This window comes from Epinephelus lanceolatus, chromosome 10 (genome assembly GCF_041903045.1).
Source record: "Epinephelus lanceolatus isolate andai-2023 chromosome 10, ASM4190304v1, whole genome shotgun sequence".
Classification (NCBI taxonomy): domain Eukaryota; kingdom Metazoa; phylum Chordata; class Actinopteri; order Perciformes; family Serranidae; genus Epinephelus; species Epinephelus lanceolatus.
Genome location: NC_135743.1, coordinates 30444727 through 30588905, shown reverse-complemented (window position 1 = coordinate 30588905; position 144179 = coordinate 30444727). Strand labels below are relative to the sequence as shown.

Genomic DNA, 144179 nt, shown 5'->3' with positions numbered 1-144179 from the left:
ATTTGCAAACCTTAATCTTGACACCTAGCATTAGAGCTCTTCTGTTTGGTTACTGTCCCTTAAAGGAATACTCACACCACAAAATGATCATTTGCATATCAATTACTCACTTCCAGTTATGTTGAATTTCCAAAGAAAACTTTGTTTTGCTCACATGCCTCCACTGTGAACAAAGACTCCAAAAACAGAGAAAGTCTTCACGAATTGAAGTTAATGGGGGCCATGTTTAACTACTGCAAAATTATATCAAACACGTGTTTACAAACTCTCAGCAACTCATGCAGTATAATCCAAGTCTCATTTATCCAGTTATATGCTCATACTTCCCAAACACATGCATTTTCACTAAGACCTTATGATTTTAAACACTTCTGCATAAACAGTCAGGTGCACGGAGGAGTAGCACGACTGGGAAAGCCTGTGTTTTTGAACACACATGCTTGCCCAGGAGCAATTCTCATATGCGTAGGTGTTTTAATAGTTTTAATAGTATGGTTTTAGAAAAAAGCACATGACTACATAAATGAGACTTGGATTATACTGCATGAGTTGCTTGAGAGTTTGTTAACAAATGTTTTAATATTTTCTCTATGTTTCTCTATAGATTCTTTGCTCAGAGAAGCATGCAAGAAATACAGTTATTTTTTGGTGAGTAATTGATATGCAAATTATCATTTTGTGGGCGTAGCATTCCTTTAAAAACTCATATTGACTCAGCTTTAGATATGCCCCACATTTGTCCATCTGGTCTCTAGCGAAATACGCTTACTCACTTTCACTTTGTCAGATAAGTAAATTGATACAGAGTGATACAGATCTTCTCATTTAACTCTTAGAAACACAGTGAATGTGTGTGTGGTTGAACTATTTAAACTCCTTTCTTGGGGCTTGCCAGGTTATGTGGAGCATGTCTGAAATTTTATTTTGAATTATATTTTTTTACTTGTAATATTTGCCATCAATAGAAACAGTAACTGATGTGAGCAGGTTGCAGTATTCAGTGGCCACAATGAGAAATAGAAACAGTATTAACAATATGTGGAGTAACTGAGTAACACAGGTTTCACAGGCAAACACCTCAGTGGAAGATACTATGTAACTAACTTCAATTACAAAATCACTGTTTATCCCTGATATCTAAAGACAACGTTTGAAAAGCACTTCAGAATGAATTTCAGGTATTTTCAAGAGCGTCTGGCCAAGAAAGACTGGCTCAGCAAAGTGTCTGATTAGAACCACATTTTCCCCGCTAAGTGGAAGATCGATTGAAACACAAAACGGAGCAAAGGGAGAGAGCAAGAACACGAGGACAAGAGAACTGAAAGAAATCCGAGAGCAGCAGGCACGAGAAGGTAAATCAAAGTGAGAGACCCAGAACAAAGAGCAGGAGAAAGACAGAATTGGGTTTGTGTTACTCTGTCAGGGAGCCCCTTCAACAAGTTCAACAAGCAGACTTTCTCTAAGCAGCTCATTGGATCCAGATGACCACTTCCTCACTCTGTCCAGCTCGGTGTAGTATTGATCAGCCAGGAGACCCGCACTTGGCAGAAAAAAAAGTGCTGCTTCTGAAAACCCAAATCAGTCATTATTTGGATTTTGCTTTTATATATTTTATGGTATGATGTATTGACAAATTGTTATGTTTTTCACTAAGTTTAACAGATCTCAGAGGCTCTGCGGTCAAAGGGCTATGGAAACAGCTGTAGAAGTTGGATGGATTACAAAATATTTGTTTCTTGCTCGATTTCTGTCTTTCTTTCTTTGGGTAGTGATAGAAAAGGCTTTACGAGACAAATCTTGCCGCCTGAATGTGGGTTTTTGAAGTTTATTGAGCATTCAATCACTTTGTATAAGCTTTAAACAAGACATCCAGTTTTAGAACTTGGACAGACAAAAAAAATCATAGAGATATGATGTGATGTGTTTGAAGAAAAAAATAACCTTGTTGGATGGGATAAAATATCTACAGCATGAAATAGACTGCTGCTAATATTATCTACAGGTGTAAAGGTGACAGACTTCATTTATATAATCTTTAATTCCTAAATCTTATAATTTGAAATAATTTTTGAAATTCCGTCACTTTCAATGGTATAGACGAGACTAGATGTAGCCTATGTCTTTTGTTTGTTGTCCAAAGTCCTGTTGAGTTTCCATCTGATTAATGTTTTTCATGTCAGTGAAGCAAATAGTTTTCTTCCCAACATTCCTGAATTGTTAGTGGCCTAAACTCTTCATGTCATCCTGGAGTCTTTCACTCAGAGAAAGAGAAAGGCTCTTTAAATTAAATTATAAATAAATTGTGACTGGCTGGTGTGGCTGTTGCTTGGCAGAACATCCAGGTCTCTTATTGATGCTTTTTAGCCTGTTTTCCAGCGTGTTTTAGCATGGTATGGTGTTCTGTCACACAAAGCAAGGAGGATCTACAGTACGGTCACTATGACAGTCACTGCCCTGAAGGCCCAGACACAACAAACCGACATCAGAGAGCTAAGGGCGACGAAGGCTCACTGTTGCGTCACATGGCCTATGTCTTGCACAAAAAGTTGCACTTGAACACACCACAAAAACTATAGCCACGGGCCAACTTGGACGTCCATCCTGTGCCTGTGTGAGAGGAAATAACTTTCCATGGCAGCAGGCGGCGGTAGTCTGTATCACGTTAATAACGAAACCCAATGTAAAAAGAACAAATTATATTTATGGTGCACTAGAGAACAATTACACAAACAATTCCAAACCATTTCTGCTAAAGAGCTCAATGACTAAAAACACTATCTTACCTTATGTAACAGGTCTGTTTTGATTTCACGCCATCTTAACTTTAGTTTCAAGTGAGTGATTTAACATGCTAAATTGGCTGAAAGACAGCTGAGAACAGCTGACAAGAGCTGACTGATGCCAACATTGCTGGCAACACAGCAAAAACTAGGGGAAAAGCAGTGACCAATGGCCCGACTTTGACTGACAGCCAATCCTTGGCTTGGTGTGTCGCACATTACATCACAGTATCCACATTGTCCCTATATTGTTGCCTTTTTTCAGTTTATAGTAGTTTTGGAGCTTCTGTGTAAGTTGCCATGTATGAGACCAACTCAACAATATCCCCAAAAAGACTTTGCTATAAATCTACATCTAGATTTGGCTTTTTCTACATTACACATTGAGTGTGTTTCACTTTTAAATGTTGGAAGAAAATCATTCCAAATAAGGTGCAGCCCTGATTGACATTTAGGTTCACCACAAACTCAAAACATGTCATCGGGTTAAATGACTAGTTTGCCCTGTCTGTTGAAAAATATCGCCCATGTTATGCCCTCACATTGGCCTCAAGGGTCGGCAAGGTAATTTGCACTTCATATGAAAACTTACAGTAACATATCCACATATGAACATAAACCCCATTGGTGGAGACCATCAGGCAGTAATATATGATGGGTCTGTAGGGCATGGGTCTGTAAATGACACACAATTTGTTGCAAATTGGTTTAAAAATGAAAAAGACAAATAAAAACATTCATTGATAAAGTCAGTAGCAAGATGAGCAACATGTCAGTTATTGTTTCAGAAATGTTGTGCTAGTAATTTTAGTTTTTCTCTGTAAGCGTTGAACTGCTTCCAAGACAGGTTTTCCCCTCAGTGGCTCTTCATGTGCTTAGTAAGTAAAAGTAGACCTGCAGTGGTCCAAACCTTTGTAAATAATTATCTTTCTCTGGTTGATGACTCAGACATCTCTGCCAGTGTATGACAACAATGCCAAACATTACTGTCATCGCCACCAGAGTCCTGTCCCGTCTGTTATGCATTACTGTAATAGACTGCTGATTGGTGCTATTTTAGTTTCACAACACAATCAGAAATACAACTTTTACAGCTTTTTTTTTTTCTCGATGCCATATTGTTTTATTCCTAAAGCTCTTCAATACTATCTTTTTTACTTTTTTAATACTTTTTTTATGAAAATGGCATTATCTTCTAAATCTAAAGCTCTGTAATCTCGGAATAAACTCCTTATTTAAAACACATCAGTGTAGCTGTTCCATTTCACTAAGGTATACTCTTTCTTCTGACTTTTTTGGTTGATACTAACACACATTTATTTGATCTCTTTAAATCTTTATTTTTTCTTAATAGAGTTCATCTCAAATTTACAAATAAATGATGCTGCAGTGGGCTTAAATACCCTAAATCTGGGGTGTCTACAAAATTTGGCGAAAAGACCATGTGAAAACCTGGGGGGCAGCTGCTTCTCGCATTGTATGTATTATTGTTTTTTAAAAAAATTACGTACATTTGACACAAACTGTTTTGTATTTCAGTGAAAAGGTATTTAACTTTCCATCGCTCCTGAAAGTGGTGTCCCTGGTGTTAGGTTCATGTGCCTGTTTACCATCTGTCTATAGCCCCTTCTACACTGCCTCTTCAAAGTGGGAATTTCACGCCGCTATGCCGCCCTGCCACCCGCCGCTCTTTATAAAGGGTAAAATCAAGGAATGAGGGAAAAAAGAGTTGTCTCGCCTTAAAGCTGGCAGGCAAACAGGATGGGAATAATTGGCAGCATGGGTGTGAAGTTTTGACGACGTGTTACAGTATCGACAAACCGTGGGAGATTTAAAAAGTAGCTGATAGCCGTTAGCAGCTAACTCAAAGAGGAAGAACAGCGTTGAAAATGTCTGCAGGTCCGCGAGCTCTTTACCTCAGAGCAGAGAAGAAGAGCGGCTGCCATATAACAGGGATGGTAAATGCTTGTTTTTGCCATGTTATTGTATATAAAGCGCAGCTGATGTGCATGTTATGTGTCACACTAGAGGCTGGCGCTGGTGTTTTACGTCACACCCGACACACCTCTTTTGATTAAACAATCTTGGTGGCATGATTCCGCTGTTCTGTGGTTCTGGGTAAAATGCAAAGGTGGCATAAAGAAGGGACTTCATAGCGCCCCAGTAGCGCAGTCTCTGTGTTAAAGGGGCTTATGAAAACACATTAGTTCCACCTGCGTAGTTCCTGCTTGGTGTGTGTCTACAAACTGTAAAATTGTCTTGCCATCATAAAGTGAATGAAAAAAAACCTTTAAAGTGATCTTGCTTAATTAACCAGTATTGTGTTAATCATATACAGTAGTATTTCTAAAGACAAGCCGAGGGCCTTTTAAATTAGGTATGCAGGCCACAACTGGCCCCAACTGACTTTGGACATGACTGCCCTAAATGCTTATATTACTCACCCACCTCATTTTTTTTCAAGCATCTTGTACGAGAAGAAATTAGTGTCACATATGACATCATAAGGAGTTGTTACTATGGGAATTTGCCTTTTAAATCCAGTGATATAAAAAAAAATACATATGTTGAATGAGTACCTTCAAAACTGTAATATGTAAACTCTTAGGGGAGAAAGAAAGAGGGAGGTATAGGCAGAATTAAACCTGTTGCAGTGATATGCCCTGTGCTGTTACCAATCAGCTACCAATGCCCTCTTAAATTAAAATCCCCACATTAGGGTTTCTTGTCAAGATTTTAATACAGTTTTGTGAGACACACCATTTGTGTAACCACCACCAACTCTTAGGCTAGCAACGATACTAAAGGCCAGTATATGGTCATGGATGCCATGTGTTTTTCTAAATAAGCTGTGGTTTAGTGGACAGACCACTTACTGAGATGGTCAGATACCCACTGAAAGCTCTGGCAGCTGCTGCAGATTGCTTTGGCATAACATAGATGCTCCTCTTGTTTTTGCTCTACACACATCTCCTCTCTCTCCACATCTTCCTGCTTTGTCTCTATTAAATTTTGCACTCCTCCAGTGTTTCTTTATTCTTTACTAAATGGACGCTGATTCACACAGCCCTCAGTGGCGTAAGAGACCACAAAGCCTGCCTTATGTTTGTCTTATCTGAGAAAAAAGAAACAGTGTGTTTACAGAGGGGCTGCACTTAGTCAGAGAGCTTAATTGAAGGTGAGTGTTGGTATCTGGGTTTGGCCAAAAGAATGTGCATGGCCCCAAAGACTCATGGGATGTCACACCCACTCCTTGGGCTTGGTTTCAGCTGCTTTGCATGTCTAAAACAAACCACTACATCTGTTTTTACTTCGTGTTTTGTTTGCGGATTGAGAAGAGAGGAAAAAATAGTGGCTTCAGTAAAAAATAATTACATTGGCTTTATTCTCCTGGATCTCCTGGACTGAAATGGGAGAGTGATCGGATGAAAGAAGCAAAGGAGTAGAGAGGAAGAGGAGCGATTGGGGTGAACACAGATTTGTATCGAGAGGGTCGTGAAAGGAGAAAAAACACTGACCAGTTTGTATGACCGTGCACATGTGCACACACACATGCTTAAACACAGATGGATAGGATTTCCCTGAGAGTGGAAACATCAAGACATCTCTGCCTCGTTCAGCTCGGCTGGAACACATTGAGGTTTACACATCAGATCCGGACATTCAAGAGGAAAACAACTTTCCCTTTTCTCCATACTGTGTCATACCCAGCATCTGCTACCTACATAGGACAAGTTAGAAAGTAGGGGTGTCCCCGACTAAGAATTTTCATAGTCGAATCTGATTTGACAGATTTTTCCTTTAGCCGACTAATCGTCAAATCATGTTGTTTTCCCCCTCATTGATTAATGAGCTCATTTGCGTCAGTTTCTGCTCCAGAGAAAAGAGGTAAAACACCCAAATAAACAAATTTAATTCTTCAGTTGGCATAATAACATAATAATAACAGTAAAAGGGTTATCATTTTATCTTTATCTTTATTCCTTTCACTTCATCAAGGTATGAGGCTCTAGATGAGTGAAGACGCACTGCAGCCTCATTCATGTCTTTAACAGGAGTTGTTTCTGACTTGTCAGAACTTGCCATTTCATTCACAAATAAACATCCAAAAACATCATCAAAATGTTTAGTAACAGTTTTCCTTCTTTCTGACTTCAAGTTACCTCATTAATCAACTCAGGTTCATACAAGTTCATCCACACAGACCGTGCGTCACCGCTCTCAATTGTTTGGCCACGTCGGACAAAAAGTAGCCAAATAAAAAATCAGAGTTTATCAAGAAAATAATCAGCGGTGAAATTCGTTTCAAGACACTTCAGGTAAATGAATAATCCTTCAAAAAAGTTTGATTTGAGAGCACATACGTCCTCCAAAGTGTTGGTTTATGCACTCCGCTACCGTAAATCACCATAGGCCTCGATGCTGCTCTGATGGTCCTGTAGCGCACTCACTCACCTCAGCTTATTTGGATCAAGCAACTGGGTGATTTATTAATGCATAGTAATGATTATGCCTACTGATTAAATGCACGCATCATTTTCAATTTTTTATTAACAGAAATTAGGCTGATGTTTGTATCAATATAGGCTATATATCATGAATTACTAGAAAACAAATACATTCTATGTCAAATCAAGATGTTCAGCAGCAGTGAGCACCCCCATATAGTCAGAATGGTACGATATTGTTTCATAACCACATTTTGCAACGATTTGACGGCGAGACTGGCCGTCAAATCACACTTCCCCTAATCGAATCACAGAATCATCGACTATTCGGGGTCACCCCTATTAGAAAGATCTCTCTTCTACTACCAAGAGGACCATGCATTAAATTTAAAGTTCTAGAACCTAATGGCAAATCTCTAACGTCTACATTTTCAGCCTCCGAACCATCTGTTACTGTATCAACACACTAAGACACCAAACCTTCTTCTATGTGAGACTGCCAGGTGCACAAACAGATAAAAATCAGGCTTACAATTATGCCTTACTTGGACACTTAATGGAAATGAGCCAGCATTAAAGGCATTGTTTCACCTGTGTTAAGGTCAATTATTTAGGCATGTTCCGAAGAAAGTTGTTGTGTAAATGCTGACTGATAGCTATGTGAAATTTAACAGATATCCATCCGACCTTGGATTTGTTAATGACCAACTTCTAGTTAAAAATGGCAACATACGCTCAATATTTAGTCAATAAAATGACCTCTGTGGACACTTTAAATAATCATAAGGGATTACGTCACTACAGCTTGATGAGTTTGTACCATTCAGTGATTGTGTCTTACTTTAGATCTGAGGTGTCAGTATGTAGTAGCTATTATCTATCTTACCTGTAATCTCTGAATGGGTTAAATTATCTTCTCTCACTGCTCTTTAACTGGCTGTCAGCTGGTTTGTTGATCCATCAGTGAACTTTCATCTTAGAGGGGGAAAGGTGGGGAGGGTGGAGCATGTGGCTCTCAGCCCCAGCTGTTGCTGTTTGCATTGAGCGGATGGTAATTGCACACGCACACCCATGTACGCACACATAAATATTGCTGTTGGCATTCAAATGGACGGCTAAAGATAGACGCCCTGACATGGGATGTGATTGTGATGAGTAAGTGTTGAAAGTGAGGTCTGATATACAGTATATATACAGTGTACCCCTTGTGGTTTCAAGTGTCCATCTGGCTATGACAGAATCTGTGATGGCATACACACACACACACACACACACACAGATATTATACAGAGGACATCTTTGTTTCATATGGGAGAAAGCCATTTATACCGTAACTTTGATCTGTGTCAAATAATAATAATAATACACACACTGTATGCTCAAGTTGACAAGTATTTTTGTATGCACATGGTCCACATGTGAATTCATAATGGAGCTAGATGCAGGAGTGAAAACACACACACACACACACACACACACACACACACACATAGCCCGAAGCCACAGGTGTGGAGAGAGAGTTTTGTTTGTTTGGAAGGATATTTAACTCTCTCCTCCTTCTCCTCTCACAGTTCTCCACCTCATCCTTTCTCTTTTCCTTTTTCACCCCTTCTCTGCTTTCCTCACATCCTCTCAACCGCCCGTTCTCCCACTTCTCTGCAGCTTCGTTGGTCCTCTCACTGCATTTCTAAAATACCACTTCATCTCTTTTCATTTTTCTCCCCTTTGACAAACTGTCCTTTCCCACCTCTATTGCTTGTTTTTATTCTCTCCCCTGTCCTGACACAAACTTTCACACACATACAAATTCAGAGGAATGTCGGGAATGCGTCCGTTCCTGCAGCATCATGTTGTTGTTACACATATGACTGCAAACCCAAAACCTGAAGAGAGTGAGTGTTTTTCCAGAGCCAATGGATGGACGGATGGATGGATAGAGGCATGGAGTGATTGATGAAGAAGTGGGACAGTGTTGACCCAGCCCTTAAAGGTTTGATGCTTAATCCAAAGGTAAACAACAAGGTCTCACCCCAGCAAAGAAGTCTGGCTTTTCCTTATGGAACAATCCCTAGCATGTCAAATATTCTTTATTTGTTTGTTTCAAGGATTGTCTGTAGCAATACCATTTTATATTGAGTTAAATATTTGATATCTTGCACATAATTTGATTGTTCTGCAATTCAGCACTGATTCATCTTCTTTTCCTCCATATAGTCCTGTGGTTCTCAAAAATGTTTGGCCACTTATAAGCTATAGAACTTCGATTCAAAGTTTTTGTTAACTAAGCTCTCTTTCTCACAGTAGGCCTAAACAATATAGACCACTCTTGATCAGTTTATAAAACCCCCAAGGTGTAGGTCCACTTAGCACAGTCCCAGAGTCAGACATGCCTCAGACCTCCTCCAGTGTGGGATAGGAGGGAGATGTTTCGTGCTCCATGGATGGCTAACCTGATAGAAATGGAGATAACCTGCCCACTCATCCTTGTTTGGCTTAGGAAGGTAAACTTCTGTCTTCACTGCTCTAACAGCTGGCATAAACAAATATCTGTCAGTTAATGTGCATTTAGTTTGTAAGCAACACATGACCTGCTTATTTTGGGTTAAGCCATCTGATTACTTCAACTGCAGGATGTGACGGCTGTAGAAAGAGGGCTATTAAATATAAAACAACAAGCAACAGAGAAATTTTCCTTCAAGATAAACACAAGAATGCTTAAATGTCCAACTTTTATATTTATATATATTATATATATTTATAGTTTATAAAAATCCAATGTTATGTGTGATTAGTTTCATTTAGATACCCAGCTAAAGCTAACTTTCTTCATACAAAAACACCAAGCAGTGCCCGTATTGTTAATATTCAGTATGCTGTCCTGTATACAGCTGTTGCATCACTGTATAAAACTGGGACAGTTACACACACTATATATGACGATGAACGAACTGTCTTCACTTCCTCCCACTGTAAAAAACTGAAGCCAAAACGTCCTGCATACGAGTGCTGCCATCTTGCGCTGGTGGCGTCATTTGTAGTCTGTGCCATAGGGTTTGGGGGTGGAGCCACAGTATTGAGGTCCAACCCATAAATTGGCCCAACTCACATTTGTCAATTATGCTGTATAACTCCCTTTTTACAGCATCAAATAACTAGTGATAACCAAATCTATCAGAAAAATTAACACTTGAACATGTCAGCACATGTACCATTTGCTAACATGGAGGTTTATGGCCTATACTAGAGCCAGCCACTAGGGGGCAATCAGGATGTTTTGGCTTCATTTTTGAGGTGCTGTTATGTCATTCATTTTTTTATGAAGGTAGTGTTCAGAACTGCCTAACATGCTGTCGACTACATAAACAATTAACTATGCCATTACAACATGTTCTCGCCCCAAATCGTCACATATCGCAACTCTGTCAGATGCCTTTCATGTCTACATGCTACATACTACGTATCCTTTTGCATCTGCTGTTGACGTTCCAGGACGTGCTACCAACACTGGGGTGTCAACAAAAGCACATGGTTGGGTTTAGCGTTCGGGAAGTGAACGCCGGGCTCCTGCATAAAAATCCAGGGTATTTTGGACCACCCCTCCCACCCGCTCCACAGGGACTTTCCTGCTCCTTATATTATGTTGTTACTGGCAAAGTTTAAACCTGAAGCCATTCAGTAGTGTATCATACTAACATGACAGGTGCTGTCCTGGATGACCAGTGGCATATCATAACAATGCAAAAGGTTACGTCTGGCCGCATTACATACTGACACCACCTGGCCACGCATTATACCACCATGAATGGTGGCTCTTGGTGTCAGACACCTGATGCTGAAATCATAGACAAAGCTGTGGTATTCAATGACTTCGGCATGAGAGTGGGCTGGCCATTACCAACAGACTGTTCACACCAAGCACCCAAAAACGGCACCCAGTTTTGAAGCCAATTCTACATAGTGGCTAAACCATGTAATTACAACTTCCTGGTTCATCACATGATGCCATGGGGCCCAAAAAGACTTTTTTTTCCCATAGACTTACATTGTGACGTTTGAGGTGCATCCACTTCCCAGTACAAAGACTAAAATGGCCTGTATTTACATGGCTGTGTCCTAAAAGTTGTAAAATTCACTAATAGTCAAATACAGTGGGCGCCCTGGTAGTTCACTGGGTAGAATGGCACTATCAATGCTAAGTCCTTACTGCAGCTGCCCAGATTTGAATCTGGCCTGGGAATGACATGGGGCCCATATTATTCCCCCTCTCTGTCTTTCCTGCCTTTCCTGCCTCTCTGTCTCACTATCAAAATAAAGCAGTAAATAAGGCAATAAAAAAGTTAAGTCAAAGTCAAAGCCAGAGTTATGTTTCTACTTTCATTCCACAATGCTGAAGATCCAGGTCATTTTATATCCAGAAGTCAAAAGACAGAAGTTTTTTGGATTCACCAAGCAAGTTTTATAGGAATAAACAGGGCCCTGCCTCCAACACTGTATCAGTTTCTCTTTATAACTTTATATCTATATCTCTCTTCTACAGTATTTACATCCTTTGAGTTTTGCATGACTGGTCAAATTATGACACATCAAGTGTACATCTGAATAAAGTTCAAAACATGTTGCATGCCTCTTCATCAAATCACCAGCATCCAAATCCCGATCCTAACCTCTCTGGTTGAATGGGGAGTTAATTTCTGAGTGGCTGATGATAGTAAGCACCTCACCTCCCATCTCTCTTATCAGCTATCTTAGCTAGCTGAGCGATGGGGGAGTCCATCTAACTGGATTTAAGCGTGTCTTCTGGTTTATCCCTCTGATTGATAACATTCATCTGCTGAACTCTGCTCGGCATTCTCTCTACTAGTGTTTTACAATAATGGTGGCATCACAAGTCTGAGGGGCACAGGTCTGTGTGTGTATGTGTGTGTGTTTGTTTGACTAGATAGCCTACAGTTGTTAAGAATCGCACAGATTGTGTGCTGAATTATTCTGCATTGACATGCTCAACCTGCATTATTCTACAATAATTAACCACTTATCATAGTTTTAGTTGCACATTGTACATCATGCAAAAGTGGAAATAAAACACTTCTATTCTATTATTGCGGCAACTGAGTAAGAACACAGTCATCCTTATTCTTAGCTACAGTATGTCCTCAAACTTCTCTGGTGACTCCAGAGCACTCCCAGGCTAGCTGAAATGTAGAATCCCTCCATGTACTAGTTTGTCCTCCCACTCAGACTGGCTGGGCATGCTTTCACAGTGAGGCTTCCACGGTAGGAGACACTCTTATCAGAAACAACTTCTGAAGACATTACACAATAAAACATCTCTATTTAACATAAAAGAGCAATGACTCAGCTGAGTGCCTCTTGATATCTCCTGGCTCTATCCCTAAAGCTGTGTCCGAAAATCCTGTCAATGTAACTCATTTCAGCTGCTTGTATCTGTAATCTTATCATACAGCTCCCACCCAACGGCAAAAAAACTGATGGCAATCTGGCCTTGCTCCTTGTGTACCGCACCAATGTGGTGCAGTGCAGATCCACCTGTTCAACCAGCTCTCTTGGGCACAAGGTGAGATTCTTGGAGACGTTGTCTTTTAAATTTTGCAGCAATGCAGAGTCAGTGAGTGCCAGATGTCAAGGTTAACGTATATCATAAGCCTGCTTCAAGTCCACAACACACAAAGAGAGACTGGGTGGCTAATCACTCTCTTGACAGTATCCAATGTGAGGTCAAAGCCCTGTCTCCCTATTATAAGTACAAACCTCAAAAATCGGAAAAATAATTTTGATAATTTACTTTGGCACTAATGATTGACCTCTGCTTTAATCTCCAAGTTAATATTTTTAAAGGAAATAACATTTGCCATGTACAGCTGTTTAAACAGCCGTATCATCTGGTGGAAGAAATAACAGCAACAGCTCAGTCTGGCATCACCAACCTACACCCACCAGCACATCAGGGCTGTAAACCTGCAGAACTCCAACCAAAGGAAAATGGGGAAGCAAGGTTATGCAAACCTCTGTCCAAAATCTGCTTGTGGGCAGTTAACAGAATTAGACCCTCAGCCTTTTTTGGTACTGACCTGAAGGTTGTGCAAACATCTGCAGTTTTAATGTGATTTGAATGTAGAGCTGACGTGCATGTGTCATTTGCAGTTGAAATGTTCAGTTTCCATAGATCTCATTTTTCAATTTGGATGTACTGTGGATTGTGCAGCAGAGGATGAATGAAAGTATTGTGTATGAGTGTATTCTTTACAACATCAAGCCCATAACCCTTTGAGACCGAAATATAAAAATATGGAAACACTCAGAAATCAGACAAATTATAGGGTACTGAGAGATGCATCTGTAAACCAAACTATTTCTTACTGGTTGTTTTGTGTAAAAATAGATTATAAAATAGGCAGATTTGTATTACCTGGAGATAAATGATTTGCAGTGTGCTGATTATGTTTGATTTGCAGAGTAAAACTATTACAAAACAAAGATTATGTTCCTTCCTAAATCTGAGTGTTGTTTCCACTTGTATACCACTTACTGTATTGTGCCAGTTTTCTTTGCAGCTGCCTGCACCGACAGAGAAGAGAAGTAGATGTGCTGCTAGGGACAAATGTGTACACCACAACTGTACAGCACATGTACAGCAGTGACACGCCTCAGTTAATATGAATCCAAAATGAAATGTCTCATGTGGTGTAAAATCAGACACATCAGCTCTGGAATGTGTTTAGCTGGTCCGCTCTGTCTTGTCTGAGGCCTAAATGGTTTTGATTGGAGTGCAAGTGTTCATCATTTATTATGCAAACTCAAAAAGAAGTCACCGGCAACACACAATAACAATGAAGGTCTCAACCCAGCGAAAAAATTTCAAGCCAAGAGGGTTTTTTTTTCCAAGATGTTGGCTGACCTTCCAGACCAAAGAGCTGTTTATCTTAAATGTTAGGAAATGAAACCATTTGTGTTTGCTTGAATTATCCCTGACTGGAGCCAGATATACCAAATTAGATGCTAGAAAAATGTTTCTTATTCAAGGTGAAATAACATGTTAGATAAAATTCCATTGTTTTAGCCCTTTATCTCTGTTTACTGATAACAATCTTTTATAGCTATTTGATTTAACTGTCAAAGCAAACAAAGAAGAAAGCACATTAACATCATTCACAATTACTCTTATTAAATTAATGTTTTCCTTCAAGCTGACAGAAAAATAACACATGTATTTTTGTGTGTGGTTTTATGCTGCTGGTTTGAGAGGACAAGGGAAGTTTGAGAGATGACATATATTGATTTGATTTTTTTATTATCATTGTCTATCAGCAATTCCTCAGAATTGCATCTCTGCTTTTCGCAGATGATGTGGTTCCATTGGCTTCATCACATCATGACCTCCAGCATGCACTGGGGTAGTTTGCTGCCGAGTGTGAAGCAGTTGGGATGAGAGTCTGCACCTCCAAATCTGAGGCCATGGTTCTTTGCCAGAAACTGGTGGATTGCCCTGTCCGGGTTGGGGGAGAGTTACTGCCTCAAGCGAGGGAGTTAAAGTATCTCAGGGTCTTGTTCACAAGTGAGGGTAGAATGGAGCGTGAGATGGATTGGCCATTTGGTGTGGCTTCTGCAGGGGTGCAGGCGCTGTGCCGGTCCGTCATGGTGAAGAGGGAGCTGAGCAAGAAGGCGAAGCTTTCAATTTACTGGTCCGAAAGAATGAGATCACGGATACAAGCAGCAAAAATGAGTTTCTTCTGTGGAGTGGCTGGGCTCAGCCTTAGAGATAGGGTGAGGAGCTCGGACATCTGGAGGGAGCTCAGAGTAGAGCCGCTGCTCCTCCGCATCAAGAGAGTCAATTGAGTGGGTCCGGGCATTGATCAGGATGTCTCCTGGGCACCTCCCGCTGGAGGTGTTCTGGGCACATCCCACTGGTAGAAGGCCCTGGGGCAGACCCAGAACATGTTGGAGGGATTACATATTTCATCTGGCCTGCGAATGCCTTGGGGTCCCCCAGGAGGAGCTGGAAAGCATTGTTGGGGAGAGGGACGTCTGGGGTGCTTTGCTCGACCTGCTGCCCTCGCGACCCGGCCCCGGATAAGTGGATGAAAATGGATGCATGGATGCAGTCGTATGGACTTAAGTCACATGACGCAGACTCAAGTCTGACTCGAGTCACAGATTTGATGACTTTAGATTCAACTTTAATACCAATGATTCGTGACTTCTCTTGGACTTGAGTCTTTTGACTTTAAATGCTTGATAACTTCCCCCAAACCCAAAGATGAAAAAGTATGTTATTTAAAAATTGATCCAGAACTCAATTCATTTCTCTTCATTTCCTGAATGAACTAACATCAATGGTATTCATTCCTAGCAAATCGATACACATGATCCACTTTCTTTGAACCTATCCAACTGTATCCAGTCCAGTTGCAGGAGAGAGCCATGAGGGATTAATGTTACATTAGTGGGTGGTAGTTGGAAATAATGATACCAAAGATAATTTCATTCGAGTACAAAAACTACTCAGTGGTCAACAAAAACCAGATTGCAGTTTACAAAACATGCGAGTCAAAAATTACAACCAGAGTTGCAACAATTTGCAACTTCATACAGCAAGTTGAAAAAGAACAGTAAGTCAAGGCTTCTATTGACAGAACTTGGAAATTGACTTGGGACTTCAAAAGACTTGAGGCTTACTTGTGACTTGCAAAACAATGTATAGGTCCCACCTATCAGTCATCTCTTCTTGTAGAATTGAAAATATGCTTGTGGAGCTGATATTGTTACAGCAAAGAAAGAGCCTTTAATGGAATTGCAAAAAGCACAGGATCAAATATCTCGTCAGATTTTAGCAGTCAGTTTATTTGATGCGTGTGTACACAAAGAAAATTCAGTAACAAGACAGATGAGTGGAAAAAAAAACTTTGAGAGAATTTACTCAAATCCAAAAATCAGTCAGCTTTGAGTTATGAAAGCCAAGGAAAGCCCCAGGAATTTTTCCCCACAAAGATAAATAAAGCAGAGTATGTATGGGATTCTGGCATATTATCAGGAAGCTACGTCTACAACATTATGAACAGTTTCCCATTTAACATCAAATTAGCTGGTCTCGCTTACCACTTCCTACATTCCTGCGTCTTCATTCCAGGGCTTAATGAGTCTCAAATATACTGTAAAATGATGAATACGTTATTAATTCCATGCGCTCATTCATACCATGCCAAGAGGATGATGTCTGTCTAAACATTTCACTAATGATCTACATCACACTTTCACTTGATGACAGTAATAATGATGATACCCTCTGTAATTTTCTTTGATTGATTGATACAGTTTGACATTGTTCATTTATTGTGAAGAATAATAATAACAGTTTGAGCGTCGCTATGAAAACAACAATTTTAAGAATATGATTGTTTAGGGCTGCTTTGGCTGAGAAAGTTCGGTTTTTGTAGCTGTAGGCAGTCATCAGAAGTGTTCCTGCTCTCAGGAAAATTAACCTCGTTAGATAAAGGTTAAATGTATTGTATTAATTTAATTTAAATAATTTAAATGTATTGTATTAATTTAATTTAATTGATTTTATTTCTCTTAATAATCGTTGCAGCAGCCAAGCAAGACCTGGGCAAATCTGTTTCATACTCTCAACACAGAATTCATTGAGTTATGCCTTCATGTCATGAGACACTATGTGCTATTATTATGGTATGTTTCACAGTGTTTTGAGGAGATGCCTGTCACTGTTAAGTCTATACACAAAGTTTGTCTTTATTAGCCTGTGGTTTCTATGAATACCAAACAGAAAACCACAGTAAAAACAGATCTCTGTGGATCTTTACACTGTAATACAGAAAAATGTTCCACTGTGGTACTGTCAAAACAACCTGATGTTAATTCTTATTGGACAAAGAATGCATGTTTATTAAGTGGTGGTTCTTCCCATGCTTCTTGGTTGTTTTGCGTCTTTTGTTTTGCTGTCTTGGTGGGTTATACTCCTTTGTCCTTTGCTGGAATCCATTGTTCTCTATAATCTATTTTGTGGTAGTATAACTTTCCGTGACTATCTTGTGACCAGTTGGAGGACTGAGGGAGAGAAAAGAGACACATAGTTTGACTGGAGCAACCTGAGTGTGCTCTCAGAGCAGCCGATGCCTGCAACATGTGCGCAGAAAGGTCCCCATTCTAAAAAAGAAAACCCCACACACTCCCTCTCCCTTACAAGTCTCTTGTATATAAACCTTTGAGGCTAGCTATACAGTGAGGTCCGATTGCTATGTCAAACAAACGCAAACTGATATAATGTCTGAGAGAAGGAGTTTACCCTTTGAGGAAGTGTTGCAGGCTGAGTACAATATGTCCCACAGAGTGAGGGCTGCACACTGCCCCTGCTCACTGAGACAAACCTTCTACCCTAATATTGCACCATTGCTTTAACACTTCCTGTTAGCATGATCAGATAGCCTGGCAATAGTTACATCTTATCACGAGCAATGTTTGGACGGAGTTTAAGGAAGAAACAGATGAATGACTAAGACTATTTACTGTAAAAAGTTCCAGATTATCAGTGTTGCAAGACTTCAGTGATATACAATCCTGAATGTACCTATCCTGGACGACCACAGCTGAGGGGCATAGCTCTGACAGAGGAAGTGGTTTTTCAGGCCTACACACTGAGGTTAATGCCTTTAAACCTCTACATGTGTCAGTGATTGTGGTTTTACAGGGTGACGGCCCAGTTGGCTCTGAACAAACACTCAACAATGTTGCCATGCTTTAGCCTCCTATTTGACATGACACTGGGATTATTAACAGGCCGAGGAGGAGAGACCGATGCTGTGTGGGTGGTGGTGAGCAGAGTGAGAAACTAAGAAAGTCAAATGTAAGAAAACAACATTTCTTTCAGTTTCTCTCCACAAGAATAAAAAAATTCCTTTATCTACCCCCTGTACATCTGTCCTCCCTCCTGTCTGTCCAACATATGTAACCTGGGATAACCTTTAAACATTCATGCCACAAGGACAGAAATGTACATCCTGTTTTTACTGTCGTTATAAGGTCCTGTCTACACGTATACAGATATATTTCTTAAATGAATATTTCCCCCCTCTGTTTAAAAAAGAATTCTATCCACATGACCTTCATTTTACAAAACATCTCAGCCCACACTAAGATGCAAAAATGACTCCAAACGCGCGCCAGCATTAGCTGTCTCCCCTTGTCACAAAGGTAGTAAAGTGTACAGCCTAATGTTACCTTCTTCAAAACACCTACTAAAGATCTTATCACTGTTGATTCCTGTTCTATGTAAGTTTTCCTTCCACTCTTCATCGACAACAATCCCGCTGGTTCGACCAGGACTGATCTAAAACCATTGTTTCTGGCAGACTGTAAACCACAGACACTGAGGTGGACCAAATAACACTGGTAATGTCGGACACCTCTGTTCAATACTAAGTTGAAGTAAAGTAGTCATGAGACCAAACAGTGCTAACAAAATTTAAATAAAGTGGTAGTCCGCCATTGCTATCATTGTGTCTGGCACATGCTTGTTACACAAAGCAACAATGGGCACGCACCAACTGAGGAGATGTCATCATTTTCCAAAAGTGCTGTTTACATGACCTCATGCATACAAAAAAAATCAGAGTTTTCAAAAATCTGCACCTTAGAAGGCATTTATTTATATATATACAAAAATATTTTTTTAGTGACCTAAAACTTTGCATGTAGACGAGAGCCCAAAACAGAGGAAAATACCCGCTTACAAAAATATCTGTATATGTGTGAACAGGGGTGAATTACTTATCTATGTCCAGCAGATAAAAGGCAACAGCATGCAGACATTCTCTAAGCCCTCTCTCTCTGTCACTGTCAGGACTTTATGGGAGACAGTTTTGTGAAACTGGGTATTTTATTGCAGACAGTTACAGTCAGTTCAGAAGTCAAGAACCTAGTGAGTGTCTGTGTGTGATAACTGTGTGCAGTGTATGCTATCATGACAATGGATACACTTGAGCATACAGAATGAGTTTGATCTCTTTGGCAACTTAGTTCATTTTAATTGTATTATATCATCATTGAACTCCAACCGAATGACACCTAATGGAAGAGACAGAGTGGGGGGCTGAAGAATAGAGACAAGGAAAATAAAAGTGAAACTGTATCAGGCTTAGCAGCCAGGCCAATTGCTGCTAAAGACAACAAGTTGACCCTGTAAAACACGACACCAGCAGTGAAGCTTTTAGTCACTAGCAAAACTGTCAAACACATGGCGGTCCGTATCAGAAAACAGAAGAAATATGTGTGTTTCTTTGTGTGTTTCACATTTTTGTAGAAATGGCTAAAAAGCAGATATTCCTGCTGGCAGAGCTTGGAAGGGACCTGTCCCTCCGAATTTCCTGGTTGGACAGTAGAAGCTGTAGATATGGTTACCCCAGGAGAAAGCTGAGGGGAATACACTCCAATTAGACTGAGCTGCTGCTGGCCTTGATAGCTCTCAATAGGAGAGGCAGATGGAACTGATATATATACCGTGTGTGTGTGTGTGTGTGTGTGTGTGTGTGTGCCTTCAACAAACTTCATCCTAGACATTGCCACAGTTTTCCAACAATGCTAAAAGCATACATCCGTAGAAATCTAATAAAATCCATAAATTGTTCTGGTGGAATGCTGCGGTGCAATGTATGGTGAGCAGGCCACAGGAAGCAAATGAAAACCACCCACTAAAGACAGAGAGACCAAGTGTGTGTGCACGTGTGTGTGCACTGTATATGAACACATGTGTATGCTTAAGGTGCCAAAGTAAATCAACCAGACTAAATCTGTAGATGAAAGCAACACAATATCTGTGTTTACTTGTGTTTGTACCAGTGTGTTCATAAAAATCTGTAATGGATGCATCAGAGGAAATAACTCACAATTTTCACTGATGCTTTTTTATACAAATATTTGTTCTTTCAAACTTGGTTAAGTACATTTTGTGTTCATGATGAGAAAAACACTTAAATCAAGGACACACTTACCATCATTTTAACATGCAAAAGGCAAATGACAGATTAAGAAAACTAAAGCATGTTTCAATTTTGAGCAATAATTTGTAACATCAGTGCCAATGACAGTAATGTGCAGCAGGTGCTGGTTTAACAATGACCTCAGCCTGTCAAGAATTCCAAATAAAATCAAAATACAGAGACAACTCAACCCTAACAGCAAGAAAAGAAAGAGTAAATCATTAAATGGGAAAAAAGTAGGAACCAAATCATTATTACAGCTTTGTAAATGCAGTAAGACCAGAGTAAAGTGCAACCGTATTGGATCACAGCCAGTACCTGAAACATTTACATAGTTGTGCACACTGTTCTTGGGTGGGTGCTGTGGTTAAAATGACCATATTAGAAATAGTTCATGTTCTGAATACTTTCATTTCCCTCACTGAGGTGAATGAGGGATATTTTATTGGCAACAGTAAACTTACAACTACTTTTCACTCCAAATTTATTTTGTTTTTGCATTGTTATCCTACAAATTATGAGTGTGTGTGATTACCCTATCTTTCAGTCAGGTAGCTATTCAGCACAGTATCGAAATCAACTGCAGATGTGAAACTTTTTTTGAGCCAGGTATTCAGTCATAGTGAATAATCTGTGTTTTCTTTTGTCAAAGTATTGCATGTTAAGGCAGCATTTACACCAATTTATTCCAGCGATTTAGTATTGCTCCTCTACAAATTTCTCCAAAGAGAGAGATATTTTAAAAAGAATAGTCAGAATGGGTGCAGGAGGGGCCATGATGTTCTGACTTTTAAAGCCGTTTCACACTAAGCGCAGATTTTTATCTGGAATATTTGCATTGCATTTTATAAAAATAGATTTTGTGCGTGAATGCTTACATGCTATTGCACAGCATTTGTGCTAAGGATAAAGTATTTAAAAGAGCCTCAATTTCAGCAGAGTTCCACCTAAGGAAATATATGTTTTTACCAATGAATTCATTTGTTCCAATTCGTGAAATACTTCCAGATCATAGCTAGCTTGCTGCCAAAATAGGAGATTGTCGTATCAATTTGGTTTCTGCTTTAGCTGGGATACGATGAACATGATAATATAGCTAATATGCACTTGCTAACGTAGTTTGGTCACAGTCTGGCTAATTATTATGCAAAATATCATTGTTGGACCACCGGGTGCTATTCTGTAGCACCTTCATTTAATAATGCTTCTTCCCTGGTTGGCATTTTGTAGTGTTCCATGCAGCACTGATATTATTATGGTAGTGAGGGCTTAACCCCCTAAGAAGAACAAGCTAGTCACATTTCTGCATGGACAGATGATTGTTTGTCAGATTGGAGGTCTGATGTTTGGAGCAGTCAGATGGTGTTGGTGATAAGTTACTGAGTAGTGTAGTTGCAGGATATGAATCTAGTGTATTTTTCAGAGAAACAACACTTTTTAGGATTACATTCTCTGTCTTGATAGGCTTTATTTGAGTGGAGTGGACACGGGCACTGTTTAGAAGAAAATTATTTTATTTATTTTTTTTAAATGGGACACAGCAATGCAAATAATTCACACCCAACCCAGTTGGCATAGTTGTCAAACTGATAATTTGCACAAGGATTTTCCGTACTTCCGTATCGCATTTTCGCACTGCACTGATGAGAAGTGTCTTTTAGTATGGGTCAACCTCCAAACTAAAATGTTGGATTCATCCTACAATTCCCATAACGCACCCTGACATTGTTAGGGTTTGTGTAAAATCAGAATGTTAGGAGATACAGTACAGGCCAAAAGTTTGGACACACCTTCTCATTCAATGCGTTTTCTTTATTTTCATGACTATTTACATTGTAGATTCTCACTGAAGGCATCAAAACTATGAATGAACACATGTGGAGTTATGTACTTAACAAAAAAAGGTGAAATAACTGAAAACATGTTTTATATTCTTGTTTCTTCAAAATAGCCACCCTTTGCTCTGATTACTGCTTTGCACACTCTTGGCATTCTCTCGATGAGCTTCAAGAGGTAGTCACCTGAAATGGTTTCCACTTCACAGGTGTGCCTTATCAGGGTTAATTAGTGGAATTTCTTGCTTTATCAATGGGGTTGGGACCATCAGTTGTGTTGTGCAGAAGTCAGGTTAATACACAGCCGACAGCCCTATTGGACAACTGTTAAAATTCATATTATGGCAAGAACCAATCAGCTAACTAAAGAAAAACGAGTGGCCATCATTACTTTAAGAAATGAAGGTCAGTCAGTCCGGAAAACTGCAAAAACTTTAAATGTGTCCCCAAGTGGAGTCGCAAAAACCATCAAGCGCTACAAGGAAACTGGCACACATGAGGACCGACCCAGGAAAGGAAGACCAAGAGTCACCTCTGCTTCTGAGGATAAGTTCATCCGAGTCACCAGCCTCAGAAATGGCAAGTTAACAGCAGCTCAGATCAGAGACCAGATGAATGCCACACAGAGTTCTAGCAGCAGACCCATCTCTAGAACAACTGTTAAGAGGAGACTGCGCCAATCAGGCCTTCATGGTCAAATAGCTGCTAGGAAACCACTGCTAAGGAGAGGCAACAAGCAGAAGAGATTTGTTTGGGCCAAGAAACACAAGGAATGGACATCAGACCAGTGGAAATCTGTGCTTTGGTCTGATGAGTCCAAATTTGAGATCTTTGGTTCCAACAGCCGTGTCTTTGTGAGACGCAGAAAAGGTGAACGGATGGATTCCACATGCCTGGTTCCCACTGTGAAGCATGGAGGAGGAGGTGTGATGGTGTGGGGGTGTTTTGCTGGTGACACTGTTGGGGATTTATTCAAAATTGAAGGCACACTGAACCAGCATGGCTACCACAGCATCCTGCAGCGACATGCCATCCCATCCGGTTTGCGTTTAGTTGGACGATCATTTATTTTTCAACAGGACAATGACCCCAAACACACCTCCAGGCTGTGTAAGGGCTATTTGACCAAGAAGGAGAGTGATGGAGTGCTGCGGCAGATGACCTGGCCTCCACAGTCACCGGACCTGAACCCAATCGAGATGGTTTGGGGTGAGCGGGACCGCAGAGTGAAGGCAAAGGGGCCAACAAGTGCTAAACACCTCTGGGAACTCCTTCAAGACTGTTGGAAAACCATTTCAGGTGACTACCTCTTGAAGCTCATGGAGAGAATGCCAAGAGTGTGCAAAGCAGTAATCAGAGCAAAGGGTGGCTATTTTGAAGAAACTAGAATATAAAACATGTTTTCAGTTATTTCACCTTTTTTTGTTAAGTACATAACTCCACATGTGTTCATTCATAGTTTTGATGCCTTCAGTGAGAATCTACAATGTAAATAGTCATGAAAATAAAGAAAACGCATTGAATGAGAAGGTGTGTCCAAACTTTTGGCCTGTACTGCACATTCAATAGCTTTTTGAATCTCTACATCTACATTTTTGTGTTGCCGCAACACTGGCGGTGTCAGTCAGGCCCTAACCACAAGTTCAACATCCACTGAAACACTCTCAGCAGAGCAGGGGAACACTTTGCCAGGACGATTTAACTCAAAGGAAATGAGCCGGACAGCGCACTACATTATTTCTCCTACAGGCTCAATCCGCTGAGCAATTCATCGCGAGTTTGAGCCGCACAGTTCTGCTCAATGTCAGTTTTTCAGTAAAGAATGACATTTGGGCTTGATGCTTAGATACACAAACATCCTGATGGCCTCTCCTGTGAAATGTAGCATCAGTCAGGAGAACTACATTTAAGGGAGGAGGTGAGTGAGGAGCCCGAACCTCTTAAATGCTATTTAATCACTTGAAGCAGCAGCAGCAGTAACCGTGCAATCCAGCACTTAGACTCCCCCTTGCTGTTTATCTCATCTTAATAATTGAGAAGAAGGTTGATGGATGCATTTAATAGCTGGAGAGAACAAGACCACTTACGAGGCTCATCAATCTTAACCTGCTAGGGGTGAAAAAAGACAAGAGCCTTCTCCATATCCAAGAGATTTGGCTGCACCTTTTAAGGAGCTTTTCCCAGATACATCAAGATAAATTGAGCCTGTTTTTGGAGGGAGAGGACGCCAAGACACAAAGGACAAATGAGAAGAAGAGGGAGGTGAGAGGGAAGGCAAGGTGCTTGGGGGAATGAGGGGAGATGGAGAATGAAGGTTAAGATGGAGAAATGTGAATTGAGATGGCGAGAGTTTGCTGGATTTCTCTAGGACAGGGACTGCAGTGGGTTTGAAAAGAAGCATCACATCCATTTCCTCACTGTGCTACTTTGAGTTCAGGGGTACAGTCGCAGGGAAAAGGGAAAACCGGGGACAGGCAGGAAGGAGACAGGAGCAAAAGGGTAAAGGAGGAAAAGAGAAGCGACATATTTCCTGGAAAAGTTACCACAAGGATCATTCATTTCACACTGATCTACTGTCTGATATGAAATAAAGGGTGTAACACTGAGTCCTGGCACCTGCTGTCTTCTTTTCGTTTTGTTTACAACACAGAGAACACACTGTGTATTTCCAATAGTGCTCATGAAAGTTGAGAAATGTTTTCTGTCATGGTTTAACACACAAGCATATCAAAATAATTGATTTCAAGCATGATTTAGAGAGAGTCATGAATTACACCTTGCCAAGCAGCAATAAAAAAAACACTTTACATGAAAAAAAAGTAAAATTGGTGTAACAGATGTGGAATATTCAAAGGTAAAAAGTGTACACACACTGACTGAGTAATAGAAATATTCGTGCTGTTCTCATGTACTGTCATATACCTGTGAAAAGTAATGCACAAGAATTTAGAAAGAGTAATATTCTGCATAATGATGCAGGTTGCAGCTATGAACACCTAACTGCTTTTGACATTAAAAAGTTTCATTATTGAAGAAAGGGGTGTCAAACTTATTTTAGTTCATGGACAACATACAGCCCACTTTGATCTTAAGTGGACCAGAGCAGTAAAACCATTGCATTATAACCCATCTTTCAACATTTCTTTTAGTGTAAAGAAGTACATTGTCAAATGATGAACAATCTGAGAAGTCTTACGAAAAACAGATGAAATTTCAACAGTATCTCTAAGTTTTTCCACATTCAGTCTGTCTACTGTTTACTGTCATTGCATGTGTATTTGCCCATGGATTTCCACTACTGTGTAGTAATGCTGGAATCACCACGCCAAACTACTGGAAGCTATTAAGGAAGCAGGTCAAGTTATCCTCTGCCTAACAAACCATTTACAAGTCTGAAGTTTTGGCAGTGCCTTAGAGATAGTGTTCTACCAATATTGTTTTAAGGTAGAAGTCTGATACACATTATTTTGTGCTGAAGCTGCCGAATGACAATATTTTGCACAATGTGAAACATCTTTCAATATGACCATGATAAATATTCTTTTTTTTTGTCAGAGAACTGTATTCTGATCAAAGTGGAAAAGCAGCTTGAGGAAATCAAATTATTGGCAAAGTCCGACTGAAACCGGACTATCCATAGCTCGACTAACACAGATAATTCAATTGAAAATCGAACTATTGCTGCATGTATCCACTTAGTCCGACTGGAGTCGGACTCGGCATTCTGCACATGCAAAACTTTTTCTTTTGTGGGCTTTCACCCAGAAGAAGAAGGAGATGACGTAGCAGCAGTTCAGTAACTCCCAGAAAAACAAACAAACAAACACCATGGCGACCGAGAAGCAGAAGATACACTCCTGGACAGACGAGGAAACTACATCCATCTCCCCTATCTTCATGCGTCATTAGCTTCCTCTTCAGGTCAACTGGAACTAGTTCAATACGCATTATATTAAAAAGGACACAGCACCGCCTAGCGAGGAATGCTTGGTCAGAAATTCAGTTTTCTCTTCCGCATGTATAGTCTGACAAGACAAGAAGTCCGACTTGACTGGTTAGCCGAGCTATGATCTTAGCGTGCATGTAAACATACACACTGTTTCACTTGCTCGCGAAACCTGACACATTTGGCCTTCATAAGTGCATCAATATTGGCAATGCAAATTCATCCAGTGACTACACTCTTTGGCTGGCCAGATCTGTAAGTTGGCTGTCAGTTTGACACCACTGATCTAAAGCAAGCAATATAACCCCCCAGGGTGGGAAAGCCCTTCTGTGCAAAGTCTGCATGTTCTTCCCGTGTCAGCGTGTGTTTTCTCCAGATTCTCAGGCTTCCTCCCAAGACACACAGGCTAGTTTGTGAATATGTGCGTGAGTGGTTGTCTGTCTCTATGTGTCGGCCCTGTGATAGTCTGGTGACCTGTCCAGGGTGTACCCCTCCTCTCGCCCAATGTCAGCTGGGATAGGCTCCAGCCCCCCGTGACCCCTAACAGGAGAAGTGGTTACAGAAAATGAATGTATAACTTTTAAAATAGGATATACCACATCCTTACTCTTACCAATTAAAAGTTACTGGTATTAAAACATACCCTTGCTTAATACAATTCTCTGCCTCAGCCTTATTTGGTCTTGTATGACCAGTAGCTTATGGTGGCTAATGTTAGCAAACTTTAGATAGATGTTATGACTTAACTATTATCCTGCAATTGCAACAGTTTCCCCTGTTAACCAAAAGTCCAATGACTTAAACTTAGGTTTAGATATTCCAAATGTGTTATTCAGAAGTTGTCTGCACATGCCTCTCAACGTGGCGGAGCTGGCAGCTAGCAGGTAATGCTACTAGCAGCTATTGGTGTATCAGCGGTAACTGGCGTATGAGCACACACGATGAAAGAGTGGCAGCAGTTAGCTAGCCAGTGGGATATACACATGGGACTCACATGTACTAACATGGACACAAAGCCGGACCATCTACCACAAGAACATACAGAGAAGCTCGGATTACAACACACACACAGAGGTAGAGTATCTTAATTTTTTGCTCAGGATGCCATTATTACACTTTATCTATACATAACAAATAATTGTTTGCAGTTATATTGGTGCTCTGAATATGGTGTAGAGCTCATTTAACCCTCTAACCATCGTGGTTTTACTTGTCTATAATTATCCATTGCCAAACATACTCATGTGGAAAACATATGAAGATGGTGTGTCTAATTCACTCATAAACCTGTCATAAGGAATATTTTCATGCAATCTTATATTCATGAAGAGTAGAACCTCTTTATCCCTCTTTTCCACTTCATGTTTCAAAATAAACACTCTGAAATGCTTTCTTCACTTGCAGCATAAATGAACTGCATCCCAGTCTGGCTGCTCGTCAAATTCCACATTACCCTTCTCATTGCTCCCCTCCTCTGCTGTGCTTAGTTAAGAAATAATATGTGTGTGATGATACGAATGTGAGTATTTAAGAGCAAGTGGTGTGGTACTGACAGAGAACGGGAGTGATCCTAATCTAATTTCCTGGTTGTGCATGCTCAGGTCAACATCTTAATGATGCCTTTGGTTTTGAGATTAGTTTAAACCAGGGAAGTTTTGGTACATTCTGAACTAATGTTACTCTTTTACACGCATGAGGTGGGGGGGTGGAGGAGGGAGGTTATGGGGGTAGCAGGAGGAGAGACAAGCCGGGACGAACACCTGCTTGCAATTTTACAGAAAAGAGAAAAAAAAATCTTCAATCTGGGCTCGGATCGCTGGCTGGCTGGCATAGGAACACGGCATTGTTTTTCAGATCAATCCGATATTAAGCCTACATAAACGCCAACTCCTCTGGAGAACTGGCCAAGTGTTGACATTTTTGTCACACGGCCAGAAGCCCTTGTAGGTAGGGCTACTCTTAAACAGAGAAATGTGATAAATGTCTTTAAAAACATTCGCACTATTGAAACTTCAGCTGGTCCATATGTGCATTGCAGGCAAAGCTCAGTGTTATAAAATATCAAAAGAAGACAAGCTGTCTATGCCACTGTTCAGCTGTAAAAGTGTTTGATGGGATATAAAATGGGTGTGGTGACTTGTCTTCTTTTGGTGGGTCCCCACAATAAAAGAGTTTAATCATCCCAATGGGGCATTGAATCCATTCAAGTCTAAAAGATTAAGAATCCATTGGATCTGTGAATCATGCTGACACTTTCTGTAATTATGGTAACATCTTTGCTTTGTATTCTGCAACATGGCCCATCCTAAAAGTATAGTAGTTCTTTACATGCAAGTGTTATTGGATTAATAGATTACATATAAACTCACTGTGGTCATACTGGGTATTCAACCACTAAAGCTATGAAGGCGGTCTTTACGTACCCACATTTAATTACCAACATTCCCTGTTGGTCAATTCTGAAAACAAGTTTTGATTTTACTAACTCATCCTCTGGGTTTCATTTTTTTTTTCAGCTGCATGTGGTTGGGTGTCTGTATGAGTTTGTATGTTTATGTGGATATTCTAATTCTTCTGGGTGCATTCATTTATCTGTGCATGCACTGTACTGTATATATGCATGCATGCATGTGTTTATTTGAGGATTCAGAGCCTGCTGTAGATTTGGAGATTTGAAGCGACCCAAACCACAGTGATGTGGACCTCTGAGTCTGTGCTGTCTCTCTGTCTCAGGCTGTATTCTGACTTTCTGGCCTCGTTGAGAGAGAAGATATCAAAGGACTGCCATCTGTTTCTCTCAACTGTTCCTCCCTCTGTTCTTCTGTCTGTCTGTTTCTCTCTCCCTGTCTCTGTTTCTCCACATGTAGCATGAGACGATACAAGCTGAGGATTCTCTGAGCTGACTTGCAGGAAACGATTTTGTCTCGATGTGACGATCGAAAAGGCCAAAGTATGTCACTCACACTAAGGACAGAGAGAAAGAAATTCAATATACCATGTGAGGAGGACCAATGTGGGGAATGATCCTCCAAAAATACGACTTTTTAGGACATTTTCTGTTTATTATGTATACATGATGCATTTACTAGGACTTGGTTTTAATGCAGTAACAGAAAATAAATGTCACCTGAAATATCTGTTGATTGTTTTTTTTTTTTTTTCAAAAGTAAAATACTCACAATGCTAAGCATCACTACAAAATGAGTGTTTGAGTTTGAATATACTGACAATGATATTGGGCACAATGGTGCAGATGCTGACATTTTACCATGTTTACCTAAGCCCTGCTTATATATCCCACCACCGGCACACAAACATTTGAATTCACTAATGCATGCACACGCTCACACTCTCACAAACACATATACAGCTGTCAGACACAAATACACATGTACAGATCTCATCTCCACTTGGAAGCAGATCCTTCACCAGCCATGTGGTTGAACTATGTGCAAAGCTTTCATGGTGACTGCACTTAGTGTACATTTCTCTGGAGCTGGACCACGACCTGCAGCGGGGCTGCTGCCTGCCGCAGCTCTGCAGTTTAGCCCATCTTCAGCTGATAAGAAGAATCTCCCAGAACAATGCGTCCAATTATGTATGAACTGCAAGGCTCTGCAGGGTGACTGAGGAGTCGTGCAGATATGCACACATCCAGCCTTGAGGAGCTATGAAAACAAACAACTTTTTATGACTATCTGACTACTTATGGCCAAATCTGGGCCGCGATAGGGTGCTGGGTGGCCAGCTGAACATTTTCGAATTTACAATGAAAATAAATTGATTCACACAAGGGATTTTTTTTGTACTGTGAATGTAAATAAGGTGCCTGAACGCATTTAAAAAAGCATCAAAATAGACCAAAAAAGGGGGGGGGGGGGGGGGATCCCCACACCTGCCATGAAAGAGGTCCGTACTGAGCCTCGACAGTCCTCACATTCTAGAAACGTGTGCAGGGCTGCTGCACCTGAATTTGCCTCTTGACTAAAATGAGTGAGAACAGTAAACGTCAATAGGTTTAAACAGGCAATTCATTTTATTGTTAATGCTGATAAATTTAACTATTTGTTCATTAACAGGCTTGGGCATTGTGTCATTAAACAAAGGTGGCCATGCGAGTTGACTATGAGTTATTTGACAGTATACGTGTCTTTTCTTAGGCAGCAACAGGTTCAATGACAATAAGTAGAATATGTTAGTACAGGAGCAGTGTTTTAGCAACAGCCAAACATCACACAAGTTGCTTTGAGAAAACATACATCATGGTTCCAGGACATCTTGCTGTATGCTATCTAAACCACCTCTTACATTCAAGATGATCTCAATGACATGCAGTGTCTTGGTCTCTCTCTTTTTCTAATATCTAGTATATTCATACAATATGCCCTACTGGTACATAATTCAGCACCCTGGACAGTGCATTAAAAAAATTATCAAAAAGCAAATTTAGCATACAGTATCCGCACAGATGTTTCAATTTTAAAACAGTAAAGCACACATGAAACAACTGTGACAAATCCCAGATGTGGTTCCACTTCCTTGTCGATCCATTGGAATTAACATCAGATTGCAAAAGTTGTAAATTCATCATCATGCTAATTGTATTTTTGATTTTTAAACAGAAGGGTTAGTTTATCTTACACTCTTGTTCATCAATGAGGTTGTGTAAGTCACCAGTGTCGTGTCTTGCACAATTTTATCTGAAATCTGACGTGCTGCACAACGTGGAATTTCTGCTACAATCTCATCTCTGACATGAGTTGCCGTACACGGGTCTCCACACATCTAGTCGCAGACAGAGATCTCTGAAGGCGTTATCAGTCAGACCCACTTTCTAAACACTTGGGTCCGGGGACTCTGGGTCTCCTCATAATTCTCTGTAAATCTCTGCAAGATAAAACAGCGCTAGCTTCCCCTTGTGTGACGACAGACACCAGTATATAAGTTGAGATGAAAGGATAGTCTTTCAACACTAAACGGAAACAAACAGGCTGAGGAGTCCAAGCTTACTTCCAACCCACCTCTCTCTCTCTGTCTTTCCATCAGTTATGGGGGAGTCCTCCAAATCATCAGTCAAGCATGCACAGGGTTGACGCAAGGATGTTAGCTGTTATGTGAAGGTGCTTGGGGCTTTGTTTCAATCATCTATAGTTACCTGGATGAACAAGATTTCCTGAATAAGTGTAGCACTAAGTACAATTTTTTGTTGTTGATGTTGTTTTTGTTTTGTTTTGTGATTATGACTTCAAAAAAAATCAATGACGTCTTTAAAATGGAGATATTTAAGCACTGTTTCACAAAATGGGATTTTTACAAGTAATCTTTATAAATATCACGACTCTAAAATGAAGGGACGGCCACCACACTACTGCGTGAACACACCACGGAAACTAGGGCCAGATAAGCAATCCGGTGCATACATTCAATGCACAACATCATAAAAGATATAGTCTGTGTATGGATATGATTGTTGGTATATAATAAAATATATTCACATCAGGGCAACACAGCAGGACCTAAATAATCCAAACTATAACTGGGACTTTCCTGGTATTTTATTTCAGCACATGGACACAGATAATATCGCCATTTTCCAGAAATGTTGGCTGCCAACAGTAGCTGACACACAATACAGCCAATAACACATTCTCCCATTCTTACTCACTGCACTTACTCATCCTGCTGGAAATAATGTTCACATTTGGTTGAAGAATGTTTTTGTCTAGGGTTTTAAAAATTTCTTCGTTAGGGTTTAGTATGTGGTGTTGGTGGTTGGAATTTCTTTCCGGAAATGCCAATTTATAGTCTTGGTTACTCCTAACTCCTCTGTTGAACTGGGGAGGATGTAAACAGCGACACTACCCCAGTGACACATGGAGACACCAACTTCTTCTCATCACCGACCAGAACATCAGCTCACACGAGAGAGGTTTACAATATTTTCCTTACTGACCCGACCTCTCCTTTGTGCAGGTGACACAACAAACCAGTAGGACCCACCAGTGCAGTAACCCACCATTAGTGTGAGGTCATAATCCCACACAGATCGGCCATGTTTGATAGATTGCACATGGCAGGGGAGTGTGTTTTGTTTCTGTTGCTGTTGATCCGATGTTTGCTGTTGCTGGGTAATGAGGGAACCACCCCATTATATTCAGTTCATTACTGAGACAAATGGACTCAATCTGAGTTTTAACTGGAATGGCGTTTTATTTGCCTGTTTATTCCCCTAAGCTCACAGGTGCTACAGTAAATGGCACACTCGCGGAAAATTTCAACAACAAGGAGAACTGTGCTGTGTGAATAAATGAATTGCACCTCACAGCCTTTATTACCAGATATGTGTATTTATTTCAGTGTAACATATTGAATATTGTGATGGACTGTTTAGAGGAGAGGAGGAAGGACAGTGTGTCACAGTTTAAAGGGGTTGACAGAGGCGTTAAAATCACATTTACATGTTTGAACAGGGGCCCCATATGATATACATGAGCATTTATACTGACCTACTACATACACTGTTTGTGAAGTGCCTAGTGAATTCCTGAGCACACCAGAAAAGATGGCTTAGACTTACTTTTACATGTGGCTTTAATCTCACAGTTTCCTGTGATGCATTCAGTTGTGTAATAAAACAGCGTTACAAAGTAAAAACTTGGAAGGAAAGAAATAACAAATAGGAAAATCAAATTTAAGACATTTCTAAAATGCATCTAACCTTTTGACATCTTGCAGTTGTGGTCACATCAGAGAGTGCCATACTGTTACCTGTCTGCACAGAATATGTGGCTCTGGAAACTAGTGACTACTGACAGGGCGAGTTGGTGAACTGTTGCAGCTGGTGAACTAACCATTAACATGTTAGCTCTATGAGTCCCAAGAGCTCCAAAAGCTTGTTTTTATTTTATCTGTATTGTGCCATCCCTCTGGAATTTTGTTCTTTGGATTATGACTAATTACGCTGGCTGTATGCCTCTGCACACCAGTCTAGCTGCACTAACAGTTTACATCCTTGTCTGTGAAAACATGGATGCTTCACACACATCTTCCCCCGGCACCTCAGAAGATCTATACAATCAACACAGTTGTGTCACCAGTTAAATTTCTGACCAAATGTCTCCCCTTCTGTTCCTGAGTTATGATGTTGAGTAATGGTCAGAAAAGTGATTTTGCAGAACATTATGATGTCACAGTGAAGCCGACCTTTGACCTTTTGGATATAAAGTGTCATCACTTAAGCAATATATGCTATTAGATATCTGTGTGACATTTTGTCATAATTACATATGAATTCTTCAGGTAAAAACATGACTTGTGAGGTCACACTGACCTTGACCTTTGACCTTCAACTACCAAATTCCAAGTGGACGTTTATGCCAAATTCAATGAAACGCCCTTAAGGCTTTCTTGAGATATTGCATTCATAAGAATGAGACAGACACAAGGTCACAGTCAATGTGACCACCAAATTCTAATAAATTAATTGTAGAGTCCAAGTAGACGTTTGTGCCAAATTAGAAGAAATTTCTTCAAGGCGTTCTTGAGATATCACGTTCACAAGAATGGAACTACAGATACACGGAAAGACAGACAACCCAAAAACATAATGCCTTAATGCCATAATACCTTTTTTATGCAGAGATGGGTGACCCGCAAAAAAGAGGTTGTATGTAGGGGGTATTTTGTCTTAAATTCAGTTTCAGACTCGATTCTGGATTAAAAAAGAAAAAAAAATTAAAACTATATTAAATCAAAACAAGGATAATGAATGAATTTAATGTTTAAATGTTTTAATCCTCCAACTGCTGACTGCATGTCTGCTCCGTCCTCTGTGCCAGCCAGAATATGAGAGCATCTTCATATGTGCGGGTGGCACAGTGGGTGCGGTAATGCTGGTTCCAGTTCTGGTTCAGGAGCGTGTCTTGACAATCAGACCTGTGCAGGATGCAGATGCCATGTGGCCTTGCTCGTAACTGTCTTCAAACCACTTCTCTATTGTGAAGCAGTTTATACTCAAACAGAGGAGGTTAAACAAAAGGGCATAGTGCAATAAAGCTGATAAACCATAAGAGCTTTAGCAATTTTCAAATCTCCAATCCAGCTTTCCATTTCCTCAGAAGTCAACACCAGACAGCTTGCTATTGGCCAACTTGGAATTCAACATGTAACAGAGTTAGACCTTGGAATTTCACAGCAAATCCACTGATCATTGTGATTCCATTAGAAAATGTTGCTGCTTTAATGCCTGAATGAGGAATTTATACAGGACAGTTCAAAGGTAAGAACTCTGTGTGAGCACTTCAAACACACCCTCTTCTCCCACCAGTTATTTTTCCTGTTAACCTCTTATTGTTCCCGATGACCTCAAAGACATTCCTACAACTTCCACACTGGCTTCATTCAGTGACTCAGAGGGTCTCAAGCTCTCCTGTCATGAGGAAGCTATGAGCATATGATAGAAACAAGGCAAAAGATGAAAGCGTGACACATCACTCCAGAGAGCTTCTCTTTGCTCTGTAACGCACTCTGCTCATCAATGAAGGGCTTTGACTTCAAACAGCCGCAGTCCGGCCAGAGAATGACACGCGGGAAAACAAAGCACCACTCTGGGACTTTCATTCTGTCAGAGTCTGTCCAATTCACCCAACAATAGTTTGAAAAGGTTGTTTTTAACAACCGCCATTTTTGTTTCAGTTTTGTTAAAGCACTAAGGTACGAAACCTTTGCATTTTTTTTGTGTAGGTAATTTTAAGTGCATAGTATCACCAATGAGTAAAATTGTGTTTAAAACACTTTTTTTCAGCATCAGGGACATCTTTTTATATTTTTAGGTTTTACTTCAGTCAAGTCATACCTTTTTTCTGCAGGGGAAATAGCATTAAGCGTGCTTTAGTGAAAATCCAGCATGAATGAATGGAGATCTTGTTTGATTTCATTCCGAAGCAATTATCCTATTGGTAAGGAAATTACAGCTTCTAATCACAGAGGAGAAAAACAATTCAGACAGGATTACTACCTCCCTCCAGACAAGAGCATTTAGACTGTCTACTTGTTCACCAAAGTCTATTTAATATCCGTCTGATTCTTACCATCCCCTGGCTGCTCTGCTTATCTACTCATATTTTCCGCTGTCCAGCTTCAATTTCAACAATCGACCTCAGTACTGAAACAAACCCACAGCAACAAACCAAGGAACTGTTTTTGGTTGCACCCAAACACAGGGTTCAGGTGAGAATTCTCTCTGCGTTATCTCCTTCAGTTTGATTGTCATTTCTCTACAAAGCGAGAATGAGCCCATCAGCCAGCATGGAGGATCACTCCTGGTGATGTGCCCTGCTTCCTAAATGTGGAACTGATTCAGGAAGCAGAGAGACATGGTGGTTGGCTGATGGCGGCATCACACTTGCGATAGAGCCCATGGGTCTTATGTCTGCCAACAGTAACCTAAATCAACCTCAGCAATCTCAAACCCAAACTAATGCTGAACATGAAAAATACTAACAAAGGTTTTTGCTTGCATTAAATTAAGAAATGAACTTTTCTCCGCAGTCAGTAGTTGGTAGTGTTTTCTCCCATTTTATAAGAAAGGAGTGCATCATTCAGTGGACTTAGGTGAACTGTAGCCTAAGTAGTGCCCCAGTAGTTTTGAGTGTACAGCAGTTAGTGCTGTAACGCTCAAAAAATCTTAACAATAAAAGCTGGTGCAACAGGCCAAATCCAAATTTGGAGAAAAATACCAACACCTTGTCTTTCCTCATCTGGATGGAGCTCACATCTGTTTTTGGCTGCATCAACTTTTGCACCACGCAAACAGGGTCAACTTGTATTTATGTAGCTTTGTGCAAATACTGGGTGCCTGGTAACACAAGCTGCATTCTCATTATAACATTATGGCCAAACATCTCTTGTGCTGTTTCCCTGACCTATTTGTGACGTCCTATGGTGCCGTCAGTCCCTCAGCATCCTGCAGTGTCAACCAAAACTAATTTAGGGACTCATTTAAATTGTTCTGTGTTCAGCATATGGATCCTCAGTCAAAAAAATCCTAACTGCCACTGAGATGTCCTGAATCAGTGATTCTCAGGCTCAGCAAGGGGGCCATACTACTGATTCCATGCATGCCTTCTCTCCAGGACACCCCCTTTCACATCACACCAGCAACCACACAACAACTCTCCCTCTGCTGCTAATTTAACATTGTGTTTTGTTTTTCTTGCCCTCCAAGAGCTTGTCTAAATGGCTGACGTTGATGAATGCATGTAAAGGATACGCTGCAGGTAGGATATGGTTACAAGCTAAGCTGGGAGGAAGGGAGGGGAGAAAGGGATGAGGGGATAAGAGGGAGGAATAGAAGGAGGCCTAGTTTATAGATGGGCCTGGGGGAGTGGTGGGGGTGTGTGGAGGGTCAGGATGTTTGTCTTCCAATGAGCCGTGACTCTGAGAGAAAGAGGAGGGGAGAGTGGGATGAGAGAGAAGAGGAGAGGAGGGTGAGAAGAGATGAAGGGAGGGAGATTAACGGAGAGTGCCACAGCATCTTCACTGACAAAGCAAAGGGAAGTGGAAAAAAAAAGTTTTTATCTACGGGACTGTATTGGTTGAGATTATGTAATAATACTGAATACTCTGTTGTTCAGTCCTTATTTAATTACCTTTTCCTTATTTGTCGGTGAAGAGAAAAAAAGTTTCTTGAAGCATATCTGTCTTGCATGTGGTTGTGTGGTAGGAGTGATAGAAATCAACAGAGAGAGAGATACACAGACAGATAAATGAACAGCGGGAGAGAAAGTGCATGCCTGTGTCGGAGTGTGTGTCCCACACCAGCCATTGCTTGGTGAGACTGTGGAGTTTATTTGTTTTTCTAGATGGCTCATAAAATGTGTGTGCATATGTGCGTCTGCTTATGTGCACGAGTCTGTGTTGTGCATGTTTCTCGTAGGGCATGTACGGGGCAAAGGGAGTGTGTCTGTGTAGGTGTGTAAACACAGTATGCAGACGCTCACACACACACACACTGCCCCATGCTGAGGTGTTTATAAGACCTGAGAGTGGAGATTCCCATTGCACCCTGAGGGCAATCTCATTCCAATCCAATTAAATGTATACCTACACACATACTTCACTTTTTCTTCACACATACGCACACAGGAATGCTGACTTAAAAAAGGCTCTGATCATGTACACACATCAACATAAACATGATAGGAGAAAAAACAGCATTCATGTCATTTTGTCTTTAATGAAAATCGTTGAAATGCTCCTGATATAAAAAACGCAAAGGACTTAGAAAAAAAAACTGAGCTCTTTGGACTTGGCAACATGTATACGACCAACTATGAAATATAAAAGAAAATGAAATGTGAAAGAAAAAGTACTTCAAATATCAAATTAAGCACAAAAACAATTCTGTGTCTTTATAAAAGAAATATTCTGTGGGGTGTTCTGCAGAATAGACACACTGTAAGGCCTTACCTGTTCTCATACATGGCATACAATGTGAAGCCTTCAGTCCTCCTGATCCCCACCCATGGATGTATGATGATACCTAGATAGCAGATACCAAGATGGTGCCTATTCATTCCAATGAAGTTGGTCACCTAGCGCAAATGCGGAAAACGTTTCTAGGTTTGGGGTTTACTCCTGTGATATGCAGCCCACTGAATACGTCCAGTAGTGCTTCTCCCTCTGGCTTCACCCATGATTTCCCGCTAGACTTTGCATTGCAAGGATGTCATGGATTTTTAAATTGTTTTTCTCTGCTCCAGGAAAGTTTTACAAATATTAAACTTCCATGGATCAAAAAATTATAATACAAAGAGTCATAATTGACATTGTTTGCAGTTCAAGGTGCCCTGTCAACAGTTTTACAGGCATCTCTTTTACAAGGGTGGTCTATGGGGAAAAAGCTTTTTGGGGCACAGGGGATTTTTTTCACTGCAATGCCACAAGTGACCACTGGGAGAAAATTGGCTGCAAGGCTGAGCAGCGTTCCTCGGGGCCTGCCTGCACCCAAACCCCTGACCATGTGTCACCTCCACTGTTCCTGGCACCTTGCCATGCAGGAATTAATTCAGTGACAACCTCCAACAAGAAGAGAGGATGACATCACCTGTGTGCCACCCATTAATTCAGACATTTCAGTTGTAAGCCCTTTCAAGATATTTTGGCACCATATAGAAAATGTTTATCATAAGCCCTGTTATATCCAGTCCATACCACTTTTCTCCCCCTCGCGATTATGTTTCATATTCCAAGAGTAAACCTTGGCAAGGGTCACAAATTGTGGATTATTTCAACGATCCTGTAATGCTTTTTTGAGCTGTAGCAACAGACTGTAAGATTAACCTAACACATGTTTACTGACTCTACCTATCTATCTATCTATCTATCTATCTATCTATCTATCTATCTATCTATCTATCTATGTACCTGCTCAGTGCTCTTCCTATTCTGATCCTGATCTCTTTGGTTTGGTTTGTATTTTTGTGCACTTTAATACATCAAGTTTAAAAGAGGACATCTTTTCTCAAGAGCACATGGAGTGGGTGGAGTAAAGGGTTGTTGAATAAAAGTGAATAGGTAGGATACCTATAAGAGCATATGCATTACAAGCTACATAGTTACTGAACAGATCAACAGAAATGATTAAATGAGCCCCTCCTGGTTTTCTACATTAAAATCACAATGTGTGGACTCAGTTTTTTTAAATCATGGAAAAGTAGAGAAGCCATTTTCAGTGATGGAGATCATTTGACATACTTGAAAGTCTTTTGGGGTCCAGTGTGTAGGATTTAGCGAGACATACTGGTAGAAATGTGCTATAATAAGTATGTTTTCTTTAGTGTATAATCACCTGAAAATATAAATTATCATGTTTCTTCACCCTAGAATGAGCCGTTTATATCTACATAGAGAGCAGGTTCAGGTCCACTGAGATCACCATGTTGCACTGACATGATTCTACAGTAGCCTACAACAAACAAACCAAACACTGGCTCTAGATAGGGTCATTTGCATTTTCATGTCAGCGACAGAAGTGAGCAGCCCCCCTGGGACAAGCCAAACAGCAATGGAAAAACACTGATTTTTCTTTACCCGAACTGCTTTATTTAGTGTTTTTGTCTATTTAAATTGGCCGGTCCATTTGTTTAAGAGAAGAAGAGACTGTATAATGATCCTGTATAATGAACTCAAGGAATCCTAACCAGCAGTTCAAACTTACTAGACGGCACCAAATTCTACACAATGCTTCTTAAAGTTCTCTTGTTAATGTAGATTCACAAGTACCATTTAAAGAGTGTGTGTGTGTGTGTGTGTGTGTGTGCCCTTAAGCACATGACATTGTGTGTCAACTTTGTTTTCATGTGTCATCACTATAGTGGTGTTCATGCTAAATAAATGCCTCACATTGTTTTGCCAAGGCGCCCTGGCACCTGTTATCCAGTAACTCCACTTGGTTCAGTGTATTTGTTTATCCAGTTGCTGATGAAAACACTTCAGGGATGTGTTGCTGCGTTACGACTCCAGACATATTTACTGCAGCGGGTATTCCTCCAAGAGTGTGTATGTTCTCTGAGTGTATTCCCGTGTACACACATAGACTTGTCTGCATAGCCGTGAGGTGTTCAGGATCTAATTTATGGGCTAATATTCCTGTTCGGAGTCGTCATGAAGCAGCTGTAAATGAGGAGGCAGATGATAAATAGATATAAATATAGATACAGGAAGGAGGGAGAGCTTGATAGAGAGACTGAGATCCACAGAGAGGTAAAGCTAGACCCAAACCTGTCAGTCTCATCCACACTGCTCTGCTTTATGTGGGGTTCAGCAAGGCTATGTTTTTCCGTTCTCATGCAACACCTCTCTACACACCCATAACTCTCCACTACTTAACTACCAGCACTAAAACATCTCTGATTAAATAGCTGGAAGACAACTCCTTATACTGCAGACTGAGAGTATCCGTCTTTATGGCCTCTCAGATTTTTATCCAGTGGGGTCAGGCTTTGTGAGATGTAATCTGGAGTGCTAAAAGTTTATTTCTTTGAAATAAATGCTCTGTAATTAGTGAACTTAAGTCAGTTGCTATGTGACTTATGCCATGTTGTCATCACTCACTTTGGCACACAAGGATATTGTGGGTGTTTGATTTATTCGCAGACACATGCCATTTCATCTTTCCCCCACCCTCTCCGTCTCTTTTCACATTCCTCTTCTCTTTCTCAGCTTTCTGTTCCATCTCCCACTCTTTCTCTTTCTCTGTGCTAGTGTCTATGATTAAACATTGTTAAGTTGTGGTTGCGGAATTCAGAGTGATTCAGAAAATTGTGGAGTAATGTAAACAGCATGGGTATTAGTGCAGGGAAACTTCTTTTTATGGCGTATAAATGTTCCAAATGGTTTAGTGCTTAAAAATTCCAGCAGTCCAATGTGAAGATATTTCACAACTAAAATAACACATTACATTCAGCTTACCTTTTTGTCAGACGAGACATGTAATTTGCTTTACCATCTCTGGTGTCAAATAGTGGTTCTTCCTGGTGTAAACAATTCCACAAGCATTGCTGTAAAGTGAAGGCAGTGAAGGCAAAAGACCATAAATTCTTCTCGGCACAGATGGAGAAAGTGTTTTTTATCTCCCAGAACCAAACATACACAAAACGACAGCAGCAGGGAATTGAGCCGCTAGTCTCATTTTGTAAAAAATGATTATAGCCTAATAACTTTGATTTAACACCTTATAACAAATACATCAATCTACTAATTCACTCTTGGGCTGCAGCTGCTGGCAGGTATTTGTTCCACCATTTGTTTTTGTTAAATGATAGATTGTTTCACCGCAAAATACTATTCACCATTCGTCGGGCTGTTATATGGTATGCTTAGAGAAGTGTAAAGGGCAAATGAAGACGGCTGTAGAAAAGCAAAGCAATGATTCATGTGACAGAGCATAAATGAAGTTCTGTTTGGTTTAAGCTACAGTGGCTATAATCCCTCCGAGACTGAGCAAGCTGTTGTCAGCCATGACTACTGCCCTGCAAAAAACAGCATCAATTATCTGTCAAGTGTTAATGTATTGTCTTTGTGTGTGTGTGTGTGTGTGTGTGTGTGTGTGTGTGTGTGTGTGTGTCTGTGTGTGTGTGTTAGCGTTAGCATATAATTATATATTACATATGACATATAGCATCATATATCTGTGAACTGTAACATTTATGCAACAGCTTGTGAGGCCACATGTGTTTCCTTAACCCCATTTCATATTGGGTTCAGGGGGTTCCACATATGCATACTGGTTTACTTAGGTCACTTCTTGGGACACTACATACACTTACATTAACCCTAACCACTACTTGCCTAATCCTGATCTTAACCACTAACCCAAAAAATATTTTCCAATGGAGGATACAGATTTTGTCCCCACTTGCACAAGCTGTCCCCGCTTAATCTTTACTCTGAACGTGTCCCCAAAAGTAGTCTAAGTAAGACACACACACACATACACACACACATTTCTTTCTGCATTTGCCACCTGTTGATAATTTTAAAATTCCAGTAAGTTCTACACTGAAATGACAGTGAGTCATCTATTATGATGATTGGCGATATCCACCATATCCTGTGTGTGCATCTGTGTGTGTGTGTGTGTGTGTGTGTGCGTGTGTGTGTGTGTGTGTGTGCTCATGCAACCCCAGCTCCAAGCATTTGGTAGCTCATCCCAGTGTTTCTGTTCAATTAGGGTTATATTTCCCAAGATCATTTTGATGCGTGATTATAATACACATATATTGTACTAAATGTAAGGTAAGTGGTCTTTCCTGGTGTGAACCGTCAGAGCCAACTCATCTCAGTCACGATCAAGGATGGGAATATCTTCTGCCAAACAAATCATCCAAGTACAACAAACCTGCCCATATCACTCGCATCCAAGCGCAGTCCCTCAGCACCCCCAAATCTGTGCTGCATTAGCCCTTCCCATCAGCCGATCCCACGTCGCATGTCTGTCTATGTCCAGAGAAGTTTGCCCTTTGACCTGAATGAGAGTTCTTCTGAGGACATAAAGGTCCGCTGATTGAAAAAATGGTCTATGCCAAGGAATTTCTGAATGCTTTTTCCGGTCCGGGTCCAATCAAAGTCAATTCAGCCTCATCCTGGATCTCAGGCTCATTCAGTTACATTAGGTCTCATGTCATTTGGGGACAGGGCAGAAACCACGTTAGGCTTCAACCCAAAAGGTTAAGACACTGATATGTGCACACTGAAATCAACTGACGTAGGACACTGAAGCCCAAGCTGATGACTGTAATAGCAATCAGTAATCATTCACCTTTGGGAGAATATTATTCTCATGTTTAAACAAAAAGCCCTACAAAATAAAAGCTTCTCTCAGTACCATTTGGACCTGACTGCGATGGGATTTTCATAGCGTGATTATGCCTGGTTCTCTGTCATGTAATTACAGAAATGAAAACAATTGAAACTAAAAAAGATGAGTCTATTTTCTGCATGGTGAAATTTGTACTGCATATGGACACAGTTCAGCTACTTAAGAATGCCAGGTCACTTACACTGACACATGTTGTATCTACACTCTACCACAAAGGAAGAGAGATTTCAGAGGAGATTTTGAACACCTGTGGCATTTTCATTGATCATATCTACCTTTGTGTTACTCTTCTCAACTAATATATACTGTACTTTAACAAGTAGTAATGATGATAATAATAATGCATTTTATTTATAGGTGACTTTTGACACACTCAAGCACATTTTTAACTGTCTTACAAGACACATTAAAAAAACAAAAACAAGGAGCAATGTTTTCCAGACATCATAAAACTAAGCAAAGCAGTGATAAACAGTAATGCATTACTAAAATAGCTGGGTATAAAATCATAGTCATAAAAATAGGAATAAAACCATCATCATAAAGTCATCAACAGTGCAGAACCCAATGTGTGTGCCACCATTAGAGTCAAGATCAGAATGATTATGCCTGCTTAAAAAGGTGTGTTTTCAGACAGGATTTTGAAGGTGGCAATAGTTCCAAAGGCATAGGGCAGAGCAGCTAATCTTGACCCAATGGTAGTTAACCGGGCAGAGGGTGAAGTGGGTTGGATGGCAGTAGAAATCTAAGTATAGCAATATGAAGGTGTTCAGAGCTTTTGTATCTATGATTTAGCTTCATATATGTGGCGTTGCAAAATGATGGGAAAAGTGCACAGAAAAAAAGCAAAATTCAATATTTAACCATGGCCGCAATCTTTTCCTAACAGTAAACCAGTGGTTTTAGCTTCTTAAACTCAATCCTGTTTTGGACATGCTTTAAACCTTTGAAGAAGGTTTTTGCTGATATGTTGTACCTTTTAAAAATGTTGAAGTCAGTATCAGTGTTTTGTCTAATACGTCAGCATGCATCTCGTTTGACAAAGTAACCGCCCTATGTCAGAAAACTCACTAGCATAATTAGCCTACTGTTGCTTTTATATGGAGGCTATTATCACTGGCAATAAACAGCCACTGTAGTCAGTCGCCCCTCTCTTTTGGTCAGATGCAGGATCAGTCATGTTTTACTGGCCTCATGTGCTTCCCATACGTCGAGCATGTGTGCTGTCCAGCTCCACTCAAGTTCTCTGTGGGTAAATACTGTAGGTATAATTCACATGGACTCAGGGATCACAGTCAGGAGGAATGAAAAAATATCATCTTGAATATGGGCACTGATTATGATCTGAAACACAATTACTTTCTGGGAAACATCACAAACAACAGAGTTTTACTTACCATAATTGTTGTGGTTCATATTGCTGATGTTGTGTAAAAACAGTTGGTAATTTTTTATTTTTTCATTACCATTAAACCATTACGTGCTTGCCTTTGGGCTAAAAAAGACTCTCCAATTTACTAACGTCATTGGAGGTTTTATGATTTCTTTTTTTGTTTCAGAATCGGATAATGTCATAAATGTTATTTGATCAAGATGAATCAAGGCTGCAATTCTTAGTTTCTCAAAGTTACTAATATACAATATTTTCAGATAACAGCACAGTGTTTGACATCAATTATAGCGCAAGCAAGCATATGTCAGCAATATAGCCACATACTGTATCATTAGAACTGAATGGTTTATTGCTTTATAATGTGTCATCATGATGTGTTTTCTTTATACATTTGCTTGGAAACTTTGGTTATGGCTCCAGTACTTATAAACCAAGCTTGAGTTGGTCCATGAGATCAAGCCATACAGAATGGCAAATCACAATCAGACCAGCTCTGCACTTACAGGCTTGGCTCAACAACAGGGACATTCACAGACACACAGACACAAACACACATATTTCTACCTGCTGTTGTTGTTGTTGTTGTTGTTGTTGTTGTTGTTGTTGATGATGATGATGCTTTTTCTTAGTTTATCTTTATTTTATTTCATGCAGCCACTGCAGATCACATTAGCTGGATTTAGCCTGTGTGGAGCACACATGTACTGTCCCTGCTAAACACTCCCACTCTGGTCATTAGCAGGAATGAGCTTTGGCTTTAATTATAAAACACCAGCACTTGAATCCTGCTGTTTTATGGGTCCTGGGTATTTTTATATGACTGGTTTTCAAACATGAAATGGATTGCTTGTGTGCGAATAATCAACACTTGTTAATTTTTAGAGCCTCCGGCCTCTGGGAGGAGAGATTCTTTCTCTTTGGTTCGTTACCATAACAATGTGTGACTAGAATTAAACAAAATCAGCACTGACAGATAATTGATGTTATTTTGTCCGTAAACCTCACAACCTGCTTATATTTGAGTTTTGGATTTTCACTGATGTATTATGTAATCTCTTATATAACGCTATCTAGAAAACATCTAGGAAAAGCCAGCTCCAGCCCTGTGACTCTCTGGATGGCAATGACGGACAGACGGAGCAGCCCTAAATATCTCAACATTTTTTGGTTTCCATTTATTGTTGTAGAGATATTCATGGTCTCCAGAGGAGGAACCCTACTGACATTTATGACCCCCTGGCTTTCCCCCTAGTATCACCATCAGATCAAAATGTTTCCAATATTTTGTGTTTAATGCTAATCAGCAAATGTTAGCATGCTAACTTTCTAAACTTAGATGATGAACATGGTAAAGATTATACATACTAAAACATCAGTATGTTAGCATTTTCTTTGTGATAATGTTAGCAGTCTGACATTGGTATTGAGCACCAGTGTGCCTACGAATAACCTCACAGAGCCACTAGCATGTAGACATTTAAGGCCTGTGCACACCAAGTTCGTATTTTTCGTGTACGTTTTTTTAATCTGCCGCCCATCCTCCTGAATATTACTATCTGACCTGTTGAAAGTAGGCTGGGTTGTTGTTTGATACTGTGCAGCTTCCTCTGTCCTGTTGCGAATGTATGTGTTCCACAGGTTGCACCATATTTTCTTCGCTGCTTCTTGGTCAAACAACTCTCTAAAGGCTTTTGACAGATGCCATGAAAGACCAAAAATTGTACAGACTAAAGTTTATGAATCAGTGTATAAACATGATTGACAAAACATGAGTTCCTATTTATTTTTGAGCTTGTGACAATTTCAGATGAAAAATACTGACTTTGGGTGCAAAAGCCTTTGATCATGTTCAGAAGAATAAGTCTGAACTGTGTTTGTGTTGCTGTCTGGATAACTACCTTTGGCTTAATATGGAACAGTTAGTTCCTGTGTATCCAATTATATGAACAATTTTGTCATATTATAAATTATACTTCCTTTGCCCTCAGGTCTTCAATCAGCTCAAAACACTGTGGGGAAACACTGAGTTATCCTTCAGAAGCGTTCCAAGTGCTCCAGTGTCATATTATGCGGTGCATTTGAGAGAGGAGTGAAATCAAATCACTCCAGCGTCTTAATGTTTGGAACATCCGCAGAGCTATTTGTTGACTGTTAAAACCACACTGTCTCAACAGTTCCTGAAATCAACAACCTAACATTAGCCACTGGTAACTCCAGCGGAACAGATTTGGCCAATGCTCAGCGTTGCTGGAAGAGGGAAAGAGTCCTAAGTTTTTCACTAGATGGAAAAATGTCTGCATTAATTTGCTTCATAAAAAGACAAATTCTTTTCTCAGTGTGGTTCGCTGGGGTTGTTCTGCCTGGGTGAGAAACGAAGGGGTAAATTGTACTTTCACACATGTTTTAATTCAGGGTCTTTCCATTAGAACCTCTTAGATTGAGAGGAAATTGTTCACTAGAAAAATAAAGCTCAGGCCATCTGCCTTCTTTCAACTTTCTATAGCGAGTAATCTTGAAGTTTCTCCAGGGCTGTTCCTGGACCATATGTTCCGTAAAATGTCAACAAAAAATGATTTACAGTATTTGCATGACTAACTAGATTTTTTTTTGAGAGAAAGATTCAGCTTACAAACTTTCCATTATGATTACAGTGTTCTTTATCTCTCACACATACCCACACCTATTCTCATACAGGGTCTCTTTGAGGGGGATGTCTGACACGGGTCCCTGCAGAGCTGAATGATCACAGGACAAAAGTCGAGGGCAGACGGGCTGCCTGCCATAAAGAAAAGGCAGAAAGGGTTTTATCAAGGAGAAAAAGAAAAGACTCCCCATGCAGATTAATAAAATAACCCCAAGGTTCTTCTATACACACCCTGATCTGCACCCCCTACTGTTCCCCCACCAGAAATACCACACACACACACACACACATACAGAATATCTGGGGTCTGCCTCACTTGTTGCCTGGCAACAGCTGATGGGAAAAAAAGCCGGTGGTGCTCCGATGATTAAAATTTCCTGGGTAGCAGTGTTTGATCCCCACTACGCTGTCATTGTCTCTCCACAGCTTCATAAGAGACCCAACACTGGGGTAGCAAGAGCGAAGAGAATATATAAACTTTCTCACTCTTGTCAAGAGGTGGCTGGCTTTGCTCACTGACTTTTCCTCTAATTTTTGGAGGATAAAGACCCCCCTCCCCACCCACCCACCCCTCCCAAACTGAAGTGAACTCAGGACTTTCTTTACTTCCCCCCCCTCCTGTCATACTAGTCACTTTGACAATTCACTGGTCAGTCACGTTTTTCAAAGAGAGGCTAAAAAGAAGAGGAAATACATCAATTGAGGTCGTATTGAGGGTCAGACACAGAGAGCAGTGGCCTTTCTTAACAGCCCTGTGCTCAGTTTATTTAAAGTGTTGCTGTCGAGGGGGAGAGGGAAGTGGAGACACCGCTTCGGAAGGAATGTGTAGTTAATGCCATGCTCATGGCCAAATTAGTCAGGCCTGCTGAGGGGATTCCTCCTGGGGTCACTTCCACGGTAAAACACAACGCACGCACACTTCAGTACATGACATCCACATGAACTGGGTATTTCCATACTTATATGTGCAAATACGCATACATAATCCATAAACAAACCCATAAACACTCTAATAACAAGGTTAGTGTGAGCAGCAGTGCACCATTTTTAGAAAACATGCCTAATGGAATAGAATGCATCTTTGCTTTATTACCAAGAGATAGCTGAGGAGATTGATGCCATTCTCATATCTGTACAGTATATAAAGAGCTTAGTTTAAAAAAATAAAAATATACTGGAACTAGGGAAACAGCTACCCTTGCTCTGTCTAAAGATAACAAAACCAAACTGTAAAAACAACAGTTTGTAGTTTTACAGAGGTTATACAGCAACTCCCTGAAATTTCTGCTGGTTGCCAAGCAACTTCATGGTGACAGCAAGACTACAGAAAGTCACTTCTTCTGGCAGCTGTATAGATAAAACACAAAAGATATAACTTTTCATTTGTGAGCTTTAAGGTGGATTTATGCTTGTGCATCAGCTCTATGTGGAGCTTACGCTGTAGCCTATGCACGTGCTGTTGTGAGCATTTATATCTACTTTGGTGGTGTGTCTGTGTCACTCTGCAGTTACACCTCTAAAACACTAGTCGACGGCAGGGTTTCTGTGAAGTGCTGTAATGTTTAGTTGATTTAAAACACATCCAAACACACATTAAACATGGCTAAAAAAGTGACAATTTCAAACACAAGTACACAAATCGGCTTCACTATAACTCGCAGTATTCACAGACAAAGCGCTTGTGTTTTGCTGGACACATTTTCCCCACAAATACAACATGCTAATGTTTTTAGCATAAGCCTTTGGCATTTTACATTGTATAAATTAGCCTAGCGGCTTGCAGACTTTTCATCTACTCATATAACAGCAATATTTAACAAAGGAAACATTATGAAATTTGGTTCTACTACAACTCATAAGGTTCACTGATAAAACAACTGTCTCATACTAAACATGTTTACCACATACCGCACAATAGGCCACCACATAGGTTAAGGCGACGCAGAGGTATAAATCCCACTTTAGAGGTGCTGATGGACAGACTTGCTACCTTGGAGAGACCATAAATTGTATCAAAGAAGTGGATGTAACCACTGTGACGTACCCATTGGTTTGTGGACTTCCATTCTGAAGCATTGAGTTTGGCATTTTGTCCATTGCTATCTTGGTTTTTTGGAGCTGTAAGTGACCATATTTGGACAGAGCGTGGAGCTGTGGGGGATGGAGGGGTGGATCTGACTGAGAGTGCCAGGACACCACAGTGTGAGGGACTTGTCAATTACAAGGTAGCCACGCCCTGAAGCATTCCCTGCTTTATCTCTTTTGCACTCTACATGAGAGCATAATTTACAAAATGAACTTCATGCTGTATTGAAAAACACTTCAAACCAAAGACAACACAATCTCATTAGGAAAATGTTTACTGAGATTATAAAGAAAAGTAGGGTCATTTTCTTATAGTTTTCTAAGAAGACTATTTGCAACCAGTGGAGTCACCCCCTGCTGGCTATTAGAAAGAATGCGGGTTTATGTCACTTCAGTAGTGGCTACACTTTCAGCCCTGGTGACTACGTCCACTTCTTTTAGACCAGGCATGTCCAAAGTCCAGCCGGGGGCCAATCATGGTCCTTGGCCAAAACAAAGAAGTGTAAAGTTGACAGAGAGGGTCACCACTTTCAGATGAAACAGTTGCTTTTTTTTTTTTTAATAATCCATATAATGCGAGAAGCAGCTGGCCCCCAGGTATTTTAACGTTATCTAGTTTGGACAACCCTGTTTAGGGTGAGGCGAATACGGGTCAATATGGGGGAATCTGTGGTAACTGCCCCCCTTCACCGCACACACACACATACACACGCTCACACACAGTACCCTTCTCTTTTGACCTTCTCTATACAAAACTCTGACCTGCTTTCCCTCTGTGTGTACAGCTGACAGCTCTTGCTCACAGTGATTATCTGTCCTTGACTACCTTCTCAATCCCTCTTACTATGAAATGATCCCCTCAATCACCCCAGCATACACACAGAAATGCTGCCACACAAACATACACACACATTTAAGATGAGTTCACCCCACCTGCCGCACCACAACACATGCACCTGTCTTATCTTGTTTATATTAATCTAATCCTCCCTTGTGCTGTGTTTAATAGAATTTCAAGAATCAATACTTATTTATTAGAACTTCTAGATCCTGTATTTATGTATGTGTGTGCATGTCTATTTTCATAACTTTGTACAGCCTCTGATGCCCCGTGTCACTGCCTCTCTCTACTTGCTTCATGCTGAGAGAATGCACTGGATCGCCACTGGGCTATTTGCAGCTTTAATAGATGCAACGTCAGGAAAAACCTGCATATAAGGCCACTGGCTGAGCCACTATGTTTTCACAGACCCCAGCGAAGCACGCGCTATCAATTGCTGTCCACACTGAGCCCGGCCTAATTCATTAGCTGATGACAGGACAGTGGATCAACATTGTCACTGTCATCTGGGAATTTTATGAGTCATAGCCTGGGGAATGAACAGTTTGGACATAAGCTTTGCAGTGTAGTGGTATGTTTGCTACTCTGATGTGTCTGAGGATTAAGAGCATGATTTTCTTGATAAGGTCGAGGTAAATGGATTTGTGCAATGTCATATGAATATAACAAAGTGGACATCTGCTTAGCTGAATGATATGAGCCTGTGATTAAAGCCTATGATTGTAGCTTAAACTGGGGAATGATAAGTGGAATTAGCTTCTGGTATACTTTGAACTCTCTCAAGCCCTGATATTTCCTTGTAGGAGGTTCCTTGTACACAAACCAAGTTATGTTTTCATTCATTATTATTCACCAAGATGCCTTGTGTGTATTCTTGAGGTCTAACAAACATGTTGAACAAAACAGGGACCCGCTTGTATAAAACTTGCACAAACATTTTACTACCAACTGCACACACCTAGCAGCACCAAAGGAGAGACAGGTGAAATTAGCAACAAGTTAGTGAACATTGTTGAGCATTTAATAGCTTGAGAGTTGGATGTACCTCTTCAGGAGTTGGTGGACAACAAAACAGAGTTAAAAAAAATATTAACTTAAATATGTCTGATGGCCAGAAACAATATTTCAAATTAGTTCCAATCCTGCTGGGGTCGACGTCAGCAAAGGCATGCGGTCGCAATAGGTTCCAACCGCCGAATCAAACAGGATCAGATTATGTTTCAGATGTAAAAAGCGGATTCATTCTATGTTGTCTGATGAATGTGTAATGGTGAGTTCACACTGAACCCAAAGCGAATTTTCGTGTTACATTACATACCTTAAAAAGTTTATATGGCGCTTATATGGCAGTGTTGTCTTTACAGTTTGGTGGCTTGGCCGAGTGGCCAAAAAAAAAAAAAAAAAATCTGTTAATACAGCTTTAAATTTTCCATGAGGAACTTCAAAGTGTTAACTCTAATTTGTGCCAAAGTTTATGTCAGCAAGGATGATGCCATACACTCTTATGCCCCCCTCAGTTCAAGGCCTAAATTAGAGTAAGGCTAAAATAGGAGTAAATGTGGGATTATTAAAAAAGAAAGTTGTAGTGTGCATCCATCCTTGGTCAGGAGGGTTTATGCACCTGCCCGACTTCATTTACAGGTGTCGACGGATTCTCTCACTGGACGGTCACAAGGACTGACCAAGTGACCTTAACCTTGCGCACCCCAATGCAACACACACACACAAAAACACACACATGCTCCTACCCCCAGGGGATGGCGGGGCTAGTTCAGACAGGGACACAAAGAGGAGCATTATACTTCAACATCCCTTACACCAAACTGCCAGGACGGAGGAGAGGGAGGAGAGGGAGGAGGGAGGAGGGAGAGTTCATAATTTTTCATAACATTTCATCATAATGTTTTACAATGTTTCCTGTTATTTGCAAAACAAGTTCATTGCACATGCATTAAATTACACGATATTAAGTGTCATTGTCTAATACATCACAGTCACTTTTGTTGAAATATAAATCTATTAAAAATGACATGGCATTTTACATTGACATAGTCCCATGCCTGACTTTAATGCCCTGGGTAAATCTGGGATCCAACAGTCTGCCCCAGTGGAGGTGAAAGGGTTTAAAATAATGTATCAATCTGTGTTATGTCTCACTGTCCTGGTTCTGAGTTAGCACAGGGCAAACAAGGAAGTATTCCCATAAAGAAAGAGCCCACACTGTGTTTGCATTGCTTTCCTCAGCACAGTGACTGATGAAAGACCAGAAGCCACAGCGAGGAGAAGCACTGGACTCGTGCATACTGTTCCCCCTAAACATCAACACACCAGTTAGACAAATGAGGCCTCAGCTCCCCCTTTACACTGCTCTGCTCCAATCTCCAGAGGCCGCAATTGACTAAAACCAGCAAAGTCTTTTCATTTGCGACCAGTTATCACCAGAACCCTTAAACCTGCTGACTGAGGCACTGGTGACAATTGATCTGGAACAATGATTGATGAGGGACAAGGTATCATTATTTGCTCTGAAATACTTTAAATGCAAGTCCTAAATCCACCGTTCATTTTAAGATACATATTTCACATTTTTGTGGCTGTTTTTCTTTTGATATGTCATTATAGCATTATAACAATACAAACAACATCACATTTGGACTCAGCAGGGAAAAAGGTCAAGTGCAACAGTTTACCACAACTCACTGATACCCATGCTTGTCTGTTATGACAATGTGCCTCAAGCTTTTATGGAACTAACTCCCTCTAGAGGTAATAAGATGAGATGCTGCTGCTTCCTTGGCTGATTTGGGATTTTCTCCCTCCACAGCAAACCATTGCAAACATGTGTGAAATTAAAAGGGAAAAATAGTGCATGAGGATGGTAAGTAATTACACCAACTTGTACTTATATCGTCATCTACAGGATCCTATAAGCTACCCGGTGCACGAAACAATGCATTTTGCTGGGCAGTTTCATATGTCATAATTGAAAATAAATATAGGTATTTCTAGAAACATTTACAAATGTGAAAACAATCCATATTTCAATGAGGCTGGTGTAAAATTGGTTTGTGGTGATTTCACATTGACAAAACGGATCATTAATATTCTCAGTCAGAATAAGAACCAACTTTAAAAACTGATCTGTCACCTCTCTCTTTGAACAACAATTACTAACATTTGTAAGGAAAGAAGTCAAACATCTAAAGGCACAAAATCTTATTTAACATCTGCTCTCATAATGGAGCTCTTTTATCATTCAGCACTGATGTAATCTGGCTGCTGAGACTGTGTCCAGAATGTGTTTAACCACATTTAAAAATAGTATTTCAAAGGCTCTGTGATTATACCGAAATCCATTTTCAAAAAACGTCCAAAATAACACTGTTGTCATTTTTAGAGGATTAAGATGAAGATAAAGATGAGTTTTGAGGCAGGTGAGTCCATTCATTTCAGTCACATTTAGTTCATGTTAAAAGATGCGCAGTAAAAGCATCATTGGAATCACAGACAGGAGAAGCTACAGTCCACATTTCTAAACCCTCGTTGAAATAACTTAAGTATGCCCTCTTTCTCCCTCCCCTCCCTCTCTCTCTGACGCGGGGGGGCTTGCCCTCTAAATAAACTTTGGAGCTCATAGGGGGAGAGAAAGAGACAGAGAGACAGCAGAGGGCTGAAGTCATCAGCCGGCCGGCAGGAGGGGAGTGAATGGGTCCTGCACGCAAAGCAGAAAAGCGCTGAAACTGCGGAGATTTACTTTGGTACAGTTGCCTGCTGCCGACAGCGAGCGACAGGAGGTGTGCATGCTTTACAGCCAACAAGAGCTACGAAACCTTCAACTTACAGATTTTTCTTTTATAATTAGTGTCGGTCCTGTGGTGGCTTTTTACTTTTGTGCTTTAGCTGATGCTGAGATGAAGCCGAGACCCTTAGCGCGCCTGGCACATTAGGGTATCCACTCACACCGGGACGCACGGCGCATCTCCACTGAGACAGACGTGGAGAGGAGGAGAAAGGTCAATTTGGAGTTCTGCACATGGATATGATGTCTCAAACTTTCTGAGAGTCACGCTAAACATAAAAAAAATGTTCTATTCATCTTTCTGACTTACACTAATGATTGAATTTGCTTTCCTCCTGCGCGCACCGGATGAGAATCGAGCTTTTTGGCGTGTTTGTTTTTCGTTTTTTGGAAGGGATGTTCTTTATCACAGCACGGATAACGGATCCCTGACTCAGTCTGGCTTTCTTGGCACATATGAAGATCCTATCCAGGATGTTACAGTCTAAGCGGCCCAGGCATCATTGGGCCACCGTGCACTACCATCACCACATATCACCACATAGCTGGGGGTCCTGTTGTGTCTAGGAATTACCTACCCTCCACACTCTGCCTCCGTCTGGGGGGAAGAAAACGGAATCTTATCCAATAAGTGACTTGGTGAACATTGACATTGGCTTTACGAGTCTCATCTCTGGGCTACTATGCAATTACAACTGATCTCCTTTGTTTGGATCATCTTGCACTGCATGGATTACACTGGTTGTCAGCAGCACAGCAGCTCCAGGCACCGGCAACATAAACGTGAGTAGATTAAAGTGCGGTGCGATGCTGCTCAGTGTTTCTGTGTACACGCTAAGTATATTCTTTTTTTGTTTCTCTTTTTTAATTTAGCATTTATTGGCTTTAACAAAAGTGCAAATCCAGTCTATTCTAAATATCCTAATTAATGGTAGACACAGTGTTATTTGCTCAGTGTGGTAAATTGCTTAATTTGTACCAGTGGGTCATTAAACAATCCCACACAGGCGCACAACTGGGAACACTGGACAAAATGTGAGTATTTCTAGATGTACTTTTAAAAATTGCAGCTGATCTTTGATCTTTTTTCTTTTCTAACTAAAAACTATAAGATCAAAACTAATTTTCGTCAGCTGGCAGGAGTGATCGTGCTGATTTCCCAGATTATTACTGATTAATAAAACAATTCAAGATAATTGGGATATTAAAACTAATTTACACACTCCCAACTCGAAATTCCTGCATTGCGCATCCAGCTTATTAAATTGCTGTCATAAAATTGTTTTTTCTTCGATTGGTTGGTGAAATTCCAGCGCATGCTCCAGTCTATGAACTCATTGACTGCGTAGTCCATCCATGATAACTTTGGTAGCTTCACCATTTTTAGTCCACTTTTACAGTGTTTCATTTTAATCTTTATTTGATGAATAAATTGTTCTGCCTGTCACCTGAAGCCTGCAGCCGTTCCTCTTTGCGCACAGTCTCCTGGTTCCCGTCGCTCTCTAGCGGTCAGAGCAGCAGACTTCAGACACGGAGTGTGCTGCCTGGATGCCAGGCCGGAGCACTGCTCACATGGGTATTCACAGCTTTAGCTCCCATATTTAGTCAAGGAACCTCCGTATGTTATAATGCCGCATTTTGGGATTCCTGAGGGAAGATCACATAGTGTAGGATTCACATTTATGCCAGTCAGAAAAATAAACGCAGTATAACGATTTGAAATCATGTCCCATCTTGTTCTTATTACTCTTCAAAGTCTGAGTTAATGCAAATTTGCCAGTAGGGACCATGGAAACACCAGAGATGTTCCATACTGAAACACTCTCAGGTCTGATGGTACTTCATCTCCCATATATCCCCCCCGAGGTCCAACATTATGTCTAATCTCCAGAGCTATGGCCGGCCTTTTTCCATGACACCATGAAATAAGTATCAATAAAGTATATTGTTCTATTCTTCCTACGCACACTTTATCACTGAGGGTCTCCAGATGTGCTCTGTGACTAATTCTGTCAGAGAATCGCAGTGACAACTGGAATATTCCGTGTATCACTTGCCAGCGTGGCTGAAAACTGTGTGTGATCTACAATAATAGACCCTAGAAGTGATGTTTTTATCCCTGCCACCTGGGGCTGAGACTTCTCTGTGCATCTCTTTACATTTAATCACAGAGCTTAGAGCTGTAACTGTGAGGACTGTTTTGTTGTTTCTTCCCTCATGACCACCAAAGTGGAAATTTAAAAAAAACAAAACAAAAGCAGCATCTGGGGTTAACTGTGTGTTTACTGTGTAGTTTTAAAGGGGTCCTGGGGTTACCTTTGCTCTTGGCAGCTCTGTTCAATGTAGTTTAGTTCGAACCTCAAGAACAAAGTGTGGATACTTTTGCTGTTCGGCAGGGTGAAACAGCTCTGATTTAAACTCCAGCAAACTCATATATAATGACATCAGATACCAGTTTTAATGATAAAATGCAATGAACATGTGCCACTGTGTTAATAGTTTGATTACTCTGTCTTAAATTTGTGTTTGTGTTGCACTAATGTAGTATACATAGATGCCGCGGTGTCTGTTTCTACCCTACGCTGTGTTGGGACACACACATTCTCCCTTTTAAATGTTTATTTCCCCCTAAACAGTATTAAAGAGCCTCTCAGCACAGTGTGAGAGAGGGGGAGCAGGAGGGTCTACTGAAAGCACTCTGCTTTCTCGAATTATGCCCTGAGTCTGAAAACAGTGTTGATAATGTTCTCTTTGTGAAATATGAATTTTTGAAAATAGTTTCAATTTGTTTTTGATGAAAAAGAGATGCCAAAATTGTGTGAAAATGGACTTAAAATATAAAACATTTAATAATACAGCATACTCATACAGTAGCACCCACGCATTAATTCGTTTCTACCTAAGATGAAGGTTTCATTCACGTTCTACAGTAAGGAGTAAACCTCTGCCTCTCCAGACTGACTATGTACCCATTAATTGACAAGTGCTTCTAAGATTCCAAACTTCCTCCAAGGATGCAGATATCTAATGCTTCCAGAGATATCAAGGAGGATGGAGGGATTTGCTGGTGAGGGGGTGAATGAGTACAGACTTCAGAGGGACAGAAGGGGGTAAGAGTGAGTTGGGAGTCAATGACCAATGAGTCAACTGGCCAAAATTACCACACAGAGACTGAACCCAAGCTCTGAGCTTCCTGTCCATGATGATGCATCCAAAAATAAAGGCATGTGGGTGCCTGGGTGCTAACAGTGGAAATTATATATATTATATAATCAGATCAGCTCAAGATGAAGATGGGGTGATTTAGGTCTTGATTTAAAGCTAAACATATTGTTACAAAGTCGGGGAAATCAAGTGTGACACATGATGGAATCCTATAAAGAGGTACAAATAAAAAACTTAAGGCAAAATGATTTTTTTTTATGTTACTTCTGTTTTGTTGTGCATTTCTATTTTCTCCCCGAACCATCTGTTTGTGTGTGTGCAGGCATGTGAATGTGTTTATTCATATGTGACTTTGTTGGTATGTTATGCAAGTCCAACTGAGGTTTTGTCGGTGCAAGTGCGAGGGCAAGGCCAAATTCTTGTGTCTTAAGACTTCTGTGAATCAGGGCAGCTTGGCAGGAACACATGTGGGCAAATGGACAGCCGTTGTAAAGATTGTCGAGATATTTCAAACAAAGTATCTATGATCTATGGTAAACTGGCAGCTAAACCCCCCGAACTTAGAGGAGAAGGAAGAGGGGCCAGCTTCAAGCAGGGGCATGAGATGCCAAGGCTGGAGAGGAAAACCAACTCCTTGGAAGCTTACAGGGGTTGCTTTTGATTTGCTTACCATGTGTGACTACTGCAACATTTTCCAAACAATGCCTTTGAGAATGGAGTACCAATGCAGCATGGGTGCACAAGTATGTAAAATATGGAACTTCTCTCATGTCTATTGCCTACATATTGACTCTATGTCACAGGTGTTGCTCCTATATATAAGTAGACTGTAATGTGCTTGTCCCTGGGTTGACCTTCTTGTTCTCTTAAGCCCATGTACCACTTTCTGGATTTAACAGTTGTATTTCTAACAGAGGAGTGAGTTAAACTCATTTCCTCATGAGAATGGTTATACTAAAACATCAGGACCAGAGGCTAAAAACATCTTCTCTGAACTCCCCAGCATCATGAAACCTGTCATGTTTATCTGGTGGTTTTCTTTCAGATCATATATATATATACATCCCCATCCAACCACCCAAACCCTCTTTGTAACTATTTTTGTCCACTAAGTGCAATCAGATACTGAAAAGGATGATATACAAGTTTTTCCAGGAACATGACCGCAAGACATCACATCAAATTTATTTCGTCTTCTTTAATACAATTAGCTCTTAGCAATAAGTTTTTATAATCGTTGGAGTTTTTGATAAATACACTCGCTGTAACTCGGGAGACATTAAAACCGTCTGTGACAAATTGTCAACATACAATTAAAATGATGAAAACCCTCAACCAGAGCTTTCATCCATGGCAGACAAAGTCTGGTGAATCATCCCACAAATTAGTGACGAGAGGGGGATGAAAACCCTACTGTAATATATATCAACATAAACTAAACACTACAGTACTTATGTACATAAACAGGGCTGTAAACAAGGTATAAATAGCTGCCGTTGGCACTGTGCTAAAACAGTAGGCGATTAATCATGTTTGATGAACTTATGCATGTGAAATAATAACCAGTCATGATACAGTTGACTTCCTGTTTTCACTTTGTCCTCATTCTTGTAAAACATGACAAAATACTTGACTGAAACATTTCAATTAAAAAAAAAAACTTAAGGAGAAGTATATGTGATTTAGTGGCATCTAGCGGTGAGAATTGCAGATTGCAATCAACTGAAATTTCCCCCATGTACCAAGTGTGAACTTTACAATTCCTTCAGTGTTAATTGTTCAGGAGATTTTTCCCACGAGCTGAATTATCCGCAGAGGTCTCTTCTTCTCTCAGACAAATGGAACAGGTGATTAAAGTGCTAAAACACTTAATAAGGCAGTTTAAAAATCAGGTTTTTACCAACACTGTTCGGCTCGTTGTGGAGGGGCTACTGACTATGCTGGCTGATGCAAAAAGTAGTAACTAGTACCAGTGTTTGGTTTGTCCATTCTGGCCTATTGTAGAAACACAGCGGTGCAACATGGCATACTCTGTGGCTGAGGACCCTCCTTAAGTATAATATATAAAGGGTTAATGCTAAGGTAAAAAGAAAAAAACAACAATTTTTTTTTTTTTGGTGATTATACACTAAAGAAAACATACGTATTATATTCTATTTCTGCCAATACATCCCTCTAAATCCTACACAGTTTGTATCACGGAAACATGCAGGATTGGTGCAGTATATAGATACATAAAGTACCCTTTGTTTCATAAAGTATTTAGTCTTTTTTTTTAACTACCTACCTGGAGTAGTGATAGGTGAGATGTAACATACACTGATATCATACAGCTCTGACTACTACTAGATTTTGGCATTGTAGAGTCATGGATGTAGCATGCACAGTGGTGCCCCAGTCCACCCTAACCTGACATCTGCACTGAAACTGCACTGTTTGATGTGTATAAATCCAAATAACTTCCACAAACCCAGCCTGATCCTGGTTTATGCAGAGTGCCATAACCAAAAACGATCATTAAACCATTAACAAAAACTGAAATATTCCATTGTACTTTGCACAAATAATATGCATACCATATGGTAACGATCCTCTACAGTTCAGTGTCAATCAAAACTGGTTGTGGACTAAGATGCCCTACTGAAAAAAAAGGAGGAACCTTATTTTGAAAGCCAGTGTTTTCAAGCAGCTGCAGGTACATGGGGTGTTATTCTCTGTCGCTGGGCTATTTTAGGTTGTAAAATAAAAGTTTGAAAGTCTGGATTCAGCAATATGTGTTTAAGAGGCTGGTATGAATGGGATGAAAAGACAGGGTTAAGGTAATGAATTTTATCACCTGGTGTCTTAAGAACCAGACACACCAGACACAGACACAGACACAGACTGTTCCATCACCTCACGTCCCCTGTGTCTTGGACATAAGGTTGCACTTGAATGCACTGCAAAGACTACAGCAACATCCACCTAGCATATACGGTATGTGCCTGCGTGAAAGGAAATAACTCTCCATACCAGCAGGCGGCAGTAGTCGGTATTCATCATTCAAAAATGGATACTGGAAAACCGCTAGGATGGATTCAAGATGCTAGTTAGCCAGATAGCACATTAACAGCACAACCACATGTTGAAAGAACAGCGGATATTTACTGTGGGCAAGGGAACAGTGACACAAAAAATTATAAACAGTTTCTGCTAAAGAGCTCAGTGCCCACAAAAAAAACGTAGCTCATATAAGAAGTTTGTCTCAGTCTCTTGCCCTCCTGACTTCAGTTATTTGTTTGCTCACCACACTTCTGTTTCTTTTCTTGTGCACTGAGCTGAACTGCCAATCAGAGTGAGTTCACTCACTGATTCATCGTGTTGAACAGGGGACAAGGGCCAAGTAGTGCCAATGGTGCAGGACACCGCAAAAACTAGGACAACAGATGCTAACTAATAGCTGACTGTCGGCTTGGTGTGTCAGGGACCTTATTGTCTAAGACTTAAAATGGGTCTCTCTGGACTACATTTGAGTCCTTAGCTGAAAAAAACATGTTTTAGTCTAAATAAATTACAGTCTTACAGAGACGCTAGCAGAAGGTTATTGTGTCCGTCATTGGCAACACCAGAAAGGTGAATTCCTGCTACACACTTTGAAGAGGGAGGCTGATATTACTACTCCTTACAGTGCCCAGCATTTAATCTCACCAAAATGATGCTCTATTTAGCAAGATATCCATTAAGATAACTACTCTTGTAGTTTAAAACGCCCCAAAAGTAATCCTACACCATGTCAAATTTATACTTATACATGCACCTGCTCCTGTCAACAGAGATCTCTGGTGTGAGCTCAGGGTGCCAGCAGGGTGGCTGTCTGACCTGCTCTGACTACAATGGCTGCCTGTCCTGCAAGCCACGCTTCTTCATGCATTTGGAGAGGATTGGGATGAAGCAGATCGGGGTGTGCATGACTTCCTGTCCTCCGGGCTTTTATGGCACACGCTCCCCAGAAAGAAACACCTGCACAAGTAAGCCACGATGAGTATTTGTGAAGCAGAATATTGATGAAATCATTACTGACAATGCATGTTCCTAATTTAACCAACATCTGTAGGTGTGGTATCAGTAGCTAGACGTCACTGTAATTAATTGTCCTCCGAGTGGATGGGCATAAGTATTCAGTGTAATATATGTGCTTCCTTCTTTACAAGCAACAGCTTCAAGACCTGCTTGTGAAATATGGGATCATGTTTACGAACAGTATGTGTTCATTTAACTGAAAAACTTGATACCTGTTAAGTGTGTTTCCTTTTGGTGACACTAAATTGAACCAAGTGTTGCTTTACTTAAAATCCTCCATGTCCACCATGTAAGACATCAGTCTGACTGCAGTGGCTTATATTCCTGACCGTATTCCCAGTTGGACACAAACACACACACGCACGCACACACACACTGACACCCTGTATATTTAACACACAGGACACACACGATAACTTGTACAGTTTAAATAAACGCTGGCGGTGGGTCTGTGTTTCTGTCAGAGTGCAGGTCGGAGTGCGACTCCTGCTTCAACAAGAACTTCTGCACACGCTGCCGAGCAGGATTCTACCTTCACCTGGGCAAATGCCAGGAGAACTGTCCTGAAGGGCTGGTCCGCAGCGACACGCAGAGGGAGTGTGTTCCCAGTGAGTGTTTAGAGTTCACAGTATTCAGGGACAGAAATTAAAAATAGGGCTTACCTTTCATTTAGCTCTATTTACATTGTATTTATCCCACATTGACTTTGGAATGAAGCACACATGAAAACTGTTTATGAGTTAAATTTGGCCACTATATATTCAAAGATACACAACTGTGCTTTTGTCTTTGCAGGGTGCCCCGCAGAGTGTGAGTTGTGTGTGAACGGTGAAACATGTTCGCGGTGCCGGCCAGGCCTGTACCAGCTCAGCGGGAGGTGCCACCATGTCTGTCCAGACAACTATGAGCCCAATGACAAACTCATGGAGTGCACACCACAAGGTCTGCCCAGTATGTGTACGTGTGTGGGGCCCATGCCACGCTTTTGGCCCTTGATGAAGAATGGCTGAACACTTTCTCATCCTCACTTCATTTTCTCAATTTTCCCTCCAACAGTGCACTGCGAGGTGGGTGAGTGGAGCGAGTGGAGCCCCTGCTCCAGGTCCGGTAGAACCTGTGGGTTCAAGCGGGGGCAGGAGACCCGCACACGGCAGGTCCTCCAGTACCCATCACCCTTTGGCAATCCCTGCCCTGAGATCTCAGAAATCAAAGAGTGCCTGGTCAAGAGGAGGAAATGTCCAGGTAAAGAAAACTATTTTTAAGTCACAGATTTTTTTTTTATGGTCACATTCTAGACATCGTCTGTTGTAGATGCTGATGACCCGTCACACTCACTGCCAACATTGTATTTGTTACACATGGCACGATTTCTATGAATTCCAGACCTTGCTTCTTCAGCTTGTACAATCAGAGCTAGTCGGTCTTCCGCTCAGGACTACAACTGTTTACTCAGAGGATTGCCATTGTGGTTAGAGTGAGGACAGTGGGGGGAACACACATGTGTGATGTTGCAATGGGTATGTTGTGTGTTCTCCCGGGAGACCTCTTTGGATTTTTAAACAGTAAAACCGCTTTCCCTGCTCCTAGTAAACAGGGAATAGCGTGATCATTTCTAATGAAGAGAGTGAAAACTGCTTTCAGACGGGCTCGTCTCTTTAGAAATCTCAATGCCGTGGCACATTTATGACCACTTTGTGTAATGTGTGTGCTACATGTGTGTGGTTACTAAGCTGGTTGGCGGCTACGGCTGGTTGTTTTTTAGCCTGGGCTCTGTAGTGTTAAATGACAGATCGCAGACAGGCTAGGAGGCTGAGATCCAGCCCCCTGGGGCCTCACACTTACAGAACAAACAGTGTGTGTGTGTGTGTGTGTGTGTTTGTGATGCAGCAAAAAAGCAGTTGACACTGGAGCAGAAACAGCCAGCTCAACATCAACATCCTCCCCCTGGGAGGCACGCGGCGACCAGGGGATCAGTATTGGTTTATCCCCACAGCTGCCAATACACACACACACACACACACACACACACACACACACGCACAAGCACAAGCACAAGCACACACGCAAACCAGCACATGCACACAAATATCCAGATACAGATACACCCTCTCTTTCAGACAAATGCACAAATTTGCACTTACATGCTTGCTTGTGCACACCAAACACACGCACATGCACACAGACACACACACATACCATCTTTGTCCTACTAAAATAACTACACAGCCATTGCTCTTGGTGGTAATTTGTGAAGAGAGTCAACTGGGTCGACGTGATTTGTAAGTCAGACTGTGAAATGTGCCCTCTGTCACCCCAGCTATCCCTCTCTCTCTCACTTTCTATCTGTATCTCTCTACTGATCCATTCCCCCATCCTCGTCCGCTCCACACACGCACACACACACACACTCCCTACCACACCAAAGAAAACACAGACCCCCATATAAGCTCCCTGTTGGCGCTCCCAGTCAGTCGGGTCGGGGCTGAGACTTTAGTGTGGAGTCGACGGCTCTGTTGATCTAGCCTGAGGCTGGTGAAAGGAGGGGGTACAGAGAGAAGGGAGGTGAATTGAAGAAAGAAAGAAAGAAAGAAAGAAAGAAAGAAAGAAAGGTAAAGCAACAGAAAGCTGTGTGTACACACACTCACACACTACCCCTGCTTGTGATTACCCTGTTGCCCTCCCTCCAAGAGCATCCGCAGTGAATGAGAGCTAATTATCTGCTTCGGCGCGTCATCTCCTCGGTGTTTACGTTCTGCACACGCTAGGGGGTCAGTGGTCCGACCTCAGAGAGCCCCCGGTAATCCTCCAGCAGCCCTCAGACACTGATACATCCTCCTCCTCCTTTTCCTTTCCTCCTCTTTTGCACTTTCTCCTTTTGCCTCCTCCTCCTCCCTCTCTGTCCTGCCTTTCCTCTTCTCATCACTACATCATTTTACTCCTCCACATGAGTCCACTAAGTATTTACTCATGTCATCTGTTTGCTCCTAACTCAGTAGGTCATCTTTTCTTAAAGGAAGTTTACTTTGACATTTTGCAGAATAGCTGCATTCTTGCCAACAAGATGATAAGATCAATACCACCCTCATGTGTGTATATTGAAGCTTGTGCCAGCAGGTGATTAGCTTAGCTTAGCATAAAGACTTGAAGCGGGGCAAATAGCTAGCCTGCCTCTACAAAATTTGAAAAATCTACCTAACCAGCAGCTTAAAAACTCACTAACATCCAACTTTTGTTTATTTCATATACAAACAAAAAAATGTCAAGTTGTTCTTTTCTCTGCTTCAAGCTAAAACTTTTTTGGGTGCTGTTAGGTGAACTTTCTCAAGGGATTACTTCACCCGTGTAATGTTGAATAAGTGAAGAAAACATTGCTTTTCTCACATGCCTCAAAGAATCAAAAAAATGAGGAAATTCTGAAATTGAAATTAAGAATGTCAGTGTTAAACAACAGCAAAACTAATCTCCCACACAACTCATGCAGTGCAATCTGAATCTCATTTATCCAGTCGTACGCTCAGTACTTTCCTAACATATGCATTTTTGCTAAAACATTACTATTTGAAACATTTCCGCATACACGTAGCAGCTGGGCAAGTGCGTGCGTTTGAACACTTGTGCATTTCATTGAACAGAGTTCAAACACACGCACTTTGCCAACCACGCTACTCAACCATGCATGACACTATTCATGCGAAAGAGTTTTAAATATTAATGTTTCAGCAAAAATGCATGTGATTTGGAAGTACTCAGCGTATGACTGGATAAATGAGAGTTGGATTACACTGCGCGAGTAGTGTCAGAGTTTGTAAACAGATGTTTTGCTATTATTCAACACGCTCCCCCTATACTTCAGTTCATCAAGAGTTTGAGGGTTGCAGTTTCATATTTAATGTACAGATGTGAGATTGGTGTAAAACGTGTCATATACTCGTGACAGGAAAGCACATTTCCCAACTGTTCCTGTGTCCTCTTAAGACTCTAGCATCACCGCCTCCAGTTCTACAGAGGCATTGCAAAATCTGCTGATTAAAACAATGTTTTAAATTACAGATATCACGTCAGAAAAGTTGTAAAACTTTAGGAAATATGCTGATATATTCAAGCTTAGAGAAACTTGGCTCTGTTCCTCAGTTATCCACGGCTAGAGATTGTGAATGTTTACACACACATCCTCATCCAGGCCGCCATCTCTCTCAAGTTAATGCTGGCTAATTTGTCCTTCGATCGACCTGCTGTTCACCTCTCTATCTCTGTAGCCGGATAGACCGCGTGCCCTCTGCAAACCTTAGCACCCTTTAACTCCCACACGCACGCACACACACACACACACACACACACACACTCACTTAGACCTATTACGCACTGAGAAACATACAGTTAAGCAAGCTATTATCAACCAGTCAGTGAGGACAGGAGGACTGATACACACACACACACACACACACACACACACTGGCACACCCAGAACCCCCCTCATGACATCCTGGCGGGCATGCGGCAGGCATTCCACTTGTGGGACAGCCCATAGCCTTTAATCCCAGCCTGGCTCCCGCCAAAAGCTCCCCGGACGACAGAACGCCTGCCACGGAGGATGTGCCATCATAAAACACACAGTGCTCCTCCAACCGCATACACACGTGCACACACACACACACACACACCTCCCCTTACCCTCAGTGCCCCTCCGCTCTCTCTCATTTGATCTCTTTCTGTTTCCTTCTCTCACCTTGTTCTTTACTTTTTCTTTAGTTGTTCCTTATCCCATCGCTCTCTTTCTCTCTTTTTCACCAGTGTGCTCACTCACTCATTGTGCCAGCGCACACACACACATATACACACAGTGTGCAGTGTCCCACCCAGTAAAGCCCCTCTCTGTGCTCTCAGTACAGTTTACTGACTCCTATCCTTTGTTAATGCCCTGCAACAGATTTCTAGAAGTCACATTACAGCCATGGACAATTCAGCAGATCCACACTAGTGGCTGTGTTTACACAGTGCAGGCACGGCTTTTAGGGAAAGCACACAGGACTAAAACAACAACACATTTCTTAATATTTTCTTTCTTGCTAACTAGAAATGATAGCAAATGTTCTTCACTGACAGCACTGATGGCAAATACTTGTCATCTGTGGACTGAATGTGGCATCGATTATATGTGGAACGTAAGAGAAGTTATGGTCTTTGATTGGATCCAGATTTACTATAATTCTAAGTGAGTGTCAATATTTTTACTGTGTTGATCACAATAAATCTTTTATAGTGAATTTCATCTTAGAACAAATGACAAAATCTTAATTGGAGCATGTAGATGTATACATGCTGAAGACTGACCACAGAGATTTACAAGTGCTCTCTTACATCACACCATTATCTGTGTTGTGTATTTGTACTCACTTTTATGAGCTATTGCTAAAAAACAAAATAGACAGTGCTAAAGAGCTTGGTGTTGAATTAATGTGTCAGTAGTGTCACAGTTGTGACAGTTAGAGCATCTGAAACAACACGAAAGGAAGTCTGACATTTCAGCAAATATGTTTGTTTGTGATCTTGGCAAGAATTAGACGGAAAGATTTATTCCACGATCACATCTGTCTATGAAGTACTGGGCCAAAGCCACAAGACTGTTAGCTTAGCTTAGCTTAGCATAAAAATGAGAAACAGGTGGAATGAGTTAGCCTGGCTCTTTCTAGTGTTTGAAAATCTGCCTACTAGGATTTCTAAAGATCACTCATTAAACATTGTATGTCTATTGCTTAATCTAAACACAAACAAAAACATAAAATCCACATTTTGTGGATTTACGGGGAGTTACTCACTGTAGCTATTTCCAGGCAACCAATGGAGACCATGGATGTATAAAGAGAACAGGATACAGTGTTGGAGGCAGGGCTCCATCCATTCCTATGGATGTTGTTCAGTGGCACATGAAACTAAAAAAAAAAAACACTATTTACGCAGTTTGAATTTATTCAGATCTTCCACATTGTGGGGTCCATGGAGCAAGTGCACAAGAGACTTCTGGTTTAGCCCTCCACTATCTTGAATGGGTATAATAATTATTTAATCATGCGGCTCCTCTAGACTTTTGAAATGTTATCGGACTGAATGGATCAAATCCTGAACGGGAAATGAGTCATTTTGTGGGGGTTTTGGCACTCAAAAAATGTGTCCACTGTTTTACAGATGTCCCTTTCACATTGTAAGTTTATGGAAAAAGTGCTTTTTGGCCCTCATGGTGTCATGTGATGGAAGAGATGTTCTAATTTCATAATCAGCCACTATATAAAATTGGCTTAAAAGCTCAGCGCTGTTCCTGGGGGCTTGGTAGAGACATTTGAAGTCACTGTATCCGGCTGCTGAGTTCAGAGAAATACTTACAGGCTATTTAACTGTGTGTTGGTAGGTGGACTGTTTAACTTTAAATAGAACAATGCTGTCAGTTTCCCATTGCTTTCAGTCTTTATGCTCAGCTAAGCCAATCCCCTCTTGGGTCCAGGTCAATACTAAACAGGCAGACAGGAGAGTGTTAGCAATTTTCTCATTTAACTTTTGACAAGAAAGCAATTAAATGTATGCCCCAAAATGTCAGACTATTTTTCCAAGGGATGTTGCATTGTTTCCCTTCTACTGCATTAAGAATGGTTTAATTGTACCAATAGGAAGCCTATGCAACATCCATTAAAAAGTCCAAACACAATAATTTCACTTGGTAAACATTGTTCACATATCTTGTTTGGTACAACTTCTCTGTGACTTTTGAAGTAACACAGTATGAACCCATTGGCTATGGTCTGCCAGCCTCTGGGGGCAAGGGCTGATTCAGGTAGCCAGTGAATATCCAAGCCAAGACTTCCTCTTCCGTGCGCCGGGCATTTTGGCTAACCTCTATAAATGAATTAAAAAACCAACATAATGACAAACGTCAGACAATAGTCAATGGGTTCTGCATTTCAGCCAATTTAACTGCCGGCTTAACTGCCATTCAAACGTAATTAGTCAATACTACTCGGACTGCAAACAGACAACAAACAGACTATAAACAGAAAATAGAACACCAAAATCTTTTCTCATTGCCAAAAAATTCTGCGTACACGTTCACAATCTGTTTATAAAGATTATACCTACAATTAACTAAAATCAAACGCTGTGTACAGACTGTACAATGACCTAAATGTGAACGAAAAAATCCAGTATCTGCCGTATTTTTAAGTGTAAGTACCAAAAATGTATTAAGCATCCAGCATATTGTAACTGTTGCATTTAAATAAAGCTATGTCGCCACATGTAACGGTTCTACTTAAAAAGATGGAAGACTTTTTTGTGTTGTTCCCAAAACCAGTTCTCACTCACTGCCAGTCAGACATTATTCATTAAAACTTGGCTTTGGAAAATGTGCTAAATGTCTGTTGAAAATGTTCCAAAACCTCCAGAGGTGTCATTTGGGGACCATTACAGACATGTCATTACACAGTTTACAACAAGCCCATCAGAAACTGTTCCAACTAACCAAACGCAGGTCAGTTTGATAAACACTCTCCTAATCATCTCAACACTGGCATGGATTAGGTTTCTTCTCTGGCTCGACAAAAGCACAGGGGCTACAGTATGACTAATCCACTGAACTTGTAAATAGTTGTAAATGGTGTCAGGACAGAGAAAACAATGAGAGCGAAGGGGACTTCCTGTGTTTATAGAGGACGGGGGGCAGACCCCGAATGAGTCAGTGCACCAGATTACTCCATCTGTCCATCCATCCATGCACCCACCTATCTTCATGATCTTTTCTTTTTTACTCACTTCTCACTGTCTTGCGATTGAACTATGTGAACATCTCTGTGCATATGTTCACACATGCACAAAAGTCCGTCTCCTGTCCTGTTCTTTCAGTATTTCTATAAAAAGATTAAACACAGTAGACAGGTAGAGCTCAGCATCGCTATCCCAGGATGTGTGGTTCAGACATGGCCAATGTTCCAACCAGAGCCCTGGCTTGATTAATGAACAGACAGAGAGGGAGAGGATGCATGTAGGGGGCCGAATATGGAGCGGACAGAAGAGAGACAGAGAGATCTCTTTCTCTGTCTCCCTTTATCTCTCTTTCTCTCTCTCCCTGTGTCTGTGCCTACTGCCTACTTCAGCAGTTTCACAATCCCCGACTGGCCAGCCAACCAGCCAGGCAGGGCCGTGCTGCTCCGTTCCACTCACACATGAACAGCAGCAGTACAACAACAGGAAAGGGCCTCCTCTGCTTTCACTTGCAGGTCCTGTCTCCAACCTCCCTGGGGGTGGATCTTGTTATTATCATTAATAACTGTAGCTCGAGCAGAGATAAACCTTCAGCATTCCATAACTCTTGGTTTTGTTTATGAGATGGTGTTGCAAGAGCAGATAAATTGAGGGTTTATTTAAAGGTTTTCTATTTTGGACAAAGGTCTGCTCATCACAGGGAGAGGGCTGCTGTCTGTGGTTAAAGACTGGCATCTAGTGGGGAATATAGAGCATTGCAATAACCAGTGTTGTACTCAATAGGAGAACTGCACCCTGTAATGTGTTTGTAGTGTGTTCACTCTCACCCAAGAAGTCTTGCCATCTTTACTTGAAGGGATTTTTTAAATATAGTGGTTTTCATTTCTTACAGGCTGATGCATGGACTAATTAAAGGTGCAGCCATTCTGAAGATAGATTGCTGATATTTGAACTCAGCGCCCAAACAAATACACCTCTCCCATTGCTGCTTTCGTCAGCCTCTCTCTTGCTCCCACTGCCTTTCTCCTTATACATCTGTGACCTTTGCCCTGTGCTGTGCACAAGTACAAATGCCTGCTGTGAATGAACACTAGGACTTTTTTTAGCGCACACACAGAACAGACAGCTTGCAGACTGTGAGGAGATATCCACTTTTCTTGTATATGCATGGGTTTTGATGCTGTAGTTGCACTGAAGTCACTACAGTGGACCCTTGTGCGTATTGTCATACACTGCCACCCACTGGCCAGGTGTTGTCAGTGCAACACCAATCTCTCAAAACCAAGATGGCCGACAGAATGCAACTGTGCCCTCAAGAATATCTTTTCCATAATAGGAGACTCTGGTTGGTAAATAAAATCTGGAAAAATTAAGCAACATCTCGGAGTAATACAGTTGTTAAATTTTCCAAATACTGAGTAATCAATCATCTGTCCACGAAACTGTGCATCATGCATCTCTGGCTATATTTCAACTAAAATTAATAGTATTACTGCAACTAAGTTCTTGAAAATATTTTATTTGCAGTGACTTTTCTGGCTGTTAATCAATTGATTTATGGTAGTAGAAGGTATTTTTTGTAACAGAAACCATATTTTGACAATATTTTTGTTACTTTTGCAGAAAATGTTCATTGGAAAAATGATGTAGTTCAACAGGAGGAGGTGGGAGGGGGGCTGAGGAGTGAAGAGGAAGGAGTTGAATGGGGGGGGTACAGAAGGGATGAGTAGAAAGAGAGAGGGGAGAAGCTTAGGAGTCAGCAGCAAAGTTCAGCCCTTTTCCATGGCATTGAGCAGTATTACAATTTATTGTTTCACAGCATTTAATGCATGCTATCCACCTGAGTGGACACATGAAAAACTCCTTGAAAAATGCAAATTTAAAAAATGAATTTCATATTGTTTTTTTTATCATACCTAAAGAGGAATAAAAACACTTAAGAAAAACAATATTGACTGAGGGCTGAAAGGGATACATGGCAAATGCATTCCAATTGGTACTATTTGACATGTATACCTGCATTTTAGGTATTTTGTATGGCTGATTGTTTTCACTGAAATATAAAGACAAGCAGTTTAAAAAGATCATGACAATTAGGCAAAGTAAAAGAAAATCTTATCTGAACACTACCTCCTGAAACTGATGGAGAGAAGATAGAGAGCTCCCCCCTCTACCCTGCTTTACTAAACTTTATTTCATGTTTTTATTATTCCAGGAGGACGGAGGAAGACCGAGCGAAGAGAGCGGAGAAATCGCAACAACCGTAAAGATAAGGAGAACCAAGAGGGGCGACGGGAGAGGAAGAGAGAAAGGGAGCGGGAGAGGGACACAGGTGAACGTGAAGACTCTGATAACAGGAACAAAACAGAGCACAGGCATCGCAGAGGCCACGACACAGACCCAGTCTCCCCTCAAGGTGGCCTTGTACAGTAGTGCTCTGGACACACAAAGTCTAGAGCCTCCCTGCCCTCCACCTGTTATCATCCTATTCTTCCTCCTCCAAAACCTCCCCATCCTCACCCACTGTTCACCCCCCTCGACCCCTCTCTGCAGGGGTGTTGCTGCTACCTGTATGATTTGAATATAATGTTTATGCACAAGCGGGATGGGGCATATTCAGCCACAAGGCTTGGGCCACTATGGACTTAAAAAGTCTTTTTTTTCTACCCTGTAGCCTCTGCTCCTTCACTTCCACCACTGAGAGAGTGTCTCTGTTGAAAAGTGCAGGAGACACTGCTGAGACTGCTGTTGGGACTGAAGAACAAAGTAAGAGACGTCTGTGACTGTGTGGCAGACAGACGGACAGCGAGACAAAGACAAAGACGTTATACTATGTGCTTGTTGATATGGTTATTTAATGGGGCCCTGCGCGTCTTGGTTTTTGAATGTAGATTTTGCAACATTACGTAGAACAATTGTTTATTATTGTTGTTCCTGTTCTTTAGATCTCTTTACTTTATTTTATTTGGTGCAGAATTTGTAAAGAAAAAATAAAAGTGAGTTTGCTATTGCCATCTTGTGACATCTTCATAATCGCTGCCAGATGTAGGAGAACCTGCATGCTGTGAATCAAAGGAGTGTGGTCGAAAACTGACAACCATTAACATGTGTTCTGTATGTCTTGGACAAAAGCTAGTTTTATCCAGATAAGTGATAAATCTAATCTACCATCGGTTTTTCTTTTTGTGTAAATGGAATATGTGCTCTCAGTAAAGCTCCTTGACTAGGAACCAAAAGCACCTGTATGTCAAATAAAACTATAATGGGTTTGTAGCTGCGTCTGTTCTCTGTTTTCTCACCCAACTGCTTTATTGTGCAATCCACTTGAACTTGCTTAAACTTTCCAAGAGTCAAATGGAAAGTGAAACTCAATGTGCTGGGTGCATCTATTAAAGCTGGGGTAAGCAGTTCTATTTTGGCATCACTGGGCAAAAAATCCATTAATAAACTTTAAGCAAATTGTAATTCAGGTGTAATGAGAGAAGACTAGACTTCTGCACCTCCTCCTGGCTCCGTCTTTAAAAAGTAATTCTCCTGCCACAGGAGAATTTGGCCAATTACAGGTCACTTCAGAGAGAGGACTTTCCTATTGGCTGTTCCAGGACAGAAAGGGGAGAGCTGCACTGTCCTACACATGTCAACTGCAGTAACTATGCTAACACTGAAAGTGAGACAGATGCTTTAAGTTTTTTGACTGTCAAGCCAAATGTGTCAAAGGTGTAGTGTGAAGGATTGGTGCCATCTGGTGGTGAGGTTGTAGATTGCAACCAGCTGAGTGCCCCCTCCTGTTATCCCTTCCTACAGTGGCCTTCAGGTAATTTAAAAACACGAAAGACCTCCTCTAGAACCAGTGTGTGATTTGTCTGTTCTGGGCTACTGTAGGAACATAAAGGGAGCCATGGAAGAGGACCCACTCCCTATGTAGACATAGATGGCTCATTCTAAGGTAACAAAAACACAACAATTCTTAGTTTCAGGTGATCATACCTTAATAAAAACACAATAATGAGTATTCCACTTCTGCCAACAGATTCCCTTATATCCTACACTGCTCCTTTAAACTTAACACTTATTAAATAGGGAAACTGTTCTCATTTCTTACAGATCAGATTTGTATTTGTCTCACTTTGTAGATGTCATTGTTTCATCAGGTTTTATCTAAATTAAGATAACTTGACATCATCATCACCATCTTCATCATCTTGCTTTGGTCATTGTTACATTGTCAATTATTGCGTTGCTGGCATCATCCTCATTCACCTTTCACTTTAGTACACCTAGAGTGATTTTCTTTGCCCTGATAGAATCCCAAAGCGAAGCACATTAAATGCGGAGCACATTTACTGCAGTTTGCCTTGTGTTTTGGTTGGATTTTGTAGTTACTGTTTAGCTAATATTTAGTTGACACTTTACATTCTCTAAAAGAGGACATGAGGGAACCAGGATTTTTACGAGCTAAAACACATATTCAAAAGTTGAATTTCAGAATTTCAATCATAACTCAGTTTTGATCGGAATTGTAATTACTTTGGTTAGCCTTTGTAAGGCAGTCAAAATCTTATTATTTATTTATTCATTTATTTTTGGCCTTTTACAGATTTCTGCCTACATAAGCTTTAATTGTTGATTCAAAGTTTCCCATGGACTCACTTGGGTGAAACTGTACCCTCACTGATAAAATAGTAGAGGAGTGCATTAGTTTTGGTCAACTAAGTTTACCTAACTCCAGATTATATAAGATTCTCAGTGTTTCAAAATGCTGCTATGGGTTGACTTTAGATGTGAAGGTCAAGAGATTGATAAACAAACAGTGAAGCCTGTGTCTTTTCTCCCTACTTTCTATTTTCCTGCTATCAGTTCATGATTGTTGTCATTTTGTCTTGTGTTGTCCTTCATCCACCTTCATACCAAGTGATTCAGAAAAGAGAACTAAATCCAGAGACAATGGTCAATATGAGGAACCACATCCCAGCGCTGCTATTTCAGCCATGAGCACACGTTTATTATCAGCTTCTTCTATCCTCATGCAAAGCTCTGACTTTAAATTAGTCATTTCATTTCTGACTGGAAGAATTAATCACTTCAGAGAGCTCTCTGAGAGTGACTGGTTTTACTGGTTATTAGAAAACATGCTGCCCAACTGGTTTGAGTTGTTCTGAAGTTGCATTCCCATGTCAGTGTAGATATAATTAAATTGGTTAAGGATATTTCTCATCACTAACATCCATTATTAAATAAGTTGCTCTCTTCACGCCAGTCAATGTCAAATGAGCATGCATGACACTGAGCAGCTTCAGATGCAATCGTTAAGGTTATTAAATAAGGTTCACCTCAATGTGTGTCATCAATTTTTACCCAAAGATTTCTTAGCAGTTTTCCTCTATAAATCCATCACTCTTCAAAAAACAATGAGGTGATACAGAAACTGTAGTTGAACAAGAGGCCACACTAATTGTCTGCAGCCATGCTAGCATGTCTGTAAGGCTGTACTAAGGCATAGCAGGACTTTTGAGCTAAATGCTAACATCAGCATGCTAACATGCTGCTTTTTGACCATGCAAAAACAAACTAAAAAAAAATTCACACACATATCCTCCTCCTCTCCTGGGTGAATTGTTAGGGCACAAAGTGTTACAGAGGGAACAAACCAGCATGGTGACAACCAGGAAACATGCACCAAGGGAGGTGCATGCATCACTTATATCTGTTTGCTGTCTGACCTCTAATGAGACAGTGCACCTGATAGCACTGGGTCATAAATGGGCATTGAGGGAAAAGCCAAAGACAGAGGGTCAGACAAGGCAACTCTAATCTGGATTATGTAAAAGATGGTGTCACATGATACTGTAAAGTAATGTGAATATTTTCTTGGTGTTTTATATGGAGAGCAGGTAACTTCACTGACACACTTTCCCCTCTCTCCCCCTCTTTCCCTCTTGTGCCAGGAGGATTATCAGGTATAGAAATCAAACGTTTAGTCAAATGTTTATAGCTCCCATCTAGATCACAAGAGGTATTTAAAACTAAATGAATTCTACATTAACAGATACGTTTGATTCCTAAGAGGGCTTGACAAACTGTAATACCTGTAGAGTTTTTGTAGATACTGACATCAATCTGTAAGTGTCACTAAAGTCACAACAAATACTGTTGTTGTGAGCCATCAGTAAATAGTGGTTTTGTTCATGGCAGCAAGGAAGGTGTTTCACTTGATAACTACTGTAAATTGTTCCCTGACTCTAACAAAAATAAGTTGCCAGCACTCTTTAATACTCAAGACAAAATTCCTAAAAGTGATTATTAGTTGGGGACAGTATGCCCCATTCTATTTTTCTGCCAAGCAGTTTATAACTACCATTATGTTGCTCCAACTCACCTTCAAATTACAGATTTTCTATCTAGATTAATTCAAGTGTATACTTTATTTGAATCACTTCTCTAATAATAAGTTGTATGCATTTGGACAAACCATAACTTAACTATTTCAGTGCCTATAAACTTGGTCAGTGAACCCTAATTGATGTGTAAAATAAATAAACTATAATCTGGATTAATCTCCTTAGTTTCATTAGAAAAATGGCAGTGATGCTTTTCATTTGGTCATCACTCAGTATGGACAGTCAAGCCGAATAATGTTTTTATAAATACAAGAAAAAAAGAATCATCTTTCAAAGCTAAACTTTTTTTATTGGTGGAGTGAGTATTTTGCTCATCAATAACATCCAGTGCATCAACAGGCATGATGACAGTATTTCCGCCTTATCATTCAAGCAGAGAAATCCCCATTAATACAGACTGTACATGAAAATATGACTTTTGCTTAAATTTCACATTTGAAAAATATAGATAAGTCACAGTGCAGTATGTACACAAATCATAAGTGCAAGGTAAAGCCATGTTTGGGCAGGTTAGAGAAAACATACACAGGAAAGAGGATCTTAGTTAAAACCAGGATTTCTGATTCAGGATGACCCTACTGCTAAAACAGAAACAAAAGGGGAAACACTGTGACAGATGTTGACCTTTGCCCAGATGCCTTTTAAGTTAAGACAGAACAAATCACCAATCAAAACTGCTGTTTGTTTACAAGTGACCACATGCCCCCCGTTCACTTCATATTAGCCGCGAAATCCTCGCCCTTCTTGATGGAGCCCTTCAGCTCATCCATGGCATCAGCGACCAGCTTCTCCTCAAAAGCGGACAGCTTGCCCAGCCCAAGGTTCTTCTCAATGCCGTTCTTTCCCAGGAGAAGAGGTGTAGAGAAGTACTTGCACTCTGTCTCCTCTGACCTGACATAGCCGCACTCCACCACACCCTCCTTTCCATTCATGGCATCCAGGACAGAGAAGGTGAAGCGGGCACCAGCATAAGCCATGGAGAGGGTAGCAGATCCGGCTCCAGCCTTAGCTTTCACCACCTCTGTGCCGGCCTCCTGGATCCTGCCAGTCAGGGCTGCAAGCTGGTCAGCAGGGAACTCGACTTTTGGTGTGCACTGGGAAATGAGGGGGATGATGGTCTTCCCAGCATGACCTCCAATGACTGGAACGTTGACACGAGCTGGGTCAAGGCCTTTAAGCTCTGCAACGAAGGCGTTTGCTCTGACAATGTCCAGGGTTGTGACACCAAACACTTTGTTGGGGTTGTACACGCCATGCTTCTTCATGACCTCTGATGTAATAGGGATGGTGGAGTTGACAGGGTTGGCAATGATGCAGATCATGGCCTCGGGGCAGTTGCGGGCGCAGGCATCGGCCAAGGTGGCGACAATGGTTGCGTTGGTGTTGAAGAGATCATCACGAGTCATTCCGGGTTTCCTGGGTACACCGGCGGGGATAACCACGACCTCGCAGCCCTGCAGAGCAGCATCCAGCTGATCGGGGCCCATGTGGCCGGTCACCTGGGCTCTTGTCTCGATGTGGCTGAGGTCTGCAGCCACCCCGGGGGTGTGCGCGATATCATACAGGGAGAGGTGACTCACCAGAGGGCTATTCTTGAGGAGCAGTGATAGCGGCTGGCCTATACCGCCCGACGCTCCCAGCACCGCCACCTTGGCGTTGTTCTGCGATGAGGTGGACAGGCTCCGAGCCAGGCTCACGGTAGGTCTCACTGCACGGGCAAACATCTTCTTTGTTACTTCTTTTCTTGCTTTAGTGGGTATAAAAGTGCTTAAAGAGTCCCTCTCCTCTGTGACACCAACGTCCTCTAGCCACGAGTGAACAGGAAGACACGCACTCTGTCATGCGTATAGTATAAGGGCCGTGCGATTCGACGTCAAACTACGTCAGCGCGTATTGTTACGTCGTCGTCTTTATCTCAGCTCCTTTTTCAGAGGAAAACAAAGCCAGTTAACAGTGGAAGTCGGTAAATTAGCATTAGGAATTAGTGCCGTTACACGACTTGTAACCGCACACCAGACCAACACAGCAACATCTAACGGTAGGATACCTCCGCTGTCTATGTCGGGAGAAAACGCTTCTCCTTGCTGTCTGTGTCGCCCTGCTAAAATAAGCTAGCGCCGTCGGATGAACTCCGTCTATTTGCTGGAGTCAGAGTGCTGCCATCAGCCTAGCCACCGTTAGCTACAACAGGTCTTATTGTTATGATTGCTTTGCCTGTCGAGAAATCCCTCAGTACTGTTTTACTTGTGTTTGCACTTGTAACGGTTACAACCAACGGCTTGCCTTTTAGCTTCGGCTTTGTATCTAACGTTAGCTAAACTAGTTTGCTTATAGGTTGTCACCATTTATTGGGAATGTTAGATCGTTAGCTGTTGATTTCACTCGAGTAACGTTAGCTGTGTTCATCACTAGCGCTGTCATAAGTTAAGCCAGCTGGGTTAGCACAAACGCATAACAGTTAGCGGACACAGTTCATCGCTTGTAGTCTGCTAACAGAGCAGCCTTTTGTTCCACAGACTTAAGTTGCATTTCTGTCATAGCTAAGTGAATTAACGCTTACTAGTAGCTAATCCGTTTTAACATCAGGCTAAAGTGCATTGTTTGTCATGTAAGGTGCGGTTCTTACATGTAGTTTACATGAGGAATAGCTTGATATTGCTTTTTTTTTTTTGCCAAAATTGCACTTCAGGACAGTCTGAAAACATATTCACTGACTGCTGTTTTCCTTTAGGCAGTGGAACGTTGAAGGTCCATCAGCTCTCCTCATGATACATCAGCATTAAGGGTACTTCCAGTAAGTATCAAATAGCATGTCTGTCAGCATTGTTTGAGGCTACAGATGGTTTATAGATTATACTAGCACAATATTTATTTTGATTCAGGGTATGACGTCATCTCCGGACTGTTTGCTATTTAGTGACAGTGACCTGCAGTTGAATGTTGAATGTGATCTTGAGACCAGTAACAAAATAAAATGTGCTTCACTGCAGCTGATATATCTCACTAGAATTTTGTGATCAGTTGTGGACCCAAAAAACACTAATAATAATAATCTTGAATACAGATTTCTCTTTTTCAGAATGAATAGTACTGACAGTAGTGTAAATAATAATCCTAACATGCTCAGTATAACCATTATCTACAATTGTCCCCTTTCCTCAGTACTTCCTAAGGATGGCTAGTTGTGGGGAGGTAGACCACTCTGTTAGCTCGCTTCCATCCAGTAAGAAAGGCAGCAACAGCGGAGGTGGAAGTGGGAACAGTGCAGACTCCTCGTGTTCTGGCTCCAGCAACTCATCCCCAGCCCTGTCTGTACCAGAGTGTGCCATCTGTCTGCAGAGCTGCGTCCACCCAGTCCAACTGCCGTGCCATCACGTCTTCTGTTTCCTGTGTGTGAAGGGAGCGTCCTGGCAGAGCAAACGCTGTGCTCTCTGCAGACAGGAAGTACCGGATGACTTCCTGGAAAGGCCTACACTTCTCTCTCCGGAGGAGCTGAAAGCATCGGCGGGAGGTCGGGGCGGGGCAGCAAGTGATCACGCCTGGTATTATGAGGGCCGTAATGGTTGGTGGCAGTATGATGAGCGGACCAGCCGTGAGCTGGAGGACGCTTTCTCCAAGGGCAAGAAAACAGCTGAGATGTTGATTGCTGGTTTTTTGTATGTAGCCGACTTGGAGAACATGGTGCAGTACAGGCGCAATGAGCACGGTCGTAGACGCAAGATGAAGAGAGACGTTTTGGATATCCCCAAGAAGGGAGTGGCAGGACTGCGTTTGGACACTGAGGGTGTTAGTGGGGCCATTGGGGCGACTGGTCGAGAAAACTCTGCTGATGGGGCTGACACCACAGTAGCAGGTGTACAGCAGCAGGTTACAGGTATCCCCTCTACTGTTACAGCCCCTCCAGCCACTGCCAGACCTCCCACCTCCCTCGGTGGTCAGCCTGGCAGCAGCAGCAGCCCCACTCTGGAGGATGCTCTCTCCCAGCTGCAAATCAGCCCCAGGCCCACACCTTCTCATGAGAGGTCTGAGGCTGGGGAAGGAGAGGAAGAAGATGACGAAGAGGAGGCCTCACCCTCCAGGTCCTCTGACCCTCATACCTCTGTGGACGAGTCTGGCTCTGGAGACTGGAGCGATGATGAGGAAGAGGAGGATGAAGAAGAGGAGGGAGGAGATGGAGAGCATGTGGAGCCTTGGGAGGGTAGGCCAAGGAGGCAAAGACTGAATCCAGAGGACAGAGCCCCTCCTGGTGCAGAGTCCGCCTCTCCCCCTTCTTCATCCAGTAGCAGTGGAAGGTCCAGAATGCCTGATGGCCAGTGTACAGTGACTGAAGTGTGAAGTCATAAATGACACCATCATCACTAAATGGCTATGTTCCACTTCATTAATTTATTCCTCGCTGTATGCTGTCGTTCACTCTGTCACGGATCAGACGTGGGTGGATTGCTGGGTAAAAGTGAAATTAAGCATAACATACTCCGTATTTTTAGGCAAACAACTCAAATCTAGCAATCAAATTTGGTGCTTCTGTTTGGCTCACAATGATCTGCATGTATCTGTGTGATTTGTTTGTACATATCCAGCCAGTAGAAGTAATGCTGGGTTTTATGTTCCAGCACTGAGCGTGCTAGCAATGAGACATGAGGTACAGCTTGAAAATGAGTCAGACAGATACAGCATGTTGTTGTGAGCCATGACATCTCATAATTGTCTACCCAGCACATCATGTGAGGTAGGTGTAGCAGACTTATTGTGGTATGTAGCTGACAGCAGTCTGCTCACTGTTTTGCCATTTGGTTGCAGAAAAGTGAAAGTTAAAAGGTCAAAAAGGACTCGCCAACCTGCTTCTGCCTATCCTCTGTATTCTCGTGTTCAAATTGATTATGCTAATACCCAGAGGGTTTCTGGGAGCCAGATCTGTGACGTTCGAGGGAGAAAGCACACGTGGGGATGTTACTCTTGGAAATGGAACTGTCATTATCATTATCATAAACCGCTGCATTCTAATCACCTACACTTTAACTCTCTCCGCTAACATAGCACGCAGAAATGAGCTTGTTATTGCTCAGGTCATTTGACTACTCTTGCAAAGAATTTAATCCTTGATAATGTTCCCAACATTCACCCTACCTAAATGATTTCTTCACTTCAGATTTAACTGATTATGAAGCCTTTCCTTAAAAATTCTGAAATTTAACCGATAACTTTTCGAAAAGTGTTACGTTTCAGAGCAGATCGTGGTTTGAAGAAGATCTTTAGGTTGTTATCTAGATAAAGAAAGGAAACTGAGAAGTACATCATTGTTAAGCAGTGTGAGTATTTAAATTTCACTCTTAATATGCTACAATATTGTAACTCAGGAGCCTACAGGATTATACAGCTACCCGCAGATGATTTGTCTTTGATTTGATTGTAATTAGCTTACATCTTCTAAAACCTATAGCTCTTTTTAAATAAATGTGCATATTAGAAGTACATATCGAAATTTCTTTTAAGCTTTCCCAGCTTTAAGTAATTGGCATTTTAATGTGAAGTATCAGTGTTTTCCTTTTAAAGCTGCCGAGGCCTCTGTAGCCTCATTAGTATTCCTCATGTCCCTGACAAAAGTATTCTCAATTGGTGTGTTTCTAAAGCTTTGTGATTTGTGCATGTTTGAAGAGAGAGTTATTTTAACACTACTGGTTGGCAGGATGATGAGAAGTGATTTTTTTTTTTCCAGATTGAGTTGAGTAAATGTTTTTAATTTGTGTTTGTTTTGTTTTGTTTTTTTGCGTTTCTTATGGTTGTGAATCCTCTTTATGTATGATGTCTGAGGCAGTAAGAGAACAAGACTGTGCTATTGGCCATCCTGCAGAGATTTCAAGTTATGTTATTTTTATATTTCTGACATGCTTACATCATCAGCTCAGTCTTAGACTTTACATTCTAATGAATAAAGTTTGTGTAACAGTTTTTGCTTGGCAACTTTTTTTTGTTACATGGTTTGTAATTTAAGAATAAATTGTGTCATTTCATCATCCTAAAAAGATGAAAATTTTGTGCTCTTGTCTGTGATTATTAATATATTCGCTATATTTTAAAATATATCTAGACTGTTACATAAGTATGACTATCAATGGGGCCATTGTAAGATTTTGCCCCATTTTCTCCACACCACCACCTCAAGAGATTTTTGTAGAGGGGGAAAAATATTTTTACTCTGAGATGCAGGGCTGATGTATTCAACGCACTATTCTTTATGTAACAAAGCATCCAAAATGATTTAGATTTAGCACATGGACAAACAGAGCTCATTGTAGAGATAATTGAGGTTTCCTCAAGTAGCTATAAATACATGATCTGAATAGGTGTCACAAGAAACATTGTTTACTATGTCCACATTATGCAGCAGTGTGTTTTTCTGTCACTAGAGACCATATAAACAAGTGTTTATGTGCTGTATCTCATAATGAGGCCAGCTCCTGACTTTCCCTCACTCACCTTGTAGGTGTTTGGTATTCTGACCACGTCAGCTATCGGCACAGCAGCTGGGTGTCTGGCCAGGAAACATGACCTCTGGAAGGAGAACAGGAGATAAAGGCCTGGCATCCTCCAGGGATCTGTCCTGTTCTTGACATTTCAGTCTGTGCGCTGTTGTGCTTTTGCGATGCCTCATTTGCCTTATGGGCTAATTTTAAATATGAAATGAGAAGTTGAGTTACAAATTGGTGCCAAACCTCACAAAAAAATCAGTATGCATATTTTCACTGTTTAATTTAGCCCTGTGCTCCAGCATCTTTCCTCATGCACAGATAAGAGCCATGCAGAGTACGGAAAATTAGCCTAATAATGCTCTCACCTGCAGCTAAGAATCTCCCAATAGAACATAAAAAGAGAGAATGGGAGTGATCAAGGCCACAGTGACACGCCATGAGCACAAAGGAATTTGACAGATTAGTTGAACTAACCTACAAAACTGAGGTAAAGAGGACAGAAGTGCAGCAACATTACTCTCAATCATGCAGACAGCTGCTGATGCCTCATGCTTGTTATATCTCATCAGTATCTGTATGCTGCTGCTATCTGCCTGCTTCACTTAGGCTCAGCCTGGCATGATCTAATCATTACCATAATCACATTTTCAGGGGAGCTGGAGTTCATTTGCTTGACTGATAGGGACAGAAGGGATTAAAAACATGGGGAATTGAGTTCTTTAAGTCCTTGTTTTAATCCATACTAAAAATATTCAATACTATAATATCCATAGAATCACAAAGCACGTGTTATGTGTTACTTAAATTGGAGGGTTACAATAAAACAAAATTAGCCTCTATACAGGATTAGTCTCCAGAGTATTAATGAAACAAAATCATTCCTCAGGTCAGCTAATACATCTCATAAATGTTTAGTTGTAAACAAGAGGCTGCAGAGTTCAATCTCTAAAATGTAACCACAAAGGAACAGGGGAGTTTTTATGTATGGTGTTCATTCAGTTTTCATCCCCACAAGCACTGCCCTCATTTCATATTTTCCCACAGAGCTATGTTTGCAATAAATGAACAAAAATGCACACTATCGGTGTCACTGTTTATATATTGGAATCACAGCTCCTACTCATGTGACAAGTAGGTATGTCGCATAGAGAGATAGCAAACAAAATACATTGCAACCATTAAAGTATATGACAATTGGTGATCTCTTATCAATGACACAGCTGATTTATTAAAATGTGAAGTTCATAGTCCTTACAAAGACAGAGACCCTTTCATTATCATTGTCTCTGCATTCCCAGAGTCCACATTTTAGACACAACACATTCAGGTTCTTGTTAATGTCTTCAGCACACCATAGAACTCACTATGTTTTTCAATGTCAGTCTTTAGCAGTTCTCTTCCACATATATTTGACGTGGACAGGACTTTCTAACAATGTCTCAGTCTCGCAGACCCTCATCTGTGTTTGGACTTGCTGGCCAGAGCCTGCAGGTTAGCCGGACCGCCCCACACCGTCCCAAATACATCCTTCTCAGTCCTCAGCGCCTCTGACAGAGGGAGCTCTCTCCCTGACAACACGACCTTCTTCACAGCCTGGATCACCGGGGCAGGCCCTTTTGTATAGTGAGTGAGCCAGTTTTCAGCCTGCTGTCTGAGAGTCTCTGCACCCTCCTCTGCCTGGGGGAACTCCAGGACTCCATCTGCCAGTCCGATCTGCAGGCCAAGTTCGGGATCCACTTTTAGAGCACCACCAAGCAACTTCAGTGCATTCTGGCTTCCGACGATGCGGACGAGTCGCGCAGCTCCTCCCCAGCCTGGGACCAGGCCCATGTGTTTATGGACAAACTGGATCACACTGCCAGGTGCCATTAACCTAGGAGAGGGAGATGACAGACAAGTTAGATTATTAGCAAACATTTGGATGAAAGATGATGGTGTAACTGAGTTTTCTTTTATGCATTTGAGTAACATAACCTGAAATCGCAGGCAGTGGTGAGCTCTGCACCTCCTCCCAGCGCTCTCCCCTCCACCAGAGCAACAGAGATCAGAGGCAGCCTGCACTGAGAAAACTATTCTGTCAGCATACTGTAGTGCACATTACATAACACATAACCTCCAAGTCCTTTAAGCGCAGAATGGTTGCTGCTGTTTTAGTCTGCGCAAAGTAGTCGAGAGGAAAATGAGAGGCCTTACCTGAGAAGTCTTGTGAGAGCATTCTGCATGAACATACACATCTTCGTCCCATCCTACAAGGCAAAAGAAACATCATATAGAGATCTGCCACAAGTACACATTCAAGAGACATTGAGTGCATATACATGGATATTAATAAATGTTTTATGGTTGGGTTTTTGGAGTGTTCAGTTTATGTGTTTGAGAATATAAACACCATATCTCAAAAATGATCACCATGTAAATTGTCTCACTGAAACAAAGAACGTCCTTGCTTTGCTACCTGTGGGTTAGATATGGCCCTGACAGCGTTGAGGTCCGATCCAGAGCAGAAAGTTCCAGCAGCACCCTGAACAATGAGGCCTTTACCGTCTGTCCAACTCTCCAGCTGGCTCACCTTCTTATCCAGATCCAACATCATACTGCCTAGGAGGAGGGAAAAACTCTAAATAAATTGGGCTGCAGTGTAATTTGTTTATGTTTGTGTACAACTCTCTGCCATTTCACTGCTCAACTCTGTAAAATATCGGTAGCATCAACACCTCCAATCGCTGCTACTGCGGCTAAACCAATCGCTCCTTGGTTACAAATACAGGTCTTGGATCTTGAAACTGATTATGTGCAAATGAGTTTCATCCTGAGAATACCAACTCTGCACTAATCAATCTGAAAATATTCAGTGTGAAATGTACAGTCATCTCACCAGAGAAGGCATTCATGCGGGAGGGGTAGTTGATGGTCAGCACAGCGATGCCAGACTCCTGTTTGAGCAGATCAATGGAGCCTCCAGGAAAGGCCCGCAGCTTCTCTCTGATCTCCTCCTGGTTGAAGCTATGGACGCTGGCATACGCACAGCCCCTGCTCCAGATCTGCAGCAGCCTTTGAGGAACAAAATGTAAAATGCTTATTAAAATCCAATCAATTGCAGCAAGGGTTAAAGACAGGGGCTGTTTAAAATGGAGGAATCATTTTACTGCTGCAACAGATACAGTGATAGTACGTTACCAGTAGTTTTAACAAGCAGGTTTTGACAGCATATGGATGTACTCTGTCTCTTTACATGGTTAGATGTTGCTAAATGATAAATTAATTCAAATCAGACTGAATATGCATATGTGTGATTGTAGTCTAAACAAATGGTATGCAAAACTGCCGAGTGAAACCCAGGCAGGCGTTGCTCAGGACTCAAAGTAAATGCTTGCACTCACAAACAGGCGGAGGATGAATGCTTTTAATACACCCCCTTACCTCCTCTCTGTAAATCCGCCTGAAGGAGGCTTGGTACCGAGCCACACAAACAAACTCGTAACACATAAGAATGAACAATCTCTCATTCTGACTCATAACTACAATGAGTCAGAATCAGAGAAGTTACTACTTTAATAGATTGGCATTTCACCAACCTCAGCACCTCAGAAATGCATTCTGGGTTGTTAGACTTGTCTCCGTTTGTGATTTGTAGACAAATAATGTGGGTTCAACTCAATGTCACTTTATTTATGACTTTATTTACCCTCACCAGCATGGTGATAAACAATGCTGGCTAGACTCCCTTACCCGGCCCAGTCTCCACAACTGCTGCCTCTCTTCAAGAGTTGTCGCCTCACTGCACACAGCACCATCCTGCAGCAGCACAGAGATGGGGAAATGTGGGAGAAAATATTAATTTTTACCTCCATGACTTCAGATATATTACTTTATTAAAAAGGTGGTGGGCACATATATGGGAAGCAAAAGTTTGAGGATGGGGAGTATTTCCTAGATACCCTCCTGACAGAGAGAACAGCAGCAGCTAGTTGTTTTTTAGCATGATCATCCAAATCAAATGAATCCCTATGACCTATGACAGAATTTGTACTTTAATAGCCCTTTTTTCACAGCAGACAATTTGACTTGTGATTGTAAGAAAAGCACAGATGTGACTGAAACCCAGTGTGACAGTGAGCCAGTGCACATATTGTACACAATACCAGGAAACTGAAGGAGCTAAATAGAATTCAGCCATCTATAATCATTTTAATTGCTACTGTGATGTATTTGATAGTTCACAAAAGCTTTAGGATAAACAGCTTGTGTTTCATAAACAAGTTCTTACTTCTAACTACGTGCTAACTACAGCAGGTGCTTGTGTAGGTATGTATGCTGTAAAAAGGGAATTACTATAAAGCCACTTTACACAGGTGTTTCCACTTATGTTGCCTAATTAGGCCTGTAAACACACAATTTGTGACATCACCTAATTCCCAGCATAACTCCAACCAACTTCAGCATGACAAAAACAGCTGTGTGGGTGTTTTAGCCACAATGCACACACAAACAAGAAATGTGCTTTTTGACAGCAACTGGAGGAAAAATTATTAGATATAAATGGAAATTAGGAAAAAGTAGATCTAAAAAGAAGAATATATCCTTAGATAATAACCACAGGTATGTTACACTTTATAAATTGTAGATACTTTAGCACTTAACATAGAAAGCTGCTACGTTGGCCTCTGACATTTTGGAAAGGTACTTTAACAGTCAAATTGCGTCACGCCATTTTGTTGACAAAAACAGGCAAAAACGAATGCTGTTAAAGACAACCAGATACATACATTAAGTCTAATATTTAGCTAGCTTACTTTGGTGCTATAACGTTACATTAATTTTAAATGGAAAACACACGGCAGTATCTTAATTCTTTTTCTGGATGAAACCTCAGCAACACGGAAGCACAAGTGACGCATTAAAGTTTTGAATTGTTTTACAGTGTCTCGTCTTGCAGTAAACCTTATGAGCCATTGAATGTTATCTGGCAAATGAATGTCATACGAAGTTTAACTGTCCCTTTGTTGCTTTAACACGTAATATACGCATACATAAAGCAGCGGAGCAAATAAATGCATTTCACAAAATGTTTTCCACATGGCACTGTAAGAATTACGAGCCGTTTATCGACAGAAATGCAAGCACCAACCTTACTTATTGACAGTCATGTGGTGTTACCCTGAAATCCGTCCCCCTGGAAACTGGAGCTCGAGATGATGGCAACACACAAATGTAGTTTCTCAACTTCCCCACATGGGGGCGGAATAATACCGCCATGCAATGCATGTTATTTGGGATTCATTTGTGCACAGACCTAATCGCCTATTGCATACAAACATATCCATTAATTATGTGGCTGTGATATTGGAATATTTTACACAACACTCAAGCTATAATTTATTGTTCAACATGAGCTGTAGTGTTATTCATCATTGGCCAAAGCACTTCACAGAGGGATCTGCACTCCATCTGTCACAAAACTGTAAACACAGAATACTGAGGAACTGGCTCTGAAGACATGTCCTTATTCAGTAGTACTGACAGAGGACTTTTAATAAGACCTGTGAGTTATAATACAGCCCTGGCAAAGGAAGCTAACAGTTATATTAATATACCGTCAACTGAAGTTCTCATTACTGTGTTGTAAAATAGCAGGTTTTGTTTGATTCAAGCACCAAAACATATTTCTTAACACCAGTGTGCTGGCTGAATCTTAAAGGTATTGCTGTGAACTTTTGAGTCTAACATCGTGTCAACTTCTTGTCAAACAAAAACCTGCTCTGAGATTTGGTTTCATGTGGGGCCAAGTCAAACAACTCAGACTGAATACATCTTCGCAAGTCAGTGATAAACATAAAAGGTATTCTTTTCAAAGATATTAAATGATGGGTTTGGACCAATATCAAAACTGAGGTTTGGAGTGGGATTTAGCAACATTTAGTTCAACTGTTGATTTTAAGGGAAATATTGTGTTTTAGCCTTGATCTTTTGCCATTAAAAACATCCATAGAGGATGCAACCCATCTTTGAGGAAAGGTCTTGTCCAACTCCTCAGAAATATGTAATATCATCCTCCCAAGGGGGATTACCACCTTTCTGGAGGCCAGTCCAAAGTGTGAATTCCTCACAGCACTGTGCAAACACAGACAGACATAAACTACCACGGACTTATAGGCGTAGACAAAATTGTTTGTCTGAGTATAACCCAAGCATTTGTGTAAACACTGAGGTCTTTGCACAAGGTTTGCACAGTTTTATCTGTGTGTACAGGAGACAGATGGACGGTAAGAAAGGAGATAAGTGTAATGTTCAGTGAGTGAGAGTAAGAAGTCAGGGCGTTCAGACAGTGAGACAAACAGGGATAAACAAACAAGAACAAGAGGATGATACAAAGTCCAAGAGATGTGCAGGAAAAGGAAAGAAAATGTGCCAGAACAGAGGGAGGCTGAGACACTTCCTGTCCTGTGGTCTGATCTGTGGTTACTGGGAGCATAAATCCTTCACTTCTATCCACACATCCTCTACCACTATTCACAGCCCTGAACATACTGTATCTGTAAAAACAAACACTGAGGATTCTAGAGAGAGATGCTAAATCAAATGTGTTGTACTGTAGTCACATACAATAACCATCCAACATCTGTATAAAATTTAAACTTTGGAATGACTTTGTTCCACAATTACATTCAAAGTAATCACTTGTGCTAGATATTTTGCAGATTCTCTTTAAAGCGCAATCATTTACTTGGATTAGCTATCTAAAGCATAGAGGCACCATTGTATTAGATCTGATCATATATTGTGCGTATAATGACCAATCAAATACAATGATTATTCTGGCTTTGTGGAACCGAAATCATTCATGACTGTCCTGCAAACATCAAAGGTCATTAACAAGGATACAGTGTACCGCGTCCAAGACTGCAATAGACTCAAAAGTCCATACCTCGCCGGTCTATTTAAAAGTGGGGAAGGAATTCAAAAAGGTCGGTGGGACTCGTCCCAGGCAGGCATTCCAGACACGCTGACTCTGGTTCCTGCTCTGTACAGTACTTTCAGCTAGGTCAGCTAGCCTGCAACCTGTCTCTAAATATCACTCTGTGGAGTGCAGCACCTGGAGGACATGGCAGCTTGGTGGAATTTGTGTGCATAGCAGTCTCTAATTCACCCACAAGTGTATGTAAGTGATTGTCTATGAGTGTTAGGTAAGTGATGGACTGGCTACCTGTTCAGTGTGTTAATACTCCGTTAGAAACTTTCATTCTCAAACCATTATCTCAGTGTGCCTGTCCACGTCCATTCATCTTCTGCTCAGCCCCTCCAGTCGTTTTGATTAAAGGCAGCCCTGCTGTTTTATGATCTGTCCGGATATCAGTGATGCAGCCGCAGACTCCAGCTGATAATGGAGGCCTGTCTGAAATTACAAACTGGCTAATGGGGAGGAGAGAAAGAGGGAGAGGGGGAGAGAAAGGGATTTCACACATTTGTCTATATGCATGCACAAATGTCGTTGCTTGCATGTCCGTGTGTGTATCACTGTGCGGTTGTGTGTGTGTGTGTGTGTATGTGTGTGTTTTGCCTCTAAAGTGATGCATCAGTGCACTGATCGATATGCAGCTGTCTGGGGCTCCACAGGAAGTCAGGGAATGCGCTGCAGTCAGCATGGCTCTCTATACCAACTCACCAAGATAAGAAAACACACACACACACACACACACACACACACACACAAACACACACACACGGATCAGATAAATGCCAGTAAGGGTCTATTTCAGGGCAGGAAGAATGGCAGGTTGGCAGGTGCCAGAGACTCTCAGGGGCCTGGAGGTTTCCTGTGAGGAGTGTAGGGAGGTCAGTGGAGCTGGAGGGCAGAGAGCCAGGAGACACTGGAGGGCCAGCGAACAGTTTCCCACAACAAAATCACAATGCACAACCACTGACAGACAAGATGCAACTCTCTACTGTAAAACATATTGTAAATCTGAAACCACACTTAAACTGTGAAAACATGGACCATATACTAAAACTGGTATTTACTCACACTAGTTTATGAACAACACAAAAACTTCATAATCTCTGCTAAGTAGTCAAATATGAGCCTAATCTCTATTGGCATAGGAAGGAAACAGTGCACAAAGATGTAGTTAATGACTATATATGTCTAGCTAGTCATGTCTGGCCATGCACTGTAGTGGACATGGGCTAATGATGGCCAAAAGCTTCCCTGCGTTCACCATGTTTGAAGTTAAAACAAAAAAGGCCGTTGACCAGTGGTGGAATGTGAAACATTTACTTAAGTACTGAGTACAGTTTTGAGGCACTTGGACTTTACGTACCATTCTATGCTTACACTCCATCGCATTTCAGATGGGAATATTGTACTTTTTAGTCCACTACATTTGTTTACTTTGCAGAATCACATCAAAAATACTAAATATTAAAAAAAAGGTAAATTATGATGTATTATTAGAGATTAAGCTACCCAGCAGACTATAAAGTAATGAATCTCCACCTTACACACTGCAACATTAAAGTGAAGAACCCATTAATGCACCACTAATAATAATAATCCAGTAATATTGTGATATGATTTTGAAATGGCCCACTCTGCATAATGAATACTTTTACTATGGGTACTTTAAGTATATTTTTTTGCAAATACTTTGTATTTTTACTTAAGTGAGACTTTGAATGCAGGTCTTTTACTTGTAAATATATTTTTACACTGTTGTATCGCTACTTTTATTTAAGTAAACAATCTAAATACTTCTTCAAGCACTGCTGTGAACACACAGAAAGCCGCTAGCCAAAATGTAGCCTTGACACTTAGTCAGCAACCACAGCTGCAAATCAGAATACCTACAGTATGCATAATATAGTGAATGGAAATTGTATCTGCATTCTTTTATTCAAGGCTGCAACAAAACAAGCACTGAAAAGGAAAAATGACACAAGGAGATGCTAATGCTAACAGCTGGTCTCCTGGCAATGCAGTTTACCCTAATGTGTTCATCAGTGAGAGATCATCACAGCACTGATAGCTATGGTGGAGGAGTGAGAGAAAATGAAAAGGCAAAAGCCTTCCGGGTACAGAAAATTAAAAGATCTGCAAATTTGCACAGACCATATATTTTGTTCTTTGTTTGTGTTGATTGCTCATTTGCTCTTGTTGTTGTTTGTAATTAATACAGTAAATATAAAAGATTGTTTTTCTATGGTGTGGGGTCCAGGGGAAGCTTGCATAGGGTGCTAAATGTGCTATGTCCAGCACAGATCAAATAGTGGGCATAGCCGGTAATTGTTGTCTGTGTATGTTGTGGATATGGCATTGTATTGAAGCATCAATGGAAACAAGCTGTATATGTTTGCACGATAAGACGCAGATTGTTCCACAAATTCTTTCCAGTGTTATTGTATTTTCAGCAGCACTGGAATCGAAACGGTTAGCACTGGTTATATAATGGTTTCAGCATCTGGAAACCTCCAGACTTGAGCACAGGCCAGTACTGGGACTCGAAGCTCCTGCCCAGCCTTGACACAGGAAAACAGAGTGAGACAGCCAACACAGCGCTAGGCCAGGCATCAGGAAAGGATGACAATATTTATATTTATATCAGCGCCAGGGTAGGATTTCTGGCACCATAACATTGTGGCACCTGTTATTTCAGTCAGCCCAGGGTGCCAGGTTTCAGGGTGAGGGGTTAGGTGTCCGTCCCTCTCAGGGCCAAGGATTTGTACGGAGGCGTGTGTGTGTGTGTGTGTCCCTTTGTATGTTTATGTAAGTGAATAGGCATGTGTGTTTCTGAAGGTGCAAAACTGATTCATTCACCAGACAGAGCAGTAAAACTCTGATACAGGTATTTCTGTACTTCAAACAGAAACATGAATGAGTAAAATTGTGCTCATTATACCATCTGATGTAAACAAAGTCACCCACATTTAGAAAAAGGAATGCATAAACATTTATGAATGAATACACACATTCATAAAAAGGCACAGAAACATGCACGCACACTATCAAAGTGATGGACGGTCCTTCTGCTGCTGTCATGTAGCTCTGCAGCCATCACTCAGAGGCAGAGATCACAGTGTCACCAGAGATGTCAGCCAACAAGATTGAAGGAGCCAGACAGTCGTTTGGTTCTGGCGCTTCATATTTGAGAGTTGAACGGTCACTTAGGACTCCTCCTGATGCAGAAATATTTCTGTGCCATGTTTGATTGATGATCAGAGCTTATTAAATCATTGCCCGTTAGGATTGCATAGGCCTGCACTGAGGCACGATAGCTTGCTTAGCTTGTAGTCTTTTAACTCGAATACTGAAGATTATTGGAAAAAATAATTATCAACTTTTGAAATATTACTTCAATAATAATAATAATGCATCTAATAATAGTGCTTTCACAGTCACGCCTCACACATGGGTTTACACTGCCAAGAAATCATTTTCAGAGGTGTAATTACGTGACGAGTTAGTCAAAGCTGCACAGCATGACAACACTACACACAGTTTAATGCAAGTGTAATGCAAATGTAGATACTTTGGTAAGTGATGTGAAAAGAGAGGAGAGATCACTAAGTCTGTATGTTTATTACACAAAAAGAACAGCAAAGGCATCACCTTCATCATGATATGATTCACTACTTTGACCCAAAAAACTGTAATGTCCTGATATGTGACCATTCAGAATTAGTAAAAGTAGAAAAAAGGCTTTTTAATCTTTTTTTTTTCATAAGCATTATTATTATTTATGTTATGCATAAAAGCAGGCTCTCATGAATGATGTTACATTTTGATTGGAAAAAATCAGCAATGGGTGGACAGCAAAAATAAATGCCATAACAAACAATGCATTTGATTTTCAAATCAGGAAATGCATGTAAAGAAACCAGCCTTTGGTACAAAGTTATAAAAAAGGAACTCACATTCACATTTTTTGTGTTACTGTAATTATGAAAAATGTAAAACCAGTCATGAATGCAAAGCAAAATGTTTTAGTCACAGGCAAGGTACAGTCCAGGCGTGTACTGTAAGTAATATTCAAGAAGGCAGAAACCAACACTGCTTTATTCCACACACTGAGTGATGCTAGTGAGAAATCTCTGCTTCACTGCCTTTGTCTCTGAATCCACCGTGATGCTGCATATTGTGTATGTAACATCATATTTTGTGCAAAAAGCACACAAAACATGTTGCACACAAAATACAAAATACAGTACATATTAAATACATCATTCTGGGTTTCATTTGGCTGGAAGTTTTTGGATCATTTGAATATAAGCAAGCATCACTTTTAAGGTGTAAATACAGTATATAGAACAGAAGGAGACGTGGAGGGTCTGTTGTTGGTACATCTGCAAGGCTACACTAGTCAAGGCTAGAATCCAGACCTGAGCATAGGACATCCATTCAGATGGTTGGCATGAATGAATGACACGTTGGATGTGATGTTTTCACTTTGCGGCTATGTGTGATGCCTGGCAGGTCCATCGGAGCATACTGCTGAATAAGTGAAGCTGCTTCAGATCCTCTTCTTGCCTTCCTTGGTCAGTTAGGCTCCACTGGATGCCACATACATTCTTAGTGAGCTGGTGAACTCACAACTAAAGCACTTCTGAGTCTGTAGGAGTGGAGAAGCAGTCTGCGTTTGATATGTACAATAGTAATGAAAAAGCAACGTTCAGTGTTCAGAGGTTTTCACCAAAGGCTTCTTGTTGGTTCAATCACACGGTGAGGTGGAGATCAAATGATGACAGTCTCTAGGTGAAAGGCGTGTGAGTAAGTAAAAGTGGAACTGTGTTTCTGGAGGGGGAAGGATGGAGGCACTACAGGGGTAGTAGAGGGAGAGGAGGAGGTGGAGGAGGAGGAGGTGGGGGAGCGGCTGGCCCATCGGGAGGGGAGGCGTCGATTGGCTGGACGGGCAGGCCTCGAAAAGTTCTTCTGAACTGAGGAGGAGATACAGGACTCTTCGTTCTCCTGTGGATAAACAAATGAATTACCATTTAGGATTATCACACCGCTCTATCCACAATTAAATTCACACACTCAGATACTTTACATTTTGTCACGTGTTCCATCTGAAGTCTTCTTGACCCTGGGGAAAACAACAGGCATATTTCAAACAGGAATACTCATGTGGGAAGATCACACAAGATCCCGTTCTTCTTGGTCGAGAGAAAAGCGTCTCAAGTGGAGTACCTTACACGTGCTGTGGTTCTGCTGCCACTTACCAGATTTTCAGAATCTTCAGTATTTTGGACAGCGCTCCTCTGTTGAGGTTGAACTAAAGTGGTGCCTCTAATTACATTCTTTTCATGAGGTCAAATGAAATTGGCTTGATAATCGCTCCCACAATTCCGTTAACATTTGCATGACTTAAAAGCAGTGTAATCTCTTCAGCTTTCCCGTTTCCGTGCTCTGCCAATGGCATTTAGTCAGCTGGCTTCTTGCAGATACTTCTGTAATTACTACACAAAGGCCAGAAAAAACTACTACCTCCAGACCCCGTGGAAGGCCTGAAAGATGAAAGACAAGTTGTTGAGGGTGATGGACCTCCTGCCAAGTACTTTGTATTCCACACCGCCAGTTCCTTTTGTTGGGAGCCTTTAAGCAATGGAATGGCCCAGATGCCCAGATTATAATGGAGGCTCTGGCCCGCTTCTGTCTCTTAGCACATACCAGAAATAAACAACATTCCCACTGGAGCTGTCCTCAGTCAAGGGCAATCACTTAGCGCTTCGGAATGGGATGAAACAAAATGAAATGTGTGAGTTCACCCAGGTCCACTGGTGTAATTGGCCTTGAAAATATAGTTTGGCTTTAATTGTATTTTGGTCAAAACAAAATGCAGACTTACATATTTTATTCCAAGAGAACGACTCTAAATGTTAACATCTGTAAGGAGAATAGCACACCTGCTGAGTAGCAAGGTGGGTGCTAATACACAAAAGTGTGAATACAGACTGTGTTTGTCAGACTCTACCTACCTGCACTGTGAGATGCACCTCTTTCACACCAATGGCACTGTGGCTGCTAAGCTGTGCATGTGTGGTCTGCGCCTGTGAGGTGTGTGAAGTCTGTGTGTGTCTCAGAGTGGGAGGTAAGGGCAGAGGGTCCATGTCCAGCATGTCCAGTTCTGTGACATTCTCCTCCTGCCTGACACCAACAGTAGGACTTGACGCCATCTCGTTCGGTTGGCTCTGGTTCTGTTGAGCCCGGGCTGCACTCTCGTAATTCTTAAGAATTCTTTCCACTGCCCCGTAGTTGGACCTGGAACCCTCAGGCCGGGGGTACGCAGCCAGAGTGAGGGCCTTCCAGGGATGGTCATTCATCATTCGAGGCCCAGGTCTGGAGGAGTCCGACTGAACAGGAAGAGCAGACGCATGCCTTAGCTGTGCCTGGTGCCCTGGCTGTGTCATCTGTCTTTGTTTGTTCTCAGCAGACAACTGCTGGAGTGAGACACCAACTCTGGCTGGCTGAGGCTTTGCTCCATGGGGATTCTCATTCTTAGAGCTGGAAGCATCCACATTCTGACCTGGCTGGGTATTTGCAGGCAAGACAGGCTCAGACAAGAGAGCCTCTATGGCTGCTCTGTGCTGTGTTTTCCTGGAGGGACTGCTTGCTGTTTGAACTTTGTGCTTGACCTCAGAGTGGTGTGCAGGACTCTGAAAGGTTGTAGTTGTTGCCTCCCTGAGTCCAATCTGTGGCTGTTCAGATGAAAGGTGAGAAGGGATTTCTTGCTTCATTCTGACCTCTTGAACTTCAGGACCACATCTCAATCGCCTCGGTTGGTCCTCGGGGCTCTGAACTGTCGAACTTGAGGTGGAGAGAGATAACGTGACTTTGGGATGCACACCCATGTCGCTAGTGATGACATCAGTACAATGTGACTGAAATCTTGTCTCCCTGGGAGGTAAAATCTCATCTGATGCACGAGTTGCTGTTAAGACTGGCTGGTAACCCACAGAGCCGGCATCTGTTACTGTAAGACTGTCATGTTCTTCTACACCACGACCCATCTCAGCCTGAAACAAAGTTCTGTTGAACTCGGCTGTTTTTTGTTCCAGCATTATGTTTCTTCTGGAGCCCTGGAGGTTGGGACAGGCAGGTGGTAATTCGAGAGAGGACAAGAGCAAATCTAAAGGTAATTCTTGGACAGTCTGAGGCATTTGTAGCTCGGGGCTTTTTAAATTCCCAACACCAGGGCAGTAATCTGAGCGCAACTCTTTTCCAGCCGTCAGTATGTTGACCTCAGAGAAGCTTTTCTGGACAGTCCCATATGTCGACAGCTTACTGCCAGTGAACTTGCTTGCATCACAGGACCAACGGTTGTGGCAGCAGCCAATATTACATTTAGGGTTAGTAGGTACAGCGCATGATGCTACAACACCGTCAATTAAAACTTTTCCTTCGTTTTCTTGTAGCATGGCCTCAAATTTCCTGACAATAGATGGGCTGCTACACTTTCTGTCCACTACAATACAGGGGCTATGGCACTTGCTCACTGTCGCCATGGGGGAGTCTGGGATGTGGAGTTCTGTGTCTGGAAGGGTGGGGGAGCTCAGATTCCAGGAGGAAGTGCGAGGAGGGATGGGTGGACCTGCTGCATCAATCTCAGAGAGTACTCCAGGGCTCGTCTGTGTTTCTCTGTAGCTGTCTGGATCTGTGCTGCTTGCTCTCCAGGCTTTGCTCTGCCCTGTGTCGGCCCGCCAGGTGTTATCTGGTGAAAATGTGATCCAGTTTTCCCTCCCCAGGGCCCGGAGGTCGTCATAAATCTGGCTGAGGTCGCAGGGAGCTTCATCCGCCTCCAGTTGGGTTTTATCATGGCCAAATGGCATCTCTCTCTCCTCAGGTAGGCACAAAGATTCAGATCGATTCCTGAAGGATATGAAACAGTAAAATGCATTTACTCTTACAGTAGGAGCATCCAGACATAACATGTACGTGATTATCTTAGTTCTATGTCGACGCCAGGAAGTTAACATAGCTAAGGGGATTTAATTACCTCTTATCCCCACTCTTCTTTCTGATCTCATCCTGGTAGCTACAAAGCTCCTCGCTCACACGGGCTATCTCCTTCAGAGCCTGAGACACAGAGGAGAGACAGAGACACTATGAGACATGCTGGATACAGTGTATTGTTGAAGTAGTAAATTTGATGATGAGGTACATAAAGAGGATTATATATTCAAAGTAACTGAGGAATGGCAAAGACAGGTATACAGGAAGTCGCACAGGAACACTGATAATAAAACAAGTTTTCACAGAACAAAAAGCAAAGTAAACGCAAGGGATGATGGCCACACCAATGTGTCTATACTGTTTATATAGTTTTTTTAACAAATCAAAAAAATAGTTTGAAACACTCACAGCATTGAGAGCCGTGGTGTTCTTCTTCTTGTCACTGCCGAAACTCAGCTCTGCCCAGAGAGGTCTTTCTCTTTCGGTACCTGGAGAGACATTTTGCTGTGGCACTCCACATCCAGGAGCTCCATGACACAAAGCCTCCAGCTCTATTGCATCCACAGCTTCCATGCTAGCAGCGATTGAGTCTTGCTGCCAAGTGCCTCTGGATCTTAACTCATCCACCAGCTCAGGTAGAGAATGGTCATTCTGAGTGAGCTGACCACCAGCATCAAATTCAAAGAGGCTGTCGGCTTGGAAGCAGGTGGGTTGGCCACCATCTCTGTCAACACAACCATTGCCGCTGATGTTCCTGTTGTGACCTAAGCCAGGTAAAGGTGGCTGTCTTATTGGCTCTGACTGGCTGCTGCTGCTAAGCGGCTCATTGTCACTGAGCAGACTGGAGCCTGTGCTGGTTGAGCGTATGCTAAGCCTGTGTACAACATCATCATCCTGCTTCCCACTGTGCAGTCCGGTCCCGTCTCGCTTGGTCCTCACGTCACAGTACAGCTAGAAACAGGAAGAGCAAATAGAGGTCAGCCATACATTATTAGTCTTATGCTGATTGATAGAAACATTGTAATTTACAATACAACATTGGATTTTGCAATAATTAAGCAACATTACATAAACCAACAATTTTATTACCAAATTCAAGCAAAAACTTCTTCCATTCAAATAGTTACATAAACCTTTTGTATTACAATATTATCTATTAGATCACAAAGGTACACCTGAGTCAGAGTATTGTATTAAAAGGACCATAGATTATTAGCATACAGCCTTTGTTATGACTCTACTCTTACTGGATGTTTATGAATGAGGTGAAATACAGAATGCTGGTCAAGAATGTACAGATCAGATGATATAAAGAATGTCAATGTCATAATATATTACACTAACAGAACTATACTGTATCTACTGCACACACACACACACACACACACTCACAAACTAATATGGGATGACGAGAAGTCAGGCGAGACACCATAGCAACGAATCTTATGAACATATTTAGGCTGCAGCGGAGGATTAAAAAAAAACATTCAAAGAATTCTTTCAAATAAAATTGGATAACCTCTGGCCTCCTACCATGGGATCCCAAAATAGTAGCCTAACTATTTCATGTTGACTGGGCTCCTTTCCCATCACGCAATGTCTAGATGGGACTACTGCCTTTTAGCCTGCTTTATTCCACTGCTGTTTTCCTCTCTCATTTTCTGGTCTCTGAGGGGCAAATGAGAGCCACATGTTCTTTTCATAGCAAATTGTTCCAGGGCCTTCGCACTCTGTCCAACTACTTTTGTAAGCCTTCCCTCATTAAAAACTCTAATCTGCTCCTCGGGGCATGTCAGATTTTGACTCAGGCTTTTGTCACCACCCATGCTACACTATCTCGTTCTTTACCTTTGGCCCTCTCTCTTAGGCTCATTAATTTGCTTTGAATTACTTCCCTCTCTGGCCAGTCTTATCTTGTTAGACTCTCTTATCCACAAGTTCTCATCGAACTCCACATTTTATCCCAACAAGCTGAAAAAGTTCAACTTTTTCTTTAGGGCAGCAACTAGCATTTCATTTCATTATATATAAATCTACTGAAAAACTTGGTCCATGCACTGATTAAGCATTTGGTTTATCACATAATGAAAAATGCTTATAACAAGTCCATAGAGCTCAAGATGAAGTCTTCCAATTGCTTGTTTTGTCCAAACAACAATTCACAACCTTAAGATATTTACTGTCACGTAAGACAAGAGGATTCACTATCATGCTGCAGCAAATAATCACATCTGAGAATCTGAAACCAGCTAATTTTAAATATTTTTTATCAATCAATTATCAAAATAGTTACAGATTACTCTTTGGTCAGTCTACTAATCCATTAGTTGTTTCAGCTTTTTCTCTCATATTCCCCTAGCACAATTCTACTTAAGTATACAAGCTGAAGCTAGCGGTCAAGCAGATCTAATATATATCCTTTATTTAACCAGGTAAAAGCCTCATTGAGATTAAAATCTCCTTTTCAAGAGTGACCTGGCCAAGAGGGCAGCATAAAACATTATTTAGTTAGCTCTAATTAACATGTTCAGGCATATTTCCAAACACAAACAATGAAGAGAAAAGTAATGTTTTGCTCATTGATTCAATTTCTCATTAAAAAAAATGACTGAATAATTTGACACAAAGATGAAACAAAGGGCGCCATATGAGTGCATTTTATATCATTGTCAGTGAATACACTTTTCTGTTTTGGTATTTTGACTATCACAGATTATAGCCACCTATAGAAGAGTATGTTTTTAGCCATCAAAGAAACTGTTTAATAATTTAACAGCAGCAAAAATACATTAAAACATCCAATTACAAAACCCTTGCACAACTCATGCAGTATAATCAAAATCTAAGTTATCCAGTATGCTCAGTACTTCCCCAGCAGAGAGGAATTTCAACCACTGCCTCTACTGGTAGATTGTTTGTGTTATTGTGTGACTTTGGTATCACACAATAACACAAACAAACGAGGCAGTGGTAGACCAGCAGCTCTCGTGTTCAGCGGGTAAAATGACTGTCACTGTTATTGGAGTCTGGCTTTGAAGAAGAGAGCACAGATAAGTTAAACTTTAGGGCAGTTCCCCATCATAGAGGACTGTCTGTTTGGGAAGTACTGAGCATATATAAATGAGACTTATCATACTGGATGGGTGGCGTGAGAGCTGTTTTGATATAGTTTTGTTGTAGTTAAAAACAGACCACTTTTGCTTCAGTTCATCAAGAATTTTCTCTGTTTTTGGATTCTTCATTCACTATGGAGGCATGCAAGGAAAACAAAGTTCCCTTCCCAAATCCAATGTAACACAGTGTGAGTAATTGATATACAAATGGTCATTTGGAAAGTAAAGTATTCCTTGACTCTCAATGTGTTTCTGTTGCACGCCAGCTTCTCTGTCTACATCACTACAGGATAGCCTGTCTCAACCACTGCCTCTGGCTCAGACACAGAGATTAGAGAAATAACAGAATTCTCGTCATCCTCCGTGCACTCCTTCCTTTCCTCATACTTTGCAGCTGCACTGATCACGGATATTGTTTTGACAATGATGATGGTGAACAGGATGTGTAGGAGGGAAGGGTTACACACTGTAGGCTACTCAGTGCATAGGAAGCTGTAAATCATGCATAAAAAATGGGGAGAAGTTTCAGAAGTTTGGGAACGGTATTACATACTTTTGAGGGTTTTCCTTTATCTTACTTTTACCTAAATCCAACCTTAAACCGCAAACCAAATCATTAAACCTCACCTCTTCTATTTTCCTTTGCATATCCTTCAGCTGGCACTCCCATTCTCTCCTCTCCATGTCGAACCTCTCCAGCAGTTCGGCTTTCTCCCTTAGCCAGTCTCTCTCATTGTGCTCCAGGCGACAGCGCAGGTCCATGGCTGTAGAGTGTGTGTCCTCCAGGAGCCTCCGCTGCTCTTCCCTCTCCCGGCGGAGTGTTGATGTCTCGCCCTGCTGTTCTCGAGCACTCCGTGACGCCACAGCACCAGGACCTGCTGCTGACTGGACCCCTCCACTGACCAACCCAGCACCCTCTTTAGCCTCCAACTGAAGAGAAAGAAATGGACGGGGAGTGTAGAGGGCACAGAGGAGGAGAGAAAGGAGACCAGGGAGATGGAAAGGGAAGGAGTGGGAGAGACAGTGGAGTAAACAGTCCGTGGTGATAAAGTACAGATTGCAGTTGGGGAGAAAAAGAGGATTGGAGCCAGATGACCAGACAGGAATGAGAGAAATTGTTAAAAGTGGAATTAAGAGAATGAAGGAGTGGCAGGAAGAGAAGGTGGAGGAAGTGAAGGAATAATGCACCACGGGGACAAGTGTGAGTGGGTTCAGAGGAGGGAAGAGGGAGAAAAGAGAGAGGAATTGACAGATGAATATCCTGTAAGAACTCACACACAGGGTTTATGGGTTCAGAGTTCAAGTCTCTTTTCTGTTATTTCACTAACACAGGATGCAGTGCAGGATATGGCAGATTCAGGCACAGCAAATGATGTCTGCAGAGGATACATGTGGCCTCAGTCAAATCACACTCTGGTGTACCAGTTTTTAGAGAAGCACAGATTCACACAAAGAGGACCTCTCATTTTTTCTGATTTCTGACTAATTATAATACTTTACAAAAATGCAAATTCTTTTAGGTTTAATGGTACATTTTTGTTTTAATGAGAACATTACTGAGTGCCTCTATTCAATGCCCTTTCGAAGTGAAATACCCTGGGTATTTCCCCTGGGAATTTCACTGTGGTGGGTACAAAAACGTAAGCAAAAAAGCAATGTTGTCACTACTTAGAATGAATGAGAAATTTTACAAAACAGTCCACTGTAGACCAATTTTGTTAACATCAAATATTTAAGTCCTGGTGGTCTGATTTGGACTTCTAAATTAGATAATGGTGCTAGGAAAAGTAATCTGAAATGTCTTCTGCCAATGAGATAATACAGGGGCATTATCTGATCTAGAGGCTTTCCTCGTTTGCAGTGTTAAAGAATAAGAGTGTGTTTTAGTACATAGATCTGTGCATTCTGTGGTAAATATGTGCATTTTTGTTGCTTGTAAAAAAATGTTGGTTTTGGAACTGGAAAGAGCCCAAGACAACGCCTGTGCACGTGCATGTGCATCGTTACATGTGTGTGTATGCAGTGTGCGTGTGTGTGTGTTAGAAAGGGGGACAGAATGCATACGAGCATGCCTGAGTGTGTTATTTCAGTGTTCAGTCACAGACAGTGACCAAAGCCTTCTTACAAGCCCCGGTCATGGTGCTATTTCTGCCTGTGGCCTGGGGTCATGAAATTATGGTGTAGGAAAACAAGTCAACCCTTTCTGTCTGCCTGTGGCTCTTCTCAAAGTTCTCCACAATTACAGATGGATGTTGATGGGTGCTGTCCGCAGTCTATTTAAACATCCAAATGTAAACAAATAGTGAAAGTGCAAAAATAAGAGGGTTGGAGGCAAAATAAAAGAGCTGAAGACCATTTTTTATTGATTGAGATGGCAAAGTCTGCAAACTCTGGAGGAACTTTACATGCAACATCATTACAGCCAGCTCAGAAAAGACACACCCATGCATGCACACACATTAAATCAGTCTCTAGGAGCCCTCTCCAGCTACCCTTGGACACCCTGTCTGTCACTGCATGGCACAGGGTATATAAAGGTAACTGTGTCACCACGGTGACCCACTATAAATAGCGGACACACAGCCTTGTACAATGTCACATTCCTAGGGGAGGTGAGGTAAAAGGAAGAGGGGGGAGTTGGCTGCTAAGGCAGAGTGAGATGTCTCCTAGTTGCCAGCAGCTTTCATAAATCAGAGGCATGCGGAGAAATATGCCAGGAAATATCCGGCCTAAGACCTCTGCCTGGGACCTTGGATGCTCGCTTGGTATTTGGCGGTAGAAGTGCCCAAAAAGGACGGGGAAACAACATACAGTAGTTACATTCACAGCCATAGCCTTCTGTGGTGAAGGTGTGTAATTAAAATCTCAAGAATAGAACAAGCATGCAACTGTTCATGAGATACAAATGTAGTCATGTTTAATTAACTCACTTGTTTACTTAGAACGTAGAATTAGAAGAATTTATGACACACAGCCTCAACTAAGCCAAATTCAAATTGATATAATGATTTGGCTAAACTGTTTGGAGCCCCAGAGCTTCAGTTTCTCCACTAATCATAAGAAAAAACAAAGGGATAAAAACCAGCTGCTGACCGCAGCCAAAAATGTGTTAAAATAATTTAAGATGTGGAAATTTTATGCATTAAACTTCATTTATAAAGCAATACTGCAGCACTTTAGCTTAAGCAGACTCTCCTGTTTGACTACAGATAAGGACACCTTCACCATGACAGTGTGCAAATGCCATTTCCCTTACAGCATCACTTAAAGTGACCTAAAAATTCCAACTTACTGGACCCAGGACCTTAAGTCCCCTGCTTGTTCCATTCACTAACTTGGATAATCCTCTACAGTAGGTCTGGCTGCCTTTTTATGAATGTGTGCTACTTCAAAGTCTCTCTACAAATGTGAAATAATGAATGAACAAAAGCTAGCCATCCAGAATATTAAAGTTTATTATAGAATACTGCAAGACTCTTCTCAGACATGCATGCTGATTCTACTATTGCTTTTCAGCTTAATGCCATCCTGGATTGTCGTCAGCCTGATCAGTATAGCATTCAAACAGCCCTAACAAGTATTACTTTCTATCCCCTTCAGACACTCAGTTTTCACTCACAGCTAAAAAGTGGGATCTCCTCTGTGCTGGTACAGTGAAGTCAAGATGTGAAAAGTGACAGAGAAGTTTATCACCCATGCTAGCACTGAGTGAAATTAAGTCACACTCATTTTGTTGTACTGATATCCTTGCATTGACTTGCATGCATTCCTTTCTTGTCTGTTTCTTTACCCAGGTTCCAAGCCACATGTGATTTATTCAGTAACTCATGTATAAATGAATGAAGTGAAATGAAATGGCAATGCAATCTAATTATATTTTTTTTATTTTTGTGTTCTGTTTAAATGTAGTATGAAAGAGTGAATGGTTAAAATGGTGCCCATGAGTGACACAAGGTAGTTCGTAGACTGTAAATGAGTAATTTGATTGCTGAGCTGCGAATGATTTCAGAGCACTTGACTTGATATATACTAAACCCGATGAGCAACCCTAGATTAGCACTTGGTAAACACGTACCCAAAACTATAAACTGTGGCAGGATGTGGCATCGAGACAAAACAACTTTTACAATGGAGCCAACCCCGCCCAGCATGGCTTAACTCCAAGTCACATGGTCTGTTTGTGCAATCAATACAGAATGTGCATGTGTGTATGTGCATATTCCATCCAAAATTATAGTACACTTTGAACGTCCTCGCTGATTCTCCAGACTGACAAAGCTCTCAGAGGAGGCAAGCAACCAAACAGCCTCTAATAAAGATGCTTATGCACATCAGCATCTTGGTATAAACATCAGTGTGTGTGTGTGTGTGTGTGTGGCATCATGGTATAACCACCTGCAGTAGATTAAGCTGCTTTCTCCCGCTGCCACAATGGGCTTTACAAACACAAAACAGAACAGTAAAAGTCTCTGTTTTTATAAGGCTCTCCGTCAGACACACTGGGAGAAGGCACAGAGCCAGCAGCAACAAAGAGAAGAGCTGAACAGCAACATTGTGCCATCTACTCACACAGAGGGAATGACATTATGGCAGTTAAACCATCTGTGTGTGTGAGTATGTGATGTGTAATCTGGGAAAACCATGTTGCATTCCCTTGTCATCGTGTCAGCAGCAGTCCAAGTGCTCTGCAGTGTCATTGTACCACCCTGTTAATTTGTGGCACTACATTTCTGAGTTCTTCACTTCACACAGAATCATTTCATTTGATGATTTGAGGGCTGCGTGATTGGTGAATGCGTGACCAATCAGTTTTAAGTCCGTGATAGGAATCAGAGGGCGCTCAGCTGGCAGATAAAGACACTATCGTCACAACATCACAAAAGAACTTGAGATACAACGACACACAAAGACAGTCAGTACACAGAGGACTTTCTCTTTTTCTGATAAGTTTTCCCCTTCTACTTTTAGGCAACCAAATAAATCCATCTTCTGATATAACCAGAAAATCTAAATCCCTAAAGCCACATTGCTTTGAAGAACAGCCATGAGTGGCCCTTCAAGTGTTCCGTGCAATGCCTGACACAGCGTGGCACTGGTATGCAAACTTAACTCTGCAAGTATTTTCAGCCCATTTCGAGACACGCTTTACAGTAGCTGTCCAAGGCAACAATAGGTTAATATTTCATCCACTTGGAGCGAGCTGTTAAAAGCCAAGTTGGGTGTCTGTGTCTGGCTGAGCGGGAATAACTACATTTGTCTCCCCAGTGAAAATCTTTTGTCTAAGCTGAGGCTTGAGTTGGATGGATGCCAGGGTGACTTATCACCCTGCCATGTGGGTGGCAAACATGGTGATCCCAATTTACACCAAACTGGGGGCCAGACATACACACACATGCACAGACATGAGAAATTACACAAACATGATACCCACAAGAAACATTAGACATTAATTGCCATAAAGCATTCTTTACGTGCTGTAGACTACTTTGGTATTGCTGGTAAACAAGATTAGTGTTACTATGTATTTGGATATCTGTCTCCAGCACACACACCAGACATGCACAGCTATATATAAAGTAATGCTTACATTTCTCTCACACACATACACAAATACTACAGAAAAATCTGCAACTGACTAATAATTTGTTTGCAGATGCTTTTGAATATAGTCTTAAACCCCAAATCCCACCCACCCATCACTGTTGTCATCATCATCATCATCCCTGAGTTACCTGTGCAATCCTGCATTTGAGCTCGGCCTTCTCCAGCTCCCAGGCACATCTGTCTCTGGTGTACTGCAGCTGAAGATCGCTCCTCTTCTCCTCCTCTCTCTTCACCTCCGCCTGCACTTCCTCCAAAACTGTCTTCAGGTCCAGCAGAATCCTCCTGTTCTCCCCTCCCTGCATGGAAACACAGTTGGCATCAGTTTTTTCAACCAAATGACGATGAACTGGCATATGAAAGTTGCAGCATCACACAGTGGAATCGGAGAAGAACTAATGATAGATGATTACACTATTGTATCAAAGAACAGCAAATTTTAAATTTGATGCCCTGAGGATTATTCAGGGAATGTAAAAGATTATACCACACAACACAACAAATTCCCTGTGATCTTAGGTGCCACTGATAACCTGCAACTTCCCATACAATACTGGCATAGAAAAAACACATGGAAATATATTCAGCTTTCACAGGGGTAATAAATATTTCAATCACTTGTATATCAGCTACTTCTCTCAACAATGACTCCTTCTCCCGCATCCATCCTTCTTTATCCTGTACGTGTCGCCTTTTCAAATCCTCAAATTTCTTTTTCAGCCTCGTGTGTTGTGTTTGCTGCTGCTGCTGCTGCTGCTGCTGCTGCTGCTGGGGTTCGGGACCGGGCCACATTTGTCCCCTGAGGAGCTCAAGCCGCGTCCCTGCTCCACCGTCTCCTCCTCCACCCGGTGAAGCGGCGAACTGGGACTCGTAGATGTGACTGAAGACGGTGGGCGGAGAGGAGATCCTCCTCGACGGGCTGCGACTTTTGCCCCTGCCTCTATCTGCCCTGTCCATCCTGGTGCACGGCACAAATTCCCATCCCTGAGACGGGACGTAGCCCCCACCGGCACCGCCCCCACCGTGCAGCCCCGAGCCGTTCATGAACGCACTCCACATTTCTCCAATAACGCATTAAAATAAAACTTTTAAAACACCTTAATGGAAATTAGAAGCTGGTCACCAAGCTATTTTGTAAGTCTCCATTATTGGTCTGTAAAGCATAATTTTTGACACAGTTCTGAAAACTCTGCAACTGATTTTAAGTTGGTTGCATACTAAAAGCGCCACTTATCCAAACCCGACCAAGTCCCCCGTCGGCTGCACAGCAGGGCTCAGGACAGCATCCACGGCTGTGCTCACACAGGCGACGGGACTGGACGTCTTGGTCCCATCCATATCCTCACAGAGACAAGGTCAAGCCGTCATTCTTGTACCACAGCCCCCTCAGTATCCTGTTTTTTTTAAATCTTTTTAGGCTATCTCAAAGACTTCCTCACTGCTGCACCCCTGCGCTGCTTTTCCTCTTGCATGTTTATAACGAGATCTGCGGACGCAACTGTGTCGTCTCTCTCCCCCCACACAGAGTAGGCGACAATCCAGGGTTGGCCAAGACAGACACCCAGTAACCACTCCGACGCGAATGGGAGAAGTTCCCAAAAATATCACGGAGCTCACTGATGTAAGAGCAGCGGAGCGAGTATTTTTACTCGCTGTAACCAAGAGTTTATTTTCCTAGAGCCAGATAGCTGGAAGGAGCACCAGAGGAGCGTCCATTAATCAACACCGGATTGCTCTAATTACGTCGCTGGGTTAACACCTTGCGCTGTATCCATGGCAACAAATCCATTTACACCGTGATACTCACAAAACAGCTGTATGCTAGCAGACACTCACTTAGAGGCAACAAAACACCTAGTACGACCTGAGGGCAACACACTAAATGTCAGAAAGTAAGCGGTAGGTGTCTTACCTTGTTTTAAAATAAGCTAGTTTCCTCTTTTCTCACGCGCAGCTGAAGAACTCCCACCCTTCACCCATTTGTCATCTGCTAACGTTATCTTAGCATGAGAGGGGGCTGACTATCACGAGGACAGCGACGAGGGGTGGGATTTTACTCTATTGATATAATAGATAACACAAGGAGCAAGCCAATGTGGACTCACAGTAGCTTGTCTGTTACGTCAGGCCTGAAAAAATGTATTTTGTTGCCCTTGTGTTAATGTTAAATAATGGTAGGCTAAGTACAGAAGCCTAATAGTAACGCGCGAGATAGTTCTCTACAGTTTTATCAAATGTTACGCTCGAGCGCCCAAAACAAACTCCAAACGACCACATCTTCCGTCTGAAGCCACACCAAACATTTTGGTGAAGACACCCTTACCTCTTCCTCCAATATGGTATTCAACGTTGCAATGAGTGTCCTGTCCTTAAAAAACAGCCACGAGAGCCCCAAATTTCAGCCAAAGAAGTAGTTGCAGTGAAGTCTGGACTGGAATGTAGCGGCTTCGTTAAAAACAACTGGAGGAGCGACAGCCTGCAGCTCAAATGATGCTTTCATTAACGGGAAATAAAATCCTCCTTTCTCCCTCTTTTCCTCCCTGTCTCTCTCCCACTCTCTCCCTCCACAGCTGGCCCTAATATGTGACGTAAAACATCCCACCGGTGGGATGAAAGAAGTGGACCGGTTCCGCCCCCGTCCTGGTGGTCAGGTCCGTTGGTTAAACAGATCAGCACATTTCTGGCTTGATTTTGTCAGACCCACCCAAGGGCAATTTACACAACTCTGAATGTCACATGACGCACATGTTAGTAGGCCTATGGGTAAAATGCCAACACTCCTAACAAATTCCCTGTGCATGATTTGTTACAGATATTTTATCATGACTCAGACAGTGTAGTTGCTTAAGAAGACCTTGAAAAAGACAAATTCTTGTTTCAGTGACAGATGCTATGTGAGTGAGTCAGTATCAGTATTGTTACTGTGAGTGTGCACTTGAGTATGTGTATAGTCTGTGTGCACTGCCCCAACAGTCATAACACATCAGTATTCATGTGTACTGCTCATAGGCCTGACTGGCGCTGCTCTCACATGAAACCATAATGTTTAAGTACAGGCTGTGTGGTACAGAAAATTCAAAGCCCTCGCTTAAAGGAATGCTTCACCCACAAAATAACCATTTGTAAATCAATTTGTCATACCTTGAATACGTGAAGAAAACCCAAATGCCTTCATGAAAAATGGAAACATATTGATTTATTGGTTGACTGAGGACCATGTTTAACGACTATGTCAATTGCCCTTTTACAAACTCGCACACAACTTGTGCAGTATAATCCACATCTCGTTTATCCAGGCGTATATGCTTAATACTTCCCAAACACGTACAATTTCACTAAAAAACGTTAGTATTGGAGTCTGGCTTTGAAAAGAGCATAGACATATTTTACTTTAAGTTAAGTTTTAAATAGTAAGGTCTTAATGTAAATGTATGTGTACTGAGCATATGACCAGATAAATAAGACTTGGATCATGCTGCATGAGTTGTGTGAGAGCTTGTAAATGAATGTTTTGATGCAGTTTTGCTGTTGGGTGTATATGTTCGCCATTTTCCAGGAAGGCATGCAAGAAAAGCACAATTTTCTTCACAAATTCGAGGAAATACAGCATGAATAATTGATTAACAAATGGTCATGTTGTGGGTGAAGTATTCCTTTAAAATGCTCTTCAGATTTTGGAGAACAGATTTTTTTTAACCTGTAAGCAACATTATATATCTTCTCATTATTTTTCTTCACATTTAAGAATCTAATTAAAAGCCCTGCATATCCACTCAGGGTTTTTTTCAGATGCTGTGGCTGATTATATCTCTGCTCAGGTTGAAATTGGACTGAGCGATGTGGGCAATTACATGATGTCCCCAAATTCTATGTACTAATAACAGCAAAGTGAGACAGATGTCAAGCAAGCACAGTTGTTACATGCCCACACAGACCTGAGATGTGTCTAATTAGGCATAGTAAGTGAAAACACCTGTGTGGGCGTACTATTTTTCTTAAAACCTGAAGAAAGATAGTCAGCAAAAAGCTCATCAATCACAGTCAGAAAGTTTAATGACATACTCACCTAGCAGTCCACTGTCACTCCAAGGTGTTTGGTCTCCAGTGAATGTTGAAAGCATCTGAGCAGATGAATGGTTTGGATCATACGCGGAAAATGATAATGTCCTGTACCTTGAGTGACCTTATGTGACGTGTTCAACATAACAGAATTAAAACGAATGAATGAGTAAAGAAAGAAATAATGAAATATACGTAATATGACATTAAGTGTGTGCTTTACAGAACAAAGAACAGGGTGAAAAGGAATACCAATTTAAAAATGGTGGCATAAGAGAGTGAGGAAAACAGAACAAGAATGAGGATCAGCAAAATAATGGGCTGAAACATCTTGATGGGTGACAGTTAAATGAAAAGATTGGGGGACAGAGGGAGTAAGGGGGACATTGACAAGTAGTGAGTGCATATTAGAGAACAGAAATAACAGTTATTAAGTCATTCATTCATGTGTTTGCAATCAGCTTACAGACAGTGGCTCCTCTGCCTGTTTATCGTCCTGCTTGGGGACATCCAGCCGGTCTATGAAGCTCTGCAACTCCTTCCTGAAGGCTTTCATCTGGGCGTTGATACGATACAGCAGCTCGTGCTCTCTGATCCTGTGGAGCACAGGTAAAGTGTGTTTGGAGATATTTCTTGAAATGCTGTACTTAAAGGGTGAGGGTAAGTTAAATGGAGAGATTACTGAGATTTCTAACCACTTTCATGTGTTTAATACCTCCCACCCTCCTCATCCTCATCCAGCCTGGCAAACAGCTCCCCATTGGTGACGTATACTCGGGCCTCTGCGATGATAGTGCTGGTGTCAGCGATGAGCCTATCGATGGTCCGACCCAGCCTCTCCGCCTCGATGCGGATGTCTATCATCTGCTGCCGGTCCTTCAGGCTTCTGGCTAAAAAACGGCTGTCTACTGGTGAGTAAAGGGAACGTGTTGGGGTGAGGCAGCGGATATTCCTCACCTCATCTGAGTCACTCTCCCCTCCAATGGGGCCCTCACGCTTGCGGTGGGGTGGGAGGAGGCGAGGGGAGGATGCCGAGGCTGAGGGGGTGTCGTCATCCCGTCCTCCGTCACTCTCTGCGTCACTGTCCCGAGGGCTGCCGCGGATGCCCAGGTGGGACGCCAGGTCATAGCGCTGCATGTTGGAGAGGAGCACGCGGTTCTCATACTGGAGCTGCATGACTTTGCCGCTCAGTTCATTGATTTGCAGGCGTGCTGCTTTCAGCTCCTCCTGGAGGACCTCCACTTTAGTGGGGTCAGCTCCTCCTGGGGTAGAAACAAGGCAACAATGAAAAGTGGAACACCTCCGCAAATGAGACTTAAATGTGCAGCTCCTGGAGGCTTCATGGTACACATTTTTCATCTGATACAGATTTATCAAGCTGAAAAGAACAGGTTATCTCCTGCTCTGCAGTGCAGCTGTTTTGTCCCCTGCAACAATGACTTACAGAAAGACGCTAGAAAGATGAAAAACAAACAAACCTCCTCCATGTCTCGACCCAGCTTCATGGGACCCAGCCTTGTATTTCAGTTTATTGAGCTCATTTGTTACCTAAACATAAAACTGAATGTTATTCCCATGTGTATTTACTGTTGCGCATATGATTAGTTTGCACATTCAAATTTCTTATCTATGAGGCTTAGATAACAGACAGCTTTTATAAAAGGCTTAAGAGTCATTGATGATACCAATAATAGCAGCAGACACACAAGAAAAGAGGAGACACTTGAGAACGTGGCGTCTTACATCACTGACAATAAAGCATCTTTGTGCTGCCTAGTAATATCAGAAAACATATGTCATATATTATTTACAGTCTGGTGCCATTTTGATGTAAATTTTTAAAATATCACACTGCTTAACAAGGCTTCAAATAGGGGCTGAGTTAAATAAATAACAGTCCCAGACAGAGAAACTGAAGGGGGTTATTTCCATACAGTTGTGAAATAGTTACTGTGCTGCAGTCGTACTGAAAGTAGTTTTCGTCCCTGCATCTTGCAGTAACAATGCAGTGGACCTGTTGAGTAAATTGACCCTTTTCAGAGCACAGTCTACACCATCTACCTTTTTGTTCTCTTCTTCCACATCTGCTAAATTCCTGCGGAGAAGTTCTGCCTCATCCTCCACCAGCTGAAGCTGCTGCCTCAGCTCTGACAGGGCCTCGCCCTGCTCTCTGCACTGCTGACTTCCAGTACCAGAGCTGTCCACTCCTGCTGCCGCAAGACTAGGTGAAGAAAGAAGCATTGATAAGCTAACATTTAATTTACAGCCCCCTCTTTTCTATTCAATTTTTTGGGGGAAAAGAGGCTTCACCATACATTCTGGTTAAACTCAACCATGAAAATGATTTTCCTTCTCACAAAATATGGATTGAATTCTCCCTAATATAGAAATATGACGCTTTTCCTTTCCATTACAAGTACCATTATATTCCAACCAATCTTTTCTGGTGTTTCAATCATCTAGATCTCATAAATGAAAGCAAAGTACCTGTCCTCCCTCATGTCATCCAGTTCAGCCTTCAGCCCCCTGTTCTCCACCTCCAGCTCCACAATCTTCCTCCCCAAGATATTCGCCTCCTCCTCCACTAGACGTAAGCGGAGTTTCAGCTCTGATTCACGGGTGGTGGGAGGCCCTCCAGCCTCACCTTTAGGCAGTGGGCTGTCCACATCACCGTAGAAGGAGCGGTACTTCTGCAGCTCCTGCTCCAGTCGGTCCTTCTCCTTGTCAATCTTGGCCATTTTTTTCCTCATCAAGATGGCTTCCTCCTTGATGAAGGCCAGCTGGCATTTCAGATCCTCGTTTTCTTCCTGTGAAAAGAGAAGAGGCATTCTTTATTTGTCCATTAAATTTCAGTCTTATGAGTGGTAATTCATTTTTACAAAGTCAAGTAAGAAAATACACTTTGTAGTTTTTCTCGTGTAAATTCTATTTAGTTTGGTAGCGTGCTTAAAATCAACATCATTGGGATCAGTATCATTGCCGCAGCACATATTGTAATGGAGTGATAGTTGTGTTTTTCCTCATGTTACTCTCACTGACTTCCAATTATGACTCTCTGATGCCTTGTTCTGTAAATTACATTTTGTTTTAATTTTGAAACCACATTGCAAAAACAACCCCATTATTAAACATCTCCACCAAGTTCATAACATTATAATCTAATACTGTAAATGCTGACTCACCTCGACGGGGGTCTGTGGAGTCTTTCTCTCTGCTCTCTGCCCATCCTTACTTCCTTTTCTTTTCAGTGAGAGCTGCAGGGAAACAGTCGTTACATCATCATCATCATCATCATCATCAGCTCACTGTTTTCTTACTGAAGACGGTGATATCATCCAGATTTATGGAGCAGTGAAGGCTCAGTATTGGAAAAACAGGACTGTTTAAAGCCACCCTCGAGAACATCTCTGGTAAAATATTCAAATTCAAGTCACAGTGCTCACAGTGCAAGCATAATAAATGCCTGAAGGAAAAACATCCACCAAAAGAACTTGTATTTGTTATTCCTTTTATCATGTTTGTGAGTGTAAAAAAGTATCCCACAAATCTTAAAACAGATGTTACGACATAAATCCGGGCAGTGGGAGTGTGCCATTACTGCCTCTTGCTCTGTCCACCCTCTCCCCAGCCTGAACCTTTAGCATTTAGCATATCATTAAATCTTCAACCTAAATTCAATATGGTTCGGGCCATAATTTACATTGACACATTCATAAGCACAAAGACACAGAGGGTTACAAAAACATTACACAACACACTCCACATCAGCCCCTCACCTCTTTGGCTTTCTCCAGTTCATTCTGCAGGGCTTGCTTGGTGACCTCCACCTCTATCAGCTGTTGCCTCAGCTTCTCATTCTCGTCCTCAGTCTTTGTCCTCTTCTCCTCCACATTCTCCAGCTCGTGGTGCAAGCGTACAGACACATCCTTTGCCACCTGGGAGTGGGACAGAGACAGAAGGAAAGAGAGAAAATGTTACTATTCATAGATATGAGGGAACAGAATGATGTTCAACCCACCGTAAACTCACCTTGAGGTCTTGCTCCAGACTTCTGAGCAGCTCTCCATCCACCTGGCCACTTTCTGCAAACCGGAGCCTCTTCCTTTCAGCCTTCTTCAATCGGTACTGAAGGATCCTACAGTTCTTGTTGGCTCTCTCCAGCTCTCTGCGCATGTCCTGCAGTTGGCAGGCGTCTTCCTCATAAAAGGTGTCCCGCATCTCATCCATCTCAGCCCGCATCTCCTCGATTTCAGTCTTGCAAAACACGGAGTAAATAAATAAATGCATCTCGAAATAATTAAATCTGCTCTCCAAAAAAACAAAAGTTGGACAGTTCTATATAACACACACTTTCAAAACAAAGCACGCAGCAACGTGCAAGAGTCATTAATCAACCTGTAGGCAAATACAACAGGTGCGACCATTGCGCATGCAAAAAATGACAACTTCCCTCAACAAAAATACATTACCAGGCCTGTAATATGTTACCAATTTACCTTAAGATCCTCGTTTTCATCCTCCAGCCTCTCTATATCGTCCTGAAGTCTCATGTCTGGCTGTGCAGCCGGTTGTGGACAGTCAGGCTCGGGGGACAGCTCCGGCTCTGAGGCCGGCGGTGATGCCGCTTTCGTCTGCATCTTTGTCCCTTTCTTCCCCAAGCTCTTATTCAAATGAAACTGTATCAGCTCGGACTGCAAGCATCCCTCCTTCCAGAAACCGGGTCCGCAGCCTATTGTGCCTTTGGAGCTCTTCTTGCTGCCGCTCGTCGCCGCTGCGGCCTCCCCACCTCTCGGATTTTTGCTTCTCAGTTTGGGGGATTTGGATGCGCAGGGCTGGTCGGAGACGACGCGGTTCGGATCTGCTCTGGGTGGCGCGGAGGCATCAGCGGCAGGGCGGGGGGAGTCCTCTGGTGTCGGGATGCTGCCTCTGTCTGCCGCCGCCGCGGGCCTGCTCAGCGTCGGGCTTTCAGCACCAGCAGCCTGGACAGCAGCCGCGCCTCTGACGGTAGGAGCGCCTCCGGCCTGCCGCTCCCTGCCTGTGGAAACGGGAGAATGACCTCGGCTGCTTCTCCCTCCTCCTCCGCCTCCTCCTCCTCCTGCTTGCTTTGACGTGATGGGCTTTGACGAGTTGCTGCCCTTCTGTGTAGCTTTAGATCCACTGTCTTTAAGCCCGGCCGGAGACGACGACCGCTGCTGCTTCCGGCTGCTATTGTCTGGCTGCCGCGGGGAGTCGGCAGAGGATGGGTTCATCATGGTGTCAAAGGCTCAGCTCATCCTCAACAACATCCATCTCTTTCACCAGTATCCCTGCAGCTGGAAAACAATAGACTTTCAAAAGGCTACAAAGGATGTATAGGCTAAACAGCTTCATAAGAAAAGGTTATCCTCTACAGGTCGACCAAATAATCCAAGTTTGTTACTTTGACTAGACTGAAAAGCGAAATAATTTTGGTTATTTAAAAACACAGGCACTCCAGCCAGGACGCACCATGAATTTTAGATGTCTCTTTTTAATATAAGCGAGGCTAATTAGGCTAGTGCCCAGAGACAGGTACGTGACCACCAGTGATTATGCAGTCGGCCATTCGGCCCCTGTTTGATGAGATGAGTGTGAGATCGGTGCAGCTCGGGCAATTAGACAGTCATTTGCGTCATGTGCGCTGCCGAAAGGGCAAATGGGCGAGAGGGAGAGCAAAGAGAAGACAATGTCATTGGCTATTAAAACCTGGAGAATCAGCCTGCCAATTAATCCGCGCTGCCTGTTCAGATGACAGAAATTATCTTTTGAGTGGCCTCTGATCTGATCCTCGACTGACCCAAAAGACACAAAGGACGGTCCAGCTCCTCGATACAAAATAAGCCACATCCAGGCTTACAGGAGTTCAGCCTTTTCCCGTCAGCCATTCTTATTCCTGATATCCAACATCCCCGATGACTCATTACTCAAATGGATGGAAGATGAGCTAGAAAAGTATCAGAAGCAACCGACACAACGTTTCCTGTACCTGTTCCACAGTTGGCACAGTTTATACATTTTTTTCCTTTGTCTCATTGGTTTTTAAAGCACCAAAAACCATCAACACAATACCTCACTCAGTCCTGGTTGAATAAAGAACACCAAATCAGTCTAATCAAGGAAGAAAGAAAAGCTCCTGTCCCTATTTTCTCCTTACAAACAACTGGGAGCAGCAACAGTAAATCAAGCCAACTTGAAGGCCTGACAGCACAGCACATAATGTGGACCACAGTCAGACATTTGCCCTTCATACGGGTTACTGTTGTCACACTGATGTAAAACACGTCTGTGTGCTCAAAGAAAAGACATTATTACGTGAAAATCGAGAAGCTCCGGATGAATTTCTTACCTTTTTCTGGGTGTTTTGTCGGATGCTGAAGGGTAGTGGTGATGGGGAGGCAGAAGGGATGCTGACTCGAGCGCATCCCGACCACCAAGCAACCTGTTTCAATATTCATGACATTACATCATCGTTGGGAGGGCCGGAGCTGCACGGAAATGAAGCTGCACGCAGGAGGCTGCTCTCATTGGAAGAGGACGAGAAACTCTCCCTCTCTCTGTCTCTCTCTGTCACTCTGTGTCTCAACAGTGATTGGATGGAGCCACCTGCAACTGTTCACTCACCTTGTATTTAGTTATTTGAATTGACCTTGGGTATGTGGATTTAAATTGACCAATAGAGAGAATGCATCCGCTCCCAAATGTTTTTCTAAGGGTATAGCACTGCACTGTATGTCAGGAGGACAATATGACTGAGACTTCAATGGACACTATTCAAGAGCTGTCACAGAACTACAGCAAGTACAGTGTATTTATCAAGAATTGGGGATTTTCCGCACATATAGGAAGTGATGTGATATGATTTTTGCTTCTTGGCTGCTGTTATCTTCTTGTCTCTCATTTTTCTGTCTCAAAATCCCAGACTGAAGCTGTTGCACAAATGTTCTTCATGAATGCCCAGTGATCATTTGTCAGAGTCTATGGAGAGGAGAGAATGGGCTGTACTTTCTGTTGTCAAGGGCTAAATAAGACATTTCATTTGGATTTCTGCCTGCCATTCAGTTCTCCCAGAATTTGAATCTGTGTTCTAAGGAAATGGAAATGTGCAATTAGAGTGGATTTGGTTCGAAAACAGGTTCATGTGTGAGGTTTTCCAGTGGAAATGGTTACTGAGGAGCGTTTATCCTGTCTGGAAACAGACCCAGCCCTCCTGGGTTCCTCATATACTCCAGGCATCTTCACTTTGATTGAATTATTTTGCAGCAGGCCAGACCCATCTCACCAGTCATTTGGAGTTTTTAACTCTTGGCCCTGTGCCGACAAGATAAAGTGCACACAGCCATCTGAAATGGCTCATGGTTGTTTAAAGATACACCACAAAGTCGGAGGACTGGTGTTGCATGCATCATCCTTGTGTGAGTGAAATAACAAGTAAGTTTGCAGGAAGTGCCGGGGATTGACATGAATTGAAAGCTCGGATTCTCTCTGCTCTGAAAGTTTTATGGCATGGATTTTAGCTTCTGTCACGGCTTCAGTAACCACAGCTCGTATCCTCCTACCTCTGTGCAATCCATTTGCTTCTGTCACTGCAAGCTTTTACAACACTATATCTTGATCCGAACAGAAATAAGACTGCTCTCTGTTGTAATCACCATTTAATTGCCAGACAAGATGTTGCAGGGCCAATCAGCCGGCTTTGGCCAGGAATGATGATCCATTTTCTCTGAATGGGATAACAGATGTTTGGGGTCTTGCACCCCCTTTCACAGTGACACACACACACACACACAAACACACACACACACACACACACACGCACACACATTCATCACTTCCCCCACCTATCCTCTCTTTCTGCCCCAGGACTATTCAGTCATTTGCTTGCATTAAAGTGACAGATGTCTGCATCATGGAGGCTCCCATGTGCCAGACGAGATTACTGATTCTGCTTTGTCTTGAGTCAAACAAAAGAAGGCAATGTTTGTTTAGGAGAGTGTATTTTCATGTGCTGAGAAGACATTGGTTTCTTTCATTAGTGGGAAATGTTGAATCCTCATGTCTCTTAATAGTTTGCATATTTTATATTTTATCTGGCAGTTAAAAACATCTGTGTATGTTCCAGTATGAATGGATGAGAAACATAAATTGACTGCAGTTTTCACACTGGATTGAATACCCTTGTCTTTTTGTCAAAATACTTCATTAGCACTTATTTCTTGCCCGTCTGTATCTCATCCCATTACAGGAAATGTAAGGGCTACTTGTTCAAGACTTGGTATGAGGCTCACTCATCATGAATTCTTGCCACTGTAGTCACTATAGTTTTTTCCCTATGTGACATCTTTCACTTCCAGTCCTTAACCACGCACCATACACTGGTGAGAGTGCAACAGTAGCTGTGTGTGAGAGAGAGGCTGTGATGAACTTCCCTCTAAAAATATCACTCTCATTCATTTCACACTCGCAAGTCTCTCTCTCATTCTCACTTTCTCTATTATTCACAAACACCCTTACTCTGGATCATCACGGTAACACTATGTGTACACGGGGATCCTGGGTGGTGTCACTGTTAATATACATTCAGGAATAATCTGTAGAGTCATGTTGTAGTTCCTGCTCTGGGTTTCCTTCTTTAACTGCAATGTATAGTTTTATTCAAAATGACTACACTCTAAATAAAATATGTGTTAAACAGCAGTCAAAACCCATTCTTTGGCAAGGGAACATGTTTTGTTGCTATATGACACCCATCTTTTAAAGGTGCTTTACAGCGCCTATGTCAGATTAAGTGCTATAAAGAACCAGGTGCTATATAGCGCTATATTGTTTTTAAAATTTTCAGCCTGGCTGTCCTTGAGTGATGCCAGATAATACCACAGAACCTTTAAGCCAATATTTAATTACAAATGCTTTAATGTGTTATCCTCTAGAAATACACTGTTTGTAGGCTACACTGCTCAAAAAATGAAGGGCGCACTTAATCGTCACAGTGTAACACCAAGTCAGTTAAACTTCAGGGATATCAATCTGTCCATTTAGGAAGCACAAGTCATTGTGAATCAGTTTCACCTGCTTTGGTGCAAATGAAAGTGACAACAGGTGCAATGGAGAGGCAAAACCAAGACAACCCCAAAAAGGGAATGGTTTTACATGTGGTGTCCACAGACAGATGCTCTCTCCTTATCCTTCCTGACTGATTCTTCTCTAGTTTTGTGTTCTGCTAGTGTCCTTGTCACTACTGGTAGCATGACGCAGTACCTGCAGCCAAATCAGCTTGCACAGGTAGCCCAGCTCCTCCAGGATGGCACATCCATACGTACGGTCACCAAAAGGTTTGCTGTGTCTCCCAGCACAGTCTCAAGAGCATGGAGGAGATACCAGGAGACCGGCCCTTACACAAGGAGAGCTGGACAGGGCCGTAGAAGGGCATCAACCCAGCAACAGGAACACTATCAGCTCCTTTCTGTGAGGAGGAACAGGAGGAGCACTGCCAGAGCCCTACCAAATGACCTCCAGCAGGCTACTGGTGTGCATGTTTCTGACTGCATGACAGGGGCATGAGGGACAGACGTCCTCTAGTGGGACCTGTGCTCACAGCCCAGCACCATGCAGCTCGATTGGCATTCACCAGAGAACACCAAAATTGGCAGGTTTGCCATTGGAGCCTCACTCTCTTCATAGATGATAGCAGGTTCACACTGAGCACATGTGACAAGCGTGAAAGAGTCTGGAGATGCCATGGTGAACGTTATGCTGCCTGTAACATCATCCAGCATGACCGGTCTGGCAGTGGGTCAGTGATGGCATATCCTTGGAGAGACTCACAGACCTCCATGTCATAGCAAACGGTACCCTGACTGCTGTTAATTGAGCAGCTATGGGATGTTATGTATCGGTGCATCCAACGCCACCAAGACTGTCCAGGAGCTCACTGATGTCCTGATCCAGGTCTGGGAGAAGATCCCCCAGGACACCATCCACCGACTCATCAGGAGCATGCCCACACATTGTCAGGAGCGCATACAGGCACGCGGGGGCCATACATACTACACAGTCACATTATGAGTTGCCGTGATAAAATTCACACACTGGATCAACCTGTGATTTCAATGTTTTACTTTGATTTTCAGAGTGATTTTAAATCCACCCTCAGTAGGTTGATGATTTTGGTTTCCATTGACCGTTATTATGTCATTTTGTTCTCAACAAATTATACAATGTACATCAGTAAAGATTTTCAACTTAAATAATTTGTTCATCAAGATCTGACGTGTGATTTAAGTGTTCCCTTATTTTATGAGCAGGGTATCGTAATGTAGTGTTTTTATTTTTCCCTCAGTAAACTAAATTAAACTTAGCTGAAAAACCAGTAGGGGACTTCTAAAGAACAATACAGAGGCCTAAACAGTTCTCAGCTGGTTCTTCAGATTAGTTTGCTGGGAAAATAATGAGCAGAGAAACTCTAAAAACCCTTACAGGGGCTTAATAAGTTCTTTGTTTGGCAGTGGTGTTGAACAGCACCTCAACCCATGCCCAAGACCCGCTGAGAAACCAACATTTTTCTGTGTACACTTGTAACATTTTTGCGTCAATTAATCCTTCACACATTTAGTTTTATACTTTAGCATGATTTCCATATCAAGTGTGCCACATAGAAAAAGGACTGTCAGCTGTAACATGCCGCCACACTGAAATTTATTTCAAGATTGTTGGATTTTGTCATAACACACAGTGTAATTATCTTTTTTTTTTTTTGTCTTTTTTTTGTTGCAAATATCAACAAACATCAGGGAGAGACCAACTCATGGCTGGCTTCATTATTCATTTATCATTCTTAAAATAATGTCATACCACGGATGAGGTAATGAAAAATCCTAAGTCTTTAAGCCCTTATTCTGACAGGTAAGCAGTGACGGGCTTTGTGTAGCTGGTGCCTTGTTGGTGCAATATGTTAATCCCATGAGGCATAAAAAAACATGCCTGTCTCCAGTCTCTGTTGTTGTGCTCCAGATATCAACTGAGCTTCTGACAGGCAGGAAAATTGTTACTTTGCTGTGAAATCCACATGGGATTTCACTGAAGGAGACATTTCTGTACACAGACAGGCTTTCAAACTGGCATACAGTATATAGATGCTGATGTAGTCCTCTGAATCCTGTCAGTAGTGTACTGTCTGCCTTACACAAACACATACAATGCATATGGATGTAGCTGTGGCTTTGCTTTTAGTGCTCATGCTCTGTTCATGTGGAATGTGGAGATATAGAAAAGAATGAGGTCATTTTTCTTCACAATGTTTCTACCTATTACACAAGACCAACAGTGGAATAAAATTACATTGACTGAAACTGAAAAGCCACACATTAATGAGATTACACTAATGAGAGTTAAAACTAACACATAACACATGAACTGGCATAAGACTAGGGATGCTATGCAGGCCAAATCTGTTAGTGTGTCCATTATAAAAGATGTATAATGGCTTACTATTAAAAAAAGAACTGCAAGGCATTTGAGTGCCAACGAAAAGTCAGCAGCTATAAATCATTTAGCCTTTCCCCTTTCGTGCTACAGAGATGCGTCTGTCAACTAGAAGACACTGGAGGACAGGGCTGGAACAGTTGGAGGGATATGGGGCCACCATCCAAGGGAAATGTTGCTGAGGTTATGGTTTTCTGTTACCGAGTTGTGAAATTATTGCTCTAGGTTGAAGAATAACACAAACATCATCCATGTAATACCCCTCTGCTAGTGCAGGCCTCCCACTCATAAACTCTGCGGGGGGTTGCACGCACGCACACACACACACACACACACACACACACGCACACACACACACACACACACACACACTAATGTGTTTCTCAATCTTTCTACCTATTACACAAGCACACACAGACAAATGAATCCAACTTCAAATCCACCCCCACACACGCACACACATGCACACACACGCACACACACACTGGCACTTGAACAGTGTTTAATAGTTTATTGCGCTGGTGCTGTTTCCCACATCGACCACAGCTGATTCAAGAAGGAGAAGCAGGAGGAGGGGACGCAGTGGGTGGGGGTGGGAGGTATTTGGAAAGGATGAGGGGGTAGGAGGGGTCAGACAGCTGCTGTGTACAGTTACCATAGAAACCTTTGTCTAAACCTGTCAAAATGGGAGGAGAATTCAGGGATGGGATGAGCAGTGTTATAAATTCAATTTTAAGAGTTTTTTTCCTCTTTCTGTCTACTAAACAGGTTTCTAGACATTTACCTTCAGCACAGTTTTTAAAGTGTTTTAGACAAGTAACATATGACTCAAGACAGACATGACCCCACCCTTTATTGGAACCATACTACTATACAGTTGCAGATTTTGATGCTTATTTGCCATACATATGGATTGCTGAAGGGGTTTAGGTCTTTTAAAATGAGTAAAAGAATGTACTGTTGATAGTTAAGCAGTGTTCATCACCAAGGAAAAGCAAGCAAGCAAACTTACAAGCACAGATAAAAGCTTAAGCTGCATTACAACAACACTACACACATTTTACATCAGGATTGCTTCCATTGCTGAATCATTTGGGAAAAACTATTTTGCAAAACTTCATTAGTCTATTCGGCTTGAAGTATTTACGTTCTTTGCATAAGTGAAAATAGTGTTGCTAATGTGAGAATACTGCAATACAAGTAAAAGTTCTGCATTCAAACTTTTACTCGAGAAAATGTCTAGAAGTATTCATAGCTGAATATACTTAAAGTGTCAAAAGTAAAAGTACTAGCAAAGCTGATTGTTCCTTTCCACAATGTTAAAACATTATATTTATTTAATTATTGCTGATGCACTAACATGGAAGCAGTGTTATAATGTTGTACTTGGTCAAAGTGGAGCTCATTTTAACTAGTTTAAATATGTATTGAATAGTTAGATCTATGACAGTAAATCATGTAATGTGTTCATCATATTTAAAAAAAAAACAAAAAAAAAAAACTTACACTTCTGGGTAGCTTCAGTTGTCAGATACATGTTGTGGACAAAAAAAGTACAATATTTTGTGGAGAAACATAAAGTAGCCAAAAAAAAAAACCCTCAGGTAAAGTGTCAGTACCCTGTAAGTAAATCTTAAGTAAATATACTTAGTTACTTTCTGATGCTGAGCTTTAACCCATTTTACAGATAACAGTGCAAAGAAACACACGTGTGCAATGGCTTCCTGTCATATTTGGAGCTGCCTGAGTGAAATGAGTTTTGATAATAGACCAAGACAGTACCAAACTAATAACCAGGAATTTAAATGTATGTTTCGCAGATGTCCATTAAAACTTTTAAGTGATTATGTTGTTCTCCTCATATTGTGAAACTTGATGAAGTTCTTTATCTTGAGGAAAAGTAATTTCCATAATTACAGTGGATGGTTGAAAACTCGAGGAACCTCCTGGGTATACTGTATAGCAGTGGTTCCCAGCCTTTTCTTTAAGCACCCCTGCATCTCCACACCAGATGAACTCACCTGCCCCTTCACAACACCACCCGTCAGGTTCCAGATGTGTTTACTTGAACTTATCATTAACTTGATATTATTTAACACTATTTACAATATGTTTTCATATAATTGTTACAGTATTTTACAATATTGTTACATTATATTTTTATTCAAATAAACTGTCAATGTTTAGTTTAGTTTGGTCAAATTTGCATTTGCACTACCAGTGGCAGACTCTGGACTTATAGCTGTTTCAAACATATAGCCATTACTTTTAGCCTGTGTTGTAGTCAAGACCATCGAAACCAAGTACAACACATAACCAAGAGCAGAGTGTATCAAGACCAAGACTTTTAGGGGTTGAGACCAAGTCAAGACCACAACCAGGCCAGTACGAGTCCCACATTGCATGACACACACGATAAAAAATGGAACATGCAAACCATAGGTTCTTCTCAAACTGATATGAAAGACACACATTCTCATAAAAATGCCCACAGGGAATAAATGAGGATTCCTGAGGAAAATTTTATGTGTTGGAATTTTCCTTTGTTTTCTGTGAGCAAACAAATACAAACAAATAACACTAAAGGCACTTTAATACAGGCAGTTAAGTGATATCCCCGCAGTTGAGGTCTTCACCAGTCTTGAAGGGAAAAAAACAGCAAAACTGAGTCCTCTTTGTCTCTTTGTTTAAGACTGAGACAAGTAAGTAAAAATGTGGTCGAGTCTGAGACAGGGCCGAGACTTTCACAAAGCGGTCTTAGTCTTGATCTGGAGTGGCCTTGATCTTGAGATCAAGTAAAACAACACTGCTTTTAGCTAACTAGTTAATATTCATCACTTTCAACATTCTATCCATTACTTTTAGCTAACTGTGTGGACTTATTTGCTCAACTACTTTTCATGCACTTAAAGTTGCATCACCTTGTGTTCAAGTAACAGATGACTCAATAGATAAATTGCCTCTGTGTATTGTAAGCAAAACTTTATGTATTTATTATTTCACACTAGTCGAGCTACAACACAATGTTTCCATGCACCTTTTGGTAACTGCATAGGTACCGCCTCTGGTACCCCTGGTTGCGAATCATTGCTGTATATTAACTGTAATGCTAATTTATAGTAGTGTAACCATGGTGACCTCTAGTGGTAGAAACCCACTCTGCACTCTGTGTCAAAATGCAGTCTTGGTCCATACAGAATGTAATATAATGTACATCCTTGTTAAAGACCCATAACATTTACTACGTTATTAAATAGACAGTTAAATGAAATGACAAAAGGAAGCTAGCATTTGTACAGGCATTCAGTTTAATTGAATCTGAAGAGAGTTCAAAGTTATGATACTTAAAAAAAAACACAGAAGCAATGTGGACATGTAAATGTCCAAGCTAACAGGCTGGGAACATTCCCAAATGCGCAGTATACAAAATATCACAATGCAATATGTACAACAAAAAAAGAACACAAATACACAGACAAGCACTCTTAGCAAGATGAAAATTGGTATTTACACAAAAATAAATAGAAAAAGAAACAATAAATAACATCAAAATGCATTGATTAATGGATGAAATAAAGCTGAATTTGCTGATATAGCTGACCACTGATTTATACTCTATATACTACAGGCAGAGCAGAGTTATTCTTCATAGTGTTATAACATACACAGTCACTATAGAGGTTCACCAGCTCTTTTTGTATATAAATCAGAATCTTTTTGAATCCAAATGAATCTCCTGATAAATTTACATTCAAGCCAGCTCAGGACACAGATTAAGCCTGAAAACATAGACAAGAAAAGATATTTTTTATTGAATATGGGAAGAAAAGGGTGCTTAAGGTAGACTTAACTTCAAAAACAAAACAAAAAAAACCTGACTGCTGTGAGCTTGAATTCTCCACCTCCACATCTTTGTTCAGCTCACAAAGTTCCCACAAGCATGTAAGACAAACAACAATGTTGGGTATATTATAAAAAGACAGGTAAACATCTGCAAAGACGAAACTCTTGAACCAGCTTTTCTGTCAAAACGGGGAACACTGAGATAGTCCATCATTGCTCTGGATAATATTCATTACAGTTCATCGCATAACATACAAGTAGGGATATATAAAACCTGCTATGGTTGTATACAGAAATAGAAAATCCAAATTTTAACATTCTGTGAGATACAGCTGATGATTATTCCATCATAAACCAGTGATGTAACAATCCCATCCAAGTCTCAAAGGATTAGAAATCTATAATTTCTATTTCTATGTACATCTTACCTCTGTATATTGATTTATTTTCTGTCTTTAGAATATAACTATGCGCTAATGGGTGATAGCTCAAAGATGAGAGCTGGAAATAAATAAGAATAAATAACTCCATGTACACAAATAAGTGGATAACTGCAGGTGTCTATTCAGCAAACACAAACTGTAAACTTAGGTCTCTCTCATGTAACATCGATAACAACTTGAATAAGATGAGGACAAAAGGGACATGATACTGTACATTATCGTCATTTTTATATCTGTAAAGGTAAACAGCAACAAAAAAATGATACGCTCCAATATAAACTGACATGTTTGTGCGCGTGTTATGAAGTGTATTCCTGTCTCGATACAGCAGTAACATTAGAAATGGTATATAATCTTTTTAAAGCAGCTCAGGCGCATTTAATGTAGCTTTCCCAGCATGCCAAATGGACCTGGTAAACACGTAGTTTCCTTTTCCAGGCTCAGTTTTAGTCGCTGAAAGTCACTTTTTGAACCAGATCTACAGTACTTGGCACCACAATAAAGAGAGGGAATACTAAGATCTATCCTGTACCGCACACTACTGTATTTTGGGTTATTTGTGATAACGGTCACCTTGGGCATGACCTTTGACACCTCTTACTAACAGAATGATCCTCTCTCAACACAAGCCTGTCTCAAATTTTATCTACAGCAACTCAGGTCATGGCTTAAATAAACACATCACACCCTAACGCATCCATCCATCTAAATCTTGCTCAAATGTAGTCTTTCATGTTTTAGCACTATCAACCTAGATCCCAAAGAAAGGCCCTACCTCACCTCTACCTCTCTCGCTCCTCTTCCTCTAATCTCTTTTAGCTCTTCCTTTCCTCTTTCTCCTCCCAGAGTTCTCCTGGGGCTTCTCCTCTTTGCTCCCTGTCACCACTGCTCCGTTGGCGGCCTTGCTGAGCCCGTTAAGGGTCCCGTTAGAAAGAGCCTTGCCTGCTTTGGAGGAGGAGGAGGAGGAGGCATCACGTCTGGGCTGCTGGCGGCGGTAGGTCTGGTAGTAGAAGTTGCCGAAGAGGATGATGAAGGTGATGGCATAGCAGATGAGGGAGTAGTGCATCCAGTGGGGGAAGTCGCAGTTGACGTAGAGGGACAAGGCTGTGTGGCCGATGGTGACGTGGAACTGGATCTGAGACACAAAGAGAGAAACAGAATCACATTACTGCGATGTGTGATTGTTTCACACATTTTTCAAAATGGCTTTCAGCCTGAGATTGGTTTTTACCAGTGACAGATTTTAGTGCCAAACGTGAGGTGGCAGGCTTAACCTTCCAAAATGTGTTAAAGGAATTTGTTTCTATTGAAATTAGCCACACAATGAGTCAATATCCTACCATCTGGATGATGGTCAAGTACTTCTTCCACCACAGGTACTTCTGGATCTTAGGTCCACAGGAGGCCAGGCCATAATACAAGTACATCAAGACATGGATTGCTGCATTCATGTGTGCACCAAAGAACGCTGCAAATAAAAGAAAATTAAACACTTAAATTAGTTTTGTCACACCAACTGTGGTGCTAGAATAGTAAGTCATGTAAGTAAAATAATGACAGTTTATATATATATATATATATATATACATACATATATAGTTTATATATACAATAACAGCAAATTGTGAATACTTGGCATTATTGACTAACAAATTATCCACTGTTATGGGTTATTTGGTTATGTGTCTGCAAGATGGTTTATCATGCTGTTGGCATGGACGGATTGTGTAACAAAGGGCCTCTGGGCACAGAAGCTACTCTTTCTACATTACTACCGCAAAATGAACAAAAATTCTCAATACAAAAAGACTCGGTTTAGGATCAGACGCAAAACAAAAACCCTCCAACAAGAAATAGAAACTTTAAACAAGGTAATCCATCCATGACTGTTGGGAAGTGCATAAATAAATGGAAGTCATTGGCTCCCTGAAGAATGTGACATCACTTTTACAAATTGTGGTACACTGTGGAAGTTCATGTAAAGTGCAGTTTAGGTGATGAGTAGTCAATTGGCTAAAAACCTGCACAACCAGCACTTAGAAAACTTAAGAAAAGCACAATTTTAATTACTGGGTCAAAAATACATTACTTTTTAGGTTAGAATAAGCATATGGCATAATATAAAACCCTATTGTGGCATGAGCTACTCACACTGTCCTCCTGCCACCCATTTGATGCCGATCCACCAGAGCGTGAACATGGTGCAGTGGTGGTAGACATGCAAGAAAGTAACCTGGTTGAATTTTTTCCTCAGGATGAAAAATACCGTGTCCAGGTACTCGATGCCCTTAGAGATGAAATACCACCACAGAGCTCCTGCCACCTGTCTCACACAGAACATGAGAAATGCAATAATGGGGGAAGACAGGGAGAGATACAAACAGGGGAACACAGACAGTTAGAGAAACAGAAGAGTAGATCATCTGGACAACCTCAGGATCACCTGAGACCGACCAACTGATGTGTAACTATACGTCATGGAGCAGTAAGAAGGAAGGTGAAACCGAACACCTTCCATGATCTCTCTTCCAGCTCGCACTTTTTCTGATAACAGGAGCAGGGTCCAAATGAACGGAAGCTGATCATGTTTCTAAAACCACTGAGGGCGAAGCTTCCCTGGCACATTGACTAGAATTTTCTTAATTATTTGAGTACAGTAGAGAACTTCAGCAATATCTGTGAAAATGTTACATGGTAGTAGTTTAGCAGAGGTCTATTGTTACTTCTGGAAACGAATTACTGCACACACATAAACCATAAGAGAGTAAGTTACATAACAGGGCAGCCTACTGTGGTAAATGTTCTATTTCCATTTAAAGACGTATTTCACTGCTGGAAAAATAGTCTTGTCATAAAACTGGGCTGTTTGTGCAGTATAAGGAGACAAATACTTTCGAATTTGGTGCAATATGACTAGGAACAGCAGAGGAAAAGGGCTGTGGCATTTGCTTTTGCTTAAAAGGTAAAAAAAAATCAACAACTACCCGGAATGTACTGCACCGCTCTGGACCAATATAGGCTTCGCTGGTAGGTGACGGTTTTTCACAGGAAACAACATGGCCACCGGCTAGTAACAAACAATCTCAAGTGACAGTTGTACAGTAAGCTAAAATAGGTCTCTGAAAACATTTTAAGCCAGAAAAAGGCAACACAGCAGCATATTGTGGTGTATATTTGATCAGCATTTCTTGGTTGTACCATTTGATCTCAGTATTTTCAGCCTCCTTGTTGTTCACTAATTCTCGTATTACAGCTAAACAGTGCACCAAAATATGTTTCTGATGATATTTTAGACAAGAAATAGACAATTTAGTAACAGAATCTTGGTTTATATTTGATCAGCACTGCCTAGTTTTACAGTTTGATCAGAGTTCTTTGTGTTCGTGGTGGCTGGTATATGAAAATGCGAAAGTACAATCTGTAGTTCGAGCGACGAGGGTGTGCGTCTTTGTTTGTGTGTCTTAGCCCCAAACACTCACCCTGACTTCATTAAGGTCATCTGAATAGTCCACAGGTTGACAAATGTAACTGTAGCTTGCTGCCCGCGCTGCCATAAACAGCTAGAAAAAAAAACCCAAGAGAATATCTCAGTGAGAGTGACAGAGAGAAGGAGACAGAGTGCTTGTTATATTGTAATAAGGTTAGTCTGAACTCAGGGGAACGCTGCTACTGTAACGTACTCATCTGGATGAATAGTTGGGATTCAACAGTTTCAGACTACGCACTACAGTTTTTGCACACATGCCATTACGAACATCTAGTTAATAGTAACCCACCTCTTTAAAGATGAAGAAGTTGAGGAAGACCATGCTGAAGTTGTAGACAATGAGGGTTTTGCGGAGCTGAAAGGGCTCTCTGTTCTTCATGTATTTGGGCCCCAGCCAGAGGAATAGCAGGTAGGAGGTGCTGATGGCCAGCGTGGGCAGAGGGTTGTCCATCAGAGGCCATTTCTCCACTCGCTTGTCTGTGGGACAGATGTTCTCATAGCATTACATAACTATTCTTAATGTTCACATTGCGCTGACGCAGCGTGGGCTCAGTGTCAGTTTATTTTAAGGGAAGAGCAGCCAGGTCAAACACAACAGGAGCGCAGATGCCAGATTTTGCTCAGGGGTGACCTGTCTGGAGGGCTGTTCAATGTAGACACTCTGGTTTAATGGTGGATGTGATACTTCTAGAATATTATAAATGAGTGTGAATGTTAATCCTGTTCTGATTTCAGTTCAGTTATAAAAAGGAGGTTTAAATGGAGGAGCAAAATGAGACAAGACATTAAAAATCAATACATTGCTGTATATTTTATGTAAGCATACTCTATTTCCAGGCCAAGGGCATGGGTTTCATTTCAGCACTGGGGGGACACATATGGAATGAGAGGTCTGGGTCCTCCTCTAAGAAAATTTGAGCATCCTGTGATACCCCTCTCTGATTTACCCCTCTCTCTTCAGGAGCCTGGTGGGTGGAGTCGGGTCATCAGGGAGATTCAGCTCACCTAGGGCAGGCTTTCTCTCCCCTGTCTTCCACCCACTTTGGTTTTGGTCATATTTAGTTTATCATTACACTCATTTCCATTTTAGTTATGTAAAATAAACTTCTTTTTAGTTACAAGGCATGTGTCCAGCCTTGAGCCAGGTTGTGACACTTAATGTCCTGCATTCTGGTGAATTTTTTTGCTTTTTCTGCATCAATTTATGGTGAAACTTTCATGTTTTTATTCAGGGGTGTGTCCACTGCGTCCCCACCGAAATCTATGCCTGTGGTCCAGGCACATTCACACATTCTTCAACTATGGTGCAACACTGACTCATTCTTTTGCAAACTTGCACCAAAGCACCGTCCATTTACTGACTCATATCAGGATAAACACACCTGTAGATGTATACACAAGTGGTCACACACAAGAACAAGTGTATTAAATCACATGTAAAACACCACTTCTCTCAAAAAGACCTGACACTGACAAAAGTACAAAATCATTACCTGCAATAGTTAGAGTCCATTTGTAGAATTCTATGGTGTCATTGATTAAATGTGTGACAATCTCCATGGCTGCGGCCGAGGACCTGAAATTAAAGATACAAGTGTAAAACTCTAAGCTTTTATTTAAAAGATAGGCTTGATCCACTGAGTAAGAGTGGTGTCATCTTCCTGGACATCAGTAATCAACACTGCTCCCCTCACCACGCTTATTTATTTCAAACGGGAACATAATAACAATCCAATTTTAAAGGGTTCATCCTTAAATAGCATGAAGCCCTAAAAGAAACGCACCCAGACGAACAGAAGGCCAGTGTAAAGCCTATAGGAGCCTGTGGCCCCATGAGGCCATGATAGATGGGCTATAGGCTTCATTGCGCACAAAGGCTGGGAGCACCGGCCGGCAGAGCGCATGTGTCAGCAGATTTTTGGCTTGAGCACGACCACCAGCCAACCTGTGGTAGCCCTCCTAATGAGGAGGGGGAAGCCTCGTGCCCCACTTTTACATTGAAATGGGTCATCTCTTATACCGTGCCAGACTGACGCATATGCTGATAAGTAGCATGGTGCACACAATGTGGCTGAATGATCCCTAAAAAGATGACGCCCCCCTCTCTCTCTCTCTGTCTCTCTCCCGCCTGGAGCGGATCAAGCGCTGCTGCAGCATCTGCCTCAGTCCTGCACGCGCTGTCCACATCAACTGCTCTGAGAATAAACCATACATCACTGTTAGAATAAACATCTAACAGCGCTTTGTGCGTTTCTAACAGCCTTAGGCTCACATATTTGTGACAGGATTATTAAGTACTGGAATGGCGAGTATTTGCATTCTGCGGCATGCAGTCCGGCCTTCAACCAGGCTGCATAGCACTCCTATCATCAATATGATTTTCCCTAAACGCCTCAGCTGTTACCGTCTTACGTTTGCAAAACAACATGATCAATGCCCATACAAAATAAATATGCTATCAAAATGCAGAATGCACACAGGCAACATACTATCCCGTAATATCGACATTGGTCTCGCCTTCTGCTCAGTGCGAATGAAGATGCTTATTACCTTACCGTGTCGGTGCTTTAAAAAAATCCGTCTATAATGACATTCAGCGCAAGGTCATGCAGTGTGTGTTATTCCGGGTTGTAATCGACTGAGCCGGCAATCTATGGATTGATTAATTGTTCCGGATCCAGTGTGAAATATACGGGCCGCTGAATTAACGGCGATGGCATGAATTTGTCGTTAAGGGACCACACTAGCCTCCACTGCGCGTCTGCTCCACTGAATTCCTCCTCTGATCCCTCACAGCTCCAGCGCCAAGGCAGAGAGAATACACCCGACACTTCCCCGGTCATACTTTCAAAATAAAAGTGCATTAACACATGTTCCCTTACAGCTCAGTAGAAAACGTGAAAATACAAAATATTTAACGTTTAATTGCCCCAAAGAGCAATAACACTAATAATACTATTACTGAAAACAATAATAATAATCTTATCAAATTATTAAAATCAATAATAATTCAGCAACTCACTCGTCTTGTCAATAAAATCCTTATTTTTTTTTATTTTCCAATTCAAATCATCTTCTTTGAAAGCACTGCCACTGTATTTCCTGTTTGCTTCTTGCTCTCTGTGTCTAGCTTGATGCAGCTCCGCTTCATTGGTGCCACTTGACCAGGATGATGAAAAGATGCTAAGCGCATGCGCACAAATGTAGGCGGATGCAGCAGCAGGCTATATCAGCTTCGTCAAGCCGGTCAGACACAGCCTGAGAAAGGCAAGGGAAGCATTTGTGTTGCCTTCAAAATAAAACAGTAAAAAAAAATGTGTAGGCTGATCAGACAAAATAACTATTGTGCACAAACGTTTTTTCTGGACTTTACCCATTAAAAGCTTAGTTTAGTTTATTTTACTGTAGTTTAGTTTACATGTACAGAAAATAAAGGAAAAAATACATTTAAAGTTAAAACACTGCAGGAGAGGTTAGAGACCAACAATGGCATATGAACTTACCTCCCCTACTGAATAACAACAATCATAAATAAAAAGAAAAATATAAAACTGAAGATTGCATAATTGAACATGAGTTCCAGACAAAGAATTAATACAAAATTATTAGAGATATACAATTTACAAAAAAAAGTTACATATCAATCAATGAAGTGTTAAGAGTCTTTGCAAACTAGAGTCATTTTCAGATGTTTTTTGAATAACAATAATGCAGATAATGATTGTAGTGATGGAGGAAGGTTGTTCCAAGAGGTGGTCCTCTGTATTTCATTGTGAGTCAGCATCCCTGTAAAACAGATGCAAGACAGTGTATTGCATCATAGTGCATTTAGTCTCATAATAAAAGTGGGTAATGTATTTAATTAGGGAAAAATAATTAAATAACCAGCAAAGTGTGAATTTAAAAGGTTGTTTATTATAGGTGTGTAGTGTTAACTTATTTTGATCTCCAACTCTTTTGTGTCACACAGTAAACGGCACTTGTAATTCAATGCTGCATACTGTATAATATTTATAAAACCTTAGGCTCTGTATCTTTATCAGATATTTTTGACTGAGGACGAATAAACTAAAGTTGCACAAGTGAAAGGTCATTTAATTAGGTTTTATTTTGAAATCCCTGACCAGAATCCTGATCATCACCCTGTCTGACTTGACCCTTGATGGCTCCGTTGCTACACCGGCTTCTCTCTTGTCCTCCACTGTCCAATCTGTTTGTTATATTTGTAAATCAGCCTACATATTATCTGCCTGTTGTTTCTGTGACGCGGGGATCAGTGGCGCATACTGTGCAGTCTTTACGCACGACTGATATGCGAAGAAAAGCGGAGATGCGCTCTCCGGACTCACTTCACTGATGGTCGTGAGTTTCCATCGTAGGCCCTCCTCTCTGATTATACAGGAGCGAGTTCCCCATATCAAAATGGTCCGGTGATATGTAGTTTCGAATCGAGGAGGGTTTCATAGCGATAAGGTCAAAACTTGTCTTTTGAAAAATGAAGATTTGGAGCACGGAGCATGTTTTCAGGTCAGCTGGGATTTATTGTTGATCAGAGTATTAATAAAGGAGAATTATGGTTCGCCATTGTAGCGCTGGTTTGATGGGACCCTCAACTTCATTAACAGAGTTAAAATAAATCGGAAATCGGAATTTAGTTGAGTCACAGTGTATGTTAGTCTGGGAAATCTTTGTTACCGTCACCATGGCAACCTTTGATTGCAGCTGGAGCCACACAGCTGATTGAGATGAGCTTTTTTATTCAAGAATTTTTCATGTCCTCTCATACCTTCATGTTGAAACTTTATTCAGACCTGACTATGTTCTACATCTTAAAACATTATGCATATTATTCAACTTTTAAAGCCAGCAATTCAGTTTAGTGTCAGTGTTTCAGAAACCCTTACAATATTCCAAGTCTTGTATATATTATTGGTATTATTCAACTTTTTAATTGACATTTACCCAAATTCAACCCACTCCCACTCTTCCATCCATTGATACTACTTCACCTATTTGCACATTTAAGCCAGCAATGGGAAGCCTCAGCTTTTTTATTATTCAGCATTCAAAAATTGCATTCTCTAGACTTTAAAATTCATGAATATATGATTTTGGCCACCTGCTCTATGTCATAGCCCACGGAGAGATTGTGATCAATATGAGCATTTAACATCAGGAGTCAGCCATAACCACTCCCCAGTCACAGTTAAACCCCAGAGAGGGTCACTTTTGAATTGATTAAGCACATGACTAAATACGGGGATCACACACTCTGTTAGCCAAGTCTTTGCCAACATGTGTCAGCCAATAGTAAAAGCTAATACGTTGCTGTCTTTTGTGCAGTTACCCATGGGAGACGGTGATCAAGGCTGCCATGAGGAAGTACCCAAACCCCATGAACCCTAACGTGGTCGGGGTGGACGTGTTGGATCGCAGTCTGGATAAAGAAGGACGCCTGCACAGCCACAGACTCCTCAGCACCGAGTGGGGCCTCCCGGCCATTGTGCGAGCAGTAAGTCATCAACACGTACACAAGCACAGACACATACAGATGCACATAAATATTAGGGATGCATAATATTGGATTTTTTTGCCAATATCCGATATACCAATATATAACAACTCATTTGGCCGATAACCGATACCAATATCGATATATCCACCTTTGTCCCCACCTAATTGTAGCGACCATCAAGTCTCTTCTGTAGTGGAATTATCATTATATTATACATGCATACTCTTATCATGATGGCCCACCAGCAGATGGAGACATGAAATACAATGCTTTTCAGTGTATGTAATATTCATTCAGTGTGCAAAGTAAGAAAAAGCATGTTGGGCAATTCAAATTGTTCATCTTAAAGCCAATATCAGCTGAAACTAATGACATGCCGATATCAACATGCATCCCTAAGAAAAATAGCAGTACACATGTACAGAGGCATACAGGTGCATGTATGCAAGGTTCCTTAACTAGGTGTTTAGTGACCTGCAGGAGTCTGGATGAGTTGAAGTGTTTCAAAAATTGAGCTGTTTGTCATCTGAAGTGAGTACATTGCGTGAATATATGGCTTCCTCACTGTAGTTTTCACTCTGTCAATTGTTTAAGTACTTTCCCAACAACTGTGCTGGAGAAACAAACCACAGCTTTCAGAATATGTTGCTCACTGGTCTTTTCATTGAGTCTCAAGAGCAAGAAGCAGAAGTGAATCCTGTAAAAGTTGTGTCACGCACATATACATACACATGTCACATGATACTTGGGCTCATTTCACTGTACACACTGTGTGTTATCGTGTGTGCAGATATTAGGAACCAACCACACGCAGACATATGTGAAGGAACACTCCATCGTGGATCCAGAGGAGAAAAAGATGGAGCTGTGCTCAACAAATGTAAGTTTACACTAAGTCCATGCACCAACCAAAGCAATTTACAGGAAATACAATGGTATATTATAGTAGCAATTCCAAATTAATAGTGTTCACTGTGTTTGCAAAAAAATATACCATTAATAAAGAAATCAAAATTTGTTTTTGTCTTCCAGATTACTCTCACCAACCTGATTTCAGTGGATGAGCGGCTTCTTTACAGACCACACCCAGACAACCCTGAGGTGTAAGTACATTGTACAATTTATCCAACTTCATTTTAAAACATTTTTTGGAAACACTGTGTGTGTGTGTGTGTGTGTGTGTGTGTGTGCTATTGTCCTATTTTTAAACTGCAATAAGGACATTGTGTTCTTGCAGGTACACGTCATTACACTGTTTCTTCAAATCTCACAGTAATCATGCTGTCTCTCTCTCTCTCTCTGTCTCTGCCACCTCCCTCACACTCCCTCCTCAGTACCGTCCTGACCCAGGAGGCCATCATCACAGTCAAGGGAGTGAGTCTAAGCAGTTATCTGGAGGGCATGATGGCTAGGAGAATGTCAGCTAACGCCAGGAAGGTAACACAAAATAAAGACAGTTATGTTTATTGCATTTATTTGCATGTAGCCTGAACTTTGATACAAGTTGCTGATGATGTCTTTGCATGCATTCTAACTGGGATTGTACTGCCAGTCAAAAGTCACTACTCCCAGCAGTGCTCACTTGACTTTCTCTGTGTATGGCCTTTGACTTTTTCTTAAATCTTCTGTTTCTCTGTGTGGACCTGTAGGGTTGGGATGCAATTGAGTGGATTATTCAGAACTCTGAAAGAGAGAACGTACCTCTCTGTGACATTTACTAACTCTGGTAACTTGTTTCTTTGCTTTCCCATGCACCCTACCAGATTATTATAAGCATGCCACTCTTTTATTCTCCCTCACAACGACAAAATCAAAAGTCTTACATTTGTGTATGCATGTGTCACACAATGCTCAGTGCTTATGTGTTTGCATACACAGGACTGCAGCTCAACAGTGAGGCCTACTTTCCCCACTACACCTCATAAACCAACGGGGATTCTCAGCATCTTGGGATCCTCTGCAGTTGGTACCTTTACCGTCTTGCACAGGAAGCTCAGACAAATGCTGCCAAAGCCCAAAGGTTACAGAGCTGGATTTAAGAGTTGTGGGTCCAAGTCTGGTTTGTGTGGCTCGATGCTAACTCAGTACTCAATAACCCATTAACAGCTATTCTAATCTGTTCAAGTGAGGAGAACAGGACAGTTTCCCTCCGTGAGTTCAAGGGTGCTGCTGTCAACATCATGAGCCCTCCAGACTTTACTGGTTATTACTTCTCCACATTTCCTTTAGTCTCATGTCATATCTTAGCGTACTGTGGAAAAGATGCAGAGGAAGGATGCAGGAGGTACAGGCGCACAATACTTTAGAAAACAATGTATGGTACAATGACAATATGCAATGAGCTTCATAACTTGTACTCCATGTAAGTCTTCTGTAATGTCAAACACTGGTGACTCCTATAACAGGAGGTGGAATCTGAAAGTCTTTTATTGGTGCTTATTATGTGTTTCAAGAGGCACAAACTGTAGATGATACGTTTGCATGGTAGTAGTTTTTTTAAAAAAAAGGGGGGGTGGGAGTAATAAAGACAAAGTTGTAGTAGCTAGTTAGCTAGCTATAAATGTGTGAATGCAGCTTTAGATAGATAGTAATTCAAAGAAATTATATTGTTTATCTTAGAGAAAAAAAGATGGGAATGTACCATTAACATTGCCTTCTTTTAATGCTGTCAAAGCAACAATACAGCGGCACCTTTTTGATGTAAAAAGTGATGGGCAGCATTGCCTTAAACCAGCATGTTGAGCTTTTGTGATCAGAATCATCAAAAGATAGATTGACTCTCTTTTCATATGGCCTTAAAGTGATGCCTGCGTATTATTACTTTGGCAGCTGAGTCATTCATGCCTTTGCCAGCCACACACATGATGCTTCCAAATGTTCCGAACTACTCTGTAAAAAGCTACCTACACACCCTGAGGAGCAGGGCAGTACTGTATGTGCAATGCTGCAGTGGGAGATGCGCACAATTACAAAGATTTATGTGCTCAATCATATTTCTGGGTAAAATGAACATTTACATAATATTTGTATAAATATTATTTATTTTAAAAATATTGTGTAACAAGCAGCGAGTTATTGTTTTGTTTGTATTGTCTGAGTCATTTGCTTTTTACATTTTGTTTTAACCTCAACTGTTGTCCTACTGCAACAATTAAAACAATTGTTTGAGAACATTTTGAAACTTGAACACTGTTTGTTATTGAGCGAACAGCTCATTGTTTAACAGCCTAGTGTTATTATACAGCAGGTCTGCCTAATTAACTCTAACACCCCAGAGTTCTGTTTGATTTAAAGACACTGGAGAGGTCCACTTGTATTTGAAGGTAGTTAGTGATTACAAGTGATCGGGGAACATCATTTGTTTTGTTTTATTAGAGACGCAGCTTAGTGTTTCATCATCTAAGCACCGTTTTAAGTCTCAAGACTCAGGTGTTAAACAGTGATGGAAACTTTGAGGCAGAGAAAACATCATCTCTCATAGAAATAGTTTGTTGTAATAATGTGCTGATGACACCAAGTACAAGCAGCACCCATACTTTGAAAAAACATTACCTTGCAGTTCATCATTTGTCCAATAGAGAGCACAATTTTGCTGTGTGTTGCTTGGTGCCCTCTACAAAGACGCTAGTGTGTTCTTTGAATCTGAGGAAAATGTTCAACAATTGTCCTGCGTAATGATTCAGTGTGTGCAGAGCGAAATCATACAGCAGAGGCAGGGTTATTTTCTTTTATTTATTCAACAGAAAATAAACAGAACGCATTGCATAGCATGTACATCATTCCTCACTGTCTGCGCAGTGATAGAGAAAAGTCTGGGTCAAATTGCACCTTTAATACCAATATTTGCATTCTGTGCCAGAATCTCAATAAATAAATACGTAAACACAATCTGCTGGGTGGGTTTTGAAAGAAAAAAAAAATCATGCATGAGGCTACAAAAGAAATAAGATGTTTCAGACAGTCAACTTTGGTATCAGAGTCTCACATCATATATACCACTCTTCTGTAAAAGAGTCATTTGTCGATGATAAAAACAGCATCGGGATCTGAAAACATTGCAAACAAGGATTAAGCTGTACCGGTTTCAAGTTTCGTGATAAGGCACACGCCATTGTTACACTGACTCTAATTACAATCTTTGGTAATACTGCACTCAGGTGCTGTTGCTATAGCAGCCACAGCAGCAAATTAACACACAATTAATAAAATTAAAAAACATCATATCAAATCTTTATAAAAGTGAAAAACAAAGAAAAATAGAAAACATACTGTGGTGTGTCAACATATAGAATCATCAGTCAGTCTAACAATCCATGACCAGCTCCCTTCTTACATTCATTATCTCTTAGGTACCGCAGCAACTCAAACTTTAGTGCTCTCCCTCCCAGTGCCCAACAGAATATCATTGCAAACTTCACCTGAACATCAAACACACTGCATCTCCCTGTGTGAGCAGGGCTTGTAATACCTTACACAAATCCCAATTTCAAACTGGTATAAATAATCATCCTACTTTCTGTGTTTGAGAAAGAAATTACAAGGTTCAAAAACTAAAAAATAAAACCAAATTATCCAATTTATGAAAAACAAGTGCACACATCTGAGGTCAAGAGGTGCGTTGACTTTGGAGGTGTGATTAAAAAAAAAAAATACACACACACAAACTAAGACTAAATTCTGACAACTGAATGTTCCCTTTATCCTTAGCTTCCTTCCTCCATCCACAGGTCGACTACCACATCTCTTTGCCTCTGTCACATTCACTAGCTTTCAACTGAGCTCTCCCAGAGGTCTCTGTTCTCAAAACTAACTCGATTGCATAATTGTCCCACTGCCTGAGCCCCCTCCAGTAATACCTCAACGAAATACAAATCCAGGAATTGATTGTGCTATTGAACAAAAAACAATATTGTACATTTCTATGTACAGTATGTACAGTCAGTTCATCTGATTTGGGGAGCGGGGGCGGGATCAGAAGTTGAAAAGGTTGATAAAGTCTTGAGGGGAGAGGGACATGGTGCAACTTTCTGGGTTGTTGGCTGTGCAGGGATGGTTTGTGTCCTAGGGAGAGAAAGAAAGACAACAATCGATATTAATTTCCTTCTGTTTTCTCTTCTTAAGTGCAGTTTTAGTAACTAACGTTTTGCTGTCAGATCCACTTTGATCAAGTGAGAAAGTGAAAGAGACAGAAAAAGTTCTACCTTCCAGAAAAGGATGTGGCAGTGTGTGCAGAAGTGCAGGGTGTCACTGTATTGCTCTCTGTGAGGATAGCAGCGGCTCAGCTTAAAGTACATCTTCTTCCACTCCAGGTGACCTTTGTCTGACACCATCAGGCGCTTTCGGATCTAAACGGAGAGGTAAACAAACTTTGAGACACGACCCAAGGAGAGAAAAACACTTTGAAATATCCACTTTAATGTTAGCTTTCTTGAGAAATTCTGTTGTATCCCAGTTCACTTCTACACACAAAGTGACTGCTCAAAAGATGGAACATTCATAAGAGTTTTCCCCAAACACAATCTATAGCTAAGCAATTTAACCCGTAGGAAAGCTTCACTGTAACCTACTTTAGCGTAAACCCCGAGACTGTCTCGCTCGCTTATCGAGTGCATGCTTTTGAGCATGGTGCTAGGTAACTGTAGTGTGAGTATGCACACTGTGTGGCCTCCTGTGTTCCAGTTGCGAGTCCTGTTTATCAGAGATGCTTGACCTCCTTGTAGAGTGATTTTAATGGCATGTGTGTCAGAAAGACTGCCCTGTTATCTTGTGTTTACGGTCTCAAGTATGTAACCTGGAGGTCATCTGAAGCACTGACACAATTGAAAGACGATGAGGAGGACAACTAACCTGCCATGTATGCAAATGTGTTTAAGGGCAAAGAAGAGTGCATCCAACTCTATACATATTTAGTGATCATCCGTTTATGTCTACATGCCTGTCTGTCTGTGAAGTGGTACTGGCAGAGTCTCTTCCACAGCAGCCGGTCCTCAGTGAGGGCCCCCAGCTCAGGGCACACCTGACCCAGGCTGACCAGGTCTCTGCCGTCCGTGAGACGCTCCATGATGTTTAGCTGCAGACTGGCAGGCAGGTCGGTCAGAGTCATGCCTGTAGATGTGGGCTGAAGAAAACAGGAGGCACAAAAAAAATCATGAATTGCATTTAGGTTGTTCTTCTAATTTCTCCATCATAAAGGGAACTTCTGTGAATCCGACTCTTCACCCTGTGTTCAAAGCAGATGCTTACCCTGTTGATCTGGATGTTGTCCAGCTGCTGCTGCCACTGCAGGATGTTCTCCATACGGTGCAGCCAGGTGTTGATGTTCCCCACCAGGACAGACTTGCCCATGTCCTGAACCAGACCACACAGCGAGACGTAGAGCGTCTGCAGCAGCTCTTTAATGGGACGAACATTCTGCTGGTCATCAAGAACTGAGGAGAAAAATCAAAAGATATTTAGCTGACTCCATTTATTACTGAACTCGTGACCTGAGTGAGGTTTTAAAGCCTGGGTGTTACAAAGAGAGATTACAAGCTACCAGGCTAACAGTGAAATATTTATTGTGAGTCACAGTCTTAAAGGGACTGTTTTGGAGTGGCTGTACTCTTCTCCTGTGGCGTTTATAATATTTAGCCAACACGTTTCATAACGCCACTTAAACAACCTGAATCTCTGTTTAGCAGAGGGAACATTTGGTTTACACTGTGGCTCGCTGAGGCATCTGGTGACTGTCAGTGTTTTTCACTGTGCCATTAAAGCACTAAATTCACTCCTGGCCTTCTTTATAGATCCTCAGGGCTCATTTCCTCACCTATTGGTGCAAACAGAGCAGGAAGGCCTCATTTTTTTATTTCAGTTTGTCTTTAAGAAACAAGAGGAGTCTATTTCCCTGTACATTACATCATTGATGCAACAATGAAGGAAATGAAAGAGACTGAAGGATGGGTAAACTGCGTTTGGGTATTTTTGTGCTTTTAAGAGGTGGGTGTGCCTTGTGTGAAAATAGCAGAAAATTAAACCTCTTGGTCACATAAAGAAGAGCGAGAAATAGTTGAGTGACTATAAAAAAAAGGCGGGAAAAGAGCGACAGGGCTCACCTTTCTGTACCACTCTCTCCAGAATATTCATATAGTTTTTCTGCGCCACTCCACTGAGCGAGGGGAGCTGGGACTTGGCGATAAGCTCCAGGAGCTAGAGCAGAGAAAGAACGAGACAGAAAGAAAGAAACAACATAAATTTCATCCTGTCAGCTGCCGAGACTCTCTGTTCCGTTGCCTCATTACTAAATGTTTGTTATGCCGCATTCTTACAAAGGCACTCGCACTCCAAACAATAAATGCTGTCTAGAACAAATTTGGAGCTGCTCCACCTGGTCATTACTCTCAGCTGAAGCTGGATCCAAAAAACATATAACAGCATTCTTGGCTCTGATCACTCTTGATCAGAGTCTCTTCAGGGGGAAGAAGCTACTGGAAAGGTGTTGGAAAACAGCCCAGGCTGTCAACAACATCAGCCTCCACAAACAAGCTTTTAATCATTTGACTCCTGATCCTGCTGTCATGTGAATTAGCTGAATCATTTGACAGAGTGTGTCTGCACTTGTGTGACCATGCATGCTTGTGTGTGTGTTTGTGTCTGCGTAGTTGTTGCCATTGGCTAGCGGACAAACAGTGGGTTCCAAGGTGGCATGCCTGGCATGTAACAGATGCTGTGACGTCATGGAGAAACTCAAGTTCCCCCTTGCTCAATGCTGACCAGAGCATGTGACCTTTGTCATCATATCAACAATTTGTTGGTTGCTTTCTGGTAACTTGAGGACACTTTGCAGTGCTGGTAGGTTAGTTATGGGAGGCTTACATTATAGAGATTATAGAGCACAAACTTTTCTAATTGCATTTCTAAACTTGTGAAACTGGTTAATAAAAGAATGCAAGTTTATTACTTCAAATGGCGCCTACAAGTAAACATTCATCCAAATCCTAAATGAAAACTTGATGAGCTCGGGGGTCTTAATAATACCAAACTCTGAACTAAATTACTTCTCTACATCCTCAACCTGCCTAACCATTTTTTTGTAACAATTTTAAGCTTCTTCGCGCCCTCCTGGCTCCCCGTTTTCATTCTTTCCAGCTCCATTCCTAAAACCTAATCCCATGCCCTTCTTCTTTTAGCAGCTCATCAAGTGCTCCTCTCTTTGTAGAGCAGCCGGGCAGAACAATGTGCGTTTCCGTATCTACTTTTAGCCCTCGCTGTTCGCTAAACTGCACTTCACAGCTTGGCGTGCAGCTCATACTTTTCCACAGAGTATCACAAGCACTGCATCTTCTTGTTACAACACACCGGCTCTGCTACAACACGTTCATTTTAAGGTTCCTATCTCCTTGAAATAACCTCCATTTGTCTGCTCTGAGAAAAGAGAAGACCTCTTGTTGTCTCTTTGTGGAAGAACCCAATCTGTGTAACTGAGACGGAGTTAAATGAACCCGCAAATGCCATCAGACACAACCAGTGAAGAGCAGTGACCTAGGACACCGTGTCCAGACTAGACGCTAGTGTTACAAAGCCGTATTGTTCTTTGGGCTTACCACACTACACTGCACTTGTTAGCTGGAACCTGCACTGAAAGGTCAATCCAAAACTTCAACAGAGAGAGAAACAAATGGCCAACTTTGTTTCAAGTTATGTGTAAAGAGGTTAAAACTTAGATCACTTGTGGGACGCCAGATAATTTTAAATTCTCAGAAATGCTATTATGCTGATACACTACACTTGTGTTAATGGCTGTAGATAGAAACAACAAGTCGTAAAACATGATCCTCTGCAATTTCACTGTCTTGCCAAAATGTCTCCTCCAGAGCGAGCTGGGATTGGATCATCCCATCAAATTCATTAGGCAGGCAGTTAAATAGCAAAGAGACAGAAGTTCAGCAGAGGACTGTTGAATAGGACGGGAGAAGAGAGACAGAAAACGAGTAGGAGTAACACAAAAGGAGGCAGCCTATGTCTGGCAGAGACAAGTGTGTGTGTGTGTGTGTGTGTGTGTGTGTGTGTTTGGGGGACTGAATCACCTGACAACCACCGGGTCTGGTTTCATAAACCCCTGTCGGGTGGTCTCACCTCACTGCACAGCTGTCACCCCCCTTGGCCCCCTCAGCCTCCCACCCCCAGCGGCACAGGAGTGCAAGACCACATGCACTGAGCTCACATGGGAGCACATGTGGGAGAGCTGGTGTGTGTGGTGACACTTTGATGTGGAGGGGAACAGCTCCAAAATTTAGCTAATGAATTTTCTATTGTTACCTGATAATGCGATTACATTATTGCTAATGATATGATGAATGTTCTTGATGCCACGTCCTTTCTCTAGTGGACAAAGCCATTTGGCATCCCTAATATATGTACTATGGAAACAGCATCAGTTTTACACAGTCACATAAAATGCTTTAATGAAATGGACTGCACTGGGTAGTTGATAGGACTTAATTTTAAATAAAGCATTGGTTCAATTCAATTTAGGGATGCCAAATGGCTTTCGCAATCATATTACAGCAAAATAATCAAGCTATGTCACACTCTCACCCCACCACAAAAACACACATACACTCCCTGGGTCTGTATCATCACCATTGAGAGACCCGTGTCTGCACAGCATTGATAAGAGCGTGGCAGAAGCCTACACACCCTCTTAACCTTAACCTCTTCTCTGCCACTACCAAAACACGTCCTAATAACAACCACAGAGGAAGGAAAACAAAGGGGACAGGAGAAACTGACAGAAAAGAAAGAGATTAGAACTCACTCTGACGACGTAATTAAATCTCCTCGTGTCCTTGATGGCGCTGCAGAAATCTAAGCGGTTGAAGGCCTCTCCCAGTGTACAATATCCGTGGCGCTGGGAAAATTCAATTATCAGGGTATTAGATTGCGATCCTCGGCAGGAGCGCAGGGTTTTCTCAGTGTGTTTACATTAGCAACGATGATGTGAAAAGTTGATGTGAAACTAAATGAGTTGGGTTTGTTACCTCTTTGGTGCTTCCTTTATGAACATAAATCCACTTTTCCCTGTGGAAATCTGTGAGAAAGCAGAATGTTTATATTAGTGGCCTGGCCTTATTAAGCAGCTTATAAGCACTGTGACAAATGCACGCACACACACACACACACACACACACACACACACACAGCAGCAATAGATGCATTTCAGAGTCTGTATAGTTACTGAAATTGAGCTTCTAAAATGATAGAAAATTAATCATAAACAATATTATCAGGAAGTGTTCACCTCATGAATGTTACATAACATCCTCATGAGCCTCTCCTGTTGATCTTTGACATATTAATATATGTTTTATCACCCCAAAGCATACTGTTACAAATTGTTACCCTCTACACACTTAAACAATAAGCCAGACTGTGTGGCCCTTTCACTGTGACTCACAGGGGACCTTGGTGTTATTGTTCATTAGGTCTTTTTTCCTCTTCTTGGCAGCCATGTCGTAGCTGAAAGAGAGCAGCAGGTTCTCCTTGTTGAAACACTCCTCCTCCTCGGCTTTGCAGAAGCTGGAAAAACACAAGGATGCATATTTCATCAGATACATCATTTTACCAGTTTATCTCAGTGCAAAGTACAGGCTTTATGTGCAGCATTTTTTAATGAGTTTTTCAATAACATGAGCTGTGCAGA

General features: G+C 41.5%; 8 protein-coding genes across 17 annotated transcripts in view; 3 read left to right on the top strand and 5 right to left on the bottom strand.

Moving 5' to 3' along the window:
• The first annotated feature begins 53022 nt into the window (after positions 1 to 53022).
• Positions 53023 to 71402, top strand: rspo3 (R-spondin 3). The gene is made up of 6 exons (XM_078171931.1): positions 53023 to 53942; positions 60137 to 60331; positions 60848 to 60991; positions 61179 to 61325; positions 61440 to 61625; positions 70345 to 71402. The coding sequence occupies exons 1-6, from the start codon at positions 53843 to 53845 to the stop codon at positions 70560 to 70562; spliced, it is 990 nt and encodes a 329-aa protein (XP_078028057.1). The 5' UTR covers positions 53023 to 53842; the 3' UTR covers positions 70563 to 71402.
• A 3393-nt stretch (positions 71403 to 74795) lies between these two features.
• mdh2 (malate dehydrogenase 2, NAD (mitochondrial)) lies at positions 74796 to 76382 on the bottom strand. The gene has a single exon (XM_033640718.2). It carries the CDS (start codon positions 76249 to 76251, stop codon positions 75238 to 75240), a length of 1014 nt encoding a protein of 337 aa, XP_033496609.2. The 5' UTR covers positions 76252 to 76382; the 3' UTR covers positions 74796 to 75237.
• Positions 76383 to 76426: 44 nt separating this feature from the next.
• Positions 76427 to 80558, top strand: LOC117265907 (E3 ubiquitin-protein ligase rnf146-like). Its single transcript, XM_033640717.2, has 3 exons — positions 76427 to 76565; positions 77259 to 77321; positions 77690 to 80558. The coding sequence occupies exon 3, from the start codon at positions 77702 to 77704 to the stop codon at positions 78860 to 78862; it is 1161 nt and encodes a 386-aa protein (XP_033496608.1). The 5' UTR covers positions 76427 to 76565; positions 77259 to 77321; positions 77690 to 77701; the 3' UTR covers positions 78863 to 80558.
• A 1149-nt stretch (positions 80559 to 81707) lies between these two features.
• Positions 81708 to 86172, bottom strand: echdc1 (enoyl CoA hydratase domain containing 1). The gene is made up of 7 exons (XM_033640073.2): positions 86126 to 86172; positions 84727 to 84792; positions 83873 to 84048; positions 83453 to 83595; positions 83191 to 83243; positions 82972 to 83052; positions 81708 to 82870 (listed from the first exon to the last, which is right to left on the bottom strand). The coding sequence occupies exons 2-7, from the start codon at positions 84789 to 84791 to the stop codon at positions 82453 to 82455; spliced, it is 936 nt and encodes a 311-aa protein (XP_033495964.1). The 5' UTR covers position 84792; positions 86126 to 86172; the 3' UTR covers positions 81708 to 82452.
• Positions 86173 to 91555: 5383 nt separating this feature from the next.
• Positions 91556 to 116942, bottom strand: LOC117265517 (microtubule cross-linking factor 3-like). Of its 7 annotated transcripts, XM_033640052.2 has the most exons (12): positions 115079 to 116940; positions 113211 to 114026; positions 112744 to 112968; positions 112491 to 112649; positions 111897 to 111968; positions 111202 to 111521; positions 110776 to 110935; positions 110193 to 110262; positions 109430 to 109976; positions 109181 to 109310; positions 108722 to 109044; positions 104817 to 104954 (listed from the first exon to the last, which is right to left on the bottom strand). In XM_033640052.2, the coding sequence occupies exons 2-11, from the start codon at positions 113964 to 113966 to the stop codon at positions 108934 to 108936; spliced, it is 2550 nt and encodes an 849-aa protein (XP_033495943.1). In that variant the 5' UTR covers positions 113967 to 114026; positions 115079 to 116940; the 3' UTR covers positions 104817 to 104954; positions 108722 to 108933. The 7 variants fall into 7 exon arrangements, with proteins under 7 accessions (XP_033495942.1, XP_078028055.1, XP_078028056.1 ...); XM_033640053.2 differs by lacking the exons at positions 104817 to 104954; positions 108722 to 109044 and having other exon boundaries at positions 109410 to 109976; positions 115079 to 116942; XM_033640051.2 differs by lacking the exons at positions 108722 to 109044; positions 109181 to 109310; positions 109430 to 109976; ... (6 more) ...; positions 113211 to 114026; positions 115079 to 116940 and adding exons at positions 91556 to 92956; positions 93039 to 93074; positions 93967 to 95857; ... (2 more) ...; positions 99682 to 99984; positions 105274 to 106954 and having other exon boundaries at positions 104787 to 104954.
• Positions 116943 to 123500: 6558 nt separating this feature from the next.
• Positions 123501 to 130793, bottom strand: elovl4a (ELOVL fatty acid elongase 4a). 2 transcript variants are annotated; one of them, XM_033641332.2, is made up of 7 exons: positions 130534 to 130793; positions 129477 to 129559; positions 128273 to 128460; positions 127976 to 128056; positions 126648 to 126819; positions 125837 to 125964; positions 123501 to 125631 (listed from the first exon to the last, which is right to left on the bottom strand). In XM_033641332.2, the coding sequence occupies exons 2-7, from the start codon at positions 129541 to 129543 to the stop codon at positions 125302 to 125304; spliced, it is 966 nt and encodes a 321-aa protein (XP_033497223.1). In that variant the 5' UTR covers positions 129544 to 129559; positions 130534 to 130793; the 3' UTR covers positions 123501 to 125301. The 2 variants fall into 2 exon arrangements, with proteins under 2 accessions (XP_033497223.1, XP_033497222.1); XM_033641331.2 differs by having other exon boundaries at positions 130539 to 130793.
• A 1347-nt stretch (positions 130794 to 132140) lies between these two features.
• On the top strand, positions 132141 to 136671 carry prelid3a (PRELI domain containing 3A). Of its 3 annotated transcripts, XM_033640850.2 has the most exons (7): positions 132141 to 132510; positions 133327 to 133495; positions 134289 to 134378; positions 134531 to 134601; positions 134833 to 134935; positions 135148 to 135224; positions 135377 to 135507. In XM_033640850.2, the coding sequence occupies exons 1-6, from the start codon at positions 132479 to 132481 to the stop codon at positions 135217 to 135219; spliced, it is 537 nt and encodes a 178-aa protein (XP_033496741.1). In that variant the 5' UTR covers positions 132141 to 132478; the 3' UTR covers positions 135220 to 135224; positions 135377 to 135507. The 3 variants fall into 3 exon arrangements, with proteins under 3 accessions (XP_033496741.1, XP_033496740.1, XP_078028053.1); XM_033640849.2 differs by lacking the exon at positions 135148 to 135224 and having other exon boundaries at positions 132141 to 132345; positions 135377 to 136671; XM_078171927.1 differs by lacking the exon at positions 135148 to 135224 and having other exon boundaries at positions 135377 to 136671.
• A 540-nt stretch (positions 136672 to 137211) lies between these two features.
• The window catches only part of fbxo32 (F-box protein 32), a 7639-nt gene continuing 671 nt past the window's right edge, over positions 137212 to 144179 (bottom strand). The window contains exons 2-9 of the mRNA XM_033640848.2: positions 143934 to 144055; positions 143518 to 143567; positions 143295 to 143387; positions 140593 to 140686; positions 139742 to 139926; positions 139434 to 139616; positions 138700 to 138843; positions 137212 to 138559 (exon numbers count right to left, since the gene is read on the bottom strand). Of these exons, the coding sequence (XP_033496739.1) occupies positions 138470 to 138559; positions 138700 to 138843; positions 139434 to 139616; positions 139742 to 139926; positions 140593 to 140686; positions 143295 to 143387; positions 143518 to 143567; positions 143934 to 144055 (961 nt within the window). The 3' untranslated portion in view covers positions 137212 to 138469. The remainder of the gene's footprint in view (positions 138560 to 138699; positions 138844 to 139433; positions 139617 to 139741; positions 139927 to 140592; positions 140687 to 143294; positions 143388 to 143517; positions 143568 to 143933; positions 144056 to 144179) is intronic.

Coding starts and splice junctions, on each gene's coding strand:
- rspo3 (XM_078171931.1), top strand. CDS start 53,843: ATGCAATTACAACTGATCTCCTTTGTTTGGATCATCTTGCACTGCATG. Junction 60,332..60,847: donor AGAAAGAAACACCTGCACAA/GTAAGCCACGAT, acceptor TGTTTCTGTCAG/AGTGCAGGTCGGAGTGCGAC. Junction 60,992..61,178: donor GCAGAGGGAGTGTGTTCCCA/GTGAGTGTTTAG, acceptor TTGTCTTTGCAG/GGTGCCCCGCAGAGTGTGAG.
- mdh2 (XM_033640718.2), bottom strand. CDS start 76,251: ATGTTTGCCCGTGCAGTGAGACCTACCGTGAGCCTGGCTCGGAGCCTG.
- LOC117265907 (XM_033640717.2), top strand. CDS start 77,702: ATGGCTAGTTGTGGGGAGGTAGACCACTCTGTTAGCTCGCTTCCATCC.
- echdc1 (XM_033640073.2), bottom strand. CDS start 84,791: ATGGTGCTGTGTGCAGTGAGGCGACAACTCTTGAAGAGAGGCAGCAGT. Junction 83,596..83,872: donor CCGCATGAATGCCTTCTCTG/GTGAGATGACTG, acceptor CCCTCCTCCTAG/GCAGTATGATGTTGGATCTG. Junction 83,244..83,452: donor GGGCCATATCTAACCCACAG/GTAGCAAAGCAA, acceptor TTTGCCTTGTAG/GATGGGACGAAGATGTGTAT.
- LOC117265517 (XM_033640049.2), bottom strand. CDS start 105,714: ATGTGGAGTGCGTTCATGAACGGCTCGGGGCTGCACGGTGGGGGCGGT. Junction 99,985..104,786: donor TCAAATGCAGGATTGCACAG/GTAACTCAGGGA, acceptor CTTTCTCTTCAG/TTGGAGGCTAAAGAGGGTGC. Junction 96,065..96,349: donor ACACCACGGCTCTCAATGCT/GTGAGTGTTTCA, acceptor TCTGTGTCTCAG/GCTCTGAAGGAGATAGCCCG.
- elovl4a (XM_033641332.2), bottom strand. CDS start 129,543: ATGGAGATTGTCACACATTTAATCAATGACACCATAGAATTCTACAAA. Junction 126,820..127,975: donor ATGACCTTAATGAAGTCAGG/GTGAGTGTTTGG, acceptor TGTGTGAGACAG/GTGGCAGGAGCTCTGTGGTG. Junction 125,632..125,836: donor ACTTGACCATCATCCAGATG/GTAGGATATTGA, acceptor TTTGTGTCTCAG/ATCCAGTTCCACGTCACCAT.
- prelid3a (XM_078171927.1), top strand. CDS start 132,479: ATGAAGATTTGGAGCACGGAGCATGTTTTCAG. Junction 134,602..134,832: donor CACCCAGACAACCCTGAGGT/GTAAGTACATTG, acceptor CTCCCTCCTCAG/TACCGTCCTGACCCAGGAGG. Junction 134,936..135,376: donor TGTCAGCTAACGCCAGGAAG/GTAACACAAAAT, acceptor TTGCATACACAG/GACTGCAGCTCAACAGTGAG.